At 43.4% G+C, this 101,324-nt stretch overlaps 2 protein-coding genes and 1 long non-coding RNA gene across 7 annotated transcripts; 1 reads left to right on the top strand and 2 right to left on the bottom strand.

The window, feature by feature from the left end:
* Positions 1 to 12,696: 12,696 nt before the first annotated feature.
* On the bottom strand, positions 12,697 to 42,404 carry MALT1 (MALT1 paracaspase). Its single transcript, XM_042886991.1, has 17 exons — positions 42,244 to 42,404; positions 40,911 to 41,077; positions 36,575 to 36,696; positions 35,624 to 35,774; positions 33,275 to 33,453; positions 32,634 to 32,730; positions 31,867 to 31,899; positions 30,246 to 30,272; positions 29,210 to 29,245; positions 27,397 to 27,600; positions 21,632 to 21,809; positions 20,100 to 20,174; positions 19,188 to 19,315; positions 17,117 to 17,266; positions 16,305 to 16,462; positions 15,404 to 15,529; positions 12,697 to 13,853 (listed from the first exon to the last, which is right to left on the bottom strand). Exons 1-17 carry the CDS (start codon positions 42,402 to 42,404, stop codon positions 13,392 to 13,394), a joined length of 2,454 nt encoding a protein of 817 aa, XP_042742925.1. The 3' UTR covers positions 12,697 to 13,391.
* A 1,697-nt stretch (positions 42,405 to 44,101) lies between these two features.
* On the top strand, positions 44,102 to 84,787 carry ALPK2 (alpha kinase 2). 4 transcript variants are annotated; one of them, XM_042886994.1, is made up of 12 exons: positions 44,103 to 44,409; positions 49,112 to 49,179; positions 54,591 to 56,274; positions 60,081 to 62,949; positions 66,421 to 66,568; positions 69,148 to 69,275; positions 69,367 to 69,402; positions 71,176 to 71,450; positions 71,553 to 71,641; positions 76,081 to 76,298; positions 78,868 to 78,916; positions 84,164 to 84,787. In XM_042886994.1, the coding sequence occupies exons 3-12, from the start codon at positions 54,910 to 54,912 to the stop codon at positions 84,396 to 84,398; spliced, it is 5,412 nt and encodes a 1,803-aa protein (XP_042742928.1). In that variant the 5' UTR covers positions 44,103 to 44,409; positions 49,112 to 49,179; positions 54,591 to 54,909; the 3' UTR covers positions 84,399 to 84,787. The 4 variants fall into 4 exon arrangements, with proteins under 4 accessions (XP_042742926.1, XP_042742929.1, XP_042742928.1 ...); XM_042886992.1 differs by lacking the exon at positions 49,112 to 49,179 and having other exon boundaries at positions 44,102 to 44,409; XM_042886993.1 differs by lacking the exons at positions 44,103 to 44,409; positions 49,112 to 49,179 and adding an exon at positions 51,643 to 51,792.
* Positions 84,788 to 88,944: 4,157 nt separating this feature from the next.
* Positions 88,945 to 92,891, bottom strand: LOC122188576. 2 transcript variants are annotated; one of them, XR_006181612.1, is made up of 3 exons: positions 92,706 to 92,891; positions 90,247 to 90,350; positions 88,945 to 89,471 (listed from the first exon to the last, which is right to left on the bottom strand). It is a non-coding gene; the product is annotated as an uncharacterized LOC122188576 (long non-coding RNA). The 2 variants fall into 2 exon arrangements; XR_006181613.1 differs by lacking the exon at positions 90,247 to 90,350.
* Positions 92,892 to 101,324: the final 8,433 nt, after the last annotated feature.

Genomic DNA, 101,324 nt, shown 5'->3' with positions numbered 1-101,324 from the left:
GTCAGGTTTGCTGGCATAGCAGTGTGTGTAGCTGCTGCTTCTGCTGCTTTTGCATCACAGCTTACACGTGGCATAGAGGTCCCTGTGCCTTTCGGGCAGGCTGTTTCTTCGTGACCATATGTTTCTGGCATCCCCACGGGGAAAAAAACAGCTGGTCACCGCAAGCGTTTAACTCTCAAATAGTAAAGTTAAGAGGATTGGAAGTACTGCTTGTGAGCGGAGCTGGGCAGACCGCCCTTCTGCAGCAGCTTTTTCCTTCAGACACACAAAACAGCAGAGCGCTGCATTGCAGCTGTCCCCACAGCGCCGCTGCTGCTCAATGATGAGGCCTCGGATGCTCTCGGCACGTTCTGTCCCCAGATCCCTTTGGGGCTGCTGCTGTGTGTGGGTCACTGCAGTGACCCCGTGGGTCAGCCGTGGGTCTGTGCAGGACGGCCCCAGGCAGGCTTGGTTCCTACAGCTGCCAAACTTGTGCCTCAGAGATCCAACCTGCACGTTTCCTTCCCCTCGTCCCAACCCCCAGCTGTGGCTGCAGGCAGCAGGAGCACAGAGCAGCACTGCTGTTGTGTTCTGCCCCGGTCGGTGTGCAGCGGGGCGCAGACCCCCTTTGCCATTCCCATAGATGTGCTGCTGCACCACCTTTAGAACCTGCAGTAGAAGGAGTTACCACTTCCTGACATCATTCTATTTTAGATGCTGCAGCGAATGCTGATGGCTTCTTAATTATTTAACTCGGTAAGGATGTTAGGGCTCTGCAAATCCACCGCTGCAAAACATGCCGTGTTATTTCTGCTTTCTGTATCGGAATCAGCTATATCAAATGCAAACAGAGCTTTCATTCATCACAGCTCTGCTGGGTCAGAAGATGATTTCACACAATCAGACATCAATTTGCCTTTCATTTTTTGTGTTGGAATAAATGATGCCGTTTTCTTGCACTCTCCCAGTTTTGTTTGTTGTTTTATTCACTAACACCTCCCTCCTGACTGTGAAACACCCTTACTTTATTCAAGAAGGGTAGCATATCAATTCCGTGTTTTCAACCCTACCTTTATTTTTGTTCTAACAGTTCTATAGCTTCTGGCAGAAACTGAAAACTATCCATCACTTCAGCTGCTTTCAGTAGGCTTTTCATCTTAAAATTTCCTGTACTGTGCTCCTGACAAGAGCGCAGCAGAAGCCTGCATTCTCCTTCTATGCAGCACGTTTGTTTTTCCTTCTGCCAGTGCTAGGAATGCAGTGGCACTATTTTCCTTTAAGCACTATATTGAAACATTAAATATTAGAAAAACAAACGCCACATCTGAACTTTGCTTTTTCAGATGCTTATATTGCTATTCTTTATGTATTTTCTTCTCAAAATAGTTCAGTTTCCTTTATTAATGCATGTCCCATTTCTTGGACTGAAAACTCAAGGGTTGCTTTTAGAAAAATGAGATTTGTTGAAAAGAAACTCATCTCATAGGAGATAAGAAGAAAGACTTTGGAAGGGAGAAAACTGTAGCCGCGCTGTAAGCCGTGTTATTTAACGTTGGAGTTAAGTTAAAGGTATTGGCACGGCAGTAGAGCCCATGGAGAGCCGAGGAGGGGCTGAGCTGAGGGGCTCAGGCTGTGCCAGGAGCTGCCCTGCTCTGCCCTTGTCCCACCGCCCCGCGGCTCCTGGTGCAGCCATGGGTTGGGATGCGGCTGTGCTGCTCTGCTTTGTGCTCTCCGTGCTCTGCCCACCTCCGGGCTATTCCTTCGTTCTGCACAGAGGTATTTCAGATGAAGGAAACGGCGTTCAGCACCCGCATCGACCCTGTAGAATGCTGGCCCTGTCGTGGTGAAGGGAGCGGGGCAGCCCTGGGCCCAAACCCAAAGCTCCACCTGCGTCGCCAGCTAATTACACAACAGGACCGCGTGTAAATGACAGAATGCAAGGCGAATGGATTCTCTGTGAGCACCTGTTAGTGTGGTCCTTTCTGCCTGCTACACCTTCCAGCGCTGGGACAGGAACCCCTCCGTCAGCGTTCTCCTCAGGCATCGACCACCTGCCTGATTAACATCCGTATAACGAAGCTCATCAGCGGAGGACATTGAAGAATGTCTGTTTTGTTCCCTCCACGCACCATATGTACGGGGCTTTCACTTCCCTTCTCCTGATATTTATTCAAGTGCGCGAGGATTATTTCTGAATTATTCATCGTACCATATCTGATTAGGCTGTGGCTGTGCAGGCTCCCGCTCTTAATGAATGAGCCATTAGCCCTTTGCAGATGGTTCTATCAGCAGCTATTGGAGCACTGTGTGCTCACCTGCACGCGCCCGGAGGATGCAGCTCGCTGCAACCGCAGCTGAGCGCCTGCGCTGCTCCATGCCCTCCTCAGGCAGTGCTTTTACTCTGCCCTTTCTGAGCTTCTCTCAAGGCTGAAATTCTCCACGCTGGTCAAGGAGGAGAGAGAGCGTTTTTGCAGTGCTGAAGTTTTGTTTTAAACAAAGCACAGCGTGTGACAGCAGGGCAGCCTGCAGCCATGGCCTGGAGGCGGGTTAAGGAACGCTGCAGGCTTGCAGAGTGACACTGCAGGATGGCATTAACAGCTCTATGGCTTTCTTGCACAGCCAGCAGTGAGCATGCCGTGCTGCACAGCTCCTCGGCTCTGGCAGTGCCCGCTGTGCTGGCCGTGGCCGCCCTGGCATTGCTATAGGCGATGGGAGGGAAGAAGAGAGGTGGTTCTGTGCCTGGTGAGCTTCCTGCACCCCGCAGCACCCAACCACAAGCAGTGTGCAGCGCTTCTGCGGTGGGGGAGCGTGCCTACCTCTGTAACATCCCCCAGTGCTTCCACGCACCAGGGCACCCACGCCGCTCGCTTTATCGTCCTGCTGTGCCCCAGATGGGCTTCCCTGCTTTGTGCGGAGGGCAGGTGGTGGGGCCCTGCTGCGTTAGGCACAAAGGAACAGGCGGGCGCAGTTATCTCTGCTGGGACCCCAGGTGACGGCGCGGCCCCCGTGGGACGCTGTGGGGCCATCAGCGCAGCAGGACGGCCGATACGGCTGCTGGGACATCCGTCGCTGTCACTGGGGACAATGCTCAGTCCGACCACACCTGCCACGGCCCTGACAGCATTGTGCTTAATGTCAGCCTGTGCAGGGAGATTAGGAGCGCGCCGTGGGCCTGCATGCATTGTCCTCAGGGCTCAGCCGCCACTGCAGGTCTGCAGCAGCTTTGTCCTCTCTGCTTTCAGAAGAGCCCGTGCTGCTGCGGTTCCCCAGCACTGCCTCCTCAAGGGGTATCCACGTGGGACCTGGCCCCTAAAAGCACCTCGAAGATTGGGTAGCTTATACATAAAGTGATCGTGATGGCTTCCTCCGTGACAAGAAATGCCATCTGATCCTTCTGAGCTGCTGTGCTATGTTCTTGAACAATCTTACCCGCAGCGTTTGTACATCCATGGAAGATACAGCAGTCAGTGTCACGGGCAGCAAACTGCACTGCTGAGCTGGAGAGGGGAGCTCCGTGCGCAGGCAGCCTCATGCAGTGCAGGCAGCCTGGCTCAGGAATTGGGGGACGGCAGTGGGATCTGGGCGGGCAGAGCCCGAGGATGGCATGGGCACATTAAGAGCAAAGCCAAGGAGGATGGAGCAGTACGACCCTTCTGCCTTGGCCTGCTGAAAGCCATGTGCATCCACCCCCACCATGGGATGTGGTGAAGCGGCAGGAGCTGGTTGCAGAAAGTCTCATTTACTTGAGACAGGATTCAAACTCGTTCTTCTGTTCGTATCACTCCCCTCCCTCAAGTATGCCAAGGCAAGCTGAGCTGTCTTAGCAGGCAGGTGGATCCCAAGACAAGGAAAGGATTGCCCCAGCAGCAGGAGACAGGGCAAAAGGATCAGAATGAGAATGGAGGCAGAGCGAGAGCCACCCATCTCTGAGCATCTCACACCCGTGTTAGGGGACACAAGCAGCAGAGCAGCTGTGCCACGTGCTGGGCCGTGTCGTGTCCTCTGCACCAGGGAGAGGGGCCCGAAGCTCACAGCAGAGTGGGGCTGAAGCCACCCGTGTGGGGCCAGCAGTGCCATGGGGCCCAGGGCACAGCCTGCAGGGCCCTCATCCTTCTGGAAGAGAAAATACCCTCACAACCTGTCTGTTCACCAAAGGCGGGTGGAAATGGTTCTGTTGGTGAGTTACTGAGTTGTGATGACAGTAGGGCAGCAAACAGCAAAACCCGATTTGAGCCCTGCGTGGTCGGACCGACAGGTTCACATGCCTCGGTGTAATCTCTGCAAGCACAGAAATTGGTTGGACCCCTGCTGAAAGCCTTTCTGCACCACCCTTCTGTGGGAACAATACAAACAATTACATAGGCTCGGTGTGCAAGAAATGGCTTGGCTTCAGATAAGGCAAAAATTTACATTTTGCACCACATGCATACAAATAATAATCCCAGCAGCAAAGTCAACTGCTCAGAGCTCTCCAAAAATGTCCGTCTTACATAAATAAAACCAATTCTAGTTTGTGATACGCTGGAATTCTAATTACCCTCTCTGTGCCTTCTATCTACTATAGCTCAGACACCTTCAGATCTTGCAGACAGATGGAGTTTAACGGGAAATATGACATTGACAGATGCCACTACCTGGCTATCTTTGTTCAGTCTGGGAATAAATTGCGGAGTAAGGTATGAAAACATGTTTTCTTATAGGGCCACCATCTGCTAACTTGAGAAGTTGCTGCTACTGATGACTCAGTAGCATTTGTATTTGCAAAAGACTACTAATGCGATTCTTGAAATAGCTGTTGTGCGTTAACTTCACTGCAACAACTGACTGGCACCGAGATATCTGCGGTCAGAAAACACTGCAGAGAGAAAAGCTCACGAGTCTAAAAGAAGAATTACTTGAGGCAGAATTAATTGAGGAAGGGCAGTTGCTTCTCGTGGCAATCTCCAGGAACACAATCGGATTTTTTCTCCTTTCCTGCTGCATTCTGTTCAGAAAGGAAAACATTTGTTTCTCAACAGCGGTTTGCAGTTTTGGAAGCAGCCTTCACCGAACAAACAGTTTAATGAAGGTGTTTGGTTATCTGTGTGAGGAGGAGGAGGAGGAGGAGGAGGAGGGCTGCCTGCTGCTGCCGTGAGGTGCAGGGCAGCTGCTTGTGGCGGACGCACAGCACCAATGCGCCCCAGGGCACTCACAGCACGCTTCCTCTCGTTGGGTCGGGAGGGAAGGGGCTGCTGTGAGTTGTAAATGTGATGTCAGTGTCCTTCTGTTAGTGTCCCTTCAAAGGAGGATGGCAGAGAACAGTTTGCATGTTAGTGCTGCACGCCTTCTCGCTGGCAATGGCCCCTGAGAGCCCCAAGTTCAATTTCAGTGGGTACTCACAGCGAGAGGCTGGTACCTCTAACATCACCCAGCAATTTTGGTTCCTGCTGAGCAGTACGGGACAAAACCAATTCAGCCTTTGCAGTCTTCCTGCAGGCTGCCATGCCTGAGCCCTTCAGCACAGCGCTCTGGCAGCTTTTCCTCTCCTTCAGCTGTTGAGAACCGCAGCCCTGCTCTCCTCAGCCCGCTGCTGTACAGCAGCAATCTCCCCAGGAGAGGCAGCACAGCACCATCTGTGCGCAGGTTGCTGCTGACAGAGAAGTTCGAAGCAGCTTTTTTCTAGACAGCATCGCCGACAACAGCGAAGGGAAGCAGCACCGCCTGCCTTATTGCAGCCAGCACACCGACAGCACACAGCGGAGTGCGGCCCTGATCGTAGAATCATAGCATCATGGAATCACAAGGTTGGAAACAACCCGCAGGATAACCTGGTCCAACTGCCCTCCCATCACCATTGCTACCACAAGCACTAAGCCACATCTCCAGCTCCTCATCCAGATGCCTCTTGAACACTGCTGGGAACGGTGACTCCACCACCTCCCTGTGCAGCCATTGCAGTGCCTGACCACTGAGAGAAACAGTTCTTGTTATGTCTAACCTAAACTTCCTCTGGTACAACCTGTGGCCATTTCCTTGGGTCCTGTTGGTTGCCTGGGAGAAGAGGCCAAACCCCTCCTCATCTCAGCCTCCCTTCAGGAGGTTGCACAGTACAGTGAGGTCTCCCCTGAGCTCCTCTTCTCACCCTGAACAATCCCAGCTCCCTCAGCTCCTCATCAGCCCTGTGCTCCAGACCCCTCACCATTTCGCTGCCCTTCTGTGCACACGCTCCAGGGCCTCAGCATCTTTCCTGCACTGAGGAGCCCAAAATTGAACACAGCACTCAAGTTGCAGCCACACCAGAGCTGAGTACAGGGGATGCTCACCTCCCTGCTCCTGCTGGCTATTCCTAATGCAGGCCAGGATGCCGTTGGCCCTCTTGGCCACCTGGGCACACTGTGGGCTCATGTTCAGCTGAGCATCAACCAACACCCCCAGGTCCCTTTCCTCTTCACACTCACAGCCACTCATCCCCAAGCCCATAGCGCTGCATGGGGTTGTTGTGCCCAAATGCAGGACCTGACATCTGGCCTTGTTGAGCCTCATCCCGTTCACCTCAGCCCAGCGGTCCAGCTTATCCAGATCCCTTTGAAGGGCTTGCCTGCCTTCAGACAGATCCACACCACCTTCCAGCTTGGTGTCATCCGCAAACTTACTGAGGGTGCACTCAGTGCCCTCATCTAGGTCATCAATAAAGACATTAAACAAGATGGGCCCCAGTACCGAGCCCTGAGGAACACCACCTGTAACAGGTCGCCAACTGGACTGAGCTCCATCAACCACTATCTGCTGAGCACGGCCCTCAGCCAATTCCTTACCCAAAAAATGTATACCTGTCCATACCACTCAGGGAAGCACAGCTACCATCACCCTGCTCTGTGTGGTGCACAGACAGGAGCACTGAGTTCAGCTGTGGAGCAGAATGCCACCAGCCAGCACGGGGGCTGTGCTGGACCATGAGCTCTCATCCCAAAGCCACAGTTCCCAACCTGAGCCGCACAGCTCTCTGTCTGCTTTTCAGGACAAAGAAAGATTATTTATTTTTTTACTATCAGAAATCTTCACTCTTCCTACAACAGCCACATCTCCCCTGGAAGATCTGGGGAGCAGTTAATCGCCCTGGAGCGTTTGGCTGGCAGTGCATGCAGGGTGCAGGGGGACAACCAGAAATACTGGTTCACGTTTCTTAGACACAAGGAGGACCACCTCATGTTCCTGAAGAACACTTTGCAGCAGCAATCCCAGCAGAACAGGGCACACCATAGCACTCAGTACCAGCACAGTGCAGTGACTGTTCCTTTCTCATAATGCTCTCTCATGGTATGGCAGAGTTCGTGCAACACAGCACAACCCGGTGCTATGGATTCAGAAACACAGCGTGCAAATAATTTGCTTCCACGCATCTCATCAGAGAAAAGTGTGTTTTAACACGTCGGGGGGTGAAGATGGCACAACAGAAATGTCTTCTGCTACAGTGTCCAATGGGAGTCCTACCTCAGATTTACGTGCTGCCAAACTCAGCTCACCTTCACCCAGCAAATCACAGGTGTGGTTGCAATGCAAGGTGCAAACAGCTGCAGTTCTCCCCCTGCCGGGACAGGTAAGTGTCTTGGCACACAGCACAGCTATTTTCTGATTAAAATGTTTCCATTATGGCCAGAGATGACAACTTAGTGTTTCATAAAACATGGTTTCTTCTCACTGCTGGATGTGAAGGAATTTTCTGTCCGTCTCTAAGGTGGGCATAAAGCAAAACCCACAAAAATTTGAGAGCAAACAAGTCATCATCTCATGGGTACGCTGCACTTCCTTGAAAGACAGCAGTGAGTCTTAAAGAAAGCAAACAAGAAAACCCACCCTCGTTTGGTACTTTCCAACAAACTCAGAGCACTTTTCAAACAGTGCTGCACATCCCCAGCTGATCCTGGGGGGCAGAATCTCCGATACTCCTGGCACTGAAGAGAAGGGGAAATAAAGGAGTAGAGCAAAGGCAGGCATGAAGGCAGGAAATGAACGGAGAACAGCCCTGGGGACAAGATTAAATACCGTGAGCACTGAAAAAGGACATTCAGAGAGGAGCAGCTGCGAGCAGCTCCGGCTCCTTGGAGGTCAGGCAAAGGGGGATCTCCAGCTGATGGACCGCAAGATGACGTGCTGATGTGCGCCCCATTGGGAGACAGCAGGATAGGGTGCCAGAAAGCGGAGCTGCCTGATGTGTGGAGCGATGAAATAAAGCCTCTCAACCCAGCCCCATCGCCAGAGAGCCCAGGAAACACATCCGGGCTGTTTGATGGCGTGCTGTTCTGCACTGTGAAGAATTGCCGTGGGAATTTCAAGCGACCCTGAAAAACAAAAGTGGAGCGCTGACGAAACACCTGAAATTATTTATGTCTGAAAATACGGATGAGGCAGTCCCAGTCTTTTACTCCTGCCCCTGCTGCAACGCTTCTGAGTGATGGAGGCACATGCGGGGTGTTGCTGTGGCAATGCACGAACAGTGAGCTCATGCTCCCTGTGAACGCCAACAACAGTGATGGGAGACAGCAGCTCTTATCAGCTGCTAAAATAAGCCTGGTAGGACTAAATTGCAGCAGTGGTGCCTTAGAAATTTAGTAAGCGTTTAGTTTTTGTAACGTGAGTGTGCTCTGACCCCGCTCCTAGACAGCTGTGATTGCTGCAACCATACACAAACAAACAGAGCTAAAGAAACAAGCGAACTCCCAGCCCCCTCCCACAGCTCGCACGTTCCTATCGGTGAGCAGATCTCGCTGAAATGAGATTCTGTGACGAGGGAGGAGCGATGCCAAGATTTCCCTGGTGGCTGTGATACGACACGTCTGGATGAGCCCCGAGACTTCAGAGCTGCCGAGGTATTAATTAGCTGAAAATGGATGATGCACGAGCAAAAGTAACACCTACACACCGCGAACCTTGCCCTGATAGGGGAGCGTCGCGCAGGGCAGATGTCTTTTCTGGCCAAAATGAGGCAGTCTGAGGACGCTCGATGTACAAAGCTGTTTCACTGAGGTGATAGCTAGGAGGTCCGTATCAACAGCATCCCAATTTCATAGCGCTATTCAGGAGCGCTGTGAAGGAGAAACGCTCTGAGAACTCACGCAGCGTGGGGAAGAGAGAGAAGAAAACAGGCGGACAGAAGAGAAGAAGATGCTCACCAGGGAGCAGCGCTCTGCTGCTCTCCGTCGGTCGTTCGGCGCGGCTCAGCACGGTGCGCCAGCTCTGCCTCCTGCGGCCGCAGCCCTGCGCAGCGCATGGGGCTCAAAACGCCGGAGACCAAACGAATGCCGAGGAGTTGATTTTGGAAAGCGCTGTTCGCCGGTCTCTCCTGCTCCCGTTTCTCTCCTTTGATGTAAGCGGGGTCACTTGCAGAAGTTTGGTGCTTCAGTAGCAATGGCTTCTTGCATTATAATCAGCTTCTCTCGGTGCAGAGTGGGGAGGGAAAACAGAAAACACTGGCCTTTCCAAAGAGTGTGAACTTTCCCTTTGCCAGACAAACCTGAGAATGGCTCGCGCCCATCTGGGCTGCCTTCAAACCCAACTTCCAAATACGTTCAGCTACCAAGAGATAAACGACTGCTGTAAATCAGTAACACAAAAACATAACAACACACAGCTGTGGGTAAAGCAGCCGCTGAGTTAACTCAGCAGGCAGTTTGAGCCTGAAATAGATATGCTCACACCATTCAGCTTCCAGGAAGAAAGAAGAACAAAACCCAGGGCTTTAGTTCAGAGAGGGCATCACAACCAGAGGCAGCTTCAGCAGGTTTAGTCCTCCTTCACTGTTAAGTCCAGCCACAGGAAATGCTCACCTCCTGCACTCATCCTTCAGCATCAGGGATGTTTTGCCCTCAGCGCCACTGACCGGAAGACCTGGAGTGCGTCCTAATGGTGATGAAGGCAAGGAAATTCCCTTTGACCATCACTCCTTTCTTCAGCAGAGGGCAGTGAGGCACTGGCACAGGTTGTCCAAGGAGGCTGTGGATGCCCCATCCATCCCTGCAGGCATTCAAGGCCAGGCTGGATGTGGCTCTGGGCAGCCTGGGCTGCTGGTTGGCGACCTGCACACAGCAGGGGGTTGGAGCTGGATGAGCATTGTGCTCCTTTGCAACCCAGGCCATGCTGTGATTCTGTGATTCAGCAGGGCTCAAATGGTAGAGATCTCTGCCACAGACCCTACAGCCATTTTGACTCCTTCCCATCCCTACAGTTCATGACCTTCTCTTTACCACGTTCTAATAGTTTATTTCAAGCACCTTTGGCTCTGATCACGACCTGTGTGGGGGGACAGACAGCAGCACCAGATCACGCACCAGGCTGCAGACCAACCTGAGCTGGTGCAGCTTTCTGCAGGCAAGGACACAGAGTGCTGTGCTGCAGTGCTGGCTGCTCACCATGCTGAGACACTGCTGCCGCACACAGCAATGCTGCTCCTGGACGCCCTCCTGTGCCACGAGGAGCAGAGCTCTCCTGCAAACAAACGTGCAAATACAGGCAGCCAGCTTTCATAGTTGGATTCCCTCTGCATTTCTTGAGGACGTGTTCAGAACTGGGAGGGAAGCCTTGTGGAGCGATGAAGTACCTGGAGTAACGCTGGGATGGCAGAAGCTGGACAGCATGGAAACTAACCAAGGATTTCCCTACTCCAAGCCCATGGTGAGAGAAACCCACCCAGGACAGGGTGCAGGTGAGTTCACCTCTGGTTGAAGCTTGCAGTTATCTACCCTTCTTGTTAAGGGAACTAATTCTGCTGCATGCTGTTCTAATGCAGTGTTGTTTTTTTGAACTAGGAGGAGCAGGAGAAAACAGCAGCTACACCTGCACAGATACCTTGTGAGCAACAGTTTATTTCAGGAGTAAGAAACAAAGTTCTCATACAAAGTAGAAAATGGTGACAAAGTACCAAATAATATTACAGTACTGGGACATTCATCGAGCTGTAATTGTAACCTATAGGCCAGCTGCATACTGCATAGGATAATTAATGCACAGTGCATCTCAGTCATCAATAAATATTTCCCTGTTCTCCGAAGGAGAAATCAGAAGCTCATATACAGATCAGTTCAGTACAGCTGTCGTTTTGGAGATGACCACGTTAATTTCCAGGTATGCACACCCACCTGGCAGCACAGATGAGATGAGCAGACCTGGCCAGCAGTGCTGCTCACACTCTGCTGGGATTGCTGGGAGCACACCGAGCACCCAGCCAGCACACCCAGATCCCACGGAAGGCTCTGTGCTCAAATGAAGGTTTAAATTGCTTTGCCCATTACATCAGTGAGAATATTCAACTTTTTTTTTTAGGGTACCTACTTAATTTGTCTAAGAAAAAAAAGATTATTTAATGATGGAACAGGTTGCCCAAGGAGGCTGTGGATGCCTTCATCCCTGGAGGCATTCAAGGCCAGGCTGGATGTGGCTCTGGCAGCCTGGTCTGCTGTTGGTGACCCCTGATACACACAGCAAAGTAAAATAATAATAATAATAATAAAAAAATAAAGTCTTTTTTGAGCAAACCTGAATCTGAATATGCAAAATAGTTCAGCAGCAGAACCATCTTCTCCAGAGTGCAGATCAAAAAACCTCAGCACTGAAGAGGGTTCCTTCTGCCCTCTTTGGTCGATGCAGGAATAGCACACCACACGGGAGCAGCTCCCTTGCCTTTCAGTACAGGGCCAGCTGCCTTCTGCTTAGTGACACTGTGAGGCCATGAGACTTAGAAGCTTCTTTTTGACATCTGGTCTAGAGAGAACTGAACTCCATCGTTAAGCTCCAAAGGGAACACACACACGTGGAGGCTGCAGGGCAAGACACGACAGCTCAGGCCCTGCCACGAAGCCAGCATCCCACACTTGCACACTGTGGAGGAGCTTCATTTGCTGCGTTTGGACATGCTGGAATCACCATCTTGGGTTCTTTGCTTAGACTTCTTTATCTTCTCAGCTTGAAAGAACATGAGTTCTTTCGGCCTGGAAAACTGAGCAGGCTGTTTGGGTTTTGCTCGCTTGTTTCAATCAGCACAAGGAAGCAATGGCTTCTCTCCAGGCTCACCGCCCTGTAACCGAGAGCCCAAAGCTCTCAGCCATCTCACCCATTCATTTTTGTATCTCAGCACATTTTGCTGCTTGGTTACTTATGCAGTACTTTGCTTGCTAGGAACAGGCACTTTTTCAGCTCACATGTAGTGTTCTTCCAGGACAGGAAAAGACCAGCCTTGCAGAAATGCAATCAGCAAAAACCTTGTGGCTCACGGAAGAGCATTGCAGTAAGAACAATGCGCCCTGGTATCAACCTGTGACCTTTTCTCCCTCTGACTATTTGTAATCCAGTACCCTCCCCCCAAAAATAATAAATGGCTAGTTTATTTACTCAATTCCTCTTTCCATCCTTGTTTTGTTTTCCTTGCACAGCCTGACATCTGATTTCTGTGAGACGTGGGCAGAATGCAGAGTGCGGTAACAGCTGATCATGAGCCAGATCCAGAAGGCTGAAATGTCAGGGACTGATCCTAATAAATACACAAGGAAGGAAAGAAACTGAAGCTTGAAGGAGACAATCCCTAACACCAGAACATCAAAACACCACACTTGTTCACTTGTGTGAAAGCTCTGCTTTTGATTTCTTTGTGTGTCACCTCATACAACCAGCAGGAGGTCGTTCTAACATGTTAAAACACAAAACCTCGTTCTAATGCGGTATGTAAAAAGCCTCTGGATACTGAAAAACTGAAGGGAAAGGTATTATTTATCATTTTGGGGTTGATGAGTTTTTTTAATCACATTAAATCATAAAGAAAATGGAAAACCAGTTCCCTGCTTACGTCTATCGACATCTTTTTCCTCTGACAGCGAGGCATGTTTTTTGTTTGCTTGTTTGCAGAGAACAAGCATTTCCTCTCTAAAAACTGTTTATTTATTTAAAAGGCACTCACTTACAGTAAATCTTATAACCCTGGTAGGTACAGAAGCAGCAGCTGGGAAGATCCAAGGCTTTACCTTCAAGAGAAACTCTGTCACCAGAACCTGGCTTCTATGCATTCTCTAACACAGATGGGAAGCTTCCTCCCAGAGACTCACGACTGCCTGTGTTCTTTACTTTCTTGTCTGCTGAATCATGCAGTAGGAATCTGAGGAGCTTGGATGTTTTTCTCCCCACTTTTCAAATCTTGAATGGTAGGACCAAAACCAAAAACTATGCCTTTTCTTTCCTAAATCTATCAGTCCAGTTTTGCTTCCTCGGATCTGGAATTTTTTCCCTGAGAGCAATATGAACCGACACAAGACACAGCCTCACTCCCACTACCAACTCTACATCCCCCAGGCCCTGTATCCCCAAATCTCCAAAGTCCAGAATTCGAGCAAGCAGTGTGGAGGATCTCCTGTTCAGAACGGAAAAGAGGATCTTTGCTGAAGACATCACAGCTACTGCTGCTTGGATAAGCTGAGGCTATCGGACAGGAGGAATTCCAGCTCAACAGTATCATCAGTGGTCTCTATTGGCACGTTGCTCTTTTCTGCAGGGGATGAGTAATTCTGGACTTCATGTCTCGAAGCTAACATTCTTGAAGTCCCGTTGCAAGAACATGCCTCTAGTTGTCCAGCGCTGCCTGGGCAAGTACAGTTTGGATGGTAAGCCCCTGGGCAGGAATTTGGTTGGCAGCGACTAGGGAAGTAGTATTTAGTTACCACAGGGCTTGATTCTGCTGGACTGTGAAAAAGATTATTAGCCACACAACAGGTCTGGAGACAGTTATTTCTGAATCTGTGGTGGAGGCCCAATTTAGCAATGAGGGGCTTCCCAACATTAACTTCCTTTCTTTCATCCATTGTGTCTTCTATTCCTGGATACTCATAGTGCAAGCAAACAGTGAAGATCAAGTGTTCCTATAAAAAGTACAAGAAGAGGAAAAAAGGTGATACTTCTTCCCCAAAGAACAACACAGGAAACATTTCAAGAGCCTACTGAAGGAGAAGACTAACTCTTTCAGGAGCTGAAGACATATTAGGCAAGGCTGGTAACCACATCAGCTAACACATGAAAGGTGGAGGCTCTGAATGATGCTGTTAATATCCTCAAGAACTCAGTGGGATTGCAAAAAGGAGCCTCTACTCGTCATAAAACTCTTCCTGCAAACTCAACTTCCGCCCACAGAAGCTGTGAGACATACTCAGAGATCTCCCACCCCTGACACACTTCTCTTAGTCTTCTTAGTACTGCTATCGTTGTCCTCTTTGAGCCACATGAAAGACATTAGCTGCTTCTATCCTACAACAGGCTGCCAGAGAGGCTGTGATGCCCCGTCCATCCCTGGAGGTGTTCAAGGCCAGGTTGGATGGGGCCCTGGGCAGCCTGGGCTGCTATGAAATGTGGAGGTTGGTGGCCCTGCGTGTGGCAGGGGGTTGGAGATTCATCATCCTTGAGCTCCCTTCCAACCCGGGCTGTTCTGTGATTCTGTGACAGGATTACTGTCGCAGTTCTAAGGGCTAATCACCAGAGTTACAAGGAGCCTTACATTTCACGCTAATTCCAAGTTCAGTTTCCCTTTCCTGCTTCAAATTCCACTAATAACTCAGGTGAACCAAATTAACCTGTCCCTGCACAGGACACGCAGACTGGATTTCTGAATCACCTTGCAGTCTGGGCACCCACGACATCTTGCAGGATAGATAATCTCATTTCCCATTGCTGCAGGCAAACACAGCAACAAAACAACACCCTCTCCTGCCCCCTCCAAACATTTTAGAGGACAGACCTAAATTAAGTTTTCTGTCCCCTTTACTGCCTAACAATACCTCAGAATTTTACTGTGGACCTCCTCAGTTGATTAATACTTGCTCATCTGCAAGTCTGTATTTCTAGAAGGATTTTCATTATACCACCTGCAAAAGCATTTAAGATGCCAAGCAATGTCCCAGACGAGGTATTCATGACACAAAGGTACAGAAATAAATATAAAAATGCTACCACAAGCTTTCAAAAATTACATGTCCAAGAATACAGCTTGGAATCAAAGTATGCAACATTTTCATCTCCTTCTGAAGACACTGTGAGATGCTGCTGTGTTTCAGGTCACATTCTTACTTTTCTACAAGGCCTAGGAGCATCTCCATAATGTGCATGAGATGGTGTTCACAAAAATAACCACCTTGTCAGAGCTCAGTATATGCCTAGAAAATACAAAGTGGCTTGCACAGTGATATCAGGACTGCATATGCACTGATTCTCTTCTGTTTTTCAGCTATGATAGTGAAGTCCCTAAAACATTGCTAGTCACCATTTTCCCTCCTAAGAATCTAGGATTTAGATCTAATAATAAGTTCTGTACATCTCCAGAATATGTTTCTTATCATACAAACAATACACAACGAGCTCAGCAGAACTGCAAAGTTAACATGATTAATTTATACTACTGTAAGGAACAATTCATATTAACCTTTAGCTTTTGCAGAGAACTTAGCCTGGTGTAGAGGCAGTGTTTGGGAAGGTCCTTTGAAACTAAATAGCTTCCAGTTTCCTCAGGAGTTCCTTTGTTGGCTTCTTTAGGATCCACATCCAGGTCCTATTGCAAGAAAGAGAGCAGAACTCAGACGAAGGTACAGAATTTGTGGATCATTAAGCAGCTAGGAGTAAAGTGGTTGGGTTTTTTTGTTTATTTTTAAATAAAGCACGTGCTTTTTAAAAGGAAAGAAAACGCCAATACTGGATTACTTGCAAAAGCTGCTGAAACTGCTGTTAGTCACAGAAATTGCTTAGGTTACTCTCCCTCTGCTGACAATTCCTTCTGAATTTGCTGCAGTACCATACCACTAACTCTGTGGGCTACAGAGACATGTATTTATCATGCACATTAATTCAAATATTGTATTTTTAATCGAGAAAACCCTGTTTTCTGCTAGGTTTTCTTTCCAGGTTTTCCGCTCCTGAGGAACTTCCAGTTTCACTCTTACCCTCTGCCTTACTGCAGTGAGATGAGCAATGCTGATGGAAGCAGAAAGATCACCAGGTGGAAGTAACTGAAAAACTAAATTCTAGGAAGTCCACTGTAAGGTAGATGTGTCCTACGTCCAAAATAGAGTTACTGATAATCACTCTTTAAGTTAAATGAACCACTTCACACTAGACAATCTGATAGGAAAGAACATCCCCCTGACATCCAACCTCATCTTCCCTCCTTCAACTTAAAGCCATTTCCCTTTGTCCTGCCATTATCCACCCTTTCCAAGAGTTGACTCCCCTCCTGTTTGTAGGCAGCAGTTACAAAAGGTGCACTTGATATGGACAGTTCTCAGCCTCAGTGCAGGGAGATCATCGAGTCCTGTTCAGGAAGCACTTACAAGTGGGAAGTCTGTAACGCAGGCTCTGCAAACAACTATCTCAGGTGGCTTCTTTACTATTCGTGTGTAGATTATCATGACATTGGAGAACTCTGCTGCAAACCCCAGCTGAATCTGGACGCCGCATTTGAATTCAAGATACATGCTTTCTGGAAGCTCTGCAAACAAGCAATACATAATTATCTTCTCAATAAAGATATACATTTCCCTATTTGTTATTCTTCTGAAATATTAGGCAGCATTGTCAGACACATGTAGATCTTGCCTCCTGCATTCCCTCTACTTATCACCCACGTCTTCATACTGAAGCAGCTCTTAGAAGCTAACCAGGCAGCAGCCGTTTGCTAGGTGCACTACCAGAAAGTAACAGACACCATACAGAGCTGATTTTTCAACTTATGTTACACAAGTTTCTTTCTGATCTTTGTGCAACTAGCAAGACCACAATCAACACAGCTATGATACAGCTTATGGACCTAGGAATTTGTTTTTATGTATATTCAATCAAACTAGCAAAGTCAGTGAAATATCCTATAAGGCACAGCTATGACTTTATAAGAAAGTTTGAATGTGACAGCAGAACACATTCAAACACAGCAGAAGTTTCCAAGGTCTGAACACACTAGTGAAAATTAAGATATGAATGTGCATTTCTTCAATTTCTATTCTGAACTGCACTTCAGGGACTAGAGATAATCAAGGATGTACCTCCTCTTATTTTTGAAGGAGCTGTTTATTTCAAGTGACCTAGCACCCCAGTATGCAATTTCTATAATTCAAGTAGTTTCACCTACAGGTAAATCATACTATACCATGAGCTTTGGCCCACTGTAGGTTCCTTGCCATGGACTCTGCAGAAGACATGGTTTGTTGAATGGGATCAGATAATGCCCTTTTCTCAGACAAACTGCTGCGGATCTCCAAAGCTTGCTTGCCTTTGGTGAGGTGACACTTGCCCATATCTAAAAACAAGATGTAATATTTCTATCAAAATCACTGCTGCTGAAGTTTAACTACACCACTGCAGTGTTGTGTGGCTGCTACAGATACAACAGTGTAAGAATTTCCATGTCACCTTGCTGTTTCAGAAGATTTATTTCTCAGTTTTTTGTTCATGAGGTGTTGTGGGTTAAACCCAGAAAGGAGCTAAGCACCACACAGCCCTGGTGGGACAGGGTGAGGAAAGGAAGAGTAAAAGAAAGAAAACTTGAGAGTCAGGATTAAAAAAAAAGAAGAATAAAGAAAGGAGAAGTAGAACAAGAGGAAGAAAAACAAAACAGGTGATGCAAACGCACTCACACATCACCACCCCTAGGCAGACCAATGCTCAGCCAGTTCCTGAGCAAAAGACAGCTGTCTTCCTAAACACCTTCTTGGCTTTGTATTGCCAAGCCTAACTGTAAGGTATGGAGTGTCTCTTTGGCTAGCTTGGGTCGTCTGCCTGGTTTTGTCCCCTCCCAACCTCTCACACACCTCCAAATCTAATCACTGTCAGGCAGAGCTGGAAAAGGCAGGCCTTGATGCTGTGCACCGTTCAGCCTGTACATGCAGAACCTTTTAATGTCAACAAGCCTTTGGAACTTTTCCACATGTACACCAACGTACCTCTAACCCCTGATATCTGGTAACACTCACACTGGTTGTCCTGTTGCCTGACGTAATTTTCACTCACGCTGCCAAATGCACACAAAGCTGACTGAAGCATGGTTGTCTGGCACTGCTTTTGGGCAATGCAGGCACTCTTCTTTTGATGAGATGGAACTCTCGAGCAGCTGGAGCACAGCACGCTGTACACTACATGCTGTACCTGTATTTTGTTCAGTCTGCTCTCAGATCTCTTAGAGGCTGCCAGTTCCATTTCTTAGGAAACGTCCGCCTTCTGTCTTGCCTCTCCCTTCTCACCCTCCTATCTCCTTGCTGGGACAGACTTCCATGCTAAGCCCCAACAGAAGCTGCCTTTATGCTCTCCCCTGTGAGGGATAAGTCCTTCACTCTAGCTCAAGCACGAGGTAAGTAATAGGTCAGAAGTCAGGATACCTACAGCACGTGACACTACCCTAACAGCACAGGCTATGCAGTAAGAGAGATGGGATTTAGGAAAAACGGGTGTTGGCAGAATTGTGTGTCATATTCTAATGTGGGAGCACTGAGCAGAAATTAAAGAAAAGGAATCACAGGGAATATTAGCCCTCTTGAGAAAACCCAATGCCAGAGGGGATGAGGGTGAGAACACTTTTGGATATTTGTTCACTCTACATATGTATCTGTAAGCATTTTATCCTAGTTGAAGAACTCATTGGTCTGTGGCAATTAAAAATGTAAGTGGTTATTTGTTCTACTCTTTAATGCAGAGAATGAGAATGTGGGATAACAGTCAGAGGCACTATTGATGTTTTGATGGGTGGATAAGGCGTTTCTTTTTCCCCAAAAAACATTAACAGAATACTCTGGGACACAAGACAGATATAGGAAAGGAAAAATACTGGCATCTGATTCAAACCAGTGAATTTCAGGACTGGTAGCTTAGTGAATCTGAGCCTGAATACAGCAGCTAGTGAGCAACCAGCAGGAAAAGCAGTACTGGAATAATTTTCATGGACATACGATTCACTGCTCCATGCAGAAGACTCAGAACAAAGAAGGTTCACTAGGAAGCAGAATATAAAGTTAATTTGTCACCGTACTGAAGAAGCTCAAATCCCTGTATAATACCATGATCTTTGGTAGCACCTGTTGCTTGTTAAAAGCTGTCACTGTAACAGTGAAACATGAAATAGCTTGAAGTAACGTAACACATCTGCCATGAGAAGAATCACAGTTAAGCAAAGAAGCATTCAATCAGGCAGGCCGAGAAGATGGTTGCTGTAGAAAGCTGCAATTCACCTTCAGCAACTTCATCAAGCAGCACTGTGATCTTCTTGTCCTCCAGCAAACGCTCCTTCAAGAACTTCATGAAAATTCCATTGGCCAATCCCAACTGCTGAATTTCAAAAGCTTCTGCTCCTTGGCACCTGAAATCACCAATATGAGGCAATGAAAAGAAAAACTACTGCAGCAGCCATATGACTAAGATCAACGTGAAGACAAAAGAGGTGAAGTTATTTGGGAATGGATGAAGGAAACCCTCTCACTTGAAAACCAGCTTGTGTCTAATGACAACCTGCTTTTCATTTTCATTTGCAAACAACTCATCCTGGCAAGACTTTACTCATAACCAAACCACAGACCAAAGGTGATCCTGAACTGCTGGTGTGAGAAGCTTAGATTTCTTCACTAAAGCTCTTGGCTATTTCCATTCAACAGCTTTTGTACTAATACAGAGAGGTTACACAGATTGCTGTATGAGTAAACTCTTCAAATAATTTCAATCCAAGTGTAACTGTTACTTATATCTAGAAGGAAAGCAAGAAAAGCATGGGACAATCTGCATGCCACTCTTCCAAAAACTGATTAATCTCTCTCACATTTTTGCATAAATTTAACTAAATGCAACTTAGTAGAGATTCTTACATTTCTGCAAGTAGCCATTACAAAGAAGCCCAGCAGTTTCAGTTTTGCTGAATGCAGTTTTCTCATAGCATTACCTTGTATCTGAATGAGAACAATAAATACGGGGATGCAATCCCACAATCAGAGTGTGGAATGGTTTGAAGAATGAAGTCAAAAAGAAAGTCTGAGGATACCAATATAAATTACTGGTCTCTTAACATGATAGTTGGTATTTTCCATAAAAGATTAGCTATAGCCTCCTGACTTCAAAATCTCTGTGGCCTAGTGGGAGAAAGATTTCCTTACGTGGCATATCCAAAAACAATGTTGGCAGTAACCTTCAGAGCATCTAGGATGAGGATTGTATCATCGTATTCATTTCTGCAACAAAATACACAAAAACATAAGAAGAATTATTTGAGAATTAACATAATAATAACCACCACAACAGCTGTTCAAAATATTAAAGCACTACAGTTTAGAAACAGTACTTTTTTTCTCCTACGATTCTAGAATTAATCCTGACAGCTAATGACAAACATCAGGACCATTAGCACTCTTCGTGAAGACAGTGTGAAGAGACAGTTCAACATCTCCTATCAGGGTGATGGGCACGAAGCATTAAGCAATATCAAGTTTAGTTACAATCTTTGCAGAAATGGCTTCCAACAACAAGGCTTTTTATGTAACAAGAGAAACTATATGAATGCTCTTTTTCAAAACACGTCTTAGAGTTAATAGGAGGCTTATGTAGCAGTATTTTCACATTTCACAGCAGACTGTGAAGCTGAAATGGCCACTGGGAAACGGGGGAATGGTTTGAAGTTGAGGGAGGGAAGATTGAGGCTGGACGTCAGGGGAAGTTCTTTGCTATGAGAGTGGTGAGGTGCTGGAACAGCTGCCCAGAGAGGCTGTGATGCCCCGTCCATCCCTGGAGGTGTTCAAGGCCAGGTTGGATGGGGCCCTGGGCAGCCTGGGCTGCTATGAAATGTGGAGGTTGGTGGCCCTGCGTGTGGCAGGGGGTTGGAGCTTCGTGATGCCTGAGGTCCCTTCCAACCGTGGCCATTCTGTGGTTCTGTGATTCACTGGCATTTCATGAGTGGTGAAGTTTAGAGGCTCTACAAACATTAAAGCACTAGCACTTTCCAATTATGAAACATCCCACAGAGATCAGTTTTAAGAAGTGATGACTGAAGAGCTAATTTCAAGTGTAAGTTTATTGGAGCATAATATTCTCTTGACGTGTTTGTTTAGACAAAAAAAAAAAACCCATGAACTAGTTGATATTTAAATTCTAAATGAAGATAAAACATTCCAGCACAAGATCCATGCCTCTTAAAGAGTTCTAAAATAACCACTTGAGCCCTTCTGTCAAACAGACACAGAATCATAGAATGGCTTGGGTTGGAAGGGGACTCCAAGTATCATCAAGTTCCAACCACATACGTTTGGTTGTGGATTCTCCTTCCTTTCTATGATGATAAAGGTTAACGATGCAGGGGGAAAGGGGCGTTTTTCTTCTTTAAGAGACCTAATTTCACTTTTATCTTAATAACCACTGACACTTTAAAAATTTTAAACTAAAGTGGAAAAAAAGGAAAAGAATAATTTCATTCACATCAGGAAGCAAGTATCCGCACATGGAAGTGGAAACTCTAATCACCAGCTTCATAGATCTGTCCAAAGCCAAAGGCAAAGTAATTCTATTGACTTTAGAAGAGCTCAGGGGCAGGCTGTGATTTTTCAGAACCACGAATGTTCAGATGCAATAAATACACAGAACAGATTAAAGATCCCTCCCCAGCCTGAAGTCCAGCATCCCCTCAAGATCACTGTACCTTTTCCGACACATATCCAGTAGGAACACATTGAGTCCTGTCTCTTTTTCCTGCATTAGTTTGAGGATGTTCTGCACGCACAGACAGTTTGCAGATCGGTAGGGATTTGGAGCATCAATAGGAACCATGAAACTGTTCCCATAGTTTTCATAGCCATGGCCAGCATAGTACAGCAAACCTGAGAGAGCAAAACAGAAGCGGCTGAAAACACCAGCTCAAGATACACTGGAGCATTGCCATCAATTTTAAGGTGGTCAAAAACTTCATGCTCCATCCCCACATTAAGTGTCTGTGGGAGCTTGAGATCCTTCAAGCTACTCCAAGCAGTGTTCCTGGTACTGATATGCTTTATTAAGATAGGGAAGAAGTGAAGAAGAGGAGGAAAAAAAAAAAGGGCAAAGTCAGCTTCACAACGAGCAGACAACAATTAAAATATCTGCACTCATGAAACAGAATCCATTATAAATTTATATCAGTCACAAAAAGACAGCTAAATACTCTTCAAGTGCTTCAAGTAGAGTTATGACCTCTAACAGAAATAATGTTATCTACTATATATAACTCAGATAGATACGAGGAACTGTGCCAACTGTAAACGGCTTCTCCACATGTGCAAATACAAAGCTTTGTGTAGGAAATCACTGCACACAGAAGATAACCATGGAGACTAGCTGGATTTTTTCTAATTCTGTAAAAGATGCTCTCCCTTTTAAAACTTTTTGTTTTTTAATCTTACTATTAACCCTGCAAACAGAGAAACGCTTCTCTTACACTGTAACAGTGCTTTGGGAGTGACAAAAAATACTTATTTAGCAGGGAAGAAAATATTCCATGATGACATTTGGTAGGATTCCAGAGCACATCAGTGTCACTGCACTACCAGCAGCCCGTTTTTAGTTGATGACATTATCTCTCTTTGCAGTTTCATGATCCATGATTCATGTATGACTACTAAAAAAATTCTTTACACGCTTACCTAAGCACAACAAATTATCCAGTTTATTAACTCATGAAGATGAATGCAAGTCTGCCACACTTCATGATTTACAGCCTTCAAAATGCATGAACAGCTCCATGTAAAGAAAATATATCACAGATGTGAAGAGAAGCTTTTCTTAATTAGGGAAAGGGGGCTACAAGCCAGGGCTCAGATTTTACACATACGAATTAAAATGTCAGATACTAACAATGCAGCAACTTGTGGTAAAATTAGACAATCTCAGCATTAACAACTTCTGCCAACTGTTACCAGTCGATACCAGAACGATCTGAAGGAATTTTCCCATGGTCTGTTCCCAGTGCTCTTCTTGTTTAATAATTTGCTTTCTAAGGCTTTTCATTGGCTCAGATCTTCAACTAGCAAACAGTGCTGCAGCTGAACCCAAGTCAGCAGAAATACCTGTAACTCATGTTAACTGGAGATGTGGTCTTCTTATGCCTCTATTTTTACTAAAAGCAGCTGTGAAATTAGTTGTATTGTAATAAAACTTCAATATTCAGTAGAAACAAGCTTTGCCCTAATGTACTAAAAATATTTGTCAGCTTGTGACAGAATGCTTCATGTAGAAATGCTACATGCTTCCCTTTTCCATTACAGGTAGCAACAGCAAAAGCAAGCACTTGTGTCACACGGCCCTGCCCATTCTGTAAAGGAATACCACCAGACAACTCTATCCCTTCAAACTGAGCCCTAGGTTCTCTGCTCAAGTCATTAACAACTATGCCAAGACCTTGCTAACTGCTCCATTCAGTCAGCAGTGCTCAATTTCTTTTTATGGGAAACATGCATAGTCGAGATAAGCAGCCAGCAAGTGCATACAAGGTAAGCTCCAGGGCCAGGGGCTTCACTTCAAAAGCCTCGCTGTTATTCATCCGACAGGGTCTTGGAAAATGACAACAGCCTGACTCAATTAGAAGGTGAATGTCTGAAGGGCACAGAATTTTAAGCGTGTGATTAAAACCTAAACAAATGACCATGGCGTTACTGGATTCTTTACAACATCCTTAAGGATTTCTTTCAGAAGAGTTAAAAATGAAGTGCCGAGGGCATAATTCTGCATCAGATCTGAAGCAAATGGAACGTCCTAAAATTTACTTCCAGTTAAATACGTAATCGGACCGACTGAAAGAGGTTTCACTTTCACAAGGCTGGGCTGATGAAACTATGCTAAGGCAGAAAGAGAGGCAGAAAAAAAATGAAGGTGACACCTCTCAAGTAATCAAATCAAAATCATCAAATTAATGAGTTGGATCTATGTTAAAACAGAACATCTGTTCACACTCCCACTGCCCTCTCATTGCACAGCTTTGCTTCCCAACAATGGACCAAAGAACTTGCTTTCATTTTAAGGATCAATCAGTTAGAAAGTGAAACTATGGGTATGGAACATTTTAAGACACCATGCAGGAAGCAATGAAGTCTAGATGCTCACTTGAAAGCATCATTCCTCACAGCTGTTACCTTCTTCAACATGCCACAGAGATGATGCTAAATGAGGGCAAACCTGACGTCCACCGTCCCCACCAGGAGTGCAGAGGTAAATGACAGTGCACATAGGCAGCCACACACCAGAAAAAGGAAATGTCTGGAAAAGGAGAATCATCTCCAGCTCCATCCAACTCTATGGTTGCAGTCAGACTCAACCCATCTCGTGGGAGCATCACCCAAAGCTCTGCCATGCAGCATCCATACAGCTACTGACCAACTGCTCATCTCCAGCTGCCCTCAGCCTTTTGCAGCAGCCCCAGCTCCATCCCTGTAGGTCCTATGCCAGAATAGGAACACTAGAACACACCTCTATAATGCACCACAGGTTAATGCCATTTACACTGCCAGTTTTCAGACAGCTATCCTCAACACCCCTTGCACAGAAGACATTGTTTAGTGCTACTCAGACTCAAAGTCAGGTAAGCAGAAGTGCCATGACTTGCAGCCTGCTGCAGCATGAACTGAATGCACAGAGATGCACGCTACCTTTTTGCTGTAGGAGAAGCTCTAGGAAGGGCAGGAACAGAATTTGTAGTGCATTTCCTCAACGAATAGAAATATATCAGAAATAACTACTTTTATTTTCATCCATAAGTAGATGATTGTGTGGCACCTTTTTGCTAAGTACCTGCAACAGTTAATACGTTGAGCACAAGGTCAGAAATAAATCTTTGCATGCGTAGAATAAACATATTTGGAAGCCTCGTTAGACACTTGGGCACAACAATTTTAAGTAGGCTCGGATTCTTCAGACGTCAGCACTTAAGTGGTACTGGCAGCTTCTTTTTTTTTTTTTTTTTTTTAAAGAAAAAAGTCAAACTATTTTTATCCTGTGGAACACACAGGTCTATGTCTTTATCCCCTGTGGAACAGAACATTAATTGCACGTCACGTTTAACACCATATGAACCAAAGCATGAGAGGAGACCATCACCATCACGTTGTTTACAAGTCCTGCTCTCAAGGAGCAATGTCTGAAATGCCACTTTCCTGGCAGTAAGCAGCAATTACACAGTGTCACATTAGGCATTAGGAGCATGTGTAACAAGGACTAAACAGGAGTTGCTGCTATGCCTCCGTTTGGAGCGATGCCTGCTTAAAATGCAATAAATCATTATCTATTTGTGACTGGCTGCATCTTTTATATGCTTTAAGACATTAATTGACACTATACAGAAAGAATAAAGCCACCATTTAAATCAGCGTAGCTACTGCCAGACATTACTGAAAGAATGCTCTGCTTTCCTTTTTGAAATATCATCCTGTTGGAAGAAAAACAAAAACACGGCTTGTAAGGGCTTTCATATTGTGCTGGTGAGAAACTCATTCAAGTCTTTCAGTACTTTATCTTCTCAGTGCATGTCAGAAACTATAGAAAAAAACTGAAAAGGTGCAAAAATCTAAAAACTCACCCAGACACACAAGCACATCTGTTTCCCAGGGAACAAACCAAGAAAACTGCTACCAGAAAGTCTGCTGAACCTTACTGCCATAATTAGGCTTCACGTCATGCGTGTTTTGGCTCTGAGATAAATGCCCAAATGTCAGATCAGCCAGTTCTCCACAGAGCATCAGGTAACACACCATTTTAAAAAAGTCAGAGATACTCTGACCTTGTGTTCCGAAAAAGAATTGAATAACGTTTCCTTGGCTGGACATTACCACAGAAAACTCTGCAATTTAAACAATGCAATTGGGTGAGCTTCCCAGCCCCCCTTCTAAAGAATTTCAACAGCCACACAGTCAGCTTTCATAAAAATAATGACAGAGGCAGTCAGCAACAAGCTCCTCAAAGCAAAAGATATATATATATGTATTTTAATTCTCCAAGCCAGACCATTCTTGGCCTTTTCCAGCTGAGACAAAGGCGTTTTGCTCAGTGGATCAATTCCACCACATCCTCCCAGTGCCAGTCAGCAGGTTCTGCCTCTCCAAGTCAGGCTTATCCAGATATTCTTTTTCTTACCAAATAATCTAAGATTCAATGCATATCAGTAGTGGCAACAATACCAGACTTGACTGGTTAGTCAGTCACAAAGTCCTTTATTATTCACAACTGCAGAAATTACAGACCTGAAGTCTGTAGCTCATCAGTTTCTCAGTTAATGCCTTCCCTTATGGGAGGTATATTCTAGAAATGATAACATGAATTCTTCTCTGTTTTATTTCTTTAAAGTCCATAAACAAGAGAAATAAAACTCTGTTTCTAAAGAAAAACTTTTTTTCAGTTTGCTTTTTGAAGAAGAAATTCAGGTCAGCAGAGCTTTTTCATGCCTTGTGAAGGACTTAACAAAGAAATCCATGGTTGCCAGACCAGTATCACGCCAACTGAAAGGAACTGCAATTCAAAACAAGGATTTCTACTTAACCTGAACACTTGGCAGAAAAAGAAGAGGGCTTAAGATGCTCTCCCTCCCCACCCTCTCTACCCCAACACACCTGGGATCAGAATGCAGCTTACTGCTGAGGCAGAGAAAAGCACCTCTTCCTCTGTTCTTTAAAGATCTTCTGAGTGAGGACTAAGAGCACAGCAGCCCCTCCCACAGAGCTTCAGAAGGATGGAAATCCATAAGGAAAGAGTATTCTGCAGACATCCAGTAGAAAGACAGGAGATGAACAGAAGAGTTCCAAAAGCAAGCTCAGAACATATTGCATGCTCTACTTAGGTCTGCTCCCCACCTTACCAGAGCAAATGCAGCCTGATATGCAAGAGGTTGGTTAACTTTAATGGAAAAAGCAACTTGCAGACACAGGAAAGGGGGAAGGAGGACAGAGGAGATGTGTAAGAAGGTGCTTTAGAGGTCTCCTGAGAGCACCACAGACTATGTTAGCATTCTCTAATTTTGTATTCTGCTATGAGCTCTTTACCACAACAGTCCAGTAAAAAAGACACAACAGACCACTCTTGCTTAAAAGATTACTAAAGCAGTGCTAATAACTTGGTATAAATGTGTATTTTCTGCACAGCATATTGTCAAATATGCTCAGCAGATGCAGCAGCTGGCAGATAAACACAACAGTACACTGCAGTTTTAGGTGTGGTTAAAGAAAGAAGATCAAAGATTCAATCTTTCCAATAATAGAGTAACAGTAATGTTTTTAACCCAAGTCAAAGGAAATGCTCGTGTTTAGCATGTAAGCAGTGTGAAAAGTTAAGTACAATGAAGTTTTGTTTTGCTGTTACATACTTGGAACTGGCAGAAGTAGATAGCTAATGTTTGTGTGCTTTATATCACAAATGATTGAAGTATTCAGAAAGAATCCCACAGGCTCTCACCATATACTCCTCTGTCTAGTAGAAGTAAAAATTCGTCCACTGCATTTCGCATCTCAGACTCAGTAAGATCCAGCAAAGAAACAACTTTGAAATCCAACTGTCTTAGCAAATTGGTCAATTCATAGACATCCACCATTGGGGCCTTGAGCTGGGGGTGATTCCAGTAGCTCATATTTCCTATTAACAGAGCCACCTTGTCTGTTGCTGTAAAAACAAAGAAAAAAAGTAAAACCACAACACATTTAATGCATTCCCTGGGTTCAACACCTTTAAATTTAATTTCTTCCAAAGCAAAAATAACGTCCAGTCTCACTTGAGGAACAATATTTGAAAGTCATCCTGTGTCAGCTATACAACCAAACTCATTCTCATCCAAAAACCAAAGAAACATTCCAGCATGTTCTGACAGTCAACATACCTGAGCTGCGATGCAGCTCAGACTGGGCCATCTGTCAAGGCATGGGTCAAGTCACTAAGGCCGTCTTGCTTTCACAACTCATGACAGCACAGTCACTGAACTCCCTCATACAAGAATAGAATGAACATGCATGTCTTTATGGCAAGTTGCTAAAGCTACGGCCACTTATAATTCCTGCCCCTCAAAATAAATCTTCTCGCTTTTCTTAAAAACAAAACCACAAAAGAAAACACCACACAAAAAAAAGAGCACTTTCACATCTCCATCTCCTATATTTACATCTCTCTACAATATAGTGTGTTTAAGTAGAAGCTTTTACTTAAGCAGAAGCTTTAACTAAGCTTTATTTAGGTCAAGCATCAGAAGTCTTTCTTCTGTTTGTTAAGGTTTGTCTAAGGTTCTTCCTCTGATTTTAGTGAAGTCAGAAGTACTTACGTCCTGAGAAACAGTGCAGCCAATGAAAGAAAAACATTGCACTGGCTCAGATGTAAGAATAATTTATTCAAAGCAAGGTATTTTTCCTCTGTTTTGTCTGTTGCTCCTATCCTTCAGCAGGAATTACTGCCTAACTGCTCCAGTGGCAGATGGAATCATGCATTCCCCAAACCTGCCTATGTCAGCAACCCCACACTGACAGAAGGTCTCTGTCCACTGCCTCAACATTTAACATTTCACTATCTTCACCAAGATCCCTAATTTGCCTTTAACATTTTTGCAGCCGAAAAGCTGCAAAGTCTTGAACAGTGTAAACCATCTTAACAGTGGAGAAACATGAACAGTGATCCTAGAACACTGCTGCTGAAAAAGTACTAGAAGCAGGTTTTCCACATGCTTTGGAAAAGGTGAATGAGGAGTGGGGAGCACTTACACTCCCTCTTATCACACTCAGTGATAAGACTGTGGCACAGACCTGCAGCCTTTCCCCCAGTTTGGCACCAACCAAAACAGCGTGCCTGGCCACAGTCAGGTCTACCATGCAAAGTTCAGAATGGGAATAAAAATCCAGCAGGTTTACTTCAAATCACACATCTGCCATCCATCCACCTCAATGAGCTGCATGCACTGTGCACAGCTAAAGGGACAGCACAGCCTTAGTAGGCAGACTACCATCACCCTAATGCTGTATCTCCAACTGCTGAAGCATTCAAAGTAATGGTGTAACACACTTGTTAAGGTCACAGACATAGGATTTGTAACAGTAACCTGAAACAGACCAGAAGTTGTAGACACTCCACCAAATCACTAAAAATACTGGTGCCCTCATCTTGGCTTACTACTGAAAGGGCAACCAAGCACTACAGAGGGCTACAACAACACAGATGCCTCCCTCCTGACAGCTATTTCAAAAGTTATTTCACAAGCAACGGCAGAAGCCGCAGCTACAGAAGCACTTACCAAAAGGTCTGTCACTGAACTGTTCCTGTAGGTCTGCTTGAAAGAGATGAGAACAGATCATCAGTGAGTACAGTCACAGTGTCAGCATCAGCAAATGAGCTGCACCTTCACCAACACCAACACTCCACCACTGCTGCTCTGCTCCTTCACTGCTTTCTGATATCTTTCCCCTACTCTAGTAGGTCATGGATTTTTAGAGGTAATAGATGCTTAGGGAATCATTCTGAATCTTGCACTCCGCACATCAGCACTTTCAGTAACATCCAGAACAGTTCATCCTCTCCCAGCGAAATGCAGAAATGCAAGACAGGGAAAAGCTTAACAGGGATGACAATTTGCTATGTGAAAATTCTCTTATTTCATGCTTCCCAAAGGGATGGGAATGCCCAATGCCTCACACAATGTAGCTCTCAATAACGTGTACCATAACAATGATACTGCTATAACTTTCAGGGACTAACACTGGGCAAAAGCAAACTCTGATGTCTAATCCAGGAAGCTTTGTGATTTGAAATTTTAGGAGCACTGTTGCAGGGATAATCCCTCAGGGCGTACTATTCCAGGCCTGTTTTTATAATAAATATCTAACAGGCTCCAAGCCACATTTGCTCACACCGATTTATACGAATCTGTGAAATAGATTCTCTCTCTCAGGGAGATATCTTGCATCCTATTTGCCCTGATCATCTGAAAAAGCATCAGTGCACTAAAATGTAACAGTCCATCAAAGCCACTGACAAGAGAACAAAAGATTCCTTCTGTATTTGAAAAAGTAAACGCAGTAAGTATGCAAACGGTGTAAAATAGAGGATTGGTGTGATTCTGCAGAGCCAATAGCAACTCTGTGGTTCACTGTACATCTTCAGGTTAGTTTACTGAAACCAGAAGGTAGTACTGCTCTTAACAGGGTATCTGCCACCATTAAATCTCATTATAAATACAACCAAGTAATGTAAAGTAAACACTGTGACCCAGCTAGGCTTCAGCAATTGTGATTTGTAATGTGAAATTAAAGCTTTTCAAACATGTCACTTACCTGTTTTCTGAAGATCACTTAGCTCTTCTGTGGAGACACACACCAATAAAATTAAGTTTAAAAAAGTAGCCAAAAAAATGTGTATTTCATTAATAAATATATAATTGTCATGTGGTTATTAACAAGCCAAAAGCTAGAACAAAACTAAAAAATACTTTTGGCTTCATACTTTTGTAAATCTAACTTTCACATGCTTATTCCACATGCACGGAAGAGAACTACATTAACCACATACTCAAGACACAGCACTACAATTCGGCCAAAACAAAGGGAGAAAAACACCATGCCTCAGTCCCATGGGCATGCAAGCAGCTTGAATGAATAAGGAATAAGACATCAGAATCACTCAAGTGAGAAAAAGATGTTTGAGGCCTGCTAAAAAAGCAACATCCTGAGCAAGAAGTCTTTCTCTGTCACACCATACGTATTCAGGGGGACATAATTTTCAGATACAACTTTCAAACACTCTAGACTGCCACAGATTTCAGTTGACTTCTTTCAGAATACTGGAAACTATGGAAAAACTAAGTCCTGTATGCGAGGCCCCTCAGAGCATGCCTGCTCCAGTCAGTGCAGCACGAAGCAGAGCTCTTCATCAACAAATGCAGGCACATACGCTCACGTGGGAAACTCTGGGTGACTGAAGTGAAAATAGCAAGGGTTTTAACGCAGCTTAGTAGCAGAACAAACTTGCATCCAAGCAAACCTTAGTTTGTGCAAAGGCCCCAGCATTTTCAGTGATTATATCCTGCTTTAAGGGCTGACTGAACTGCAGGTAGCCAGGAGGCTTCTGCACAGGATCCATCATTTCCTGCAGAAACCTTCTCAAGCCAGAAAGGATGCTAAGGCTTAAGAAAATAACGAGTTATAAAAGCTGAACTGTGGAAGTGGCTGATACTGAAATTTGTGCCAGTTGTATGCTGCAGTGCACAGTACCCTCACATTGTCAAACTTTCAGAAAAGGGGCTAAAGAGAACACTGCCTCCTGTTGAACTTTGAAAAACAAAGGTTGCACAGCAGTTTGATTCCAAGAAAACAAAGAGCAGGCAGCCATGCACAGTGCCTTGAAAATGCAATTGTTTTCTTCACTGTTGGCAGAGAAGGTGCTGCTGTAAGCAGCCTTATATTTTCCCACATGATTCCCCCACTGTGTAAATTGTATAAACTTCAAGATTCCCAATAATCAACTGATGGCATAGCAGCGATGCAAAGAGAAAAGAAACTGACTAATAATGTTACTGGAAACGCATCTCACAGACAAAGAACTGACTGGATCGAGCTCTATCCAACTCTTTAAGGTCATTCAGTCTCCTAAACATTCCCAGATTTTCTTGCAGGGATGTTGCTTCCTCAGCCCAGCCAAAAAAGCCTCACGAAGATCAAATGCAGGACACAAAAGCAATGCAGTATTCAACACTGAACACTACAGAAGAAAGAAAGGAGCGTGATTTCAAGGCAAAGAGGAGAGAAGCACATCCAGAAGGAAATGTTCCATCACCCAGCACTGTTTTAAAGCACAGTGAAGTTCGTAACCCATGTATGCTTTTCAGCAACACACAGCAATCCATCATCCCCATCATTCATTTCTTAAAAGTGATTCACAACTAAAGAATTACTTTACCTTCTGTGCACTCCACTGCCATAGCTTTCCTTCCTTGTGTTTTAAGGGAGGGGAGGGGGGAGAATTGGAAGACAATTTCTCTCAGTTATGAGAGCTAGAGCACAAAGTGGAAGTCAAAATTCACCTCCAATCTGGCTCATTTTACAGCACTATAAATCTTTAAACACTGGCTATGATATTTATAGTAATTGTTAATACAATCCTGGAGCACTACAGTATTTCTTAACAAGAAATTTTCATATGAATTATGCAATAATATTCTCAGATATATCTGGAAACTATAGAAACAGATCTTTCCCTGCTTGATTTACTGCAAATACATGCACACGTACTAATCAGTGTTCCATCCATTTACTTCACTTGCTATGAATAATATCACCTGCCCTGACAGCTGAAGAATTCCACATAACAGTTCATATCAGTAAAGGATCTTCGTGAAATCTTGAGGCTTTAGATGTTATTTGGTTGTCAAAAAACATGCAGATGAAGAAATCAGCTCTCCATCTGTTGACAAGCCATGTTCCTAGTAGCAAGGCCAAGAAGTGTTAGCATCTCTATATTAGCTACCGTGAAAACTCAAAGCACTTCACAATTCATATAAAACTGCCTTTGCTGCCAGCGAGCACAGCTATCTTAATCAACAGATAAACTAAAAACACAGGCAGCTAACTGCTTGGCTGAATACTAGAAGTCTGAGAAATTAATTCTAATATTAGGGAAGAAATTGATAAATCAGCTGATCTACATAAAGCTGACAAATTCCATACCTACAATGACGTCTATCTTCTTGCTGTCTTGGTCTTCCTGGTCATTGAATACGTGACACCAGTACGTTCCCCCATGTTCCATGTCCACGCAAGACACCTACGTGAGCACAGCTGAAAGTCATCCTGACAGCCCCCAGAAGAATCAGTTTCCCTGACAGCCCCCAGAAGAATCAATTAAAAGCAAAGCCTAAACAAACCCAACAGTTGCTGATGCCCTTATTCTACATTAAGTGTTCTAGAAATGCTTTCGAGAATTGAAGAAAGAATGCAAATCTGTCCAACAGGCTTGAGATGCTGTAAGTATCAAATGTAACTGATCTTCCACAGAGCTTTACAGTATGGGATAGAATGAGATGCTTTAACTTTTACTGGCACTTAATCTTTGTGTTGTGTCAACAACCCAGAATGTACTGTAGGCTTCCACTCCATGACTACCACTTCAAACACGTTCTGGATTATAATTCTGCACCCTGGAGCCTGAGAACAGCATCAGCATTGGAATAACAGAGCAGGAAAGCTGTGCACTTGCACAGATGTTATAAAGGCTATGAAGAAGTTATTTTCTTCATGGAAACATTATACGGTAGGCTAAAGGTGGTAATATCTTGATCTCACAAGGATGGCACTGTGTGGTAACTCACCGTGTAGACATTTCTGCTTCCATTTGCCAAGGGAAATCCATTTCTGAACCACTGGTATTGAGGAATTGGGTTTCCAACAGCTCCACATTCTAATACCAAAGCGTCTCCCACAGTCAGGTTTTGTGGCTGAGGCTGAATACAAATGCACAGCTTCTTTTCAGGCAAACCAATTAAGCCCCCTTCAAAAATTAAAGAAAAAATGAGAGGAAAGAAAGAGAGATAAATAATGTATGGGCGCATGTCCCTGAAACTAGAACAGTCTGTGCTAAGAGCAATGAAATTAATTTACTTGTCTGTAAGGAGCATGCTAATAATGAGTCACAACTGCATTCCATTTTTTTCAGCTGAAAAGTAAAATAGGAATACACAAAAACACACCTCAGAAGCTCCTATGCATCATTTATTCCTGCCAGTCGTACAATAAACAGGCACAGCTGCACAACGGAAAAACATTGCAGAAAGGATTCAGAGAAAAGAGCAAATATAAAGAAGCATAGTTGCCAAGGGACAGACTGAGGATGTGTGCAGGTGTGCACACAGGAATGAGAATTTCATTACATGGTTTTGTTTGCTTCACTGTAGGAAAGACAATGTAGAAGTCTGGTAACTAGAAAAAAATCGGAGGGAAAGTTTAATGATAGGAAAGATATTTTGTTCAGACAGCAAAAGTGAAAAAAAAAAACAAAGCAACTTTTTTCATGAGTAGCATATGTACTTAAAGACAAAAAAATTCTCCCTTCTCAGCTTGAGCATTGATAACACAAATGCAAAATTTCTCACTTGTAGAAAGGGGGGAAAAAAAGCCCCAAATAGCTCTTTATTAACAGAAATCTGTGACTTTTAGCAGCAACAGATTAAATCAGGGGTTCCTGGTTTCAAAATTTGCAACTGCTATCCCATTCCTTAGGAGTTAGAAGTCAAATCTCCTTGCTGGCCAACTGAGGGGAGGATAGGACTGGGGGAAGAAAGTGATTTGTGTTAATTACCATTATGATAATCAGCTGTCAAGTAGAAACACTGTTTTTAAATGATAACACCTGTAACATTTTTATTCTAATTACATTGTCAAGCAAGTCCTGCAAAGGCAGTCAGTAAACAAGAAAAGGGCTGCCATGAAATTTAATGTAGACCATACAGTCATAGAAAACAAGTTCACCTAGTCCATTAACCATTTTTTGTCTGATACAGGCAGATATGCATTTGTTGGAGATTCTGTGGTCTATCTACTTCATTCATTTCACTGTTTAATTATTCCTATCATTAGAAAGTATTTTCCAGTGTCTAACCAACTCTTCTTGCTAAACATTCACACTTTACGTCATGCCTACGACTTTTAAGTGTTAAGACAGCCCATTCCTCTTTGCAACTGCTTTGTATATAACAATGTTTTGAAGACATTTTCCACTTGCCATCAGTATACTCTCCACAGATTTCAAGAGACAGTGAAGCAGCCTTTCACTGCATCGTTTCTCTTTGTTTTCCTGACACCTTTAAATGCAGGATTCAAGAGGGAAGCACCACTGATTTGTAACACAACACAATACATTCAGTCTTCGTGCTGTGAAGATACGAGCAGAAATCAGCTGCACTCTTTAGTTGCTCTTCTCATTCACCTTTAGGCCAAGAACAAAGCCAGGCTATTTAATTAAATAATTTAGTTTAGGTTTTTGTTAGTTTGCTTCTAAAGGTAGACTTAGCACATAGTCTATCCTCATTTAAAACTATCGATTGTCCTATAAAAAAAATACACAAAAAGCAAACCTACACGAACCAAAAACAGAAGAACACCGTTTCACAACCTCAGATACTAGGTATAAATGCACAGTATCAGTAAACCAAACCCGAGAAGCAAATTTCCAAGATTCACATTACAGTCACAGAATTATAGAATGCCTGGTACTGGAAGGGATGTCAAATATCATCCTGTTCCAGCCCACTTGCCACAGGCAGGGTTACCAACCCCTAAATCAAGCACTACATCAGTCAACTAACAATAAATTCCAGTAGTGGCTAGATAATATTGAGTGGACAGCCATATAATCCTACTGGTTTTCTGCTTTGTCTCCATTCTTTTCAATCTTCGTCCACTTCCATCCTTTCATTATGTATGCTGCAGATGGAAATTAACCCTTCAGAGAAGTAAACCTATCTTTAAGCCAGTGCCATAATCCATATGGACTTACATACGTGCATCTGAATAACTATGACCTTTCTTATGCAGCTAACACATTTACTAAACCCACAGAGATGCAATTCACACAAAAAGACCCAGTTTAACCCAATGTGTTAACAAGCTTTAAGGTGCAATCCGCACAGGAGTTTCCACTGTACAAAGCCCCTGCCACTCACCATGAGCTGTACCCTGGAGATCACAAACTTCCAGTCGTGCCCACCGACTGAATGTAAATGAAGATTCACTGTTCACTCGACAGATGTAAAAGCCAGCATCATTCACTTTCACTGGATTCAGAACCAGTTCTGGAGAATTACCATGGGGAACCTGAGTGACACATGAATCAAGAAATATCTTAATTTAGATTAAGTTAATCTACACAAGGATCAAACACTGGATTATTTATTCAGTGTCCATAACCTCAGCTTCAACTCCTTCACTTAAAAATTTTGGATGAGAAAGTTTTGTTCCATGTATTCAGCAGCTTAGAGATGGATTTTCTTCCAGGAATGATTCATATGTCTCTACCTTAGCTGAGTTTTTAAGCTGGTTGAAAAACTCTTCCTGAAATTAGTCATTGTAGGAAGACAACCAGACAAGAAACATGGGTAAAAGCGCTGCCACCTGAACTCCACAGATACAGGCTCACATACATTCCAGCACTTAAGTCTGTAACAGCAATGAGTTCAGGCCTTAAATTGCTCAGTCTTATGAACGAGTTTTCATCTGTCTAAAACCAATGGTGACTGATATTTTTTGCATCCTGGTAGTTTCTGAGTAGCTTGTGTGAAACTTCATGGTAGGCTTAGAGAACTGAACTTACAGTTCCCAAGATCAGTACCCAAGGATAGAGTGCCTCGAACACACTGAGCCACCTTGCTGTTCTAGCACGTTGATACAGTCATCGTGGAGCAGTTATTCAACTTCTATTTTTACTAAAAGACGAAGCAAACTTTTCTTTATATAATTGAGAGCAATAGCCTTCAAAAAAAATTTTGGAGAGAAATGCCAATTCAGCACTAGCAGTATCACAGTTTAGTCTGTGGAATTGTTACTTAGTGATTTCTACCAACTAAAAAAATATATATATACACACACATACACACATATTCTCCATCAACTATTACCTCTTTCTTCTGTTTGAACCACTGGTAATGTACAAATGGGTGTCCTGTTGCCCAACAACACAGCTTGACAACCTGGCCACAGAGCACTGCTTGAGAGTCTGGCTGTACAACAATCTTGATGCCTTTAAAAGAGAATTTACATGGAGGAAAGTTATTAGGATACAACTCAGAATTTAAATTTAAATTGTCCTCTAAGCAAACGAAGTTTCTGTCATTAAACATGCTTGAAAACAATCCAGGTTCTCTATGTAAATATACAGTTTCATTTAGCCAGAGAACTTCAAGACATTCAAAACTGTATTTCATTACACAAATCCATGCTTGAACCACAGATTTGCAGGGGTTGGAAAGGACCTCTGGAGATCAGTCCAACCCCGCACTCCAAAGTGTTTTAATTTCAAGAAACCTAATTATCTCTTACTCCCTACACACTAAAGCAAACAGCACTTTCAGTGGCATCACGCATTCTTTCTTGGAAAAGTATTCCCACAACATACGTTTTCGAGCTTTGCTCACTCCAGATAATTTAAATTGTTAAGCTTAAGCTACAAGAGAAGGCACAGCCTGAGGGAGGTTCAATGCAGTAAGAGCTGGTTGAGCTGCAGCTCACTGCGTTTTTCAACTATTGCTCATGCAGCTTATTAGACAACATCAGTTTCCTCTATGGGTTTTGCTCCTGTAGATCACAGGGCGGGGGTTTTCTTTTTACCAATGTGCAAGGTAAAATTTTCCACTTCAGATTTTAACTGCCAGGAAATAGTGCGAGTGAAATTCTGATAACAGTCTGATAGGATCCAGTTGTTTTCTTAACCCAGACCAGTACAGAGATCTAATTACAGCACAACCCCCACGACAGATCTGCTGTTACAACCAAGGTCATAGGAAGAAGAAGGGGGAGGTGGGAGCAGAAAAAAGTCATCTGCAGAGTTTAAGCTCACGGTGCTGGCAAAGAATGCATGAGCTTCTGGGCATGGTGCTCAGCAGTGTTGAGATGTCAATGCTTCAGTCTGATGATTTTTTTTCCTTATTATGGATGGTGCATGCATGCAACAAAGACAGTGGGACTGTAGGTAATAACACGTGCTGGTGACGAGTCGCTGCAACACCGGTCATAGGGAAACACAGAAATAGCAAACGATACAAAACCACTTCAGTAGCTTCTCATTACTCTCTGAAATTAAGAATCACATACCAAATAGGTACTTATACTACATTTGATTTTCTTTAGAGGTTGGACTCCTTCCCTATTTTGGGGGAAAGCTGGTTCTTCATTATCATTTAATTAATGTGCTTTGCAGAAGCTGAAAGCATAGTCTGGTACAGCAACAGCATTCCACTTTACTGGGCGAATAATCTTATGTGAAGTGAACAGAAACTGCATGCAAAAATAGCTCCAAAGAGATCAGAAACATCCCAGCTCAGCACTGTAATTTGTTCCAAGCCTTCTTACTGTGCCACACCAGTTTTCTTTGCATTCCCCAGCTCTCCCATTTAACGGTTCAGCTGCACATCAGAATTTTGTCCAACAGAAAGTGCTTGAGGAAGAAATCGTATCAATTTGATCAACGGGTTAAAACTGCAGCAGAAACACAAAAGATCAACAGACTGAAACAGAGACTGTGGCACATGGAAATTGTGTGGTCTTTATCTAACAGGGAAGTGGGCTCTGTTAGTGTCTCCATACACAACCTGATTCTGAAACAGCTGTCAACCCTGGGAGCTACTCCAGCCTAGGCACAGGACTTGAAAATTCCTTGCCTATCTTTTAAAACAACTTCCACCTACAGCCTAGCTCTGGAGATTGATACTTCAGACTTCTCATTTAATACTTCCTCTGCTGTTTTTCTGAGTCTAAGGGAACATGTCAAGTAGCCTTGAGCATCACAATCACCAACATTAACAAGGCAAACAGGAAGTCTGAAATGTCAATTCAAGGGACAGAAGATTTGCCCTTTTATTCTTTATAATCTCTCCTGATTTTCATCATTGACATGTCTTTAAATATTTGAGAAAAGCAAATCATCTGGAAGATGGGCATCTTGTACTCCTTGGAGGTGTTACCACCAAGTTCTAAGAAAACTGACTCATAACTTCTGCACTGTTTCATTTATTTTCCTGCCATTCACATATTACATAGCTACTTCCTGCAAACACTAAAAAATGTAATGGCTTAAAAAGAAAACCTTCTGACTCAATTTTCTGAGTGATACATTGTCACTCATAGGAATAGGATGCTATGGCCTTCTCATTACAAAAAAAGAAGTTTAAAAGTTATTACAATTTTGCATGTTAAGAGGAAGAACATTGTCCAGAGTTAATACATTGCAGCAGATGAGTCTGTAAACTCAGAGAGATTAAGAATTTCTGGGTCTTGATTGTGAGAGTCTATGGCTCTTAGAGGTCCCTTCTGCAGCTGCAAAACAACCTCTCAGCTTGTAACAGTGTCTGTGCCAAAGAAACACTGAAGTGGAAGCACTGACGTATCAGTATTACAACACTATACTCAAAAGCTCATAAATGCCTGAGTCTTTAATTGCATAAATTAAGCTGCTAGAAAATGGTCTAAAAGCCAGTATGACAGCCATAAAGGTCTTTATTAAACAACCCCATCCTAAAGCAATGCTCAAGCTCTTTTTGGTTTACTAAAACAAGTGAGTAGTTCTGAACTTTAATTTCAAGTGTATCACACCCTAAATATTTAAGTAAACTCACTGCAACTGTTAAGGCCTACTACTTCTTTCTGAATAGTTCAAAAAGTCTTAGCATTAAACTCCCTTTAAATACCTTTTGCTTTGTTTTCTACTGGTTCCAACTTGTCTCTCCCTCTAAGCCATCCAACCCTCCTTAAAGCAGGCGTAGTTCATTCCATCATGCCTCAAGGAGATTAACTTACAACAAGACAGACTATCCCTGCCTTTCAGAGCAGTTTTGGCAAAAGTCATATTGGCTCGTTCTCCTCCACACAAGGTACCTTAGCTATCTATGCACTAACACCCAGAATATGACATGACAGACATCTGCAAACTCAACTGTGGAGAGATTACAGGTCAAGCAAGCAATGTTTTGGCTCAGTGCAGGCACAATTTAGTACAAACCTGAGTCAGTAATAGTCTTTGCTTTCATTCTCCTCCACCACCCACCATATACAAGACAGCATACTACCGCTGAACATCTCCACAGACAAACTCTTGCCTCAGAAGCACAATCCAGTCTCACTGATACGACACCAACTCCCCTCCTCCCTGACAAGCCATCACCGTCACTGTGAAGAAGTTCCTTTTCATATCAGCGTAGAACATCTCCTAGGGGAGATGCTCCAGGCCCTTTTACCTTCTTCATGGCCCTCTGCTGGACTCTTTCCAGAAGATCCCTGCCTTTTTTGTACTAAAGAGCCCAGAACTGGATGCAGTACTCCAGGTGAGGCCTGACCAGGGCAGAGTACAGGGGGAGGATCACCTCCCTTGACCTGCTGGCCTTTTAATACACTCCAGGATCCCATTAGCCCTCTTGGGCACCAGGGCACACTGCTGGCTCACGGTCAGCCTGTTGCCCACCAGGACCCCCAGATCCTTCCACACAGAACTCCTCTCCAACAGGTCATGTACAGATACTTGCAGTTATTCATTCTCAGGTGCAAGACTCTACACTTGCACATTCCTACTCCTCATTTTCAAGAGAAGCTTTTCTAACTTCCACATGACTGAATTTCACCATATCTTCAAAGAGGACATAAAAAAGGGGCACAGTCTAGAACCAAAGCAAGAAGAATTTGGTCTGCATTCCTACTGTGTATGCCCTTGCATTGCCCACATCTCTGAACTTTCAATGAAGAAGCAAGCTGAATGCATTGGACAGCAGACAATAATCTAGCTCTTTGCGACTTTGTTTTGCTGCCCAATTATGAAGCTGGAATAAATTCAAGGTGAACTAGAACTGGTGTTAATTGAACACTTCCCTTTCAATTAGTGTAAGCTATGAAATGCAGTTCACAAAAACTGTAGCCTGAACAAATGGCTGGCAAAGCTACTGGTCTTTCTAACCCAGCTACTTCTGTTCTATAAACATCTCCCAAAGGCAGAGCTGAATACAGAACACAAGTTAGCAGAGAGAATGACAGCACCTGTCATACTCATGCAGCCAAGTCCAAGCCTACAACAATACTGCATTAAGCCTGCTTATCTGCTTGACCTACTTTTAATCTCAGAATCATACAAACAAATACCAGTTACTAGAATTCAACTGCTAACAGTGCTTTTACTGTAGAAATGAATGCTTCAGTATTTCTAGTGCAGAAAGCATGGTTGCAGTGGAAATACCAGAACAAACCAGAGCTGACCTGAATAGCTGAGACACTGGAGAGCCTCTGTGTGTTCCATGGCCTGCAGGAACTCCACCAGCTCCACTACTGTGCAGCCTCTGTCACCCAGCAGCTTCAAGAGGCTCCAGCTTGGGCTTCCTTCTGGCTCCAGAACTTTGAGGGAACACTGCTCTAAATCCAGGGGACTGTAAAATAAAGACATAAGACATGGCATAGAACTTCTCAATGCTCTTTCTGAAAAATGGAGTTGAGTTAAAAAGATTAAAAAAAAAAAAAAAAAACAAGAAAATATAGAGAGAAGGGAATGTCTTAGCTGATTTGAATGCATTTAAAGTATTTCCTTCACGTTTCAGAACTCCAGGCATTACAAAGCAGCATTTCCACAGACAGAAATTAGTATTAATGACCCGCACGCTATAGAAACAAGGGCGCCTGAACCTAACAATTCTACTTGAGAACTGTATTGAGAAACCTAGTTCTCACATTTCAATGCCTGAATAGAAAAACAAATGTAGCACCTTTCATTTTCACCTGCCTGGTTCAGAAACAACAAGGATTGAGCCAGGAAAGCCCAGGAAGGCTGAGAACCCCAAAGCAACTGTTAGATCAGTGACTGCTGCAGCCTCCTAGCAGTTCCGTGCATTTCCAGGTTGCCCAAGGAGGCTGTGGATGCCCCATCCCTGCAGGCATTCAAGGCCAGGCTGGATGTGGCTCTGGGCAGCCTGGCCTGGTGCTGGTGACCCTGCACACAGCAGGGGGGTGGAACTGGATGAGCACTGTGCTCCTTTGCAACCCAGGCCATTCTGTGATCCTATGACTTATCCCCAGCAATAAACTTTCACACTTCTGGGCTTCAGTTTTAAGGCTTTACGCGCTTTCAATCACAACAGGTAACACAGAGAGGGTGTGGGGAGAGCTGTGGATCCATCAGTGTTTCATTTATTAACTCACAGTGCCACACAGAGCCGCAGGCAAGACGCTTGGGCTCATCCCAAGCCCATCACCGCACTTCGGAGGATAACCCAGGGGAAGAATTACAGCCGCGGCCCTACAAAGGAACCGCACTCGGGCTGCGAACGCTCCCTAGGCAAGACCTGGAGAAGGCACAGAAAGCAAAGCGAGCAGGAAGCGATGTACAGAAAGCGACCTAGGAAGGAAAAGCTGAAGAAGTCGACCGCGTTCAGCCTACCGCACACCGGAGCGGCGCACGGAAGGCCGCCCGGGGCAGCACTGCCCAGCCGGCCGCACGGCCGTCCGCCTCATCGCGGCCCTGGGCCGGCACCCGGCGCCGGAGCGCCCCGCCGCGAGGCCCGGCCTCACCTCGTCCCTCCGCTCCCCGCCTCCCCCTCACCTCAGCCGGACGCGGCCGCGGCTTCCCGCGCGCTGCGCCAGCTCCCGCCAGCCCTTGCCGGGCGCCGCGCGGTCCAGCAGCTCGCTCAGCCTCCGCAGCAGCGGTTCCGCCAGGCGGCTGAGGGGCAGCGAGCCCGGCGGGCTGCGCGGCGGCTCCGACATCGCCCCGCCGCCGCCCGCCGCCAGCCACGGCCCGCCTGGGGCGGCGCTCCCGCCCGGAAGGACGCTGCCGGCGCAGCCGCACGGGAGCGGGGGGCACGGCGAGCTGCGCGCCCGGCGGGCGGAGCGGGGCTGAGAGCGGTGCCGGGGCTGGGAAGCTTTCTGCAGAGAGAGCGGAGAGGCCCAGGGTGTCTCATCTCTGCAGGAGTTTACAGAACCACAGAATCACAGAACAGCCCGGGTTGGAAGGGAGCTCAAGGATCACGAAGCTCCAACCCCCTGCCACACACAAGGCCACCAACCTCCACATTTCATAGCAGCCCAGGCTGCCCAGGGCCCCATCCAACCTGGCCTTGAACACCTCCAGGGATGGACGGGGCATCACAGACTCTCTGGGCAGCTGTTCCAGCACCTCACCACTCTCATAGCAAAGAACTTCCCCTGACGTCCAGCCTCAATCTTCCCTCCCTCAACTTCAAACCATTTTGCCTTGTCCTGCTGTTATCTACCTTTTCCAGGAGTTGACAGCCGGGCTGGGTGTGCCCTGGGTTCGATATGTCGGTCAGCCGCACAGCTTGGAACTAGATGGTTTTTGAGGTCCCTTCCAACCCAAGCCATTCTTGTGGTTCCATCCAAATGTAACTGCCCCCATTCCTGCAGTATGCACACTCAGACGCAGTGCTGGAAGCAGCCCGTGAGCTTGCAGTGCCTGCTGCCCAGCCTAAGGCAGAGCACACTGCAGAGCAGGCAACAGCGACTGTCTGCCGTGGGCATCTGGGACCCAGCACCTCCAAGGATCAATGCATGCAGTTAGACACGGAGGAGCTGCACTGGGTGGTGTCCTGCAGAGTTGACCGAGTGTTTCTCCCAACTTAGATGCAAAAAAACACATGTATGTATGCTATGTGGATACAGATAGAACGGTGAATTTGGCTCCCGCACCCACCCTAGGCTGTACGCTGTCCTTGTTGCCCATCTCCACACAGTGGCAAGCAGTTCAGTTACCTCAGCTGGAAGGCGGTCCCAAATCCTGGTTGCTTATTTCTTTGGGGATTATTTTGACTGTTGAACCATGAAATAATGAAATAAATCACAGATATCCCTGCTGCTCTCTAGAGGGGAGCGGCTGTACGTGCTCTGGATTTTGCTGAATAGTTTTCTGGCCATCACCCCCAGTCGGGAGAGCACTGGGAGTGAGAATTGTTCAGCAATGCGTTTGGCAATCAGCATTTCAGCTGTTCTTTTTTCAAACAGTCAGGAAAGAACACAGCACTGAACTGGTTGTTCAGACTTTTCAGCACTCCTTGAGCTCAGAGCCCTGTGAGCAATTAATATGCATTCCTCCTGTACGAGTGCTGGCTTCTTGACATGGGATCACCTTTTTCACTTCACAGTTCATTTAGGTATGCACTGGATAATCACTGCCTTTGAGAAATGTGAATTGTTAGGTGATTTTTTGTGTGTGCATTAATTTTGAAAGTTCACTATTCACTTTGGCTCCCTCAGCCTATCCGTTGGGGTAATTGTTCAGATTTTCTCAGCATTTGGCAGAACATTTGCTTGCTCAACCTCAAGCAGGTCAGAAATTTCAGCCGTGCCTAGCAAAGAAGTTAAGTACCCTGAAGCATGTGCTTTAGAAGTGAGCCCAGAGCCTTATTATGAAAAACCTAAGGCCAATACTTCCTCTCTCCCAGGGCCATGAGGAAATGCTGGTCGCCCTCTGTGAAGCAGGATCTGCCCTCCTCGCTGCCAGCTCGCGCTCTGCCTCTGGCAGAGGTTTTCCCAGGAAGAGCCATCTGCTACGTGTAATGAAATAGTCTCTCCTAAAAGACAAACTGCAGTGATCAGACTCACTATGCTAAGGTCACGCTAGCAAAGCAACACTGAAGCTTTCGTGTAGCTTCTCAGCTTGGAACCAAAATGCTTGAACTAAATGTCTTTTATCTTGTAGCTCAGAGTCAAACTGCAGACCTGGTCCGCTGCTAAGGCACAAAGAGAGCACAGAAGGGTAAGTGCATGTTTCTGGTTTGGGAGGTCAAATTGCTTGTAGTTTTATAGTGACGTGGTTGCTTATTTCCCCTGTGTGCAAATAGAAAAATTATTGTAGAAAATAGAAAGCTGGTCGTAAAAGATGAACAAGCAAAGAGCAAGTTACTTTATTCCTAATGCTCTGCACAAATACAGTGATTTAGAATGAGTTGAGGTGGTCAGTTTGTTTTGCAGCACATACTTTTGATAATATGTTTGATAACATGTTGCATGTAAAATTCAGCTAAATGTTTTGGAAATCACACTCTGGTGATATTTCCATTAAGTTTCAGCAAGGGGAACAAAATTGCAAAAGCCTTTCATGAGGCACCTCCTTCTCTAAGGAATGTGTAAGTGGCGCTGAGTGTCCAGAAATAGGCATTTTATTCTTTCTGAATACATACTGCATGCCCCACTGCTTGCTACTCATGAATTTCCTCCATTCCTCAAAAAAAAAAAAAGAAAACAAGAATAAAAATCTGGTCTCTTGGTTGCATGCACAAATTGCTCATGCTGACAGTGTCAGATGCTTGACAAATGTTAAAAATAGATTAAGACAGATCAGTGCTAAGAGCTGTGCTGTGATTGCTTTTTTTAATTACTCTATATTAAGCTCTTCGTTAGGCGTACACTGAGAGGTTGCTTGTTCTTATGTTTTGCCAAGGAACTATAGCTGTGGTGCTTTCTTTATACTGCTGTTGACAATGGGTAGTGTGCTACTGTAAGAAGTTTTCAAAACATCTCTGATGTCAGAAGTTAAAGAAGCGTGCTACATCTCAGTGTATTTGCCAAGGGCACATTTTGCAGGTGCCTGGTTTCTGAACAGCCGAAACTTCGCTGATGTTTTTCTCATCCAGAGCTTGTTAATACAATAGATACGCAACAATTGGTTCAGATTGCGTGGTATTTTGCTAGTTTCATTTCTCACATTGTAGGCGTTTTGATAGGCATGCTGCTCTAAATATTTTATGTAATCACCGTGATTTGAAGTATTTTTAAAAGGATAATATGATTATAGTTGTTATTTGTATTTAGCGTTGAGCTAAATACAAATTTATTTAGCATTAGAGATTCCAGACAGAAGTGAGTCAGAATTTCAGTATTATGAGATACAGAAACACACAGAGAACGCAGTCATTGTAAATCCTTTTGTGCATGGTTCTCACTATTACACCATCGAATATTAGACTCAGCAGTGAGCAAACAGCTCTGCAAATGCTTGCCATCCTAATATGCCAAATTATAATTAAATTATAGAACTGTGGTTTTTGTCGCCTTGGAAGTTTTAACTTTTGAAATGTAACTTTGAAGAATGTGGTCATGACCACAGCGTTTTCAGAAAGGAACAACTTTTTTTTTGGAATGTGTTTTTATGGCTGTGTTGCAAAATCTCTTTGGAAAGCTTCTCTCATGTAGGGGAAAGGGAAAGTGGATCAGGAATTTCACATGGAATTTTGTTCCAACGGTCCTGATGGACACCCTGAAAAATGACTCAGAAACATGCTGACACAGGTGAAACTTAGAAGAAAACTTTTGGTGAAAGGTTTGATTTATACTCTATGAAAGGTTTTTAAAAAGAACTTGAGAGTAGGCACGTCAATAGTGAAAAACATGCATGGCCAACTTTCTGGAAAAGGAATTTTGGAAAAATTCAGCTTTCCAAAGGAAGTTTCATAAATAAAAATTTACTGTGTGAATTTCCCCATAGAAAATGTAATACCTCGTGAAAAAAAAAAAAAATCTAAATTGGAATGTAATGTCTGTTTCTATTGTAGATCTTTTCTTCAGCTGGAAAATTATGTCTTGTTTTCTTTTGTCTTGTGAGGAGAAAAATGCTAAATTTTGATAATTTACTATGGGGTGAAAAACGTCTGTGGAAGGTGGCCTGGATGGGGAGGAAAAAAGCAGAATTCCTAAATGCAAAAGATTTGTCAGTCTGGATGTGCATCCAGAGTGGATGGAATTTTGGATGTTAGAGGAATGTTATAGCTATATAAACTGCATGCAAACTCTCAGCAAGCAAGATAAGGTATTTAATAAAACTTTGCAGGGAGGATGTAGAATGAATTACCACAGAATCATAGAATCACCAAGGTTGGAAAAGACCTCCAAGGTCACCCAGTCCAACCATCCACCTACCACCAATATTTCCCACTAAACCATGTCCCTCTCTACAATGTCTGAATGTTCCTTGAGCACCTCCAGGGATGGTGCCACCTCCCTGGGCAGCCTGTTCTAGTGCCTGACCACCATTTCAAAGAAGAAATTTCTCCTAATGTCCAACCTGAATCTCTCCTGTCGCAACCTGAAGCCGTTCCCTCTCGTCCTATTTCTGGTTGCATGGGAGAAGAAGCCAACCTCCACCTCACCACAGCTTCCTTTCAGGTAGTTGTAGAGAGTGACGAGAGATGTAGATGTAGAGAGAGTGAGAGTGATGTTCTCCCTCGAACATCCTCTTCTCCAGATTAAACTATCCCAGTTTCCTCAGCTGTTCCCCATGAGACCTGGGCTCCAGACCCTTCAGAGCTTTATTCCCCTTCTCTGGATACAGTGCAGGGCCTCAATGTCTTGTAATGAGAGGCATTAACCTTGAAACATGTCTGCATTTGAGCAAAAGACTTGGATTTCAGAGATGTCTGGATGGCAGCATGGGTGCTGTTTGTGCAGTGCCATAGCATGGAAGGTTATTTGACAGACTAAGCGTGTGCTGTCTTTCTATCTCTGCACACCAAGAGTCGCAGTGATAAAACAGCAATCAACCCAAGAGTCATGGTCATAAAAGTGACAGCTTCATAAACTGTGACGTTTCATTTTATGTCGTTTTTGCTACTGCAATTTATTTGCTATATTACAAGCTATTGCAGTAACTGTTTGTGTTATTCCTTCATTTTTCACATATGCATTCTAAGAATCACTGTGACAGTGGTATGTGGCTTTTCATGCCTATTCTTTAAACAGTTCAATCTGATTTATTAACAAAAATGCATATGAAGTCCAGTTTCCCTGAGTACCATAGGAATAAATCACACAAAAAAGCCATCCTGTGGCCAACCCCTCACCCCAAACTTTCTTGTTTGTGTCTAGATGAAAGTACCTTTGCTTTCCTTAGTATTGTACACAGACTGAGAGCACGGCCAGGCTGGGACAGAGCTCCTTTATGTCCCATGTGCTTGTTCTGTGCCTGAGCCAAGCAGGCCTGATGCTGCATCCTCCTTCTTTTCTTTGATATAGTATCTTATATAATCCTACCGTCAACAAGGTTATTGATTGGATCTATGTCGTATATGACCACTTCTACTCATCACAAAGCAAGGTTTTGTGGTTATATTAGTGGGATTTTTTGGAATTCTTCCCCATTTATCTTCCATGAAGACAGGTTATACCGGTCAGGTTTCTTTGTGGTCAGCTACCTGTCAAGAAAACACCTTTAAAAGGGGATTAACAATATATGTGTATAGAAAGGAGAAGGAGCTACTGGTGCATAAAGTTTAATGGAATGGTCTTGGGGATTGGTTTTCAAATGAGCAGATCCCAGACTTTAGAGTGGAGGTAATATTAGAAAGATGGTGGCATTTGGGAATTTGTTCTTTCAGCCCAGGTATCTCCAGATGAACAGTGGGGCAGATAAGTTACTGACTTTCCAAACATGATCTGTTTGATAGAGAAGTGTTAACAGAGTAGGCCAGCATGTATTGATGTCTTCCTCACATGCAGATATGTAAACAGGAGAAAGATTATGCTTCCTGTGTATTCAAGACTTTTCCCTATACTCATTTAGAATAATGTAGATGCATTTTCCAGTCAGTGATGACATTCAGCCTACCAAAAAAGGTACAAACAAAACAAAAAATCAATGAAGATCTCAGTCCTGGTAGAGGAGAATCTCCCTCTGCTCCCCACCCCTTCTGTCAGCCCTGGTTGTGGAACATACCTCTTTCATCAGACCTGTCTGATTTAAGTTAGTGTTTGTAACGTTAAGAGAAGTAAGAACACTGAAACTCATACCCAACACGTTTTGACTGGAACTCTGCAATTATTTCAGTCTAACTTTTCATGTATGGACCTCAGAACTCATCCGTGAAGCTGTGTAGCATTAACATTCACCCATCAGAAGCAGTGTTACCAGCAGGAGCAGAAAAGAGTTGATTCCTCTGTACTCAGCACTGGTGAGGCCGCACCTTGATTACTGCATTCAGTTTTGAGTCCCTCACCATGAGAAAGACATGGAGGTCCTGGACTGTGTCCAGAGAAGGGGAACGATGCTCTGAAGGGTCTGGAGCACAGGTGTTATGGAGAGCGGCTAAGGGAGTCTGGGTCATTTAGCCTGGAGAAGGGGAGGCTCAGGGGAGACCTCATCACTCTATACAACCAGCGAAAGGAGGTGATGATGAGGTGGGGGTCAGCCTCTATCCCCATGTAGTTCTTGACAGGATTAGAGAGAATGGCCTCAAGTTGCACCAGGGGTTGGATATTAGGAAGAACAACTTCTTCAAAAGAGGGGTCAGGCACTGGAACAGGCTGCCCAGGGAGGTGGTGAAGTCGCCGACACTGGAGGTATTGAAGTGTTTAGTGAGGCACGTGGTAATCTATTGGGAAATATTGGTGGTAGGAGGATGGTTGGACTGGGTGATCTTGGAGGTCTTTTCCACCCTTGGTGATTCTGTGTTTTATTCTTGCATAAGGCTGCCAGTGCAGAAGATTGCCACTCCTGGGAAGTGCATGTCAAATCTCCTCATCGTCTGCTTGCAAGGTCTCTGTTTTTACACAGAACACAAGAAGGAAGGGTAACAACACGGTGGGGTTAAAAAAAAAAGCAAGAACTTGGGAATTTCAGAGATCTATTGAGAAAAGCTGTGCAGAAGTGCTTCCTTGAAATCAGCGCAGGAAGTCTAGAAGAGCACAAATCTGTTCTGAACTGCACTGCCTGAATTGCTGGACTAAAACTGATGTGTCTGAGAATTTCCACTTCACCTGTCATCAAGCTGTGCTCACATGCCTCATCAGGACTCGGGACATTCATGGGCTGCAGCTTGAAAAGCATGCAGTTTACAAAAATAGACATGAATGCACCTCTAGTTTCCTTTTGATTTTAGCACTTCTACTTTTCATCATTTCAAGGTTTCTCCTCTTAGTGTCGGCCAGTGGTTTAAAGTTTTATTTTTCTGGAAACTGAAAACTGAGATTTTCATACTCTGGCTGATGCACAGAGCCTTCAAAAATACATCACGGGATTCTTGATTAACAAAGTGAATTAAGGAGTACAGACCAAAAAGTCAATAGGAAATAATGATTCAACTACAAATTTCATATTAGTCATGACAATGTGCAGTAAAAAAACAATGTGCCTGTTGCAGGTGGACTTGCACATTTGTAAGCTTTGCAATCAAATTTAATCCTTGACCAGTTAAGTGAAAAGGGTTCACCAGATGTTGCGAGGCCCAGCAAGTGTTGACAGAGGCAGCTAATTTACTAAAGATGCATAAAGTCTGGGGAGGTTACAAGCTCTCATTATTTATTTAGCTAGCCACTTTTCTTGAATTATCAGGTATCCCAGACCCAGTGTCATCCTGGAATATGAAAGCCAAAATACCAGCTGGGGGAAGAGTATTTCTTAACGTGAGGCAATTGAAGGTTGTCAGTTCCGTTCCTTCCATGTGTTGAGTTAAGATAACCCTGTGTGGGCTGGGGCAGGTTCTTCTTTCCCAGCCCTTTGTGCTGGGTGGGCGTGAGGCCGGGCATCTGCAGGACGCATGCAGCTGTACTCACGTGGAGGTTTTGATGTCAAAGCATGTTTGCATCGGTCACTGAACCGTTGTACTGTGTGAGATACAGACGTGGACCAGGTGCTCATTGTGCTTATCCTGTGCTGATGCAGAATGGTCCCTGGCACGAGGACTGGTGTCCTATGATAAGAGGGCAGGCAATCTGTGGGCACGGGCAAGTGCTGCAGGCATGGCATGCACAGGTGCCTCTGAGTGATAGGATGAAGTGAGTGTGGGCAGTTGCTGAGAACAGATTACATGGAGAAAGGTAGAAGACAAGAGAAAAAACTTCAGAGATATCAGAGGGAGTTTTTTGCATTAACTCCAGAAGCAACAAACAGGAAAACACAAATTTTCTCCTAAACTTATGAAACGCGCGATCTTTTTGTAGAAATACCCCTGTGGATTAAAACTGCTTTGAAAGGATGAAATCCCGTCTGCTCATAATGAAGCAAAGTAGGAAAAGACTGTGATACAGGAGAGGAAAATTAACTTCCACTATTTAACCAAGTTTTGTATATTTCTGTCACTTAAAAAAACTTTGCCAACATTTGAGCTAAGCTTACAGCTCCTTAGGAAATAATTAGGGGCGGTTTTGTGTCCAGGACCAGCTGCAAAATGGCTGATATTGAAAATGAAGGGCAGTTAAGACATTGTTTCTTCTCGTATTAAAGGCTAATTTTTCAAAAACACGTTTGTCTCAATTGGAATAAATAGTCAAATATTTAAAATTAAAAAAGGTTTCAAGACAAGGTTCAAGTTGGAAAAGGAAGTTGATATCTACACGAAAATTAGATCAAAAAAATCTTTTTTTTTTTAATATAAAATTGGAATTTCAAACCAAGTGTTCACTGTAAATAAGTTTTTAAAAAACAGTATGGATTTGTAATGAAGTATTGATTTTAAATGAAAAAGCATTTGTGTGTGTGCGTGAATAATTGAGTTGAATTTGTTCTACTGTTTTCCTTATGGAAATGTTGACTGACTGTTTTAGTCATTCCTATACTTGTTACCAGCCATTCTTCTGCTTAACGTGTTACTTCATCTGCACGGCCTGTTACTGCCATGTTAATCTGACTGTTACAGATTTCTGCCAGTCCTGTTTGCCCAAAGTCGTGTCCAGCCGCAGTTTGCAGCTCTCAAGCTGCCATCTTCATGTTGATGCTCGCATTTCCTTACTCTGGTTCCTAGGGCAGTGTGCTCAGTACCATCCCGACCAAGATGCAGAGAGAAACACACCCAGCAACTCGGCCCTAGCATCTCCGGGTTGCCAGGCAGATACAACTTCACCCATTCCTTGTATGCCTCATTTCCGTGGGAGACTGCAGGTGGTGGTGAAGCACTGTGTAAGGCATGATCTACATGTAGTGGAGGCCAATCTGTTTGATGGGTGGAGGAAGGGGAAAGGGAAAGCCAACTTGTCCGGGTATAACCTCTCCTTTTCTCTACAGCAGGTGGAAATGCAATGGCAGCTCGTTAGAGAACCAAAACAAGAACCTTCTTTCCATTTGCTCTTCAAACCTTAACTACTCCCAGCTCTCCTTCTCCGTCCTCCTCTTATCATGTACCTGACTCAGCAGATGGTGTCATTGGTGACCAGAGTAAGACCTGAATCAGGCAACCAGAGCACCCTTATGCCTTAAGTACTCTCTTGTCTTTCCACCAAAGATTCAAAGCCTAGTTTATGAGGGGATTTGAGCTCGTTTTCAGGTCGTTAGCCAATTGCTGATGATAAACTGTCATGACCTCCAGTTCGTCTTTCCTTGGTGCATTTTGTTTAGTCTTTTCTGCAACATGTTCTCTTGAAAAGCAGAGAGTATCATACTAGCAGTTCTTTTTACAGATTTTAAGCCAGTAATTGAAATTAGAATTATATCTAATACCTCCTATTTTCTCTCCAAATTAAAAAAGAAAAATAATGTTTTCGTCTTTGGTGGAAAAGCATAATTTATTGCCATTTTCCCTATGGAGCATTATTTTCCTTTAGTTTCCATTGTTGGATCTGACAAAATGCACAGCAATCTAGTATAATTTTCATATCAATAAATCTGACAGCATTTTTTCCCCTTAATGTCAAAATGCAGCTGAACTAAGATAATGATAACTGTGTAGTACAATTGCTTTGGTAAAAAGTATTCATGAGCCAATACACGTTAAAAATTGTTGCCAAGGCTCTTTTCATCTGTGGAAATTGCTTTTAAAATAATTTATTCCCTCAAAAAAAAAAAAAAAAAGAAAAAGAAAAAGAAAAAGAAGAGGAAAGAGGCATCTGGTCTTCAGAAAAGCAAAGATGAAAGCAGATTTAAAAGAATGCAACAGGGAACATTAGGCAAATATGTATTTATGAGGTGATGCATGAGTGCTGGGGGTTAGTTCATGGCCCTGTAATCAAATGGGTGATGGAAAGAATAATGTCTACTGCTCCATCTTTTCCTGTTAAATATCTGTATTTCTCAGAGTTGAAATGGAAAGCAAAATGTGATCATAGATTTGAAAGGTTGAAGGTAATGGGACCCATCGCATTTTTCCTCCGAGCTCTGGTTGCACTCAGGGTCTAAACTGATGTTCAACACTTGCATAGAGCAAGCGTAGGGTATTGGCCCAGTCAGCAGGTGCCCACATCATTTTAAACCACCACAATAAGCATGAATTGTTTTCTTCTTGCCACCTGAGGCAGGGAAGCCTCTGTTGCAATGGATCTTGAAACAGACTGCTTCTTGGGCTCCAAGGTGGCGCGCTGAGAGGCATCAACCTCAGCTCCTGCCCTGTGCCTCCATGGAGATCACCAGAACAACCGTGTGGCTTCTCCTCCCCATCCCCCCCTCCCTTCCTTCTCTCCTCCCCATCTTCGTCTCCCTTTCCTCTCCCCAATCCCTTCTCCTTTTCCCTCGGAGGACAGCATCCCATATCCTTCCCTTTAAATTCTTCTCATCCTGCTTTTCCCCTTCTAGGAACTCTCTGGAAAAGATGTCCACGGTAGGGTTTCCTTGAAGGAAATGAAAATATACCCAGCTGCACTATGCTGTTTACGAGAGGCAGATTCCAAGCAAGCCTTGTGACCACCTTGCTCCTTGGCCATTAGCTCCCCTCGTATTTTCTTACTGACTTTGATGGGTGTCTGTAAGGAGCTGTGGCACCTTGCAGCTGTGAGAGGGAGCAGGGAAATGTCGCAGTGGAAGAAGCTGGGAAGGAAAGGGAGAACGAGCAGAGGTGTCTTTATGTCATGTAGTCAGATGGGCAGAATGGCAGGGAAGGTTTTCCTGCTGTTCCTTCCTTCACACCAGCTCTGTTAATACCAGCAGGACATCATTTTTCAGAATATGTAGTTTGGCATCCTTTCTGAGATCAAATGGTTTACTCTGGTGGGGGAATTTGTGGCCTACGGAAAAGATGTAGTGAAGAATCACCCAGAATGCCTCTAGCAGTGTACAAGTACATGAAGTACCTAAAATTCTAAGATTTTGGAATCTTTTGAAAAATAAAAGGTTGTTTGTTTGTTTGTTTTTGCAAGACAGATGTTTGCATACTACTTAGCTTTTTAGTTATTTTGTTGATGGAAGACATCGGGTGTATTTCACTTTGTTTTTGCCCAAGTTCTGTTTTGCTGTACCATTTTGCTACGGCACAACTGTTTGAAAGTAAGATTTATTCAGGAAATTGGAGTTGGCCAGCCTCATTCCATTTCTCTCACCATAGAAATGGCAAACATCAAACCACAGAATAGCTCTCAGCACAAGTAGCCCAATGAAATTTAACCAGATGATTTCTCCAGGTATCGCTACAAACGTATTTTAGAATTCAGAATCATTGAATCATCCAGATTGGAAAAGACCTTCAAGGTCGTTGAGCCTGTTCATCAACCTGACCCACTGAGTCCCTTTACTAAATCATGACATTTAATGCAACTTTGAATCGCGTTCCACATGATACTTCCTCCCCACCTATTTCCTTCACATGTGTATTTATATGTATACACACATACACACACATGTCTCTATGATGCCAATGTGACTATCAGCACAGCAGCTATATGGTACCTGTGGAAGCCACGCTTCTGTCAATATTTGCATTGGTCTGCATATTTCTGTTAGCATTTAGAAATGTCTACATGACATGCACGAAAGCATATTCTGTGCTGCCGTGTATTTGTGCAGGCAGGCTGAAGGATTTTGCTTCCCAGCACAAATCACTTTGGACAGCTGCAACGTCTCCCCTGTGAGTGGCTGTGCACAGCTAACTGGATTACAGCTACCGCTGGTAATGCTTGGTCTGGATTTTTAAATCACGGCGACTCCTTTTTTGGAAATGCTTGAACCTGTGTGGCAGTTTACTGTCTGTTAGAAAATATGTCATATCATTTTAAAAATAATTTTAAACTTAAGATTTCTCTTATTTGCAGGTGCACAGAGCAAGATGCTGCACTTTATGGGACAGCGTTTGGGAACTGACAGCTAGGCTGACCTGTTCAACTCTTGCTGAATGATGCACAAAAATCGTGGCTTCCCCAGAATTCTTGCTGACCTGAATGACTCTGATGGAAACGTGAGACTAAAATGAGCAGAATGAGGAACATTTTTCACAGCACAAGAGTTATGCCTACGAGGATGACCCCATGTTAATTTCAACAAATTCTAGCTCTTCAAAAATCAGTGTTTTATTACACAAGAAGCTCGAAAGTATTGTTCAGATGCGAGGAATCCTGAAAATACTTGCATAACATGGAAGACAACACAGGTGTTGAAAACTTATTTAACACGGAGGAAAATACTTGCTGTGCAAGGGATGCATCGCAGAATGGTGATGTCCTAAGTAATTTTAACAGCGCGGTCTGTGTCGCTGCTGGAAAAGCAGAGAAAAATTGCAGCAGACAGGTGCATTCCCACCCTACAGATCTGTTCAGTGATTGTACAGACAACTGCTGCCTTCACATGGAAGACTTTGTTTCTGGCCATTCCCTGGCAGACGTCCAGGCAAGTGAACAGACTGAACTCCACAGGTCTCTATCCAGGAACACCCTGCTGAGTGAGCGGGACGGTCCCGTAGTAAATCTGAATTATTTTGTAACAGATGATTCTGAAAATTCTGATAGCATTTTGGAGATCTATCCCAGTATAAGTGATGACCTTTATGATTATGGCCTCGAGTTCTTAGAATGTTCAGATGTGCTGACGGTACGTGACAATGAAATCTGGGAAGAGAAATTACGGTTTTTATTGGAAAGCGATGATGAAGACGATTTAAAGCTCAGTAAGGATTGTGATGGGTGTGCTTACTTCCTCAGTGAAGTGCCGTGCCTGTTTCAAGTGTCAGATAACACTACGCCTATGGATACCACCATTGGCCTCTGTGGTCATCACTCAAAATTCAAAGGAGTAAATGTAAGGAGAGACCCCTCTACTTACAGCCAGTCCACTCTGCAGACGGAGATGACTCTCACTGTTGGACAACACCGAGAGAAAACTACTGGTTTGAAAGACAAAGAGAACTGTAAAGTGCCAGTTGCACCTGCAGCCCTTGAAAATGACTATCTTAAAATGGAAGAAAAAGATAATGGAAGTGTACAGTCAGCTGCAGGTTTCTCAACCGATAAACCACGGAGTGCGGATAATGCGCATGCAGTGGCGGACTTCTCTGCTGGTGACACAGGTGCTGCTTTGACAAATCTGACTTCAGAAACAATGACAGGAGGCAATATAGACACAGACTTGGTGGATGAAAGCTCACTGATACCAGAAGAAGGGAGAAGAAATTTGCTGGAAGAAAATGCAAGGCATGCTGTCTCTACCTTAACAGAAAGTCTAAGAAGAAACCTTTTAAAGTTGTTGAATCCTAAAGAGCTTTGCAGATATGTAAGTAATATAGGTCAGTCTTTTCAGACTGCAGCAGAAGTTGAATCCAGCGCTTTGTTCCCAAGTCAGGAAGGTGTCCTTTCAACACAGATCTGTGAGGAGACAGAAAGCTTGCAAATGCAGGCTGGTTTGTGTCATACAGAAGAGGCAGATAAGGACTCTCATTGGGAACAGAAAAGGACGTGGGATTTGTCTGAGCAAAATCAGGTGCCATATGAAAACGTCTCACCCAGGGTAAGTAAAGTGTTTATCATTTGATAGTAAGAGCTGTTCTACTGATCTGAATGGTTTTCATCCCTGTTTGTCACAAAATAATGCAAATTTAAATTACTTTGAAAGATACTATTCATGCACTTCTGAATGACAGCTACGTCTGGGAAGGAAATCTGGTTTTGAAAAAGGCCCAAATAATCCATAAGCTGTTCTAATTATAGAGTGAGACTGATAATAGTAAGAGGCACTAATGGGACTCTGGACAGCTGGATAGGGAAATCTGATATTTTGGCTATCGCACAGGTCTTATCAAAGCAATGTTTCTTTCAGCCAGAAAGTTTCTCACATCTCTTTTGTGAGCAGAGAACAGCTTGATTTACTTTAGTTTATATTCAAAGAACAAAATTGTCTCCATTTATGGTGCTGGAAGCTTTAAACATCGACAGAGGTTTACTCGGAATTTATACCAAGCAGGGGAATTTAATCCAGAGCATTAATGTTACGGAGATAAATCGAGCTCTGCTTTTCTTTTTAAAAGTAAAGCAATGAAAAGTTTAGATATTCCAGTGGAAATGTAAAAAGCAACAACACATCAGGCCACCAAATTGATGCTCTCCAAGGACATACATATTTTATGTAGTTGAAAATTGACGTGGGAAATCAGCATGCTGGCAGCACTGTATCACTGATACGGTGCTCCACCAACTTCCCTAAGTGAGAATTGGGTCAAACTTTTTATTTCTGATAGTGAAGCCCGAAGATACATATTTATGGGTATTAAATCATAAATATTCTCACTTTACTGATTTTAAAGTACATAGCCGAGTGCACAAAAAAAAAAAAAAAAAAGTTATAAAAAAATAAACACAAGCTTTTTCCAATTCCACAGCACTGCCTCATTTATATTCTTTAATAATGTCTCCCAGCTGAGAATCAGAGATTGACCATAATCTGGTCACTGGAGTGCCTTAAGCAATCAAAAGTCGCTAAATTCTTACGCCTGAAAAGCATCCGTAAGTTTCTCTGTTTTTATGGTACATAAAATTCCCATCACATTTTAGCAGTGCATAATGTACTTACCGACAGAGAACAGTCCCCTACTGAAATCGACTGACTAATAATTTCCTGATGTTTTGTGCTGCTGTGCTTTGCATGAGGCATTTTTTCGCTTCTTCCAACTGCAGTACAATAACTTAAATACCAGAACTCGTAAAGAGCAGCTTACACTGGTGTAAGTTCCACGGTCAGGTTTCAGATTGGCTAGTTAAGATTCTTTCTACCTGCAGGGATTCTTTGGGCATCCATGACTAAAACTCTATATTAGTTAAAAATTAAATAGGACAGAAATGCCTGCACAGAAAAGGGAATATTACCACATCCCCAAATCCGGGTTTTAAATCACAAAGAGCATGAGGATTAAATTTAGAGGTAAATTCCAAACTGTGTGATCTTGACAGGGAACCAAACAATCTATCCCATCTAGAACCTACTGTCCACAACACAAGAAATAGGTGGGCAGCTTCTCACAAGACCCATACAGAAAGCCAGAAACTCGTCAACAATCTGCTACTGGAACCTAAGAAAGGCTAGAGAGAATCAACCTCCTACTGCAGCACAGAGGTTTACGTAGAAGCACACGGTTGCATTAGCTGGAGCTCCGTGTTTGAGACAGCTCTGCCAGGGACATTTTGTAGGAAAAATCATCAGTAACCACTTTTGAACAGTTTTCTGCTTTCTTTCTCTGTGGGATGGATCAGATCTGCTTAGAGCTACATAGCAGCCACAGAGCAACAGCACTAATTACTCTAGGATTTACACTTCCTTTCTTTCCCATTCTCCTCGATGCCAAGCAGCCTCTTACTGGAAATTGCAGTCTGTCCTGTCCAGCTGCTGTCCTGGGTGACCTCCTGCCATTAGATAGACAAAGTGGGAAGCTGCTGACTCTTCCTGTGCCCTTCCTGGTCTAGTGCCAGGTGAAATTCTGTATTTATTTAATGTTGCAAAACAACCTAGTAATATAACAAAAAAACCAACGGTATGGGCTGTATGATATTACACGCAAGAGAGCCAGGAAGCTTCAGGTCTGCAAAGTTTTCATTCAAGATGCCATCCTTACCTAGTATTCAGCCAGCACCCTCAGCATGAGACCCTCCTGAATTTCATTCAGGGCCGGCATCATCTGGCCTACTGAATGTCAGTGATTTGCATGGAATCATAGAATCATGAAGGGTTGGAAAACCCTCCAAGATCACCTAGTCCAACCATCCACCTACCTCCAATATTTCCCACCGAACCATGGCCCTGAGTGCTACGTCTACCCTTTTCTTAAAGATCTCCAGGGATGCTGACTCCACCACCTCCCTAAACAACATGTTGCAGAGCCAGACCACTCTTCCAGAGAAGACATTCTTCCTAATACTCAATCCGAACCTCCTCAGTGCAACAAGAGTCCATTTTCTCTCATCCTATTTCTGTTACCTGGCAGAAGAGGCCAACACTCACCTCGCAACAGCCTCCTTTCAGGAGTTGGAGAAGGCAACAAAGCCTGCCTTGAGCCTCCTCTTCTCCAGACAAAGCAATCCCAGTTCCTTCAGCTGCTCTTCATATGACCTGTGGTTAAAGTCCTGCTGGAACTGGGAGGTTCAGAGAGATTCCATGGCATAAGCAAAATTTTTACTGTCTATACTGTTAGCTCACGAAGAATGATATGTCGTGGTAGCTTATTTATGGAGGATTTTTTTCCCACTGTTCATCCTGCCAGATCCTCTGTTCATCCCGCCAGAGATTCTCTTTGCTGATTATTTTGTTCTCTATCAAGTCAGAACAGCTTGTTCTCATAAAGTTTGAGTTACAACTCAGTTTGATTATCCTTAAATTTATATCACCTCTAGATATTTCTGAATTTCATTATAGCAAAGTAGGGAAGGAAGACTGGCACAAATCATCCATGTGATTGGGTAGTCTGGCAGCGAACAAGAGGATTTTGTCAGATTCCAGGGCAGCCAAAACTGCAAGAATTGCATAGGCCAGTGAAATTGTCCACTGTGGTACTGGCAATGATTTGCTGCTGTGTGATATCCTAGGAGCTGCCATGTCTGATGGAGAACTGCAGTTCTGCATGTTTTGTTGAGGGGGCTAAGCTTAGTGAGTGCAGAAATGCAGCTGTGCACTGTGTTCCAACACTGCCATGAAAGAGAGGGTGTGTGCTGGGAGCAGCAAGAAGAAACGTGGGGATAAGTAAGGGAAGGAAGGAATTGGGTTATACATCAGAAGAAGAAAAGGAAATCGAAAGGGTGCCTGTACATCTGTGATAGGAATCAGTTCAAGGGGGATCAGATTGAAATCCAGCAAATGGTTTCTTGAAGGCCTGTGAACAGCTGTCAGATAGGAACAGGTTTAATGGCAAGCAGTGAATACTAAGGGGGAGGACTGACGCCCCAAACCACTGATGAGTAAGAGTTACTACACATGTTGGGGGCCTGTAAGGAAGATGGAGAGGGATTTTATCAGAGAATGGATAGGATGAGAGGTACAGATTTAAACTAAAAAGGGGAGATTTATGAAGGCAGTGAGGCCCTGGCACAGGCTGCTCTGAAAAGTCCCTAGAGGAGGTGCTCAAGGCCAGGCTGGATGGGGCCTTGGGCACCCTGATCTGATGAGGGACAAGCTATTCATAAACTATGGGTATTGACAAATATAAAAACTGAATCAACAACAACAACAAAATAATCAGATGCATTTCAATTCAAGATTCTAGTTTGGGTCTCTGCCAAGCAACAATCCTAATTTTCAATTCCATCATGTTTCTTTTTCTTTCTTATTTGTAGAAGCAAGGTGACAGTCTTAAAACCTGTGCCCGAAATTGTGACAGACAACGTATAGAGCCTGAAACAGAAAAGGAAGGCATCTTCATGACTTGCGAGAGTGTAGGAGTCATCCATTCAGCTTCAGAAGCACTCTGTACCGAGAAGACATCACAAGCAAAAAATGCAAATTTACAGGCCTATTCTCAACACGATGCTCCTTGTGATAAGAGAGAGAGTTGTCACCAACAAGTCTTCTGGGAACGAGGAACGGGTATTAGTAGTAATGACAACAAGTCTAAGAATGACACTCCACCTTTTCCTTTATGGGACACAGACTCTGTTCCTGATAAACAAGAATGTTTATGTGCTGTTCTCTCTTCTGCAAAGCTATGTGATGAGCCAGGGGAGAGAGGGCAAAGGTTTGATTTTGACTCACGTGACAGCAATGACACAGATACTCTCTGCAGTATATCATGTGATGCATCCCTGTTTGAAGCTAATCCCCAGTCAGTTCTGGAATCTGGAGAACCTGGGTGCAAAGGAGAAGCCGATTTAGCTGCAGTGCATGACAAACTGTGGAAACTTTTTCACGAAGATGACTCAGACTGTCAAATCCCATTTGAAAACTGTGGAATCACAAGTTTAGAAATGAGGCCGACAGATACCAGAGTCACAGAAATGAACTTCTTGCAGGAGACCTGTTTTGATCATCCTTTGCCTCAAAATCTGATAGAACAGCAGGAACCTATTACACAACCACCTACTAGAGAAAGAACAGAGAAAGAAGACTGCAGTGTTTCTAATATCCTACCGAGAACAGATGAAGCATATAATAGTGTATCCAGAGGAAATGTTTTTCTTACAGAAGCAGATGGTACGTGTCTAAGTTCTAGCCGTGGAAATAAAGCAGAAACACTACCTGTTTGTACTTCAAAAGATGTCTTAAATAGAGAGGTGTGTTTGGAGAAGAAGCCAAATCAAATAATAACTGACAATAATGGATCCATTCGAATTACGGTTTCTTGGGAAGGAAAGCTTGCTGCTAATAACGCTTTCCAAACACGTGATGTGGAATCCCTTCAAGTATTAAAAAGTACTCAGAGTAGCAATTTAGCAAGTGACAATGAAAATTCAGCTTCTGTGTTAGATAAGTCACACGGGACAAGTAGGCAATTACTTCACACTGAGCAGAACATACCCTTGGTACATAAGACTATAACTAAGAGCACAGATGAAGATGACTGTCATTTTAAAGACTGCTATCCAGCAAGAAATAAACTGACATATTTCCCTGAAGGGAAATTTGTTCTCCCCAGTAGTTCCTCTGGTGAAAATACCCATCAGTTTACACATGGAAAACACACTTCTGTTAACGCCATACATGAAAGTTGTGAAGGTGATTTGCATGAGAGAAGAAATCACTCAGACTTGAATGCACAAAATGGCACTAATTCTGGCAGTTATCATCTTTTTAGAAATGATGGCTGTCAAGATGTTCCAGTTGTTTCTAATGCAGAGTACAGTCACCTAATGAAACTGCCCAATTTGATTAAGACTCCTGAAAACATAACATGTAAGAGTCTACCTCACAATTCATGCCAAATGACGGAATTACAGGAAAAAGAAACCGTATTCACTCCCTCTTCTGAGAATCCCTTATTAACACATTTTTGTGTAGAAGTGCCCCAGTATGAACCAAGTGAAACAGAAAAAGAACAGAGAGGCATTTGCATAGCTGATGAACAAAGGGCTGAAACTTCCTGCAGCTCAGGAGTTAGAGACGTTTCAGAGAGTCAGCCTGCAGCTTCCCCTCCCAACATGTCAGAACAACAGGTATTTTTCCTTGACAACACCTTTAAGTCTCATGAAGAGCTAAAACCAGATTCTTCAAATAATGGGAATGTAACATCAGCATCAGTGAGTACCCCACTGCCAAGAGCAGTTCAAAATGAGTACAGCAACGCAGCAAACAATGATTACAGAGATGGCAGCAATCAGATGGACATCCAGCAAGTAACCGTAGGAGAAACATCACCATTCTTCATACCTGTAAATCAGTCAAAGGGCACAGTTCACAGTTTGTCAGCAATGGGATCGTCTGGCACAGGAAGTCAAGCACAAGCAGAACGCACACAAATTGCTGTCAAAGTAGATGAAAAAATGAGGAAGTTGGGACCTTTCTGCAAAGCATTGCAGGATGAGTTCCACAAGGTACCTGATGCACACAAGGAGAGAGCAAACTTGAGTGAAAACAAGCAAGAGATTCAAAGAGCTATTGAGTACAGCCCAGACGATGCTGAAAGGAAGTTTCCTTTGCACACTTTAATTAGCTCCAAGGCTCAGAGACAGATTAGCAATAATATCACTAAGCAGTCCTCTCCTGATTTGACCTCTTCCAGCAAGCTGACTGAGTTTGACTATTCAATTAAGCCTACTCAGTGTCATAAAGATGGAGAAGTCATGACACCAGAGACTGCAGCAGATGGTTTAGCTGGTTTGCCACCAGTTGATTCAGGAGACAACCTCTATTTTCAAAGGCAACCACCCTACACCACTACTCAGCCATACTCCCTCGCGTTGACCGCCTATGATCCATTCCCTGTTAATGCAAAAAGGCTAGAGAATCAAGAAAGATCGAAGTCCTGCCAGACTTTACCAACTGTTGCTGAGCCTGAGCCCATCAAATGTAAACAACACATAGCAAGGAGTGGGAATGTAGCCACTGGAGCAAAGAAGAAATTACCTCCAGCAACACTATCAAAGAAGCCCCGACTGTCAGAGAGAGGAAATGCTAGTAAGGATCCTAGCTGTGTTAAAAGTGAGGCCAATATTGTCTACAAAGAAAACAAAAAAGAGCAAAGGAAGCTAATTTCAAGAAAGGATAGCAAAGGTAAGAGAAAACTGATTTTTGTTTTGGTCCTTTCCCATCCTTCAGTCTTCAGTAGGAAGATAATGATGGTTAAACACACTGCAAGCCTTCTTCAGTCAAAATCGCATCAATCACAAGTGTCTTGCCATCACTGATGTTAATTTCTCATTGTGATGACTTAATTGTTTGTATCCCTATGCCACAGAACTGATATCTCCCTAGAATCCTTTTCCTACCTGGCAAATATATTTATGAACTTCATATCCTTTTTGAATTAGCTACTTCTTTGTCAACTCAAGTCAGTTATTATAGAGGTGGATAGCATGGTGGTAGCACATGACAGCACAGTATAGCAGCTGCTAGCCCAGTACTATCACATTGTTATGTTCCTACGGGCAGCGTTCCCAGTTATGCTCCTACACGGTGGCTCCTAAATGCAATTACGCTATCTTGATTTCAAAATGGTTTTATTGCTAGCAAAGTATTATTGTTACTAGTAGAGTGCCACCGATAAACATAATGTTTTGCAGTTCTATCTGATGACTGATGGCTGGTTCTGCATTCCTTTTCACTGCTATTGCTCAAAAATGACACTGATGAAATTAGCATTTTTAAACTGACCTTAAAAAAAAAGCACAGAAATGAAATGAGAAGAAGGTTGTTTATCAGGGCTCCTAGGAGATTGCTAATGGATAAAACAAAATGCAGATGGGAGCAGCAGTGTAACAGCTAGACAGATGAGATGTTTGTGGTTTCTATGGATACTTTGCAAGGATCAAGCTCTTTCTTTCACCTTTTAATGTTGCTTTTTATGTTCATATGCTGAAATAATTTTAAAGATCAGATAAGACTGAACAGTGACTCAAGGTAAGCTAAAAAACTGTGACACTTGTCAGAGATTCTAATTAAAATGCAGTCTGATCAGACTTTAAAAAGCAACTTTATTCACATGTCCTTTGCAAGTGTGTTTTTGCCTACAAGAAATGACTGTGAAAGGGAATGATGGGAGATGAGCTACACTGAGCAGGAAAAAAGGCTAGACATGGTGTGAATTTGTACAAGGAGGTCTGCTAATATGTCTGCTGGCCCAAAAAGGGTAACTGGAAGCACAGAGCTCTATCAGAAATTACCAGAGAACCTCGTGTATGGGAGAAGGAGAGACACATTCCTTCAAAGTATAACAAGAAAACAGCAACTACTGAGAAGAGCCTAGCTTTCCCAGGTGTCTAAGCCTGGACTTGAAGAATGTTTTAAACATTCAGCTTTTCATTGTTGAGCTGGATTTTCTTCTGCTTCTCACCAGCTGCAGTCCAGACTGAAGTCAGTGTGTGTTTATACTTCAGAGTGTCTGCATGGTCCTTTTCCCAGCGTTATGGAGAGGCTGGTATGCTTAGCGTGGCATTCACTGAGGACATTCTCTTTTGTATTATTTTCACCTCCAAGAGAAATTGCTCTGTGGCCAGGGCAGGAAAACTGGAGCCTTTCGTTCTATTTCCAGTGCTGTCACATACTCTCTGCGCCATTTCAGCCCTGATTCATGAAGGTTCTTAGGCCTAAGGACTTAAGTGGTTACAAGGCAAACATAGCAGTGAATCCCAGGTGCCTGACCCCTTGGGTCGGATTCAGCATTCCTTGGGCATTAGAGGGGGAAAGTTAGGCTGCTGGCATGGGGATTCCTGAGAGAGAAGTGTCATGCCAGCTCATTCAGCTTGCAGCAGAATTAACACGGCAGGAAACGCGACACCCAGCATGTTGCATCCCTTACGCCTGGCAGGGATGTCTCACTCGAGTGCAGGGATGTGTCATGATTCCCAAACCTCTCCCTAAGCGTATGTCCATTCCCTCTCACAACAAAAATAAGCAAAACCCATTTCTTAACTTCTTTTCTCAAGGCGAACAGTGATTCTCCCCATCTCTCTCAGGCTTTGTGACCAGCACCATTGCCCAGGACACATCATGCAGGCTCCAGCCTACACCCCAAGCCCTGGGTTCCTGATGCCACAGCCATGTGCCTGAGCAGGGAGCTGAGCCATCAGGGCCTTCCCTGAGCTGGGCAGGATATTTTCCTTCTGGAACCTCAATAATTGATTGTCTCTGCACAGTGGTCCATCTTTGGTAAAAGTACCAAGTCCTGTGACTGGAAAGTAGGGACTGGAAAGCAAATGGCATCCTGGGCTCCATCAGCAGAGGGGTGGCCAGCAGGGACAGGGAGGTGATTGTCCCCCTCTGCTCTGCTCCTGTGAGGCCCCATCTGCAGTGCTGTGTTCAGGTCTGGAGCCCCCAGCACAAGAAAGACAGGGAGCTGATGGAGAGGGTCCAGAGGAGCCACAGAGATGATCAGGGGACTGGAGCACCTCCCCTGCGAGGACAGGCTGAGGGAGCTGGGCTTGTTCAGCATGGAGAAAAGAAGGCTGCGGGGTGACCTCATGGCAGCCTTTCAGTACCTAAAGGGAGCCTGCAAACAGGAGGGGAGTCAACAATTTGAAAGGATAGATAACGGCAGGACAAGGGGAAATGGTTTGAAGTTGAGGGAGGGAAGATTGAGGCTGGACGTCAGGGGAAGTTCTTTGCTATGAGAGTGGTGAGGTGCTGGAACAGCTGCCCAGAGAGGCTGTGATGCCCCGTCCATCCCTGGAGGTGTTCAAGGCCAGGTTGGATGGGGCCCTGGGCAGCCTGGGCTGCTATGAAATGTGGAGGTTGGTGGCCCTGCGTGTGGCAGGGGGTTGGAGCTTCGTGATGCCTGAGGTCCCTTCCAACCATGGCCATTTTGTGGCTCTGTGACTCTGTGACTTGCTTTAGATGCAAGAAATGAATTATTTGGAGAAGGAAATAAAGGCCACTGCCATTGCCAAGTGCTTTTGCTATTGGTGGAGCCAATATCTAACCGCTGAGCGTGGGTTCCTCCCTCCAGCTGTGTTTGAAGGAAATGGGACCATCGCTGCACCTTACAATAAAAACCAATGCTGGCAGTGTGGATTAGACGTGTCACAAGAGCACCCTGCAGACCGGGTGCCTCATGGGACTTGGAGTAGTTTCTCTCAAAATCTGTGAGTGGGTTAAAAAATGCACCAGTTACAAGAATTCAGCTGGGTGAATTCTAACGTTGTAACCCCATGGTGTGCTGGACCTTTGTGGCGTCTGTTCTTGTACCAACAAAACTAGCTACCCATTCAGTCAGTGAGAACGTGTTCTGAGCAAGAAGTCATTTTATGTTGTTGCCCTTTCAAAATAGAGCTTCCCTTGGTTTTATTCCGTAAATTCAGAATGTCTTTGCATTGAAAACATTTCCACTGACTGTGGGGGCACTGAATTAGTCTTTTAAAACCTCTGTATTTTAAACCCTTGGGTCTCTGTACTATAAAAAAATGTGGCTCTTTACCAGTATTGCTGGATTCATGTTGTTAATGTGTGCAGAACAGTCTGGAATTCCATTAAAATTCCAAAACGCTCTCATGATCTTCCAGTCCTAAACTACAGCTCTTCTGTTTCAAGCTCCCAAGCTGCTGCAGAAAATCCAAGCGGAGCTATTCCCCGACTGCTCTGGAAATATCAAGCTGTGCTGTCAGTTTGGAGATATTCATGGAGACTCCACCATTACATGGACTAAAGACTCCAAGCTACTAGCTCAGCTGCAGAGAAAGTAAGTGAACGTTTTTGTCAGGCTGACAGCTTCTGAATAGCTGCTGTGAAAATACTCTGTTTGGCAGCGACTGACTCTTCAAATGTAGTAACAGCATCAGTATTATTGGTGAACAAAATATATTAACAGAGTAATTAAAAAGCGTATCTTCACACAGTGCATTCATTTGTTCTAGTTTGCATTCCATCACTCGTAATTCCTCTCAGCTCATTCATAACCAGTCTCATGGAACTTTCAAGTGCAGTAAAAGGTCATATGAAGTTTCAGCCTCCAGGCCAAGCGATATAAACACGCCTGGTTAATGTGGCAGGCTGTCCTCGTGTGTTGGAAATGAGCTGCTGAACCAACTAACATGCAGCGTAGAGCTTGAAGTGATCACTCTTTGAACTTCATATTCTGTATCAAATGGAGCTTGAAGCTGATTGGACTAAAAGACGGAGTTGTATTTCAGGAAAATGATCTCTCCCATCAACGCAGCCAGTTAACTTGACACCAAGTGACTAGAGGCAGCGCAGCGAGAAGGGTGGAAAATAAAGGCCTCTTGAGGTCTTTATCGGGATCATTTCCAGCGTGTCCTAAAACCACATTTTTATGAAACAAGGTTTTTTTTTCCCACTGTGCAGTAAATTTTTTGTAAAACGTAGTTCTTGAAATTCGTTTGTGTTTCAAAAAATCAAAATCAACACTACTCAAGGCAAAAGAAGGAAAGATGTTTCCTCCAGAAGGCACGATTCTGCTTAATCTGGAATTTTTATAGCAAGGCATCTGCTAAGATACTATTTTAAGTGGAGAGCAAATATGAATTTTTGAGACTTCCCATGTCATCCTGATTCTTGTCATTTTACCCAAACTGATTTTGATTATTGTGTTATCACGTTGGTTGTGGATATTACCATATAATATTACGTGCTAGGTAATTTTGCTGTGTTTTCATGAAGAAATGCTGCAATGATGAAGAATGAATTAGTTTTGCATTGTTAAACACGATATGTGGTAACAAATCAGAAGAGACTCGTCGTTACCATTTTTATTGCACAATGTTCAGTAAAGTTCTCCCTTTAAGCCTCCCTTTAATCGAAGCTGAAATCCAACCAGTAGTTCTGACAGCTTTGTTTGAACCCAAGCACTGTTTGTTCCATTGGAAATATACATAAATCTTTATGATTACATAATGTGGATCATATATATCTTAACTTTTTCTATCAATAGGAAGTAATTGCAAGAAATTATGCAACAAATCTTTAAAATGTTATTACCTGTCAATATATTGGAAAATGTATTGAAAAATACGTACTGATAGTGACATTAATAGATGCTAAGTCAGTTCATTTAGAAGCTAGTGTTGGGTAGAATTAGTTCCCCAGTGTTCCAAAGTGCATGAAACTTAATGCTGGCAAGAATACCAACAAAACTGTGCGCACCTTCACTAATTCAAGTCAAAGAAGACTTAAAACACAGTAGCCCAGTCTCCATAATCCATGTGTGGATTGTCTGCGATTGCTGAGAAGCACTTCCAAGGACATCCAGTGTGGTGCAGTTGAAGATCTTTGTGGTTTAAAAGGAAAAGCATTGTGCTTAGACATAGCACTGTTTCTCTGTGGTTTTACTGCTTCCAGAGTTAGCTTGCATCTGTAAGTACTGCATCTGCACTCCTGTGCCACTGCACCCTCTCCAATAACATTTGCTGGTGGTCCATCACTGAAGCTGCATACACAGATGTCAGACGGCAAATATCTAGCTTGAAAAATGAAAGCAAATGAGTGGGAAATACTGAGTGAGAAATTACAAAGATGGAATGGGGAGGGGCACAGAAGAAAAGAGAATACAAAGCAAAAACTGGACATTATTGGAAAAATGGGGGGAAATCTGTAAACACAGGGAAAACAGACGAAGTATTTCTAAAACTGACGCCAGCTGAGAACAAGAAAATAAAAGTGGTTAAGCACATTGGCTCCAAAGTGCAGCAGAGTAATAAGTACATTCTTAATTAAACCTCTTCTTAACTAACCCGGATTGAATTCAGTCAGCAAGTTTTAATACTCACTCCTGCACAAGATTTATTGATGTACATGCCAAAACTTAACCATATAGTAAGCTAAACTGAAACTTTGCTAACTTGTGCAAAGCCAGGATCAGGCTTGGTTTTCAGTCAGCACAAAGCCTATTGCTTCCAGTCACATCAGTCAGTGCTCCCTGCCACTGCTCAGTGTTTCCAAATATTCCAATGCACAGTTTTCCAAATATTGTATGTATCAACAGGAAGATTTATATTTTCTTGCAGCACCATTGTCCTTTATGTATATGCCATGATATGAATGGGAATATTATATTAATATCTGATTTAATTCTTTGCATACAAATTTAGTTGAGCTATGTTTATCTCAGAGTGTAGTAGGAAAATCTATTGTGAAGCACTTAATAGAATGAATGCTTCTAAGAGGCTGAAATAAATAAAATATTTTATCTTCTTGCACCTGTTTTGAATAAGTCTTTACGACATAGACAGAAATTTCATGGACAGATACATGGAAATATCTTTTAGAAATATTCACATGAAAAATGAACATATTCTGTTCCAGTGCCCAGGATGACTCTCCCGTCTCTTTGGCAATAGCTAAAGCCAGTAACAAAGACCAAGGAATGTATTATTGCTGCTTGAGTAACACATACGGAAGGGTGACTGCGGAGTTCAATCTGACTTCTGAAGGTAAATACTAGTTCATAATTCATTTAGTACTAACGACAATGACAGTTTCCATTCATATTTCTTGAAAGTCTCTTTCTTTGTTTCTTTGCAGTCTTGGAACATCTCTCAAATTTCCAGAATTTTGAAGGTAAGCATATGCATCTAGTAAATTGTGTGATTAAATCTTTGTTCCTTCTTCCTTGCAAATAGAAGAAAGTATGAAAAAACATAGCCAAAATAATCAGCAGCTTAGTCATCCAAAATGTGCAGGCTCTTGATTTTGAGGTACAAACTATTCTCAAATCTTTCTACATTCAGTTGAACTGGGTTTATTGTTGCTTATTGTTATCTAAGAATTTACGAAGTTACTAAGAAGCTGCACTGTCCTAGTGAATTTGGCCCAAGACATAGAGTGAGCTCTAAGGAGCTTTTCAGACGTGGAACCCTTTGAATTAGGAAATGAATAGCCATGCTAAGACAGTTGTAGTGAACTGTAGTTGGTTAGCAAATAGCTGGAGTGCAGTAGTGTAACCAGTTTCAGCTGTGTCTCCTAATTTGCTCTGCATTATAATTTTGGTTTTTATCTCTCACCCACTTATAGGACTGTATCACAATTCAGGCTGGAAGGAACCCTAGGGGCTCATCTTCTGTTCAAAGCAGAGTTAGGTATGGGGTGAGAGCAGGCTTCTTACGGCTTCATCCAGTGAGGTCTTATTATTTTGGGTAATTATGTGAATACAGCTGTTTAGAACTTGGGCTTGAATTCTGTTGAGGAAAGTGCATTTATGAAGGTACAGGGCACCGTGTAAATTGATAAGCCTATGCATGATACAGTCCAGGTGAAAGTTCATTGGAGATCTGAGGAATACTCAGAATTCAGATCTGTGGTTGGACTTGTAGGTTCTTCAGGTGATGCGTAGCTTTGGGTTCAGCTGTAGTATATGATCCCTTTAAATTTTCAGGCTGAAATGCAATGACCAAACACGTCCAGGATTCTACAGATCTGCAGACAGTCTGCCAGAGACATTTTAAGAGTTTTGCCACAGTAAACTATGGGAAGCCCATGTTTTGCTAGATATCTTTCCTTTTTTTTGTACTCGACTTTGCTCTAACATCAAGAATAAATTCCACTTGAATTCATGGGAGTTTTGTTGATGAAACACCTTCATATAGGATAGAATGGTTTGTGCAGGGCGTCAGAGTACACAGCATGGCAGTCTATTCAGTTGAACTTGTCTTTGTAACTCGTCACTAATGTGATGCACTAGCATTTCACATTTAGTAAACAGTGAAACAGCATTGCATCATGGGGCACAATACTGAGTACACAGAGACATAGATGCACACAGTGTACAGAAAGCTGTTTTGGCAGAAAAACTGTATTTGAACACATGGTCTTTGCAAGGCACCTGCTGTGTAACTTTACTCCAAGACACAGGCAGGCATTATGATTTGGAATGCTTTCCCCATATGTTATCTTGTGTTTAATCACACTCGGCATATGTCTCGCTGTGCTGCAACTAAAAATAGGCAGTGCATTGTAAATTGGTTTATCATCCCTGAACATGCTGTACTAGTAAAGAAGTTTGTTCAGCCAATTGTCTGTGGGGTTTTGTTGTTTTTTTGTTTGTTTGTTTTTAATTTTTTTTTTTCTTGAAGAATAAGATGAAACATCTAGTTCCTGGTTAAAATAAACACAGGGCTTCTCATGGAGCAGGACTGTTTCTTAAAGGAGGGGGGACCCAGGCCGTTAATAATGCAAATGGGGCCACTGTTTCCATAGTTTCCATCCTCTTTAAATATCTCTTTAAATATCTATTTAAATATCTAAATACGGTGAAACACATTCATCCTCCCATGTCCACCCCCCTTCCCCATGACTGCAGAAAGATGTGCAGAACAAAGTGGCATTGTGTTTCAGGTGTGGAAGAAATTGAATTCATGCAACTCATGTTCAGAGAAGATTTCATCTGTGACAGCTATTTTGGTGGGAACCTGCATGGAATATTAGCTACAGAAGAGCTTCACTTTGGTGAAGGCATGCATCGGAAAGCCTTCCGAAGCAAAGTGATGCAAGGCCTCGTGCCAGTTTTCAGTCCTGGACACCCTTGTGTTCTCAAAGTGCACAATGCTATCACGTATGGGACCAAGAGTAAGGATGATCTAGTTCAAAAGAACTACAAACTAGCACTGCAGGTAAAGCTTCCCAGCCCTTTGCAAGTGAAAATTGTGGAGAAAAGCTGTCTGGGAAATATTTAAACAGCTGACCTGTCAAATGTTTTGCATAATATTCCTTAGGAATGCTACGTCCAAAATACTGCAAGAGAGTATGCGAAGATATATGCAGCTGAAGCTGAACCTTTGGAAGGCTTTGGAGAAGCACCGGAGTGAGTACCATACATAAACATACAGATAGATTTTATGGTTTAACCAAGCAGCAGCTGAGTGTCATACAGCTATTTGCTTACTCCCAGTGGGAATGGGGAGAGTGAAATGGGGAAAAAAGTAGAACTTGAAGATTACTAAGATGGAATAATTATATGTGTGCATATATACATACTTATGTACAAAATAAGTGGTGTACAAAACAATTGCTCACCACCCAATGCCCACAGAGTCTCCAAGCAGCAGCTGCCCCCCTGTTTTATGTTGTTTTTTTTTTTTTTACATATATCATATGGTTTGGAATCCCTTTGTCCAGTTTAGATCAAGTGTCCCGATTCTGTCTCCCAGTCCCTCACTGTCAAGACAGTATGAGAAGCTGAAAGGTCCTTGTCTCTGTGCAACCCTGCTCAGACACAGCTAAAACATCAGTGTTATCAACAGCATTTTCCTCCTAAAGCCAAAACACAGCATCATACCAGGCACTACGAGAGAAAGTCAGCTCTGCTCTAGCTGAAACCAGGACAACTGGCCTGTGTGCAGCACCTTTCCCACTGTCTGCTGAGTGTGATTTCTAAAGAAGGAAGGGAATCGTTTCTTTCATATCAGAAATTTTTAATTTCCCCAATATGTACATCAGTCTAACAACTCAGTACGTACTCATCTCTGCTGCTGAGGCTGGGAGATGACACGTAGAACATTTGGCAATAGATGTTATATGAAGGATTTGCTGTTCCAATCTCAAGCTACTATGTAGGGTTGAGTTTGCAATGGAAGGTTGAAATTCCATCTGCCTTGCTTATATATGCTTGACAGCAGGCTAAACCTCCATCTCCTTTTAGACAGTTGAAGATTTTCTCCTGTGCACTGATTACTGAAAAAAAAACAACTAGAGCTGTGTTCTCAGCAGCATCCACAAAAAACTCAACTTGATTGGTTTAGGGTCCTATCCACAGACAAGGCATAAAACATTTTATGACTCATCTTGCAGACTCAAACTACAAAAAGCTAAGCCTCGCTAATCAAGTGTAGCATGTGGTTTAGTACTGCACCATATCTCCCCCTCTTCACTAATTAGCAGAATTTCTATTCACATCATCCACAGTGGCAGCCATTTCATGCTGCACCAGAAGGGAACAGGAAGGCTGGACCAAGTCCATCTGAGTACTTCGTGTGCAGTGCACATGCTCAACACGGCTGCATTATTTTGTTTGTAGCTCTTAGATTAAACTGTCAGTGCAGTGAAGTGGCAGTGGGTTAGGGCAGGAAAAGAAGGACAGACCAGAGGAAAAAAATGAAGCTGTTATGCAAGGATTATAAAGGAAGCTAAATTGTCAAAACGACCTTTCACAGGGTGTCCTTTTTTTTTTTATTTTTTTGTAATTATGCAGTAAGTATGGACAAATACATTGACACTGCAACTGCTTCTACACAGACACAAAGGCTTCTCCAAACAAATCATTTCAGCTCTACCTACAAAGCAACCCCTAGAAAGGCTCCTCAGAGCAACCTTTTCAGCATTAGAAAAAGCAGTGGAGATAGCAGTGAAATCTTTCAGGGAAAACATTTGTGCTAATCAGCCTCCTTTTTGGAAATACACTATTCTTTACAGAATTTCTGTTCTAGAGATTTCTGTAGATGTGGGATACAATTTTAAAATGAAAGAAAAAGCATGTACTGCACAAAACCTAGAAGTCTGGCACAAATAGTAGGCACATGAAAAGTTCAGATCTGATTGTTTTATTCTAAATAGTTGGTTAGAAGACATCAGCTGGAGAGAAAAGAGGTAAAGTGCACGTAATTGTTTTGCTTTTCTGTTCCTTTCAAAATACTAAGTCTTGATCTTCTTTTTCTAGCCAACCCTTGTCAAAGCAAAATTGTATTTAAAGGAGTATTTTATAAGGAAAATAGAGCAAAAGAAAAGTCATTTTCATTCTCCAGAGTTGTCTTTACAGTTAAAGCTTTAATCTATCCGTGCACATCTAACTATAATAGAAAAATGAGAGAAGAACAGAGAAAGCTCTGCCCTATAATAAGTGGACTGGCATCTCGACACCTATGAAGGGGCAGGACAGAAAGAGAGAGGAGATTCTGTGGTCTTAAGGTTACTTTACAGTGGAGTTCTACGAGCGCTTCTATTATCCCTGGACCTATTTCTTTTCCTTTCAGAGTTCAGTGATATGAAACTACTCAGAGCCTTCTGTAATTGACTGTGGCTTAGGACTAGGAGACTTACACAGAAGTACTCTGTTTATATATGGTTCTATGACCCATGATTGATTCTTTTAGTTATCCTTTTGGTGTGTACAGGACACCTCCATGCATTCATAGCCCTGACATTTTCACCACCTAGTAGAGGTATGTCTGGAAGTAAACATACCACTCCTTTGGAAATGTTTCTCTAGGAGATAAGGCTGTTTGTAAGAAAGCAAGTAACTGGAAACCTGCTTTTGTAAAACTGATGACAGTCATTTCCCCCATTTGATCTGAGACTGTGTCAGGAGTTCTTGCGAACTAGCTGGAAAACATGGTGATGTTCTGTGACAAACTTCAGCTGAATGGCTTTCCAAAATTATCTTACCTCAAAGCAGTATTTAATTCCACTCTAATACACACAGATGTGATTTTTTGCTTACTTCTAAGATTTCAGTGTTGGAGATTTGTACTGCAATATCAGGACACTGCCTAATACAGAGTTATCCCAGCACAAACAAAAGCAGACAATCTGTGAAGGCGTTTACTGCTTTCCAGATAGCAAGAGCTCTGCTAACCAAGTATCATAAGCTCATGGAAGCACAAAATGTCCTGGGTTGGAAGGCCCAGGTCCACTCCTAGCATGGACTAATTGCCCCCTACCAAATGACTATGACCAGGGCCCCATTCAGCCTCACCTTGAGTCCCTCCAGGGATGGAGTAACCCACACTTCTCTGGGAATCAGTGCCAGAGCTCACTGCTCTTTGAGTGAGGAATTTTTCCTCCTAACATCTGACATAAATGTCTCCTCTTTTCGTTTAAAATCATTCCTCCTTGTTCTATCACTATCTGCCTGTTTGAAAGTCGCTCTCCTTCCTCTTTATTAAAAGCTCCTTCTAAGTTCTGGAAGGTTGCAGTGAGGTCTCCCCAGAGCCTCCTCTTCTCCAAGCTAAACAAACTCAACTCCCTCAACCTTTTCAACGCCTCAGCCTCTCCCTCCATAGGAGAGGTGTTCCAGTCCTCTGAACATTTTCATGGTCCTTCTCTGGATCCACTCCAACAGCTCTGCATCCCTCTTGTACTGGGGACACCAGGCCTGGACACAGTACTCCAAATATGGTCTCAGAAGGGCAGAATAGAGGGGGACAATCCCCCACCTGGGATTTGAGTACTGTGGATCTCCTGGAAAGAGTCTGGCAGAGGGCCATGAAGATGCTAAAAGGCCTGGAGCATCTCCCCTGCGAGGAAAGGCTGGGTGACCTGAGTGAGAAAAGAGAAAGAGCCTTGAGAAGATTGAGAGGGAATCTGATTAATGTTTGTAAATATACGTGTAGGAGTCAAACGACATGGCCAACCTCTTTTCAGTGTACTGTGGGGACAGGACAGGGAAAACTGCCTTCAACTGGAGCGTGGCAAGTTCCACAGCAATATGCAAAGAACTTCTTCATGGTGAGGGTGACAGAGCACTGGCAAAGGCTGCCCAGGGAGGTTGTGGATTCTCTTTCTCTGGAAATGTTCAAGGCGATGATGATCTCTGGAAGTCCCTTCCAGCCCCTACAATTCGGTGATTCTGTGATCCATCCTGCCCTCTGCCTTCCCTCTGTTGATGCAGCCCAGAATACTGTTGGCCTTCCAGGCAGCAAGTTCACATGGCTGGCTCATGGCCAGCTTTTTGCTCATCAGAACCCCAAAGTCCTTCTCCACAGGGCTGATCTTGGAGCACACAGTAAGAGTTGTTCTCTTACTCTGTACGCATACCTGGGATTGCTCTGACCCAAGCGCAGCAACTTGTACTTGGCCTTGTTAAACCTTTTTTGGTTCATATGGACCCACCTCTCAAGCCTGTCCAGGTCCCTTTAGATGGCATCCCTTCCTTTTGCTGTATCAACTGCACCAATCAGCTTGGTGTCATCAGCAAACTTGGTCCCACTATCTGTCTCACTGATAAAAATGTTAAAAAACACCGGCCTTAAGAGGGGCCCTGGGGGATGCCACTCATCACTCCCTCTGCCTGGAAACAGAGCCACTGACCACAGCCCTCTGGCTGTGACCATTCAACCAATTCCTTATCCGCTGAATATTCCACCCTTCAAATCCATATCTATCCAGTTTAGATCGGAATATTATCCAGATCTCTCCTGTCTTGGTAGCTGTTCCTTCGCTCTCTGTGATCACTGGCTAATTTGTTTGTCTTACTCTTTCACTGACTGAGCTTGGTGTATTTTATTATTTCGTATCCCTTAATTTCAGGATCATTCCTATTTTTCTTGTTCATCGTCCTGCCAACAATATCCCCTATGCAACAGTGGAGGAGGAGCTGATTGGGGAGTTTGTGAAATACTCCGTCAAGGATGGCAAGGAGATCAATTTCCTGAGGAGAGACTCAGAAGCTGGCCAGAAGTGTTGCACCTTCCAGCACTGGGTGTATGAGAAAACCAATGGGAACTTGCTTGTCACTGACCTGCAAGGTGAGTTATCTGAGCAGGGCAATAAAATGATTATATTCATAGTCAAACTGCATAGATGCTGAATTTCCAGGGACCAACTTCTGAGTGATATTCCTGGCATTTTATGGCTCCTTCTGTAACCATGTAATGGGCAAAGCCTTCTCCAGGTGGGAACAGTACCCTGGCCTATAACTGGAGATGTAATCAGGGCGTCTCTACATGTAGGTGTGGAGACTGAGCTGTTTTTGCTTGGGAGACTTAGGACTGCACTACAGGGGTACCTTACATGGGTTGTATGCAGAAGCAGTATTGCCATGTTCATTTGGTTCATCTTGTGCTCAATTGACAGATCTGTTTTTTGCTACTCAGAGTGTATGTGTGGTTTGAGTCTGGCAACTCTGCACCATGCTTCCTGGAGTTGTGTATGCATGCTATTGCTCTGTTTCCCATGCAGGGATCTCTTATACTCTTAAATCACCTACAGACAGGGATTATGAAAAAATCTTAAGTACTCCCTTATTATCCTAATTTGTGCCTTACTGGAGAATTTGTCTGCCACTCTGCTAATTTCCTGTCCCTTATCATGTTACTACTTGAATCATTTAGTAGCAAGAGGCTAGAAGCAATGCTCAAGTCTGGATCTGTTATGCAAACAGAAAAGTTTCATACTTCAAGTTTTCAGTGAATGTATTTATGCAATAGCTGCCACAGTAAAAAGATAGTGCTGTGTGTGAGCTCAGAGGCATTGCAGCAGTGCAACCACATAACAAAAACTACAAGATTAATTTCATGGTGCCGTCCCTCAAATTGAAAAACAAGTTGTTGTACAAAATGTTTTACTATTCTTAAAACTTCAGTTTCAATTACTGTAGTGCCTAAATAGAAAAATTAGTAAAGGGGACACTGAAAGTATTTTTACTGAGATCTTTTTCAGTATCATATAGACACTGAGATTTACTCTTTGCAAGAGCCTTTGGCGAAGAGGAGGAGTACTGCAAATATAGATTTTTTCAGACAGTTCAGATCACATGTATTCTTTTCATACAGCGTCTCTTGCAGGTCAGAATAAAAGGCACGAGAGAGAGAGCTAGGATATTTTCCTTTTTAGCTTCTTCTGAGTGCAGTGCACTTGTGTGTGTGTTACCCTAGAGAACAAATCACGTGCATGATTCTCCACTGTGTTAGCCGCAGCAAAAATGTATTGTGCATCTACTGTGACATTTGTCAAATCAGCAGAGAAAGGGAATTTTAACCTAGATTATATTCCTGCAAACAGCAGTTTGGAAAAGGAAAAGAATTCTACACCCTTGTTAGAGTTGTTCTTCCACATGTCCTTTCAGTAAATCAGAACACTCAATATGAGTCATTTGGTTAATGAAAGGCCTTTAGAATTAAAGATTTTGGGCTGTAACAACATCCTATTAGTGCACTTTTCTTATATTTAAATACTTACTGTCTGCTCCTTGCTCAGGTCCTGACTAGGCTTCAAAAAACAGACTCCTTAAAAAAAAAAAAAAAGAATGGAGAAGAAATAACACTTGTGCCCAAACACTTGGCAGCCTTATCCTGAGACTGTACGCAACACAACGTGTGCATATGTATTTGAAACAGAGAGAGGCAGGCCCTTGCTAAAGGGCAACAAAGAAAGGTGGAATCTTAAACCTTTTCTCACAGTGTTTAATGTGAGAAGGCAGAAAAAATCAGGAATATCTAAACAAGATGACTCCTCCAATAATTTAAAGGGAAAACAAAGTCGTAGTCTGGGGGAAGCAAAGTAGGAGAAATGGTATCTGAATCTCTTGCAGGATTATTGCAACAAAGACAATACACCTGTAGTTGCTGAAAAGAAACAACCTGGTTCTCTTGCCATCTTGTCATTCTAGTATTTGGCTGCATTTTTCCAGGCGTAGCAGTAGAGATTTCCAGGAGTATTCTACAACAAAAAAACACACCATTTTCCTGTACAGTAAAGATGGACACTACACAAGTGGGTTCTGTATACAAACAAGTAAACAGACATATTAATTAAGGGAATTAAGGGAAAAAAATGAGGTTTGAAGAACACTGAAGGATAAAAGGATTTTGGCTCCCTCACTCAACAAGTGAAAACAAGACAGCCTGATCAGGTGGATCAGCAAAGCAGATGAGATAGTCTTACTGATAAACATTGTGGCACAAGCTTGCAAAGCACCAAAACCACAAATCTGAAAACAAACAGCCACCTCAGGGCATGTGCACAAGGAAAGATTTGGGGTATTTCTTAAAGTACAGTCATGGAAGTGTATCCCCTCTGCCAGTGACTGTCCAGCTCAGGAAACGTATCATGCTCTCTTCGTTTTGCTGTCTGTAAATTACTGTAATGAGATTGACATTTAGAAATACCTGGTGCTACAGAGCATAGGCTATTTTTAATCATTGTACTTTAAAATGCTTACAAAAAAAAAAAAAAAAAGGTGGCTAATATTTAAAATGAAAAACATAGATTCAGTAAAGAATACTGAAGGGCTCTATGTATGGCTTTCTTGAATCTGAAAATACTCCTCGAAGTTCTCATGTAACACAAGCTGTCTGTTTCCTTGATGTCTTGTAGGTGTAGGAATGAAACTAACTGACGTTGGCATAGCAACATTGGCCAAAGGGTGAGTGAAAAACTCCTTCTCAACAGCATGGTTTTGCTTTATGCATCAAACTCTTCACACTGTGAATATTTTGGAAGAAAGTGCAGTGGAATTTATCCTTGCTTTAATTTTGGAATAAAGCATTCCTCCTCTGATGCTTTTAACTCCTTTTTGTTCAGGCTTATGGGAATCCTTCCATCAGGGAAACACAGTTGTTTTACTCTAAAGGCACAGATCTACACTGCAGATTGAGCTTGGGCTTTGCTGTATGCCTCCCTTAATAAAACAGTCCTATTCACAGTGCTTTCAGGTGATTTGCAAAGAGACTACTTAGCACATTAGCTGGAGGAAAGTAGGGCTGAAACAAGCAGGGCCAACACTGGCTCCAGTCTGTGCTATGATGGAAGGCCCTGTGTTTGTGCTGTCCGAGGCTTCTGACCACAGAGGAAGTAGTTCTGAATCCAGTGTGCTCTCAGAGCCGGAGCTCCAGTTGGACTTGCAATCACTAGCACCTCCCCCAGCCAATGCAAATGCAAGCTCTTAAGCATACCTCATCCTACTACCAGATCCTGCTGCCTGTGGCTCAGGTGATTCTTCTTCCCTTTGACTCTTTCACTGGAAAAAAAAGAGGAAATCTAACACTGGGCTGGAGGTTGTAGGGAAGGAGATGCCCTGAGCAGCATGGTCAAAGTTTGTATTGCCCTTTTTTTGCAAGGAATTTAAAGGAATGGTGCTGGGACTGCATGAAGGAACTCAGCTAAAATCCCTCTTGCAGCTAACAAAAGTGCCAGTGCTTTAGAATACATGTTTACAAAAGAAGCTTTTATAAAAGATTATTTTCTCAGTTTGGAACTCTTCAAGTTAGTTTTTCTGCTTTTAGCCGAACAGAACAGAATGTCTTGAGTTGCAAGGGACTCAAAATGATCACTGACTCCATACTATGCAGTGACATTACCTTGTCTTGAGCCTGTACTCTTGTCAGCTGCATGGTGGAAGGAAGGTGTCTGTTTAGCTTTGTATATACTGCTTATCTGATGAAAGGAGGAAGTGTGTTAAGAGATTCGATGGTATCTCTTGGCCTTCTCTCTCAAAGGTAGCAGTGCTGAGCTATAACAAAAGATCTTTTCATAACCCTTAAGGAGGCCCATTTGAGAGTATTTTTGCAGTGGCTTCAGACCTTTTGGGAAAATTTAAGCACAGGTGTAAAGATTCAAGCTTTCAGTGTTCTAATATTTTTTGGCTTCTGATTATATCACGAACAGTGCCATTGATAGAAATAGGCAGCAAAGGCAGCTGTTTAGATCAGCTGTATGCTGGAAAGGCAAGGTGAGTGAGGGGGCAGAGGCAGCCAAACACCCTGGTCCTGCTGTTGTCCTCTTCATCTGCACAACTGCTTGAAATGTCAGGCCAGGGGCTGCTTGTCCCAGTACAGAGCACAGCAACATTGATCACCATGGGGAAAGAATTGTCACCACTGTCCTTCCCATTTTTAAGCCACAACAAGAACACCAACACTATTCCCCAGGTTTGCCTGCCTCCCAAAGTTTGCCTGTTCCCCATATCTCCCTCTTGGAAGAAACTGAGATAAAGAGTATAGAAAAACACCCCGCTGGCTATTTTTCTTATTCAGAGGCCTTTCACTTGAAATATGCTATGTTTTTTTTTTCCATGATGCAGTGACATCCAGAGATTTGATGTATCACCTAGTGATTTTCTTTGTGTTATCGTTTAAAACTCATTACGAAATATGCACTGATTCAAGCCTCTATTCATAGTGGCTGCAAAATTTTTCATTAGAAAATCAATTTCTGTAAGAACATTCTTTCTAATGACAATATATTATTCTTCCCCATGCAGTGCCAACTGGCTCTGTTGTGTGTATTGCCACCATTCTGTTTCCTGGCACCGTACACAGCTTTCTGGGTAACTGCCAGTGACAAGAGCTTTTAAATTCATATTTGGTGCAGTAAAAAACCCCTCACAACATCGTTTAAATTATTTAAAAATTGACCACAGCATATGCTGGGAAAATCCTTTCAAAACTTACATTGTTTCGCTCTTTTAGCTGTAGATCCAAGATGAAATCATTTGAAACAGCAGATGAAATGAAGTTGCATCATCCTGTTGTAAAGCAAAGATCATAACAATTTTATTTGGGCAGCAGTGTTTTCTGGAATCAGAAAATTTGTGGAAAGGCCTTCATTGATGTCATCTGGCTCAATATGAGCAATTTCTCCTATAAAAATGCATACTGAACTAAGAGGAAGGTGAAGTGAGAAAATATGTATACAGGGCAAGCTGCCATAAGGATCACTTGGACATGCATAAGGGAATATGTATTCCCTTAACAAACAGTATCTTAAAAATGTTGATTGTCAATTTGTTTGACATTTAGCTAAAGATATTGATAGACAATAAATAATGTCAGATCCTGTATTTTTCTTTAAGACTTCTTTCCCAGAAAGGACAGCTTTGCAATAATAACCTGCCATTTGATGTTTTAATTAAGCAAGCTTGGATGTGGAAAACAAACAAGTACACAGAATGCATAATTAGAAGCTACTGCTGCCTTTGGTAGTGTGCATCCATGCCCGTGGGGATCCTATATGGTGTATGTTGGGGAGAACATGCTTAACTGTTGGATGACATCATTGTCTGATGCATGGGAGTTGGAACTGGATGATCTGAGGTCCTTTCTAACTCGAATCATTCTATGATTCGGTTATTATATAATTCTCTGAACTAGAGTTTAATGTATTATCTGGTTATACTTTTAACTGTATTCTTAGAGAAGACACAAAGCTGATTTTAGTGGTTACTGCCTCTGCAAATTCCTGTAGTTCCCTCAACCATTCTTAGCAGAGGTAAGGAACTCACTGATGACGGGCCCTCTGTCTCCAGTTCTCTAAGCTTGTACCAATGACATCCATGCAAAACAGAAACACTCTCAGGAAACGCTTCTGTGATCCTTAGTGAATGTAAAAACATCCATATTGTTTCTGCTTGGAAAGGAAACTAAATACAAGGCTAATTTCGCTCCAATACCGAGCTTGTGATCTGGGGAAAAAAAGAAACTGGGAAAAAAAAATCCTGCCCGCATGCTTGTATGAGAACCAAGATGACAAGTAATCTAATGTTGTGCTGCAAACTGGTACTGATGACTTTGCAGAAGCCAACATGCAAACTATCATCAATAATTCGTCGTCATTATTTTTCCACCAGTTTTTCTTGTAAACCAAGTGTAATAAACAGCATATACTAAAATTTCATACCCATGCTCAGCATTACTCATTAACTTATTACTGTTACAGTCCAGGTTCTTTCAAATCTGACTTCTAAATGAGCATTTACGTATCATGTCTTTCTCTTTTCCCTCTTTCATGTAAGGCTGTGGAGAAACTGATGTTTTCAACATTTAACATCCTCCGAAGTAATTCTTTTATCCTTTCTGTGGTTGTTTTAACCGTAACTGGGAAGCAAAACAGCTGGAAGCACAGTTTATCTGATGCAGTGAATTAGCTGCAGTACAGCTTCTGTCAATAGGGGGCAAAGCCTAACTGAAAGCAGAAAAGCATGGAAAATATTTTTAATGCAGCCACTGGGGTGCACCAGAGTCAGGAAATCTGTCCCTTAAGTAAAATATTTTGCATGTTCTTTGGCAAACGTACACGAAAACAGGACAACACAGTGAGTAGCTGTTAAATGCAAGCCGTGAGCTGGTTTAGCAGCTGTGCACAAGTGCCAAGTACTTATCCAAGGATGGTAAATACAAAAATGAAGGAATCAGGAGCACAGTAGCCTGTGCTATGTTGGTTAACACCAGTGCTGTTTTCCAGGTGTGGACCTGAAAATCTGGCTTCACGATATCGATTGGTTTGGCTTGATCCAACATGGCAATGCCAGGCACTGGGGAGTTTAAGCTTGAGATAAATTCAGCACTCACCTTTCAGTTTTGTGAAGGATTTAGTTTTGACTAGATTTGGAAGATGGAATTCTGTCCTCATTTCATTCATCAGGCATCTAGTCAGTGAATTATAAGAGCAAGTTGTACAAAAATGCAGATTAAATTTTTTTAAGGCTTGGAATAGTCAATAGGTTGCTGTTCTTGAACAGAAAACATGAGAGCAGTACTGTGGAATTTAGAAGCCACTCGCTAGCGCAGACCTTCTCCCTGTTACATGCACCACAGGCTGTAACTGCACAAACAGTTTGAATTAAGCCTACAAATCCTGCCAAATTATAACAGGGCTGCAGTCGTTGTGCCTGTGCAGAACCAATGATGCAGTCTGAAAGCACACAAGGAGGAATATCTGGAAGCAATGACTGACAAACAGCAAACAGCTGGGAAATCTCAGATGCAAACCTTTGGTTTCACCTGTCTAGTTTTTCTGTGGTCTGCTGTAAGAGCAGGAGCTGCTTGGAGGCTGCAGAGCCAAGCTGGGCTTGATGATGACTCTCAGCTTCCGAAGAGGACGAGAAATGTTATCTAGTGTCTGACAAAAAGTTACTCCTTTAAGAAGTAGGACCAGCTTTTAAAAAGCTGCTGCATGCTTTGAAAATCTGATGCAGCTTAAACAGCAAGTGTCAGAAATGAAAGACAGCAAGCAGTGGCAGGGTAAGGAGAACAGGGATGTATGGGCTCTGTCCTCTGGGTTTCCCAGCCTGCAAAAGAAGGGTGGGGTAGCAATGGGAGATGGTGGCTTGAGAACTGTGGAGACTGGACAAGGCTGCTGACTCAAGTAATGCTCTAACATCCTTCCCTGAGAGTCTTGGCTCACTGAGGTCTTGTAGTCAAGTCTGGCTGAGGGAAGAGCATGGCAGAGAAGTTATATTTGAGTTTGGATGAAAACAGCCTCTGGTTCAGTTAGCACCTCTTTGTTCAATCTGGTCTCATCACGACAGTCAAAAACACTGATTATAGAGAATGGGGTAGAATGGATTTCATTTGTGTATTTCTGAGAAAAAATTAGCCAGAAGGTGATTATTTTGCCGACTAAATAAAATGATGAAGAATAGCCAGAACACAACCTGCAGACCTGAATCTTCTCAGCCTTTTTCCCTCTTCTGCCACTGCTCATGATCAAGTTTTCTTCACATCTTAATGGCTCTGTTTGAATCTGTTAGTGCCTCTCAAAGTGGTATGGGTGCAAGAGACTCGCTTAGTATGTTCAAGTTGCTTATTTGTCAGTAGTCATACTCTGTCTCCCCTGTGCTGGAAATGGGTCTTGAAATCCAATTTGGCTTTGTTTTTTTTCTTTGTTGCTACAGATACAAAGGCTTTAAAGGCAACTGCTCGATTTCCTTCATTGAGCAGTTCAGAGCCCTCCACCAGTGCAATAAGTACTGTGAGATGCTGGGTCTGAAATCTCTCCGATTCACTCATCAAAAACAGAGGAAACCAACGCCCATGAAGAGCAAAACTCTACCAAACTCACCAACTATTAAAAAAACAGTGTGCAAGAAAGTGAGAGAACCTAGGGACTTCACAACTACAGAGCACTGAGTAGCACTGTCCCATCGTATGGAAACTCCTCGTGGGGATATGTAATAGTGGTAGGCACCAATGTTCTTACCAGAGAATAACATTTGGGGATATTGTTATGAAGTCATCCTAATGCTGATGCCAGCAACAAAGAAAGGAGATGATTCTGTGATGTAGAAACCAGAGATTTAACACGAAAGCAAGATTTTGAAGATAAACTCAGCCACCTGCCTGGATTATTTTACAACTGTTCTATGCACTGGTATCTGTATATTTTGAGTCTTGGCCATTGAATGAGTCTCTGGAGAACATCTTCCCTTCTGTTTGTGTGTGCATGTGAACCTGTGGTTCAGCTGCAATGTAAACAACAAAATGTTTAAGATGCCACTTAGTAAAAATTTTGCACAGTATTGTTCGGACTGCTTTCTAAAAGATTTTTTCTCTCCCAAATCTTTGCATGTTGTACCACAACTGTACTACTCTTTTCATAATAATGTTTTTTCCCACTCACATGTCTTCCAATACAAGATAAAACTATTCATGATTGGACATCTGTGCATTCTCCACAAGATTTCTAGGATCTTTAATGTTCTCACAATGTGATGTCATCAGCTTAAAATTCAGTAACGTGTGTGATTCTCCATAGCATTCCATGCTTCCCAAGAAAGCTTCCTTGACTCTACAGTATCCCTGTGGCACAGTACTGGATGTGTACCAGTCCTATTGTAAGGTAGAGGCTCAGAGTCTGCATGTTGCCGAACAGCTAGGATGTGAAATAAGCCATTGGAGATGGAGGGTGTTTCAATATCTTGCAACATAAAGAATAAGTCAGATGGCTTTTATGAGTCGTGTGGAGTTGTTTTTAAAGGAGCATGGGAGGTATCTTGGGACAGTACGTGACCGATAAAGAGTTCTGATTTGTCCTCATACCATTTATCCAGCGTACCAGCAAAAGGCAGTGTGCCTCCAGATTCGGCAGATTTGCTGCCAAAGGAGGGAACTATGCTTGTCAGAAACTGCAGCATGTTTCCTGGATGTTGCCAGTTGGAAACCCAACCTACAGTGCCTAGCACCTGGAATAGAAACACCGAAAACATGGCAGGCTTCTTATCCCTACTAAATAATGGGTGGTGCAAGGAACCCAACACCTGAATGCGAATCTGGAGTGCAAGGAAGGTCAGTGCTGAGGGAAAGAAATTCTGGACTACGTTCTGCTTTGTATTGATGAGCAGTGGGTGTCAAGTAGGAAACAAACTGTTTGGGATTAATTGACACTAGTAAAAGAAACTTCTCTGACTGCAGTTGAGATGTAAACGTCTAGAGTTGTTGTCCTCTTGAGTTATTGCCCCTCAGTGCAGTTACACCTTCAATTACATTGAAATATATTGACATTAATAGCTGCAGAAAGTAGATAACAATTACCCTTGGTTAAAGCCAACTGAAATTTATAACCTTGCCCTCCTGTGATTCTCACAGGTTTCACAGCTCTGAGGCATTTCTAAGGGAAGTAGAGAATTGAGTCTTTGCCTTTTTTTTTTTTTTCTGCTTTACAGAATCACAGAATTCTGGGGGTTGGAAGGGACCTGTAGATATCATCATCCCTCTCTGGGCAGCCCGTTCCAGTGATCCCCTCTGAGCCATCTCTTCCCCAGGCTGAACAGTCTCAGGTCCCTCAGCCTTCCATCACAAGGGAGATGCTCCCCATCACCCTGCACTGGACTCCTCCTGGGAGATCCCTGTCTTTTGAATCAGGGAACCCAGCCACAGTATTCTGGATATGGACTCACTAGAGCAGAGTAGAGGGGGAGGATTGCCTCTCTTGACCTTCTGGCCACATTCTTTTTAATGCACATCAGGGTACCACTGGCTTTCTTGGCCACCAGGGCACATTGCTGGCTCACCCTGCTGTTTCCATGTTGGGCCATCCTATCTCACACTTGCTTAGCTGTCTGTTCTGACCTGCAGTCTGTCTTGTTTGTCTGGCAAGTAGGAAGTCTTTGTCAGGAGTATCTTCTTCATGCCGGTTCCTCTCAAAAACTCCTTACTGACATTTCTGGGTCTGACAACAACAATAAACAAACTCCAGTGTGCGTGTCAGAAATAAGTGGGAAATGGTGCTTGATAGACTAGCTTTCTGCCTGTCTCTGTATTTCCATGTCAGATCTGTGGGGGAAAAAATAGGCTGTTAATAATTGCTGTCCCTTGTAGACTGATAATTAGGCACTCTTCCCACTTACTCCTGCTGTTACAGAACATACGAATATATCCATGTATGCTGTATCACAGAGCATTTGAGAAAATTGTTTGAGAAAGAATGAAAGCTAAGAATCTAATCTTAATTTTATACAAAGACCTGGACCATGAAATCAGACACACATGGATGAAACAAAGCTTCTACGAAACGTCTCTTTTTAAAAAATAATTGACTGCATGAATATCACGTTGGCATTGAGGTTTTAGAGATAACTCCCTGGAGCCGCTCAAGGCCAGGTTGGATGGGGCCCTGGGCAGCCTGGGCTGCTATGAAATGTGGAGGTTGGTGGCCCTGCGTGTGGCAGGGGGTTGGAGCTTCGTGATCCTTGAGCTCCCTTCCAACCCGGGCAGTTCTGTGATTCTGTGATATGTGTTGCTATGGATAAACTGATAATTTAACCTGATCTTTCCCAGTTTTAAGCAGATTAAAAATAGCCAGGCTCCAAAGGAAACATTTTCAATAACACCAAATGGATTTCAGAGTGTAAATCCATGTCTGCAAAATACTAGATGTCAGTTATCTTTTTGCTACAGGTGGGTGATACACGCCGTACCTTATCACCAGTGGAAATTGGCTGCCTCAGTTCCTTTTGAAATTGAACCTTTAGACTTCTGAAAATTCCTCCCCAATGGTCAGAAGTGTTCAAAGGCAGCAAGTTTCAACTGCAGGATTTGTGTCTAGTAATTTCCTGGATGACTGTATCATTGCAGCCCTTTGATACGTAATCTCAGCCTTAATGCACACATCAGCTTCACAAATTGCTTGGCCCCAGGTCTCCAGGGGAGGCAATTTTTGAAGGCAGCTGTTTCATTTCGCATGTTGTGCCTTGAATACTTACCCACTTGATGCAGAGACTGAATGGAAGTCAGCATTAGAAAAGACTGTGTTTCCCACTCCATCCCTCATAAACCATGTAGTAATAGAAAATTGCATACAATTTGTAGCAGGGGAGCTTTTCAGAATAACTCCCGCAGCTCAATCTCACATAATCCAGCAGTGAACTGTAGGAATACATCTACATTATGTCCTTTTTTTTTTTTTTTTTTTTTTTTTTGCCCTTAGAGAAAGTTCAGTGTACCCAGCACTTGTGTGGGTGTTGTAAAAGTCATGTCGCCCTATAATAAAAAGCTCAACAAATAGGCTGTTATTTGGAGTTTCAAGAGCACAGCAGCTGCAACAGGGAGAGAGGGTTAATCTATACTGCTATAGAGTACTAGGGGAAGGTTTGAAACGGATTTCACACACCAGTGTTTGAACACTTTATAATGGATTTTCTTAGTAATATCACAAGTGGAACCTTGGGAGCCTGTACTGCCGTTCCACCAGTGAAGTACCAGCAGTGGTGACTGATATTTTGCATTCAGCTGTGGTGCTACTGCCAATTGCAGAGCTAGTCCAAAATGACAGAGTTAATCTGCTGCTCTGTCTGGATGCTGTTCTAAGGCAAGTAACAGATGAGGTTCACTGAGTGGGAGGAGAGAAAGAACATAAGATGTTCTTCAAATAAGAAAAATTGCAATACCAGTAATCGGGAGAAGGGCAAGCAGGGCTGGCACAAGCTCCCTAGACTCTGCAGGCATAATGAGAGTGGGAAGGGATTTTATTCATTTCTCTCTCAATCAGAAGTTGAGAAGACAAGGTGCTGCTGTGAAAACATTACCCAGAGGGTCGTGCAGACAAGGTCACTTTCACTTTCCTTCATCAGAGCCAGAGAAAAGAGAAGGAGTTTCTGCTCTCTTGACTGCCCCCCAAGCTCACATGCATAAATATTGCTTCAGCTAGCAGGAAATTGCCTGCAAAGGCCTTTTTTAAAAATAAACCAGCTCTGCTCATTTCACTATGATTCTGCCATAAAATTCTGTGTGAAATTACTGTGACCTAGTGAGTCTTCGGCAGCGCAGTGCTGGCTCTGGGAGCCTTTCTGTTGCAGCTGTATTCTAATTGTGTTGATGGATGACTGAGGCTGTTTTGTAGCAGTGGCAGAACAACGTGCCTTGTTGGTGTTAATGCTCAGTGCTCTAACAAATGCCCTGTTCTTCTGTGTTTGTGCTGCATGTTTCGAGGATGGCCCTCTGCATTCTGTTCTTCGCCTGCTCCTTTCAGAGAAGAGATAGGACCCAACCTTACACTGCATGGTAGCCCAGCCCTTATCTTTCCTTTGCAAAGATCGTATGTAGCACTGTAAAATAAAAGGGAACAGAGCTGAAAGCATTTGAAATCTGAATAAATTATGTTCCCAGATAGATGTAAAAGCTTTTTATCAGAATTTTGAAAGGCGTTTTGTTTGAAAATCACAATCATCTCAGCCAGTTATTGTTTGAAACACGTGTGTTTTACTTTGGTGCAAAAATAACAACCAGGCTTTGAGTTCACCAGGTAATTGGCTGCAGTACTCTACAGCAACGGTCAATCCAACAGGAAAATCTCAGTCCAACCTCGTTTTCCAGAGGCAACCACAGCTGCACTGACTCCACTGAAATCCACATTCCTAACACTGGTGGTGTGATTCCTGTAGGTGACTCTTGTGTGTTCTGCGGTAGGGATCTGGAAAGGCACGTGGCAGGGTGTGCTTTTCCCACGTACAACTGTGGGTCCGCTTATAAAAGGAGCCTTCCTGAAATGAAGAAAGCTTATTTATTCCTCAGTACAGCAGATAAAGGCATTGCTATAATTCACTAACTTCTCTGACTCGAAGTCTCATCTACCAGTAGCTATTTAGTGTGATAATGGCGTTTGATAGATTGGACACAAACACCATTGTCACACTCCACAGCTCTGGCAGCAGATGGTTAGCCCATGGTAGTAGAAGTAAAGGCACACAGCGTGGAGGCTTCGGAGATCTGCAAAACACAGAAAAAGACCACGTGTGTGTGATACTTAATATGTAGCACCTCAGTGTTCTCACGGAGCATGAGAAATAGGACTCAGCGTTTTTGTGCCAAGTAGCTGCAGTAATCTAAAAGATAAGTATCTAAAAGATAAGTAGCTTTAAGTGTGCTTTTATAGGCAAAGGAAATGGACAGGCGCCTCGAGGAAGTCATTGGTCTGGTCTTAAAGGATTTTGGAGGGAGGGAAGAATCATCCTTCGCAGGGACTGGTGCCTTTCTTACTGATGGACTCAACTCAGTAAGTGCTTTTCTTGTATAGAGTTTTGTTAGATCATAAAGTCAGTGTTTGTTTCCCATATGCATGTCTTTGCCAGCACCTTACAGCCACCTCACTTAGAAGGCAGCAAGGTGGTCTTTGCTTCTCCTCCTCATTCATATCCAACAGTGAAGTAAGCAGTGTTAGCGAGGTACACAACTACTGTTTCCTCTTCCACAACAATTTCTTTGTTTGTTTGACAGGACAGAGTGCTTTTCCATATTTAACCTGCAAATCAGGTAACATTTCTGTATATCATGCCTATTCATGAGGACTGGTCTAAGAGTACAAAACGCTTCCTGAGGATCACCTTATGCACAGTGATTTGCTAAACCAGTTCAGCTGTGTGTCACCAGCACATCTGAATATTGCAAAGATTCCGAATATGCAAACATTCCGAAGAGGAAATAGAGAAAGAAGAGCACGGGGAAGGAAGCAGATTAGAAAATAGAGCCTCGATAGCCCTCATACCTTGCTCTTCTCTGCATCCACTTTCTCCTCAGTCTATAAAGCGTGTCACCTAGTGTGATGCCTCTGCAGGAACATTTTGGGTACTAACTGGAAGAAACAGTGACCTATGCAGATAGAAAGTGGCTTTGTGAGCATGCAAGCTGGGTAGTGAATGTTCATCAGTATCTGTGGTAACTCACTCCCCTGGTACTGTGTGATTCTCACACAGCAACATCCTTAGCACCTCTGCTTTATCCCCAGAACCATGTTGGCGCTCCCATCACGCCTTCCAGCTGAGAAACAAAAGGGAGAGGTACACACCTCTATCACTGACTCCTCTTTAAAATTTGAATATTTGACAGAACTGAGTCATGTTGTCTGAATGCAGTACAGCTGTGAAGGAAAATCACATTTCTGTCCTTGTTCAGAGCAAGCGGTCACTGATCTAAATATCAGCTTCTGGAAGAAGGAGGAAAGGAATTCCCTGGTGTGAAACAGGGCATGCTGAAGCTGGTGAGAAGTGCAGGTCCTTCTCTCAAAAGAAGAGGTTGTGTATGGGCAGCTACCACCACTGAAACACTGGAGCTGGCTGGGGGGAGGACAAGGCTCTGAAGGAAAAGGTTCAGCACAAGAACCTGCTCTCCAGGTGGAGTACAGATTGAGGGCTGCCACAGGAACAGCAGCCCTGGTTTGAGAAAGTAATATGGAGTGCAGCAGCAAATGGTGAAGTTAATGGCCTGGGGGCTTCCAAACGCTGATTTCCATATGCAGATGTTCAGATAGGGAAGCTTAGCTTGCTCCATTCTACAGCAATCAGCAGAGGAGAGATGCACAAACTGTCCTGCTGCCCACATGGATTGAACACACCTGAACCACCAGCACACCCTTCACAGTGTAACAAGTATTTTTTCTGCAATCCTAACCTTTGGATGCAACTTTTTGTTGTTTGTTTTGTTTTTCTTTCTTTTTTTCTTTTTTTCTTTTTTTTTTTTCTGGAAACTTTCTCATAAACACAATCTATTTCAACCTGTGTGGATCCCCATGCAGACTGACAGTCTGCGGAGCTCTGGACCATCTTCACCACTGATTTACAAATGCATATAATTGAACCTATGAGTAAGTGTGATTTGGCAGCACGAGCTGAGTTCTGAGCAGCCTGTGGCTGGCATATAGCAAAGCCATGAGTGGCTGTGAGCTGCTTACCGTGTCAGATTGCTTTGGGTTTTGAGCACGATTATTACAACTGCTCTGCTATGCCCACCCTTGCAAGGAAGCATGCCTGTAGATGCTTGAGCAGGCCTGAGACTTATCCAAGTGCTTTTCACCTTGTACTGACTTTAAGTCTCCACGTGCAGAGGGGGAAATGCACACACAGAGTGGTGGGGTGGTTGCAGACCCAGCCACACGTTGTGCCACCAGGAAATCACAGCTACAGAGGAGTCACATCCAAAGGAAAGGAAAGGGCCTGAGCACATCCCACGCGTCAGAACGGCACTGAGTGCTTTGAATTAATGATGGGAAATGCACAGTTACACCCGGAACACTTGATATCCAGTCAGGGTGCTGCTTGCATTTGCATACTTGAGGTCTGTGAGGATATTTTTGATGAATGTGTCTCCGCTTTAGCTACTGATAGTTGGAATCAAAGCCAAGGGGATATACAAATACTGTACATTTCTTTCTAACTCATCATGATAGCAGTGGTCTTCCACCACCTTTACCAATACACATTTTACTCAGAATTAAATCTGTATCAGAGAAGAAAGGTAAAAAAAATTCTACTCCATTTAAGCCCTCCAACCAAAAGTGAGTCAGATCTGGCATATCCAGAGCCACACGTAGCAAGGCTCTGGCAGAGGCACCTCAGGGCTTTGCTGCAAAATACAGATGGCAGCCAGATAAAGAATGCAACTGCAGCAAGCAGCTTCATAGTTCCACAGCTACATAGAAAAGGGAATATTTCCAAGAATAAAAGGTAGCGACAGAAAGAAACATGGCAGCTTTCAGTATTGCAATGGAGCAGGAAAACCAAAGCAACAAAGGAGCAGCAGTACGGGGAGAAAGAGAACACACATTGTCACAGAAAAAAAATTCTCCTTTTTGCTTCTCTTCCGTTATCAGGATGTTTGAGCGACGAAGAAAATTGCAAGCGTGAGAATTTTTCAAGAAGCATAGCAGCGTGGGTCACAACATCTGTCCTTTTCATACCTTCAGGCTTGGAAGCATCCCTGCAAGCTGTGAAGCCTGGCTACGTTTACTACCAGCTGTGTTTAATTCCTAAGCCAACCTAATCCCTTTAATAGAAAGTGTAGGCTGAGATCACTGTGTCCACGGCATTAAATCCGGCTGAATCAAACAGGCCATTTGCAGATCATGTGCTATTCCAAAGTGCTGCCTATTCGAAAGACACACGCACTACTCTGTTAGTCCGTTTCATCACTCCTTTCCCTCACGTGAATCGAGCATGGCAAGGCACTTACCGTCGCAGACAGGGGTCCCTGTGTTGTGCCATTGGGATCTGTCAGAACTCAGGTGCTGCTGTGTGACGTGTTGCTGAGTATCACTGTGCCCGGGTGGCTGGAGAACCTGGCTTTCTTTTACGAGATCACAGCAGTGGCCAGCTGTTCAAGGCCTCTGTTTTCAGGGGACACCTTTGCCTTGCCCTTTATGGGATCCTGAGGTTTTAAAGTAAACAATTTGTTCTCTTTCTGATAAGTCATATTAAAATATTGATCTGGGGGGTGGGGGATGGCTGTCACTGCACAGAGCCAGGATCACCTTTATTCAAAAGGAGTAAGGAATGGGGGAAAAAACACCGAAGGCTACCTTTTCTCTCCTTTTTTAATGTGGGCTTCATTTTCCAGCGTCCCTACGACCTGGGAAAAAAGCCTGACTTCAGCTAGGAACAGTGATGGCTAAATCAGGAATTACACACAGGCTTCAGGACCTCATCCAGATAATCAGCAGCCAGACCACTGCATAAACCTCCAAATTTAAGGTGTTTTTAATTGCACATTTTTGGTGTAGGCTATTATGGGATCTGAACCTGAACGTAAGCTGGGGTCCCATTTTCAGTACAGTAACCTTCCTGAGAGTTAACCAGCTGGTGCTTCACTGCTAGTGTTGACTGACATGCTTCTATTCCACTAGAATATAAATATTTTGTAGCAGACTTGGGGAACATTGATATTGGGAAGAAAATATTGGAATTATCAATACAACGCCTCACATAAGCAAAGAATCAGGTGGCTTTACTTATTTTGGATGGATGAGTCCATTTGGCAGGTGAAAAACACTGGAACATCAGATGTGGAAGGCAATCTTTACCCTGCATTCTTCTTGCATTAAAGCTTTAGTCGCTGGCAGACCTCAAACAGAGCACACATACATTTTCTGTCCGTCTTAAGATCCTCACCACTGCCAGAATAAGACAAAACCATTCAGTGCATATGAACTCCAGGAATCAGAGCTCTCTTTCCATGAATACTTACCACTGCCTTTATAGTTCAAGAATAATTTTTTTCCCTTACGAAGAACTGCAGAATCTATCATAATTAGGGCATTGTGGCGACATGTTTCTCTAACCTTAGTTGTAAAAGCAATGTTGTTACCTATTGCATATGACATAACAGCATTGCTGTACCATTTCCAGTTTTGTTGAAGATTTTAATTAACAGCAAGCACAAGTGAATAATGTGACAGGTGACAGGTAGCAGGAAAGTGAAGAGTGAATGAGACCAGAGAAGAAAGCAAGTGCTTCATCCTCAATGTCAGGGTGTTGGAGAAGGGTACTGAATTAAGAGTTTGGTAAGAACACAGTCATAGACTGCTTGTTTTTAGTGAAGAATGCCTCACATGGGATAAATACAAAGAAGGTGGAATTAATGGTGGCAGCAGCAGCAGCAGTAGTGGTGGTAGTTCATGGTCTGTTCAAATAGTAAAACAGGATCTGGGGAAAATACTTATTTAGAAATTACTGCCAACAGCACACGTCGTTCTCAAAAGGCAGAGATGCATCTACATGAGGTCTGTCAATATGCTTGTTGAAAACAAGAGAGCAAGAACACCTTCATGAAAAACAAAACAGATTGCCACGTGTTCTCCAAACACAGCAGAGAAACCCCAGCATGTCCTGGGATTTAGTCACAGGGAAACAACACTTGCTCAGTGTTTCTGGGGTTGTGCTTCTGAATAGAAGCCCTTCTTGAAATGGTAACCTGCCATTGTAAGTGAAGAACAGCCCACTGCATGCAGAGCCACTGCTAAGAATCTGAAGCAGCGCTGCAGCATTCATTAGTGTTGCAGTCCGGTTTTAGTCCAATTCTTTGTAATTAAACGCCAAATTATTTGGAAATTCCTGAAAAAAAAACAAAAGGTGTGTGGGTTGCTCTGAAAGTAATGCCTCCTATTTATTTACAGAGAAACAACAACAGACACAAAGAGCACAGTAACACTATTTGATGGAGCAAATTCTCAACTACAAAGCAGTATTTTTCACCGTTGTCACCACCATTAGGCAATTCACATGGATGAGATGACCAAGATGCTCTTTATTTCGTGGTGTGACAGCCGTATGTGGCTGTCCAGAATATGGCTTGCCTTTCATGTTGCTGTTGCCACTGTTGAACCAACATAATAACACAGGAGGCATTACTTTTGGAGCAGCCCTTTCATAAACAGGGCTTTCCATTCTGGGAAGTTTTTCATGCTGGAAAGTTTTAACAAACAGTAAGAAACTGTTTAAAAGTATGTTTTGAAGTTTTATCTCAAACTGGAGGCATTCAAATCAGAATTCCTTTACGTATCCTGAAAGGAGCTCCCCTGATTCTGCTTTTGTTCTTTTTATGCTACGCTCAAAGTCAGGATAGTATAAAATTTCCATGAGGAAAAAAAAAAAAGCAACAAAAAGGGCCATGCTGTGCAAGAGGAAGTGAGAGCTTTCTCTTCCCTGCTGGGATGTCCAAACACTTCATGCTATGCAGCTTACTTGACAAAAGCCAATGCTGCAGTTCTGAGCGATGGACAACTGGGCCTTTGGAGGGGAAGGGCCTTAATGTGAGAGATTCTGACCTGAAAAACACGATGCTGTGAAATGTAGAGGTGTAAGAGGGTACTACAGAGGCACCAGCCCAAGGAGAATCCCATTTTGCAGTCTTGTGGAACAGATATGCAGAAATTCTCTTTCCTTGGACTCCAGCCTCAGAACATAACTATTGCAATGAGGATTATTCACACGTGAGAATTTGAGCTGTGTCTGTACAGATCTTCACCCCAGTTCTATCTTTAACGAGAATAGAATCAATACTCACAGTTTTATGCTGACATTTGAGTTGGCTAATCCACCTGTAGAGAACCTCACCAGTTTCCAGGTGTGGGCATAGCTTGGTTTAAAACACTCAGACTAATCACAGTCCAAGTTTTAGATCAGACGCTTTGATGTGTGAAGATGTTGAAAACTGACCTGTATTGAGTTATGTCTGAATCTTCCCTTTGGTGTAAGCTATTCACTTCACCATAGCTATGCTGATCTTCGTCTCTTTTGGATATGACCATATATAAACATTGCTACAGGAATTCTTGGTTTGAAAGTGGGCAACAACGGTGTTTGTTTATCTTTCTAACAGAAATTCTTACAGTAGTCAAGGGGCAACAAACTTCATGAACGTTTAAGGACGTTTGCTTTACCAGCATCACCACTGTGGTACAACAGACAGAAGTGAAGTGCATGTAGTGCTAGGGCAACTTATATCGCAGCAGTGAAAATGACATGACCTTTCTTAGTCAATGGTAGGGGTTAAAGATTACCTGTTCTGGTCATTCTGACTACTAGAAAGATTAACTTAAAGCAGTATAAAGTAGAGCAAAGGTAGTTAACCTGGAAGCCGTGATCTCTCCTGATTACTTCTCGGGCTCAGTAAACGAAATTGATTTGAATTTCCCAATCATCAAATTCATTTCATCAGTTCTGGATCATCCTGGCGTTCCCCGTTAAATCTGACAGGTCAGGCATGAATACATAAGGCTAAGGATTCTCTTCAGGTTAAAGGTGTAAAGCCTGAATGTACTGTCCTTAAAATCTGTCTGCTTCCTGAGCAAAATGGCTCTGGATAGAATTAAAATAATCTCTGTGCGTGCAGATCCTCTCTCCCTTCCTGGATCGCACAGGAGGTCCATAGGCTTCCCTCTCTACATCTTTTCTGAACTGGGGTATCAGTTCATTGTCCTGCTATATGATTTCTTTTGCTCTGCCAGTCCTTAACTGTATAGAATTTAGTCACCGTGCCATGAGGTTTTCCACTCCTTGTACCACCCCTTTCAGATACACTGGATGCAGAAAGTTTAACCTTAGATCTGTAAGTCATAGAGACATAGAATCATAGAATGGCCTGGGTTGAAAAAGACCACAGTGTTCATCCAGTTCCAACCCCCTGCTATGTTCAAGGTTGCCAACCAGCAGAGCAGGCTGTCGAGAATCACATCCAGCCTGGCCCTGAATGCCTGCAGGGATGGGGCATCTACAGCCTCCTTGGGCAAAGTATGAGATAATTATTTCAGAACTACAGCTCTAGGTCACTTAGGAGTCCAAATCCCAGGAGCAGTTAATCTTCAGGACTTGACAGAATAAGCCAAACCTTTGCTCAGCCAATGCCGCCTACATAAAAAGGAGGCAAAGAAACAAAAAGGAAATAGACAATGAATACAAAAAGGTGAAAACACAGCTCGTGCCAGCTCCTCTGCTCTTAACTGCTATTTGCTCAAACTTTTCCACAAGTGGTGAAGTTCATTCTGGGTGTGAATGCTTACCATGTGCTGTGCTTCAGGTGAAACTTTTCTGCTACTAGCAGAATTTTGAAAGAATTTGGCGTGGGCTTTGACATAATCTTTCTTCTTTTTGTCTTTCTATAAAGGACAATTTCGGGCTTAGAAGGTTCGGGCTAAAAAATCAGGAAAAACAGTGATTTGGTATTTCTGTGTTGAAAAGATGACCAGTTCTTGTGCCATCAGTTTGGCCACGTTGATGATGATGTGAAAAAGAATTCCTTTTGTGTAGGGCTATGCACCAGGAGTGCACTGAGCCAAGGGGTAGCCAGGAAAAGGATACTGAATACAGCTTAGGAGTTGCTTTTTTCTCTCTTATTTGTTCATACAATCACAGAATGGCCGGGGTTGGAAGGAACCTTAAGGATTATGAATCTCCAACCCCTGCCACACGCAGGGCCACCAACCTCCACATTTCATAGCAGCCCAGGCTGCCCAGGGCCCCATCCAACCTGGCCTTGAACACCTCCAGGGATGGACGGGGCATCACAGCCTCTCTGGGCAGCTGTTCCAGCACCTCACCACTCTCATAGCAAAGAACTTCCCCTGACATCCAACCAAAATCTTCCCTCCCTCAACTTCAAACCATTTCCCTTTGTCCTGCTCTTATTTACCCTTGTTCCTCTCTGTCATAATTAGTAATATCAATGCTTTGAAGACAAAAAGTCTTTTGATTTTTGACAAAATCAAGAAGTCTTGATCATTTGACATGAAAACTGCAGACAGCTCACTAGCTAAATGCAAACATTCCATAAACATCATATTTAGTCTTACTGCACAGTAGTGATCCTTCAGGTTAAAAATTCATTTACTGTCCCATGCAGCAAGAAGTTGAGTTTCACATGGCTGTTCTAGGCCTAGCTGTCATAACTCTACTGAACAGCTGTCGCAAAGTCCTGTTTTCAGGACCACAGGTAAATAATCCATGTTTCTTTTTGCTTGTTTGTCTCTTTGGGTAGTTGCATTCCTGTTGGAGTATGTCTGCAGGGGAGGATACAGGAGTTCTGGGTGCAGCTGATTCTGATTGCTCAGATGAGTGAAGGTGATGAGAGTCAGGCATCACGACTCTCTTTGTGTGCCAAGAGATTTCTACTGAGGAAATAGGACTAATGCTCATCCTGTGAAAAGAGTTGAAGAGCTCTTGGAAGAAAAGAAGTAGGTTGTATTTGTAAGTGGTGACTGCTGTGGGAAGGATGTTCTTTCGGAAAGCAAAAGCTGGTTTTCAGTTTGAAACCTATTATGAATCCACTGGCTGTTGAAAATAGATTTGAGTTATACACTTGTTGGGACAAAGTGAAAATGAGTAAGTCTTCAATATTAGCCAGCGTGAGAGTGGCTCAGAGACCTTTCTATAAGCCTCAGCCCTTGGATCCAAGGTGGATAGGTCTTCAGAACACTCAGTGTTAATTGCAGGTTATATAGTGCGCTGAGTATGAAATAGTGACAGCATTAGACTACCCGAAACTGCTCTTCTGGACTGACTCAGGTCGAGGAAGCTTGCAGTTGATGAGACAGGAAAGACTTGTTCTAGGCTTCTCATCTTCAATTGTAATGTGAACGCTCAGTGGTGCCAGTACTCAGCAATTACAATTGCAGGAGTTATTGTTCCCTTGCCATGTATCAGATTTGATGCTGTTTATAGAATGGACATACGTGGGTAGAAAGATGGTAGAAAATGAGCTGGATTTGAGGTAAATTGCCATAAAACTTGCTTCCCTTCATCTTAATGCCTGGAAATGTACATAAAATTGCTGAGGGTGTAAAAATAAGTAAGTGTGATGTGAACTGAATCAGAGTTGGTCTTACATTTCCTGGGCAGTGAGATAGGCTGGGTGCTGCACCTTGGACATTTCTTGTGGTTAATACTGCAGGAAGGCTTTCCTAGCAAGGCTATTCAGGACAGAATAGTGCAACTTTCTTGAGTTCAGCTCCTGGCAATCTGTGTGCTTGCAGTCCACTAACAAAGAAGCCTGCAGTGGAGCTCCCAAAGCAATTGGTTGAGGTGCAATTCCAAAGCCAGTGTTGACCAGCGAGGCTTAGGCATTTATATCCCAGCAATGCACAAGGTCCAGGAGGCCTGGGCTTTGCTAAGGACCCATCTGGCCTTTTTGCCATCATTTGCAGCATGTGCACTGGTAAAAGTACTTAGGTGTTCTTGAAACAGGAACACTGACCTGGAGCCTCATTAGTTGAGTGAGTTGAGTAGTTGAGTAGTTGAGTAGTTGAGACGACAAGTGGTCGTCTCTGCCGTTTGTGAGTCTTCCTTGCCTGGAAACCTCTCACTGATGTGTTACAGGACAGCTGTAGAGTTTCAGACCTCCATGCAGGCATCAAGGCTTTCTCTGTGTGAAAGCAGTTTGGCTTGTGGTGAAGCTGAAGAGGCTGGATTCAGATGGGTTTTGTGGAGGAGCTCCTACAGCCTGTATGGAGTTTTGAGGACCGCTACTTAAGGGTGCATATCTCTGAACGAGGAGACTGAGTTTGTCACTCTCTGGCATGGATTGAGGACAAACAACAGATGTGTCCTGCTGTGGAGTGTGCTGTGTCCTCTGTCGTGCAAGGGACGGCTCTGTCACAAATGCCTACAACAAATTGTTCTGAAGAACCACGTCTGGAGAGCAGAAAAGTTGGCATTTCAGATGCTGAAATAGTGAGAGGGAGGTGATGCCACTGAAGTGTTGCAGGACGTAAGGTGTGGATCGGTTATGTTACACCTAGCGCCTGACTGCATGTCAGATTTTTTATGGAGTAATGTGGTCAAATCTCGAAAGGGAAGCTGATTGTAAATAATTTACAAAGGTGCACATGAATGAAACACCGGAATACTTGCTGCCAACCCATCCAGCCCCCTGGAAGGGGTTGGCTGCCCAGGGAGGTGGTGGGTCGCCATCCCTGGAGGCGTTCAAGGAACGTTCAGATGTTGTACTGAGGGATGTGATTTAGTGGTCAGTGTTGGTGATAGGTGGGTGGTTGGATTGGAGGATCTTGGAGGTCCTTTCCAACCTCGGTGATTTTGTGATTCTATCATCTGTCCTGGGTTGAAATGGGTTTAATAAGGGAAGATCTCAGGAAATAGTGGCTCTTTCCTGCCCCATGGACCATATTTAACTACAGTTCAGTACATGGGCCTTTTATACTGCAGTGGATGGCAGCTGTTAATGTTAATGCTTCTTGGTATCTTGCATATAAATCCTCTGTAGAGCCCTGCTACACCAGAGTCCAAAAAACAGCACCTTTTTTAAAAATTCCTTTTCAGTCTTTAATGGCTGTGCTTTTGCTGATGTTTGACAACATCCTACCCTGTCCCTCACTGGAAACATCTGCCATGAAAACGGAAACATGCAGTACTGTGGCCCTTCCCTACATGTTTTCACAGGCACCGTTGATGTGCTGTGTGCAAACGTAGGCTTGCTTTTGGAAGGGACAAGCTCCACGTGAAAACAAAAGGGTTTCTCACCTCTCCTTGGTGTGGGAGTGTGGTAGGCACTGGTTGATGTAGGACACCTGGTTGATGTAAAGCTATTAGGAATTAAGTGCAGACAGTGGGAATGGGCTGCCTTTGCTGTTGCATAACAATTCGAATGGCCAGAACTTTGATTGCTGTGACTGCACTGGTTTGCCAGGTCATACAACATTGTGATCAGAATGCACTTAAAAGACAAATTAATTTATAACGTCTTCCTTTGCCCTGCGCCCTCCCCCCCCCCCCCTCCATTGCTACATTTTTTAATAACTCATTTCTTTGGTCTCAGTGGTCCAAAGGGAAATGGGTTTGACAAGCAAAACTGGTTTGTAAAATCACAGAGGTAGGGGAATGGGGAAGAAAATTAGTTTGCAATAAACACCCACTTGAAATATTTATATATCAAAAAGAAAAAAATGTATTTTTTGAAACTCAACTGAGTTGTGACAGTAATCTTTTCTTAAAGCAGAATTGTTCTACTATTGTTTGTACAGAGGCTGTATCTCGTATCCACAGCACAGCCCCCACAATGCAGTATGATTCTGCTCCTTGGCTGAGCCACTGATTCCATCTTGCTTTTGTTTTGCAGAACAAAATGCCTGCATCTAAGCTACAGTTTTCCTTAAGCTGCAAACTGTTTCAGGTACACTGAGTCTTAGAGGACTCATCTTGAGCAGAAGCATCTTGAATTTTTTGGCTTTTATTTTAAAAGCTAAAGCTTTCCACTGGTGCAAAATGAAAGTATGTGTTCCACTCTTGTAATTTCCCTGTTGTACTGGAAATAAATTCAACCCATGCAATAGTTGTTTCAGTAATA

The sequence above is a fragment of the Lagopus leucura genome, unplaced genomic scaffold (genome assembly GCF_019238085.1).
Source record: "Lagopus leucura isolate 7727_CA_CO unplaced genomic scaffold, USGS_WTPT01 Super-Scaffold_100070, whole genome shotgun sequence".
NCBI classification, from domain to species: Eukaryota; Metazoa; Chordata; class Aves; order Galliformes; family Phasianidae; genus Lagopus; species Lagopus leucura.
The sequence above is the reverse complement of the archived record's forward strand: the minus strand, read 5'-3'. Positions and strand labels throughout refer to the sequence as shown.

Coding starts and splice junctions, on each gene's coding strand:
- ALPK2 (XM_042886992.1), top strand. CDS start 54,910: ATGGAAGACAACACAGGTGTTGAAAACTTATTTAACACGGAGGAAAAT. Junction 62,950..66,420: donor TTCAAGAAAGGATAGCAAAG/GTAAGAGAAAAC, acceptor TTCTGTTTCAAG/CTCCCAAGCTGCTGCAGAAA. Junction 69,403..71,175: donor AAATTTCCAGAATTTTGAAG/GTAAGCATATGC, acceptor ATTGTGTTTCAG/GTGTGGAAGAAATTGAATTC.
- MALT1 (XM_042886991.1), bottom strand. CDS start 42,404: ATGTCGGAGCCGCCGCGCAGCCCGCCGGGCTCGCTGCCCCTCAGCCGC. Junction 30,273..31,866: donor GGCAGTGGAGTGCACAGAAG/GTAAAGTAATTC, acceptor GTGTCTCCACAG/AAGAGCTAAGTGATCTTCAG. Junction 17,267..19,187: donor GCTTGATGAAGTTGCTGAAG/GTGAATTGCAGC, acceptor TCTTGTTTTTAG/ATATGGGCAAGTGTCACCTC.